The 102,715-nt window shown below is 34.0% G+C and overlaps 17 protein-coding genes and 3 long non-coding RNA genes across 25 annotated transcripts; 9 read left to right on the top strand and 11 right to left on the bottom strand.

Moving 5' to 3' along the window:
* The first annotated feature begins 10,530 nt into the window (after positions 1–10,530).
* LOC135146117 (uncharacterized) lies at positions 10,531–11,740 on the top strand. Its single transcript, XM_064078259.1, has 6 exons — positions 10,531–10,586; positions 10,640–10,756; positions 10,839–10,900; positions 10,996–11,079; positions 11,295–11,377; positions 11,682–11,740. The coding sequence occupies exons 2-6, from the start codon at positions 10,661–10,663 to the stop codon at positions 11,717–11,719; spliced, it is 363 nt and encodes a 120-aa protein (XP_063934329.1). The 5' UTR covers positions 10,531–10,586; positions 10,640–10,660; the 3' UTR covers positions 11,720–11,740.
* Positions 11,741–16,697: 4,957 nt separating this feature from the next.
* On the top strand, positions 16,698–18,381 carry LOC135146103 (uncharacterized). The gene is made up of 8 exons (XM_064078246.1): positions 16,698–16,713; positions 16,770–16,883; positions 16,941–17,018; positions 17,092–17,169; positions 17,223–17,708; positions 17,768–17,902; positions 17,958–18,102; positions 18,155–18,381. Exons 1-8 carry the CDS (start codon positions 16,698–16,700, stop codon positions 18,282–18,284), a joined length of 1,182 nt encoding a protein of 393 aa, XP_063934316.1. The 3' UTR covers positions 18,285–18,381.
* A 9-nt stretch (positions 18,382–18,390) lies between these two features.
* On the bottom strand, positions 18,391–21,025 carry LOC135146121 (pre-mRNA 3' end processing protein WDR33-like). Its single transcript, XM_064078262.1, has 16 exons — positions 21,008–21,025; positions 20,888–20,951; positions 20,710–20,781; positions 20,531–20,635; positions 20,380–20,475; positions 20,172–20,323; positions 20,020–20,117; positions 19,844–19,964; positions 19,723–19,769; positions 19,563–19,667; positions 19,399–19,498; positions 19,303–19,343; positions 19,165–19,249; positions 19,030–19,109; positions 18,670–18,981; positions 18,391–18,620 (listed from the first exon to the last, which is right to left on the bottom strand). The coding sequence occupies exons 3-16, from the start codon at positions 20,767–20,769 to the stop codon at positions 18,451–18,453; spliced, it is 1,572 nt and encodes a 523-aa protein (XP_063934332.1). The 5' UTR covers positions 20,770–20,781; positions 20,888–20,951; positions 21,008–21,025; the 3' UTR covers positions 18,391–18,450.
* A 2,312-nt stretch (positions 21,026–23,337) lies between these two features.
* Positions 23,338–25,324, bottom strand: LOC135146151 (S-adenosylmethionine decarboxylase proenzyme-like). Its single transcript, XM_064078309.1, has 10 exons — positions 25,241–25,324; positions 24,947–25,161; positions 24,802–24,899; positions 24,686–24,744; positions 24,470–24,575; positions 24,286–24,424; positions 24,154–24,233; positions 23,878–23,979; positions 23,633–23,824; positions 23,338–23,576 (listed from the first exon to the last, which is right to left on the bottom strand). The coding sequence occupies exons 2-10, from the start codon at positions 25,032–25,034 to the stop codon at positions 23,394–23,396; spliced, it is 1,047 nt and encodes a 348-aa protein (XP_063934379.1). The 5' UTR covers positions 25,035–25,161; positions 25,241–25,324; the 3' UTR covers positions 23,338–23,393.
* A 4,403-nt stretch (positions 25,325–29,727) lies between these two features.
* On the bottom strand, positions 29,728–30,378 carry LOC135146158 (uncharacterized). Its single transcript, XR_010283721.1, has 3 exons — positions 30,212–30,378; positions 29,851–29,945; positions 29,728–29,792 (listed from the first exon to the last, which is right to left on the bottom strand). It is a non-coding gene; the product is annotated as an uncharacterized LOC135146158 (long non-coding RNA).
* A 174-nt stretch (positions 30,379–30,552) lies between these two features.
* LOC135146102 (uncharacterized) lies at positions 30,553–33,910 on the top strand. The gene is made up of 4 exons (XM_064078245.1): positions 30,553–30,583; positions 30,634–31,116; positions 33,278–33,335; positions 33,772–33,910. The coding sequence occupies exons 1-4, from the start codon at positions 30,553–30,555 to the stop codon at positions 33,908–33,910; spliced, it is 711 nt and encodes a 236-aa protein (XP_063934315.1).
* A 2,289-nt stretch (positions 33,911–36,199) lies between these two features.
* LOC135146100 (uncharacterized) lies at positions 36,200–39,051 on the top strand. The gene is made up of 10 exons (XM_064078244.1): positions 36,200–36,235; positions 37,611–37,675; positions 37,880–37,941; positions 38,003–38,063; positions 38,146–38,233; positions 38,288–38,383; positions 38,488–38,575; positions 38,646–38,731; positions 38,796–38,838; positions 38,911–39,051. The coding sequence occupies exons 1-10, from the start codon at positions 36,200–36,202 to the stop codon at positions 39,042–39,044; spliced, it is 759 nt and encodes a 252-aa protein (XP_063934314.1). The 3' UTR covers positions 39,045–39,051.
* A 154-nt stretch (positions 39,052–39,205) lies between these two features.
* On the bottom strand, positions 39,206–40,261 carry LOC135146161 (putative glutathione-specific gamma-glutamylcyclotransferase 2). Its single transcript, XM_064078319.1, has 7 exons — positions 40,181–40,261; positions 40,015–40,125; positions 39,894–39,962; positions 39,723–39,803; positions 39,614–39,673; positions 39,399–39,489; positions 39,206–39,335 (listed from the first exon to the last, which is right to left on the bottom strand). Exons 2-7 carry the CDS (start codon positions 40,093–40,095, stop codon positions 39,280–39,282), a joined length of 438 nt encoding a protein of 145 aa, XP_063934389.1. The 5' UTR covers positions 40,096–40,125; positions 40,181–40,261; the 3' UTR covers positions 39,206–39,279.
* Positions 40,262–42,181: 1,920 nt separating this feature from the next.
* On the bottom strand, positions 42,182–43,049 carry LOC135146160 (alpha- and beta-fibrinogenase OhS1-like). The gene is made up of 5 exons (XM_064078318.1): positions 42,978–43,049; positions 42,810–42,912; positions 42,647–42,760; positions 42,410–42,505; positions 42,182–42,349 (listed from the first exon to the last, which is right to left on the bottom strand). The coding sequence occupies exons 1-5, from the start codon at positions 43,017–43,019 to the stop codon at positions 42,261–42,263; spliced, it is 444 nt and encodes a 147-aa protein (XP_063934388.1). The 5' UTR covers positions 43,020–43,049; the 3' UTR covers positions 42,182–42,260.
* A 366-nt stretch (positions 43,050–43,415) lies between these two features.
* Positions 43,416–43,741, bottom strand: LOC135146132 (uncharacterized). Its single transcript, XR_010283684.1, has 3 exons — positions 43,700–43,741; positions 43,541–43,635; positions 43,416–43,469 (listed from the first exon to the last, which is right to left on the bottom strand). It is a non-coding gene; the product is annotated as an uncharacterized LOC135146132 (long non-coding RNA).
* A 550-nt stretch (positions 43,742–44,291) lies between these two features.
* LOC135146119 (uncharacterized) lies at positions 44,292–44,831 on the top strand. Its single transcript, XR_010283680.1, has 3 exons — positions 44,292–44,337; positions 44,572–44,657; positions 44,720–44,831. It is a non-coding gene; the product is annotated as an uncharacterized LOC135146119 (long non-coding RNA).
* Positions 44,832–46,683: 1,852 nt separating this feature from the next.
* Positions 46,684–48,942, bottom strand: LOC135146099 (protein ecdysoneless homolog). Its single transcript, XM_064078242.1, has 14 exons — positions 48,894–48,942; positions 48,753–48,840; positions 48,607–48,703; positions 48,474–48,555; positions 48,275–48,416; positions 48,141–48,218; positions 47,967–48,089; positions 47,782–47,907; positions 47,572–47,721; positions 47,412–47,507; positions 47,261–47,357; positions 47,041–47,206; positions 46,840–46,992; positions 46,684–46,777 (listed from the first exon to the last, which is right to left on the bottom strand). The coding sequence occupies exons 5-14, from the start codon at positions 48,401–48,403 to the stop codon at positions 46,684–46,686; spliced, it is 1,212 nt and encodes a 403-aa protein (XP_063934312.1). The 5' UTR covers positions 48,404–48,416; positions 48,474–48,555; positions 48,607–48,703; positions 48,753–48,840; positions 48,894–48,942.
* A 537-nt stretch (positions 48,943–49,479) lies between these two features.
* LOC135146135 (CCAAT/enhancer-binding protein zeta-like) lies at positions 49,480–52,556 on the top strand. The gene is made up of 16 exons (XM_064078284.1): positions 49,480–49,772; positions 49,818–50,000; positions 50,058–50,205; positions 50,268–50,377; positions 50,433–50,563; positions 50,611–50,725; positions 50,782–50,901; positions 50,961–51,044; positions 51,108–51,163; positions 51,220–51,357; positions 51,410–51,554; positions 51,606–51,764; positions 51,823–52,082; positions 52,144–52,250; positions 52,307–52,412; positions 52,468–52,556. The coding sequence occupies exons 1-15, from the start codon at positions 49,563–49,565 to the stop codon at positions 52,402–52,404; spliced, it is 2,064 nt and encodes a 687-aa protein (XP_063934354.1). The 5' UTR covers positions 49,480–49,562; the 3' UTR covers positions 52,405–52,412; positions 52,468–52,556.
* Positions 52,557–55,834: 3,278 nt separating this feature from the next.
* LOC135146136 (66 kDa stress protein-like) lies at positions 55,835–58,960 on the top strand. The gene is made up of 17 exons (XM_064078285.1): positions 55,835–55,933; positions 55,981–56,069; positions 56,171–56,275; positions 56,590–56,723; positions 56,797–56,901; positions 56,955–57,094; positions 57,145–57,222; positions 57,280–57,441; positions 57,500–57,674; positions 57,733–57,830; positions 57,885–57,956; positions 58,011–58,084; positions 58,138–58,261; positions 58,328–58,399; positions 58,453–58,518; positions 58,573–58,791; positions 58,849–58,960. Exons 1-17 carry the CDS (start codon positions 55,882–55,884, stop codon positions 58,890–58,892), a joined length of 1,809 nt encoding a protein of 602 aa, XP_063934355.1. The 5' UTR covers positions 55,835–55,881; the 3' UTR covers positions 58,893–58,960.
* Positions 58,961–59,543: 583 nt separating this feature from the next.
* On the bottom strand, positions 59,544–62,316 carry LOC135146133 (probable CDP-diacylglycerol--glycerol-3-phosphate 3-phosphatidyltransferase). Of its 5 annotated transcripts, none has more exons than XR_010283685.1 (14): positions 62,212–62,316; positions 62,082–62,159; positions 61,853–61,985; positions 61,631–61,757; positions 61,306–61,576; positions 61,195–61,250; positions 61,046–61,136; positions 60,925–60,991; positions 60,789–60,871; positions 60,468–60,735; positions 60,327–60,409; positions 60,209–60,265; positions 60,024–60,155; positions 59,544–59,958 (listed from the first exon to the last, which is right to left on the bottom strand). XR_010283685.1 is itself a non-coding variant. In XM_064078280.1 (14 exons), exons 1-13 carry the CDS (start codon positions 62,296–62,298, stop codon positions 60,096–60,098), a joined length of 1,461 nt encoding a protein of 486 aa, XP_063934350.1. In that variant the 5' UTR covers positions 62,299–62,316; the 3' UTR covers positions 59,544–60,009; positions 60,065–60,095. The 5 variants fall into 5 exon arrangements, 4 of the variants coding, with proteins under 4 accessions (XP_063934350.1, XP_063934351.1, XP_063934352.1 ...); XM_064078280.1 differs by having other exon boundaries at positions 59,544–60,009; positions 60,065–60,155; XM_064078281.1 differs by having other exon boundaries at positions 59,544–60,155; positions 60,468–60,534; positions 60,583–60,735.
* A 1,001-nt stretch (positions 62,317–63,317) lies between these two features.
* On the top strand, positions 63,318–65,478 carry LOC135146125 (glycosyltransferase 8 domain-containing protein 1-like). Its single transcript, XM_064078273.1, has 12 exons — positions 63,318–63,394; positions 63,447–63,587; positions 63,659–63,742; positions 63,815–64,013; positions 64,081–64,120; positions 64,179–64,287; positions 64,338–64,451; positions 64,501–64,578; positions 64,662–64,738; positions 64,788–64,922; positions 64,980–65,111; positions 65,168–65,478. The coding sequence occupies exons 1-12, from the start codon at positions 63,354–63,356 to the stop codon at positions 65,416–65,418; spliced, it is 1,401 nt and encodes a 466-aa protein (XP_063934343.1). The 5' UTR covers positions 63,318–63,353; the 3' UTR covers positions 65,419–65,478.
* On the top strand, positions 65,446–67,342 carry LOC135146098 (tubulin polyglutamylase TTLL6-like). The gene is made up of 11 exons (XM_064078241.1): positions 65,446–65,644; positions 65,704–65,797; positions 65,865–65,935; positions 65,995–66,098; positions 66,157–66,282; positions 66,335–66,397; positions 66,455–66,569; positions 66,632–66,748; positions 66,811–66,913; positions 66,961–67,095; positions 67,156–67,342. Exons 1-11 carry the CDS (start codon positions 65,446–65,448, stop codon positions 67,340–67,342), a joined length of 1,314 nt encoding a protein of 437 aa, XP_063934311.1.
* Positions 67,343–70,509: 3,167 nt separating this feature from the next.
* On the bottom strand, positions 70,510–72,199 carry LOC135146140 (2-aminoethanethiol dioxygenase-like). Of its 2 annotated transcripts, XM_064078289.1 has the most exons (9): positions 72,088–72,199; positions 71,972–71,994; positions 71,837–71,892; positions 71,667–71,733; positions 71,470–71,617; positions 70,998–71,156; positions 70,880–70,942; positions 70,723–70,812; positions 70,510–70,668 (listed from the first exon to the last, which is right to left on the bottom strand). In XM_064078289.1, exons 3-9 carry the CDS (start codon positions 71,890–71,892, stop codon positions 70,646–70,648), a joined length of 606 nt encoding a protein of 201 aa, XP_063934359.1. In that variant the 5' UTR covers positions 71,972–71,994; positions 72,088–72,199; the 3' UTR covers positions 70,510–70,645. The 2 variants fall into 2 exon arrangements, with proteins under 2 accessions (XP_063934359.1, XP_063934358.1); XM_064078288.1 differs by having other exon boundaries at positions 71,972–72,199.
* A 930-nt stretch (positions 72,200–73,129) lies between these two features.
* LOC135146124 (uncharacterized) lies at positions 73,130–73,718 on the bottom strand. Its single transcript, XM_064078272.1, has 3 exons — positions 73,710–73,718; positions 73,455–73,631; positions 73,130–73,297 (listed from the first exon to the last, which is right to left on the bottom strand). The coding sequence occupies exons 1-3, from the start codon at positions 73,710–73,712 to the stop codon at positions 73,160–73,162; spliced, it is 318 nt and encodes a 105-aa protein (XP_063934342.1). The 5' UTR covers positions 73,713–73,718; the 3' UTR covers positions 73,130–73,159.
* Positions 73,719–86,709: 12,991 nt separating this feature from the next.
* Positions 86,710–90,619, bottom strand: LOC135146097 (translation initiation factor eIF2B subunit gamma-like). The gene is made up of 12 exons (XM_064078240.1): positions 90,475–90,619; positions 90,262–90,372; positions 90,009–90,154; positions 88,536–88,689; positions 88,237–88,345; positions 87,651–87,780; positions 87,543–87,594; positions 87,346–87,485; positions 87,138–87,291; positions 87,014–87,080; positions 86,845–86,948; positions 86,710–86,786 (listed from the first exon to the last, which is right to left on the bottom strand). The coding sequence occupies exons 1-12, from the start codon at positions 90,527–90,529 to the stop codon at positions 86,710–86,712; spliced, it is 1,299 nt and encodes a 432-aa protein (XP_063934310.1). The 5' UTR covers positions 90,530–90,619.
* Positions 90,620–102,715: the final 12,096 nt, after the last annotated feature.

The raw sequence follows: 102,715 nt of genomic DNA, 5'->3' as shown, positions 1-102,715 counted from the left end.
CAAGGAATTTTTAAGCAATGAAGACCCACATATGAGACAAGACCATCATCTCTAAGATCTACCAGGGCAAGATTCAGCGTGAAAGGTTGCATACCATGTTGTAAAACTGGCCAGCTGGAAGAAATATGTTTTAAATCAAAGGCAAAGAGTAAACTGAGCACCTTGGAATACAATTCCACACTAGATTAAAATGGCCCTCGAACTTGCAAGTGTGCCACAAGTGAAAGCAAACAGGCCTCGATTATGGAATCCTTCCTTTTACCACTTGTGCGAAAAGTTTTATTAAAAGGTCATAAAGTTTGCAAACGAATGATGTTAACTTTATTATGTAACTGTAAAATTACCTTGCTAGTTTTTGAAACTTTAAAAAAACAATATTGTTGTATGTTTTAATAGTTAGTTAATGTTAACACTTGAGGATATCATTAATATCCTCAACAAAAATATGCAATGACAAAATATTTAAATTAATTATATACCTTAAAATACAAAGAGCTTAGGCGCTCCCTCAGTCACCCTTAACGTAAGCTTAAAACGTTCCCCGAGTACTTAAACAGCCAAAAAAAGTGCATGCTGGATTCAGTAATATAAGTTATTGACCCTCCAAAGGCGGTCAAGTCGCTTGATTAACTGTTGTTATATTACGATGTAAGCAAGATAAGAATCTTTTTACCACGACGAACTAGAGTTTTGTAAAATATAAACACCCAAGAAACTTGTTAAGAAAAAATTTTCATAGTATTATTTTTTCTTTTTCCCTTGCTTGTAGGGCTTTAAACCTGAGCTAAAACGCTGAAACGTTATTCATGAGCTTTAGACTAAGGGTCGTTCAACTGTGGTCGATAAGATACGAACTTGTCAAAGGAAATCCTGCCTTATTAGAACAAGCTTGTCAGTTTAGTTTTACTAAGTATACATCAGCGTAATGATATTGGGTAAGCTACCATGAAGTTAATAACATAGGCATAAAGAAACTTATTTTATAGTAATAATACTAACAAAAATTCTAAAAATACGGAAAGTAAAAAAGTTCATATGGATTCTCCATATAAACTTTTTGTACTTCATTTTTTTTTTATTTTGTTAAATTTAAAAAATAAGGTAAAATTTAGAAAAAACTCGGTATTATTTTTTTATAATTCGGGAAAAAAAATTAATTTATTTTTGGAAACTTTAATAATTAATTATTTTATAAATACTCGAAGAGTAAATTTTCTTCAAAACAATATTTTTTTATAATCTCTTTTTTTTCCTTTTAACATTAATAATATTTTGTTTTTAAATCCATAAATTTTAATTATTGTTTTAAAAAATAGATTCAGTTTATAAATTTTTATTTATTAATTTATTTATTTATATTTATATTTTAGATCTTTTTTTTAAATATTTTTATCGGGAAATTTTTTTAAATTTTGTAATTTTTATTTTTATAATTTTTTTAATAATAGTAATTATATCTTAAAAATTATTTTATTAGTATTTATTGACTATTATTTTTTAAATATTTTGTTTTAGGAAATTTTAAAATATTATTTTCTTAATATATATATTACAACGTAAAATTAGTTAATGTTAATTTTAAATTAATATTATTAGATAAAAAAATTAGTTTTCAAATTATTTGAAAATTTTTTAACTTTAAAAGTAAAAAAAAGTTATTAGTACTTATATTAATACTTATTTTTAACTTTTTTTAATTATAGATTTTTTTTTATTTTTTATCAAAAAATTAAATATTTTATTTTATTTTAAATATTATTTTATATTGATATTATATGGTACTTGTTCAACTATATAAAAAAAAAAAAAATAGAATTTACGAGCTCTGATTTAAGCGTGTGTCAAAGCAATCTCACTTTTATATAACAAAATAAATGTTAACTTCTTAATATAATAGGATTTGATAATTGCGTAATTTTATTAAAATTATTATAAATTATTCTACTTTTAACCACTTTTAAAATTATATAATAATCTACATTTTGTTACTTCATGCTCTCCTTATTATAGATAAAACTAAGATTCTAGGCGCCCATTGGGAGATACCGGCGCCTTCCAATGGTAGGTACATTAACTTTTTTGCGATTAGTTTGCTAAATAAATCGTTTATTAGTGGTGTCATAATTAAATTATTTTACGATTTTTGAGTACTTTGTTGGATAAGTCGTTTATAGGTGGTAATTGTAATCGAGTTCTTTTGCGAGTTTTTGATTGGCGTGCCGAGGAAGTATAGGTCGTTTATTAGTGGTTAGCAATGATGTAAAGCATAAGTCACGCGCAGTGAAAAGGCTAGCGCTGAAGTCATATAAGCGTGGCATAATAGCTGCTCCTGGCGATTAAACGAGAAAAAAGTTCGATCCGTGGTAGCTTTCATGCGGCCTCTGCGCATGGCTATAAAAAGATTAATATGTACAAAAAAGAAAGGAACTACTTATAAACATTAGAGACTAAATTTAATAAATAAATAAAATATGTATACAAATATCAACATGGAAAAATTTATAAAAAGTATAAAAAATTAATTAAATATTAATTTTAAATTTTTAATAATTAGTATAGTAAATAATATTAAATAAAATACTGATAAATTTGTATAAAGTATAATTAAAAAAAGCAAATTATCAACTTTACAATAATATAAAAAATCTAAGAAGTTATTAATATGCACCAGCGTATGAATGAATGATATACTAGCTAGCGAGAAAAAAATATATAAAAGTAGAATAACTTTGCTTATTGTATTTATAGATTTTCTTTATTTTTTTTGCTGCAAATTTTTTTATAGGCATGCGGAAGCCGTCACTTCTTAATCTTAATTTCAAAGCCAAAATTTAAATTAAGTGATTTTTTAAATATATTAATTTATAAGATAAAGTTTACTAAATATATTTTTTTGCAACAAAATATCTAATCGGTTTTTTATAGATTCTAAAAGGGTTTGTATCATCGTACTTTTGAAATCATTGTGATAATAATTTATTTCAATTTAATACAAAATTTATTTTCAAGGTGGTAAATAAAATTTTACTATTTTAAATTTTTTTTTGAATAAAAACTAAACATATCACCTTTTTTATATATAAATGTTTAAGGAAATTTTTTTTATAGTTTAAAGGCTATAAGCAAATTTATATATGAACAACTAAATTATATATAAAGTTAGCAATAATAAAGTCCCTTTTCATTTAATTTGAAATGTGCGTCTACATTTTTTATTTTAGGTTTGTAAAAAATTTATTATATTAAAATTTATACTGATTTCCTCGCAGGACCAACGGGTGGTACAAAATTTTCCACAACTTCTAATACTTTATATTTTCAAAACTTCCATTTTTAAAAAATTTTAAAAAAATTATTTATTTTTTATCTGTTGTATTTATTCCCAGTGGTGTGGCCTTTTTACCTTTTTACTTCACATTTGCGCATCCTCGATCCCTTTTGCCACCACAATAGAATATGCTATTTTATAAAATCAAATTATTTTTGCGTGTTGTTTTGAGCTTGAAATTCATTATCATTATAGTCAGTATTACTTGTGCTTTTCCCTTAAAAAGTTAACTGTTCAGATATTTCACACAGAGTTCAATAAGACAGATAATTTTAGTAGTGAACACGAGACTATAATTGAAATTCACTAAGATGAACACGCAACACCTCTGCAATTTTTTCTATTTCTTTATTTATGCTGTTTACTTTAACTTTTTTTTTCATTTTTAGATATATATTTTTAAAATAAATATATACTATAATTTTTTTATTTTTACTTATTTTTTTTGAAGGATTGCGGTTCATTGATATTTGCATCCTTTATATTCTAAGTAAAAGATGCAGCTAAAGTTTCTAACTGTTGTGTTTAGTCCATTAAATCATTTTAGTAGACAATTTTGGAGGTTGTTACCTTATAAACTTTATTTATAGTGATCTATTGAAGGTAATTTTTCTCTCTCAGAGGAAGTTCGATGATAGCGCCAAATAATTATTTAAACTTGATAGTTTGCGCTCCACTTACAGACCATTCGCAAAAAAGTTACTACCTCTTCTTTACGGGGCAATACTGTAGTCGCTCTTCTTTACCATTTTTTCCTATCTCACAATCATCCTTGACAAATGTTTTTATATAATATTTTATTAAAAAGTTTTACTTTTATAACTTTTTTAAACCATTATTAGTAAAAATATTTGCTATTTTTTTTAAGCGTTATAAATCTCTCTGTTAAGTTTATTATATTGTATTAATAAATATATAAAATATTGAAGGTCTTATTATATTTTTAAAAAATTTATTATTAATATATTTTTTAAAGCAATATATTAATTCCTGAGGGCTTCTTATCTTTAAAATGGGGAAGGAGAGAGGCTATGTAAAGAACAAATTGGTGTAACACTCCCGTTTAATATAAATGTTTAAAAAAACCGAGCAAGGACTAAGCTTGGTGCCAGCATTGCATAAAGACGAGATAGCCTGACTGGAGCTGCTTAAAGGGGCTCACGCTTGTTAGTAGTATTGGTCGAAGTTGATAGGAGGGGGTTTAAAATCTATTTAAAAAAAAGAATATAGAGAGCGCAGACTCCAAGGGTATTCTCTCTATAGCCTATCGTTAAAAGCTCTGTAAGGCTAAATATATTTGCATTGCAAAGATGAGACCTTGTTTAAATTATTATAGCTCGCATCGCTCGGGGGCAGTAATACTGGTTGGATTATCATCTCTGCCGGGCTTGGTAGTTGCTTTGGATTTATAGCATATATTTAATTTTATGGCTAACGCTATAGCAATTTCATTTTTTAAATACCTCTACTTAATCATTTTATAAGTTAAACTTCTACTTCTGCTTAAATCTTGAGGTATAATCTTTACTAGGAAATAACTTTTAAAAATCATAGAGAGCATAAAATTTTCTAACTGCTAGTTTATAATATATACGGTATACATGTTATAAGGCGTTGTATTACAAGTTACATACGTTTTAAAAAAGTTATTCTTGGGATTGTTAAAAACATATACCTTGGTAATGTTAGAATTCTGTAATGGTAAAGCTTAGAATGAGTAACAGAAAAACGGGACTGAAAACTAGAAAAAACTAGGAATAGACTAAGGAAGCTGATAAAAATATTAAGGTTAAACAAGCAGAAGGAAAAAGAGTTTATTATAAAGATATAACAAAAGCTGCCCCAATTCTCAACGAAGTCCGTCTTGAGTCCTGTGAGCTGTAAGATAGCTGAAAATAAAGATAGTGAGGGAGGTGACCTAAAAGCGCTACAAAGAAAGCTGCGTTAGTAAAACTGACGTTTGAGAGGACTTCAATTTTTGCAGAATGAATTCAAGAAACAAAAAAAGAACTAGCCATTCTTAGATATTTTTATTACAGACATACCTCGCCTCGTCCTAATAAAGCCCAGCAGTAACAAATTGCTAAAATTATGTTCACTGCCACTAGACTTTTAAATTAAGTTAACTTTAAAAACACTTCTTTTTCTTAATTTTTTTTTAAGAAAAGGAACCTTAAATTCTTTTATAAAAGAAGTTAGTTAAAAATTACATATTTTCACGATCTTAAGTTAGATTAAATTAACTTACGTGGTAAAAAATTTTCTCTTGAAGGAAAACCGAGAACAAGAAATTATTGAAAAACTTCGATATGTGTCGTTATTACTGTCAGCGCTTAAGTATACTTCTGTATGCTAGGCGAGATTTTTAAAAATTTTTATAACCTTTAAAAGCTTTAGGTATCGTTATGTTGGTCGTAATAACTCTTGTAAACGAACAACTTTACTGCATTCAATTATAAATGATGACCCAAACACAGATAATTAAAAGCGACAGTAACGACAACTTTTTAAATAACCTTACTAAGTGGGAACAAAAATCTTATTTTATTTTCTATGAAATAAGTTGTTTTACTTCTAAGTTCTGAATTATTTTTCTAGGTTAAAAAAAGCTAAATTCCGTTTTGCTTAGCTTTTATTTTTTTTGTATAAAAAGCGTCTCCTCCTCAGCAACTACTAAGCTGAATCCAACCTTCTATAATAATTATCGAAAGGGTTGTAGCAAAAAGCTCTAGCTAGATAGGTTTATAGTGTTAACGAATAGAACAATAAACTTTTTTAAATTTTATATATAACTATTATGCTCTGAGTGTAGCCAATTTCAATAAAGGAAAATACTATCTAGTGGTTGAATAATTAACTAGTCTTCAAGGAAACCAACAAGCACGCTATAATTGGTAAAAACCGCTGTTTCTAATAGCACAGACATATTACCACCAGTTTTAAAAAAACCTTAAACCAGGGCAAAGGCTAGTGATCCGCTAAAAGAGTACACGACAACTTTCTCTCTTATTATATAAAAAGGGTAAATTTCTGTTCAAAGCTTTAAGATTTTCCCTAGGCCCTTTTGGATCACAAATTTCTAAAATTGGTACATCTTTGCTCATTTAACGGGCCTTTATCTCACTTTTGTTATACAAGTGTGGGCGTAAAATAATTCAATAGTTCTTTTTTGCTTTTTCACTCCAGCGCTATTGACGTGGGCGCTATAGTTAATATATGTTAAACTACGCGCCCCTAGAGCAAGAGTTAACAGTGGGCCGTAGCACCCAGAGAGGTTCAGAAGTTTAGAACATAACTTATTTTAACTCCTAAACCCTAGCTCTTCATGGACTCGCTGCCTCCGGGATTCAAACTCGTGCCCCTACAAAGTCGAAATAAACCACAACTGTGGAAGGCTTCCCTTCCCTGTTGGGTGCGGTAATTTATTATGAGAATACTCAGATTTGATCCTACCACTGATTCTTTTCGGGAACATGCCATCATCACATAAAAGAAAAGTAATTTAATCTGACCTTCAAAAACTTATTTGCTAAAACTTTATATGTAATATTGAATCCATACTGCGGCTACCCTTGCATAATAAACCGACAGAAGTTTTGTGGAACTTTTTTATAGTCAAAATCTTCAAGTTTAGTTCTTGGAGTCTTATAGCATTAGTAAACAACGTGTTTTGGTAAATTATGATAATCACCACCAGTAGAGAAGGCGGCTTCAAGATACAGACTTTGCAATGGCATTAGTCATGCCGGTATTAGGAAAGGTGTTTTATTTCTCAGTTCATGTATTATCTATAGTTTTTTAACATACCAAAGTCGTTTGCTTTAATTTAAGCTGCTTGCTCCATATTTTTTCCTCAGTGAGAAGGCTAATAAGGTGACCCCACTGAGCAAAATTTAAGGCCTTAAAAGTTACCTTATAACATGAAGGAGAGCGATTGGCGTTTATAGGGAATTATACAAAATGATAGCGTTTTTAAAGCCGTTACAATATCGCCTTCTAAAAACTTCTTCGAAAGGTATTTTTTGGCTCTGGCATGCAATGGCCGGTCTTCTTTTTTTATTAAGACCTTACCCCTACAGAAGTCGCAGGGGGTCTCACTGCTCTGGAAATTATTTTGTTTTCTAAATTTTCAAATTAGATAGACGTTAAAGTAGAGTGTTATTTAAGATATAAAATATAAAATATATAAATCATTTAAATTGTTTAATATATTAAAATTTAAGATTTTAAAGAATAGAAAATTCTAAGATATTTATAAAATAATCTTTTAGAGGTAGCTCTCTATGTAGAAAGATCAAGAGAAAGCTAAAGGGTTTTTCGCCTCATTGAAGTTAAATAAATGACAGAGTCCAGATCTAAAGGATGAGCATGTGTGACCTGTATTTTTTTAAAATCTTAATAAACAGCAATTGCTCAAAAATTTACGGTATTTTTCATTTAATTTAAAAGTAAAAAATTTATAAGACAAGGGGCCTGAGAGACTACTAATGTCTAATAAGAGGTGCGACTACTATAGGGTTAAACCGCTTAATCTAAATTCTCCTCTTCTGCAAGGGTTGGATTCTTAAGGTATTTTAAAAATTAATAAGCTTTATACACACAAAAACAAATAACAGGTAACGACGAGACAGGATTTAAAACTGTTTAAATCATACAAATCTTTGTACTCAAAAGATGCCCTTTTGGAGGCAGAATACTACCGTAAACTTTTATATAGAGCCTAAAAAGTTTAACGCGTGATATAACTAAAGATTTGTATAACTGCGCTTATAAAAAGCACGCACTATTAAGAAAGGAATGACCAGGTCTAACTTATAACTTGTTTTAAGAGAACTGCCCAAGCACTGATAAGGGCTATTTATTTTTTTTAAAATGATATTTCGTTAGCAGTTATAAGTTTGCAACAGATACCACCCTCAGATTAGCAGTTAGTGTAAGCTAGATGTCTTAGCCATGCTATACCCAAGGCTTTACTTCTTCAATTTTTATCTCCCGAAGGGCTGAAAGGTAGCAAAAAAAAAATAAAAAACCGGAGCTATTATAAACCACATGGCGAGTACGCTTGCATAACCCGAAGCTTCATAAAGGTTAATTTAGTTGCTTTCAGTTTAGAATCTCAGCGTTGTGGAGGGGGGTATTTTTTTTAGGTTTATACATACATGTACGCCAATTTTCTTGCTTTCATGAAACGGTCAGTACTCGCTGGTGGCAAATAATGGTCTTGCTGAGTAGCATATGTGCGCCGGGAATTTCTGTTAAGCTTTAAGCCAAGTGCGGCATTACTATATAAAACCCGACAACTTTACAAAAATGCGGTTATAAATTTAAGTCTCAAAATAAATTTTTTGTGGACTGTTTTGAAAAAGCTGCACCAGGTTCAAGGCATTTCCTTGTCTACTTCTCCCTTCGTTTCAGTGTATAGTTGCGAGGTGATTATCTGGATAAATTTTAAAAAAAATGTTCAATAAATTGTCGAAGTTAGCTTACGAGCGACAATGCCGTATTATACTTAGTCCAAACTTTAAAAATTTCTTCTTCTCGGATAAGTAGTTATTATATCCAACAATAATTAATTACAACTAATTTAAGTTCGGATCAAATATAAGTAGGATAAGTATCACAAGTAAAACCTGTTATAACTAATTATATAATGGAAAGCTATAACTAATATACCACGAGTCAAGTGTATATAGCTCCAACCTAGCAGTATCTAGCGAAGCCAGCTCTGAATTAACTTATACGTGAATCGATTCGCAGTATTTTGGAAATAGATAATAAATACTCCCTTATAGTTTTAATGATCATAGCTAAAATTTTAAACTATCAATTTCTTTTTGTACTAAAGTTGACGAGTTTAACTTAGGCTTAGCTCCACTATTAGCTAGGTTTGCGCCTGACAACAGCCCCTTTGAGAATCCCTGGTGCTCTAGATTATTTAGTAAAACTTTCTTCTGCATCAGAGAAGCTAGTTAGCTACTAGTTAGTAGTTTTTTTTAGTAACTTGTTAACAATCTTTAAAACTCTATATGTACCTTTTCACAGAGACAACCGATCTTTCTATAAAACAGTATGCTAGTTAATTCAGGCAACGTCATATAGCTATGTACGATTTATCTTGGGCCATTTTTATTGTAGGTTGACTTTGTCTCTTTGCTGTACAAATAACGAATGAAAAACTTAAACCTTATTCTTATTTTCGAGATTTCTGGTACAATTATATCTTATAAATTCTTTATACCATTAGCTCACAATACTTTGCTTAGTAGATAACTTAATAAAACAAACCTTCCGTTACTTTAAACTACGAAAAGTTTATCATTTAATTTTTGTCTTGAAAACTTTCATGGGCCCTTTATATTACATATTTTTAGTAAATAATATCTAAGCGACTAAAATACAAAAACATTATTACACGATTGCGCAGAGACCTACAACTTACATCTTTTTATATAAAGATTTAATCCTTAATGTTTACATCTAGCCTATCTCTATTTTTTAAATAAATATTTAACTGCTTTTTTAAATCCTATTTAAGCATGCTATAATAAGAAGTAAAGCAAATAAACTATAATACAATAAAAAAAGGGGAGCTAAAAAACATATATCTTGATGTAAAATATTAGATAATTTATTCACAATGCAATACTTTTAAACTTAATATTCGTCTTATGAGAGCATAAATATATAAACTAACTTAGCACTTGATAGTAAACATAAACGGCAAACTCCCACTGAAAATTGTAGAGGGTAAAGGACAAGTTTTGTTAGATGTGTTCAGGTTCATTTCAAACCTAAAAGGGCAGAACACTTAAATTTATTCTGGTTGTTAGTGAGAATATAATAAAAGCAAAAGTCTTAATTTAAAACTTTCAGTAAAAAAAATATAATTAAAAGGTTATTTTTTATTCTTTATATTGTTAGTGTAGTATTTTTATCTGTCTCTTCTCTCGGATAACAAAAGCTTCAGTACTAAAGAATGGCGTCCGTTGAAGGTTTTATCATAATTTTTGTATAGGAGAATTCTTTATGATTTTATAAAAAATACGTTATTATTCTTGTAGGGGATATTATTCGTCTAGAAAATAAAATAAATGTTAAGTTATCTTCCTACGCAAATCAACTGGAATGTTATACAGTTTCAGAGGAGTACTGTTTATAGAAAAGTTTTATAAACGTATCTATTATTTTTTATATATAGGGAAGAAAAACTTTATGAAGTTTACGAAAAAGAAATACAAGATTTACTACTACAGGCATTGTAAATCTTGCCCCAGTTAATTTAATTTTCTCGGCGAAAACTTTTTTTTTTAGCTAAAGGAACTTCTTGTACTAATGTCCGAAAGTTCGCCGGCTTCTGTGAAAAGCGCACAGTTACGGCGTCACCAAGAACATTTACTTTCTCTTTCGCGTGAATTTCAAACTACACGAGTAATTTTTATTCCTATAGTTTTACAGTAATATGAGTCTTCTTTAAGTGACTAAAAAAAAACTAACTTTACATAATTATAAGACTGCCGTTAGCAATCAAAAAACAAGAAATTTTCTTGTAGGTGATGCCCGTAGAGAAATTAGGTTTTCTTAGAGAATTTTATTTGTCTATTTTTATACACACTTAATTTCAAGAATAACAGCAGCTAGCTTTAATATATAATGTTTTCTCTTTCAAGTGAGTATAAAAACCCTGTCGAGTACTACTCTATTGAAAATGCGCGAGTGATTGATATACAAAAAGAAGCAGAAGAAAACTTAAAGTACTTGCAGATGTCTTATAAAAATATGTTATCTATTTCTGTAGAATTTTTTAAAAGTTAAAGATTTTATTAATAAAAAAATAATTTTTTAACATAATTAATAAATTTTATGCAATTAGTTAATCTCATTTCATTGTTTTTGTAGCAAATAATTTTAAAATTTTTAAAATCTTGAATGTTATATATCCTTTTTTTTATAATTGTTTACTTTCAAGCGCTGCTTCTAGTTTATACGGGCAGTTGCTGGGCGAAAGCGAGCGTCTTCAATCTAATCAGTCTTCATTGAGGAAAATCACAGGTAACAAATCTTTATTATTCTTGAAATTAGAAAATTTAAAAAAAAACTTTTTTTTAAATTTTCAATTAGTGAAATATTTAAACGTAATTAAGGTTAACCAAATAATAATAGAAATTTGTTAGATTATAATTATGTTACAGTTATGAGAAACTAATATTTTTAAATCAATTTCTTCATATAAAAAATAATTTACAAATACATATTATTTACTATAATTATAATTTTTTTTATAACTCACCTTATTTATAATAAAATTGGAAAATAAACTGAATTTTTTTTATTCTAAATTTTAAATTTTTTTAAGAGTTTATATTTCATGTAAAGAAAATGTTCCAGGAATAAACCGCCTCGTCCAACGCATCGGCGTGCGCAAAAAAAGAGATCAGTACATCATCGCTGCAATCATCGCCGGTTATTGTTATTATTAATATAAAAATTTATCAAAAACTCTAATTAATTTAGCTACTAATTTTTTTTAAAATTTCAAGAAAGCTAAGCGAAGTAAAAACTGATAATAACAATTTCAAGTAAAAGTTATAATAAAATTTTATTAATTAATCAATTAAATAGTAATTTTTACTACTAACTTTTTTTACCTTTCAGAGAAAATTAGGCAAAGTAAAAAATAAATTATATGTGAATCAATTTTGAGAGGCTTTATATTTAATTAAAAATTAGAAAAAATTAATAGCATGCTTTACCTTCCAATTATGTTTAATTTTCAAATCAAAGTTAAGCATAGTTAAAAAAATAATAATAAAAATTCAAAGTAAAAGTTTTTGTTGTAGTTTTTAAAGATTTTTCAAATAATTTAGTTTAATAAATATAATAGTAAACTTTATTACTATTAAAAAAAAAGAAAGTAAAAGTATAATAAAAATTATATTAAAAGACTTTGTAGTTATCATTTAATAATTTAGAAAATTATGAGTTAGGAATAATATAAAAAAGTGCGTTACTAGTAATATTTACTACATTTTTATAATTCTTTTTCAAAAAGATAACTAACCTAAAAATAAAGAAAAGCTTAAAGTAAAAGTTGTATTAAAATTTTTATTAAAAAGATTTACATATCGTGGTATTTATTTGTTTTAATTAGTAATTATTAAGCGATTTTTTTAAGTACTTAACTTCAATTTATATAAATTTCATAATAATTTAATCAATTTTTTTCGATTTTTGGATACAAGTACAGTAGAATTGTACTACTATATAATTACTAAAATCTATTACATTCATAATAGGCTGCCTCTTGTTCACGTTGATGTACTTATTTAAATAAATTTCTTAAGAGTATTACTCTGTGAAGCATTAGATTTTATTCCAATTTTAAAATTTATAGAAAGAATACACTCATTGAAGAAGAAAGAACGACTTTAAATTTAATATTTATTAGAAGCTTCAGTTTTAGTTAAATTCATTTTTTTTAAAAGATAGGTTAGTTAAGCGCGTTGGGAGTGTTAAGCTATTCGCTTTGCGAAGCCACTGAGATTAAAATTTATTCATCATACCGCTGTAAAGTATTTTGTAGATAGATACTTTTACTTATCAACAAAATAGTTCAAAAAAAATGTTTAGTGCAATCAATAACTTGATGTAGGTAGTAGTAGTTAGCAATAAGCTTATTTTTTAAAGATTTCCAGAAATGTGCGAATATATAATTGTAATGCAGAGCGTTTTTTTATGTCCCAAAAACAGCAAAGCACGAAACATGGCGGGGTAATCTCCAGTACTTGATATTAAAAATAGCGTTATTAACCCTTTTATGACTAATAATACGTAGATGTAATTAATTAATTTCTTTTTTTTTAACTGCGCTTTACAAATAAAAACTTTGTCTCTTTCTCTAGCTAGTTATTGTATTTATTTAATAAAAATTTCGTTTGGTATTCGTGGAGAAAGATTTAGAAAGGTCCTTCAAAACTTCAGTATCTACGCTAGGCCATTTATGTTTTACGTCAAGCGCCAAATTAAGACTACAATAGGTATATGCTGATCAAGTGTTCCTAGGTAACAGGGATTTACTTTTTCATAGAGATGCTTCATTAACTTCTTTTTTTCTTTATTTTTTTTTGAGAGTGCACTCCACTGCCTGCAAAGTTACTGATTTCCTCACGTAACACTGCGCGGTCCCTCCGCGCTTTATGCTGTTTGTGTATCGTTTAGGTATAAACATCTCAGCCGCTTTGTATGAGAAATTCTTGTAATGTTACGCCTGCCGCATTGCAACAAAAGGTTTTTAAAGACTTAAATACTAAGTAGTATGGGAGGAACAGCCGATAAAGGGCGAGACTGATAGCTAACTTAGATTTAGCTTTAGACTTTGATGTTAATGCTTTAACAAATTTTACAGTGTAGATTTGCACTTACTATTAATAACAGATGTTAATTTTGCCATTTAACTCTGGTTAATATTTAATGACGGACTTAAAAAAAGCACGTTAATCATAGTTTTGTTCCCGAAAAGAAGCTTTATAGTACTATTGCAGCCTTATTAATAAGAAAGCCGATTACATATTGTCATATATATTAAAGAACTAACAGTAAAGGAACCTGTCTTAAAAATTGGCATGCTAAAGCCTTACTCAATTTTAGAACGTTTTTTGTTAATATTAGTATTATTAAAGTAAAGGTAGCCGTGTTTTCTAATAATTTATTTAACAAACGAGAGCGTTAAGAAGCCTAACTAGTTAAATGAACCTCTCCGTTACTTGTAAAAGTGAGAAGCTGCAGTAAATAAAGTTATTAAGAAGGGCTTTAATAGCTATAACTTACTCTATGTAGATCAAATATTTTCATTATCTCTCAGTCGCCCACGATTATTAGTAAAATTTTTGTACAAATTTTTCCGTGTTCTTCATGTGTCCAACATTTTTAAGACAAGCAAATCTTAGTATATATTGGTCCTATTCGAACATGTGCCACGCTTGAACAATCCTATCTCCTTCTAGCTCCACTGCGGTAGTCTGCTTAAACTTCAGTAGTGGCGTTTCCCATGGAGTATAACGAAGTTGGCACTCCAGAGTTAAAACGCACGTCTTGGCTTTACTTTTTGTGCTTTGGCGTGTACCATTCGGAGTTACAGCTTCTTTGCTTATGAGGTCTAAAGGCGTAGTGGTTGGTAGGCTATGAGGTGGATGAAAGCGTTAAACTTTCATTTTGGGTTTAACTTAGTTTTAGAGTAAGATAGCAGCGAAACTTTGGCTGGTGGCTCTGTTTTGTATTTGTCGGTGGTTAGATGTTTTGTTTGGGTTTTTGGGTAAATCGAAGAATTTGAATAAGGTGACCCGGAATTTTTAAGGTTGTTTAGCGCTGAAGTTTTTAACTATTCTCATGAATGTCTCTAGTTTGGCCCAACTCAATGAATACTATTTTCTTAGAAAATTATAACGGGTTTTATATGTTCATTTTGTAAGCCGAAATCACCTCCCAACTGCGTGCTTATACTTGTTTGCCGATGAAGAACCCGCGATCTTCAAAGAAATTTGGTAAATAATATTAATAGGGCTCAGACTTCTTGACTTTGATAGAGAGCCTTTAAAGGTAAATTTGTGTCTTTTTACTATAACAATCTAAAAAAAATTTTCTATCGTATTATATGTAACTTTTTTTCATAAAAAAAAGAGAAACAATAAGCTGTAATTATGTTTCTATTATAGAAACAAATACAGTTGAGGATAAGACTTAACACAAGGGTATACATAGTCTTGTTTTAACAAGGGTAATTATATGAAACTTTCCAACCTCCTAAAAAAGTTCTGGAATCGTTGTTTATATTGTAGATGTTTCCTCCCTTTTTCTTAAATATCATTTTTTACTACTTTGTTAAAAAACTTTATAAATTAAAACAGTCTCTAGATCGTGGACATTACTGCAGCAAAAAAACTGTTTCATTTTTTATAAGATTCAGCGTAAATTGGTACTTAAAGAAATAGTGGAGTAATATTTAAAGTGAAATATATTATCGTTTATAACTTTTTGGAAACAAATAAAAATTTAATTTACTGTTAACCTCCAATTAAGAAGCGCTAAAGTGCTTATATTTAGTTAATTTTTTAAAAAAATTTCCAATGTAAATGCACGGCCGTCCAAATGAAATAGCCCGGTTTAACATATGTTATACCTCCTTTCCAACGGAAGTACAAGAATGAAAGTTTGGTTATATATGAATAATTATAACAAACTAATGTCCTCTAAGAATAAGTAATAATAACTCATCTTTTAGTTTTGCGTTAATAAAGAAAATGTATATAAAGAACAAAAACAGATAAAACGAAGTTAAAGATCTTCCTCAGGTTTTGCAAAAGCATAAGCTTTATTATTATTATATCTATTGTAAAGCTTAAATTGTTAAAAAAAACTATCAACCCCCGAAGTTAGCATCGCTGTGTCATAAATATGTATTAATAATATTACGTTCTTTTAGGGTAGTCGGGAAATAATTTTTATTAAATAAAACTTAACTTACAAAACGCTATAACAATATATGCTTATCAAAAAATCTACGCTGAATACTATCAAACTAAGAAGAAAATATAGTTGCTACAATATAATAAAAACATTATCACACTTTGTTAAAAAGGAAACGATAATACTAATAACTAAAGACTTCAGGTTAAAGTAAACAGTTGGCCACCCCTATTGTAGCAAGCAAAATTTTTCAAGTACAGTATGACAATTGTATGACTCATAAGGGTGCGTCCCTATACGGCTAGGCTTTCACAAGCTGTAGGTATAATATATATCCAAGGGTCTTTCTTATGTTGGCTTTAAAAAACTTGACTATATTTAATTATCATATAAATTATTCAAGATTCATGTAATAAGCTACACTAAATAGACTTTTACCTAGTTCAAAAACGAAAAAAAAGGGCCAAAGGGAAGTGAAGCCTTGCAATTAGAAAACCCCGAAATAAACAATTTAAACGCACGTGATCATCTTGATGATAGAGCGTGGGTAGCACGTGACTTATTCACAACTCACTAAATATTCCAGCTCAATTGTTATATGAACACTTTCATCTTCATTATAGGTTGTTTATTGTAAGTAAATATTGATGAATTGGAAGATATTGGTTTACACAGGCCTGAGAAAATTTTGCGTATTAATAGATTCCGAATTGACCATCGCGGATTTGGTGAATGAAATTGTTTCTGTGCATTCTGAACTTTATCCCGAAGATGGGTTACTTTCCGTACTATTATCTATACTTCTTAAATCAGTGTATGGTATATAGTGCTCTCGACGTTATTGGTGTTCGGCACCCCACCAATGGTGATCTTCTTCCTCGTTATACGATTAGCCGGTGCATTTCCGATAATGATTTGTTATTCACGTTGACACAAAGCAATTCAAATAGAGGGTACATGTATTTGTATTACTAAAATTTAGTTTGTAAGACTTCTGATAGGTTTTATACATATGAAAGATTTTCTCCTATCAACTATTGGAATTCTTATATTATTCCTTTCGAAGAATGTTTCGTTCACAATGCACTTATAAGAGGTTTGTTTTACTTCAAAATTTTTTTATAAAAACCACATCTTAATTTTTTTTATAAAGAATGGAGAAACCTTTTGTGCAGTACGCCTTTCAGTGTTAACGGTAACAAAAACCCATCCACGTGCTCTATACTCCAAAGTACTGGGATTTCAGCTATTAACTTAAGAAATTTGTTTAAAATATTTTTTATTCTTTGCAAACTTTATTATAGAATCTCCTATTCCTGAAAAAAACTCTTTATTATTAGAAAAGGAAATAACTCGAGAGAAAAAAGATAACTTTTCTTCGGGTAATTTTTTTTTATTTCCCCCCTGTTGTAGATAATCTTTTTTCCTGCAATAGAGACCCCAATCGGCACCGAAAATCACACCATTCAGCTTAACGGAAACAGTTGTACTGCTGAACCGAAAAGTGATATCCCGCGCTCTGCGGTTGGGGTTGAAGCTGGCACTATTACTTTGGATCGCCCTTCCCCCTCAGGAATTTCAAAGAGATCCGTAGTGGCGGATGCCACTCCAGAAGAGGTCGATCAAAGTAATAAGAAGCTTAAATCCACCGATGAAGGCCATGAGGAGGAAGGCGTTTCAGTGCTCCTTAGTAACAAACACAAAAAGTTTAAAGAAAAAAAGAAAAAATCCAAAAAATCCAAAAAAGACAAAGAAGCTACGAAAGGACCGCTAACGGATTTCAGCGGCGATGTCCTCAGTCCTTCCCGGTCTTCTCTAGAAATGGGCTCTGCCTCAAAAAAAAAAGGTCACGGCCATCGCAGCTCCTCCTCGCTTGATGCAGTGCAGAAGGAATCGGCTTCGTCACCGTTGCCAGAAAAAAGTTTTTTTATTTTTATTTTTATCGTTTGATTTATTTTGTAGCAACTGAATAATTTTCAGAGTTAAGTGGAGCCCGTAAAGCGTCGTCGGAAGCCAGCAACCAACTGAAGGAGAAGACCACCAAACAGGAGGCGGGCGATTCCGGTCACGACTCTGACAGCGCAATGGTCGGCGCTTTGCTCGATCTCGTCACATGTATTTTTTTTTATTACTTTCAGCTGCTTGACATACTCATTAAAACTCCTTACAGCCAGTAAGAAAACAGCTCTGCCGCCACTGGCCAATGCGAATGTGAATAAGAGCGTTCCAGAGGCCAGAAAGAAGCGCTCCTATAAGAAAAAGCAAGCAACAGTCGACGGACCGTTACTGGCGCAAAACATCGCCAGCGACAATAAGTGCGTGTATTCTCCTCTTTGCGTATTATCCGGCGCTTTTACCTTTATGCAGGGAAAACAGGATTTCGTACACTTTACTAAATAAGCAGCCGACGCAGATGGAGGAGGCCATTCAGTCGCTGGTTTCTCTCTCACAGACGACTACTTCCGCTGCTCTCCACGAGGTCACACCTAAGCAATAATTTCTGGGAGAAAGGCTTTGACACGTGCCAGTCACCGCCTCGCCGGGCCCGCTTACGAGTAGTACTTTCGCAAGCTCAATCGAAGAGGAACTTTATCGTGTTGTTTTTTTATGAATAAAAGTAAATCTTTTTTTTTTTTTTTTTTTTTTTTTTAATGAACTTGAGCTCACTGTGGAGCTCCCGGCCTGCGAGGGCGTGGAGAGGGCCTTGGTCGCATTGGATCTGCGGTGAGTGGCCTGTATACTCCCAGTGCGTGGCCACTCCCCCCATATACGGGTTGGTTATTTAGGGCATTAGCGGCGTAAAAGTGTTGAGGATAGCCATGCGGGCGGGCATCTGGGGGTACACAGTTAAGTAGAAGTTTAAAAGAAAAAAGAACACGTACTAAATTCGAGAGAAGAGGGAAAGACGGGGGCGTAAGGCGGAAGGGACAGCGCATGTTCAATGCCGCCCATGTGGTTGGGAGGGTAAAAAGCATGGGCATGGACTGGCGGCTGCATAAAAGGGTCTCCACGTGGCTCTCCGGATATGAAGAACGCGCGGTTGACTGCTCCATGGGCGGGCTCTGCCATGCGGTCTTTGACGCTGGCAGCGGGCACGGTTCTTTTGTCATGCGCGCCGAATCGGTTGCCGTTCTTCAGCCACGTGTGCTGGACAGCTGCAGCACCCTCTAGTCCCGGCACGCTAAAGCTCGAGTCTTTACGGGGCGTTAGTCACTACAGCAGCGGCCCTCCGCAGCAAATACCATTCTCCACTGTTTCCAGGACGTCTTCCTCGCCAATGTCCAGGTTGTACTTGTCACGCATTGCGTCGCCCGGTCGATTTCTATACGAGAGAGAAACTAAAGATCGACAGCAGTTTGCTAGGCTTACGGTTATACCTTGTCCAAAACTTGGTGGCGTGGTCATTGGAGCCTGAACAGAGAATGTGGCCGAGGGGGTGCCAGTCAATGCAAAACACATGACCTTAGCAAGGATTTATAATGGGGCATCAAAAGGGGTTCGAGATTCACTTCAACCTTCGTGTGCCTTTTGGATTCCACCTGCTTCTGTTTCTTTTCTAAACAAGTCAAAAAAAATAAGAGCAACCAAAAGAAATATTAACATAAAATTACCCGACCAACCAGTACTTGATGGCCCCGAATTCGCCGGGAGTGTCGCCCTTCTCCGCGCCGCTAACAAACAACTTTTCCAGAACGGGATGCCACGCGATGGCTGCGATGAGCTCAAAGGCAAAGTTTAGCTACAGCCAGAAAAGCGAAACGCGAGGACAACTAACTCGTGATTCTTTTTTCGTGGCCGCTGAATACTTGAACTTCCTTGTTCATCCGCACGTCGTACATATGGATCAGCAGATCTCTGCAGGCAGTGATGAACCAGTTTCCTACAAACCGGCATAAGAAAGAAGATTGAAGGGCTTTGTGCATATCAACGTGTACCATTTTGGTTAAACTTGACTTTCATAACATAGTTTTTATGATCTTTTCTTTTTGATGAAGTGTAAGTACACGTGACCATTCGCTTCATTATTTTTTTTTGAAAAAAAAAAAAAAAACCTACATGGTGTGCACTACTTGACCAGAGCGCGGCTCCCACAATTTAACTAACTTGTCTTTTCCGCCAGAAACTACTAGTCCCATTTTTGGATGCCAGTCTACACAACGGATCTCCGACCTGTGTCCTTCGTTGTGCAAACAGCATATTGGAGTGTTGTAAAAATAACCAAGTTCATCTACCTTCCAAGATCCGTTCCTCTTGGCACGTTTTAAAATCAAAAATTTTAACTTTTTTGTCGTCAGCGCCAGTCACAAACTTTACGTCAGTAGGCGAAAATCTGTAAAATAACCTAAAAAGTGGTGCAAGATCGATACCACGTTAGATAGCTTACGCCGCCTCTCGAAGCGGACATTCGTGCGCCTGAAACTCTTTAACGTTATTCATATTTGACTGCCAGTATTTAATACAGCCTGAATCGTCAGCAGTGAGCATCCATTTACTGTCATGGCTCCAAATCATAGTCCTGACAGCTTGATCGTGGGCCTAACCGGAATAGATCTAGAACATCGTTTATTTTTTATGTAAAGTAAGTAATTAACCTGTAAAATTGTTTCGAAATTGAAGGTTAAAGCATTCCACAAAGTAAATTCGCCGCTAGATAATCCTGTAATAAGTCTTTTCCCATCTGGCATGTACTTCAAACAATGTCTTACAGCAAGGCAAACAGAATAAAGGAAAAGACGCAGTAACCTTACAAACATTAATAGGGTGCCTATTTTTATTTAAAGAGGTATGAACGTACTTCGTGCAAATGGCATTAGCAGGAGTCGAAGGATAAGCTGCAGGTGGAAGGAGCTAAAAATAATTTTAAAAAATAACAAATTTATAGTAATTAGTCTCCTTAGAGAGTCTTATTAAAGTTGGCTTGCCTGAAGATAATAATTAAAGTGGGCAGCCAAACGACACGACTCCTTACGTGGATTTTTCATCCATGGGCGAGACTAAAACAGTTTTGTTAAGTAAGTATTATACACATAAAACTAAATAAGTTTTTAAATCTTAATTTTTCATTTACAAATTATTAATAGTAATTCTTCAAAAGTGTACTTCAATATATCGCAGCACACTGCCAAAATAGTCCACAGTCTTTCGTTGAACGCGTTTTCTTAACCTTTTACCGTCAAAGATGCTTGGCTGATAGGGAAAAGGCTGTTGTAATTTATTTACGTCACTGAAGGTGGTTTGGTATGGTTCAAACTCCATAATAAAATTAACAGTCAAAGAGTCTACAAGCACAATGTAACTTCCATTAAGGTTAGTAATAAGTTTTTCTACAGCCTAAACCCTTTGTTACCTTTCGCCTTTCTAAAAGTTTGAGGTAAACAAAAACAGTATCCGTATACCCGAGAACAGAAACCCCCAAATTATGGCTTATCGAGCACAACTCCTAGCAGATGGTGGACTCAGTCGTGATTTCTAAGCTATTTTGACCTGGCAGAAAGTTTACAAAGTAATGCCTTTATTATTGAAGATTAGGAAAACCAGTTTGAGTAGATGTCTAGTTTGTTGGAAAAATAGACCGTAGCTTACTTTTTTTTTTAAAACACAACATAACAGGGTTTTAAGAACACTTAAAAATCGTAAAAACCCTTAATTGCGAACACTATTTAGTTACAGTAAGCTAATATTTACCAAGTTCAACGAGATAGAAATTAAATACTGATTTTAATAAGGTTCAAGGGTAAATGATTAGTTACAACTATTTTAAAACAAAATTTATAGCCCGCAGAAGGGCGCCCTAAGAAATTTGAAGTTTTGTTAGAACCGAAATACGATCACTTCTTTATTACTATAACTATTTCAATAATCTCCAATATGAAGTGTTGTATTTTAAATAGCTTAACTACTTCTGAGCTACGAAAGCTCTCTATGATGTTGTATAAATATAAATTACATATTTAAAAGAGGAGCTATTTAAAACTAAAAACTGGCTCAAAATTCGCGTAGATGGAGTTATTAAAATAACGATAGTAGAATTCTATTTTATAAGTCTATGTTAAAAAAAAAGTCGCGATGTAAAGTATTTAAAAAAATATTTTTTTTTAGCAATACCTAAGAATTTACTCTAGAGCGAATTTATAATTTTCCAAATTGTTAATTCTGAAGGTCGCTTCCTCAGTAATTTTGCGAATTTTACTTTAGCGTTTAAATCATAAACAATAAAGGAAGAGAATACTTGCACTAAACCTGACAGATCAAAATCTCAAGCGATTTTATACGTCGCTTACGCGCGCGGATATTATTAACAAATTTATAATACTTATATATTATGTACACGCAACTTAAAATCCAACTTCCGAACCTATCACTAGAGCTCATCTAACTGACAATGCACAGAGCTAACAATATGAAAACAAGAAAAACTTTTTACTTATGTTACTGCTCCACTCCAGCAACAGTAAACTAATTTTTCTTTCACAAACATTTAACCGAGGTACATTGCGTACTTCTCGGTTAAAGAACAAAAAAATTATTTATTGTTGAAGAAACCAAGTAAACTTGGAAAACACGCTGAGCCACAAAGATAGTAACATAACTACTACTATTAAAAAAACAAACTTAAAGAAAAGGGATCAATTAAAAAAATCCATATTGATTCCCTTAATATTATCCAAAAAACTCTTAAAATAGAATTTGGCAAAAGGATATCAATATATCCCTGTTGTAGAATATTAGAAATATTTTCACCTCCATTAATAAAAACAATATATAAAAATTTAATCTTCACAGTAACTAAATAAGCAAACTTTCTATTCTTACGGACAATATTACGCCTTTCTATCCATTTTATTTTAAGGTCTGTACTTATTTATAAATAAATTTTTATAGACTTCAAAGATAGCTATTTAAGGTTTACTTAAAAAAAAAAAAAGAAGCAACGTTGCCTTTAAACTTATTTAGCTCATTGGTGATCAGAGTGTTGCAAAACATTACAAACAACGCATGAGGACCATTTCGGTTATCAGTTTAGACCAGTGATTTCCTAAATTTCAGGGCGACAGTCATATAATACACACTGAGGGGCGAAATTAGCTCTTTGTACAGCATTTTTAACCTCCAAGTTTAAAACCTGGAGTCGAAAGCTAATAACACTTCTTATAAGATCCTTCGATGCTTCACAGGCAGACAACTATGACTTATGGGTCAATATACGAACTTTAGAACTATAGTGATTATGCTTTCAAAACAACCAGAATTTAAGTTCAGAAATTTTCAGCCTACTGCTCGTTTCGCAATCAATATCTCGCTGACGTAAAAAGAAGCTCTTTCTAACAAATACTCTTTATGGTCTTTTTTATAACTATTTCTCTATCAAAGATCCTGTTAAATAGAGTACAATGCTATTAGCAAAGCTTTTCAAAACCAATAGGAGACAAAAACTATTCTAGTAATGGTGCTAGATTACGAAAGTTATTGTACTAAAGATAAAAAAAAAAAAATAAAAAGCAGTGACTTTATTAAACAAACTATCATTATGAAAACATATAAAGCGGCAGAAGAACGTGATACTAAGATTAAGATGCTTTTCTGTACAAGTCCCCATAAAGCAGTGCTACTCTGAAGGTGCTGTTTTGTGAAACTGAGCAAAACAGAGATTGTAAGTTTCGAAGTAGAGAAGTTGTTTGTGGAGCCTCTCGTAGCCGTGAACGATAAAATCCTCACAAGATGAGCCGCACTCGAAGGAATTCAAAAAAAGAGAAATACTGCAACGCTGCGGCTGAAAAATCTGCAACACCTACAAAAAAACAAAAAAAGTTAGCCCGGTACAAAAATAAATAACCTTTCTTTTACCTGATTAACAATTTCAGTGTAGTTTCCAAAAGGATAATTAGTTTCGAAACTTGCATACGAGGAGCCGCTTTGAGGAGTCGCGTGAATAGTAAAGTAGTGATTTCCAAGTAGCCCGTTGCAGGAGTAGCCGCAGGGATCAAAGGCGAAGGCATCAACCACCGCATCACCAAATAGACGGGAGATGCCGGAAGTCTACGAGAGATTATGTGCCGCGCAGTGGCATAGTACACGTGCAATGCAAGAACCTCCGTCATCAAAGTAGCAGGCGTGTTCGCTTGCCGAAAGAATTTTGAAGCGCACGCGGAGGACAAATCGTTCATCATAATCTCCAGCGTTTGGTCGGTGTGCTATATATGACAATAAGAAAAAAAATAATGGAGTGCCATGATATATGCAAATATACATATAGCAATGGATTTTAAAATTAAATTATTTTAACAAGCTTTCAGATATAATATAAAATGTAACAAAATATAAATATGTGTAAAGTTTTTAAAATTCTTAAAATAAAAAAATAAAACCGGCAAGTGAATCTTAGGTGCCGCAGGAATTCTAAGCTTGTTTACTATATAGAGATACCAAAGATCTCCATCCAAACGCCCTAATAGTACTTAAAAGGTACGAAACGTGTATATATATAAATATATAAAAACCTAAAGCATACGAAGCGCCCCTAAAAAACTTATCCAGAAACTTGACTTCACTAGTAAAACTGTTGTGAGGAAAGGGTTGACTTTCAGGTCTCAGAAATTGTTTATGAGAATAAAATACATCGCCAACGCGGAGAGCGCACTAAACATGTCATAAACGGAATAACAACTAAAGTAAATTTCTTACTTGGTTACAAGCGAGGTCTAAAATAAAAGGAACAGAGGAAAGCAAAGACGTCGTACCGCAAGTTTTCAAAATTAATTTTTCGTCATAAATAAATAAAGAACTTTCACTGAGTCAAAAAATAATAAGAATAAATATCTTTAATGATATGTACTCTGAAAATGTGTAGAACTGTTGAAAAAGAATATAAAGATATAAAAACAAGGTAAGTAAAAAAACCTTAATACATACGCGTCAAAACTATTATTACTGGTTTTACTTAAAATTGTGCAATTCACCTTAATTAAAAAATTAAATTGTCAACACCATTTTAACGGTAAAAATATATAATTCACCAGATCCAGTAATGTTTTTACTTTTTCATAAGAAACAGATCTCAAGGAGACAGAGTATGTACCCTTTTCAAACCAGATTTCTAATAACTTTTCAGTCCCTACAGATAATAAGGAAAATTATGACGTAATAAGAAGAGATTGCTACCTTCGAAAAAGTCAATTTCAGCTGAAAGAAAAATAGGTTCATTGAACTTAATTTCAGAGTCATGGAGTAGGGGATTAGTAACGCCCATCTTTAATGTAGAGATTCCCCCTTTTCTTGGCTGCTTCAAGCGATGTTATTTATATTTTTCCTTTTTAATAACCACAACCAAAGAAGTTCTTCTTCCAACCATAAAGTGCAAAGCCATATAATATAAACTAAAGTACAAAGTTTGGAGGGGAGAAGAGCCCCCTACCAATCAATTAAAAGTGTAAATACTCAAAACTTATTAATTACCCTACAAGTGAAAAGGGTAGTGGTAGTGATGATTTAGGTGAAGAAGTTAAATCCGAGCAAAGCTGGAAAAACAAAAACACCTTAGCAAAAAAAAACCAAGAAGCCTGAGGAACCAGAAAGAGACCAGGTGCAAAAAGAGTAATGCGTACAGTTATAGCAGCCGCCCGTCGCATGGTCATGTTGCACGGCCGTCGACGAAAATTTATCGCCTTCACTCTAATTTGGTAGTAATTTCTATGACGGTTAACAAATTAATTATATGACGTTGTCTTGCTGAGGCCTGCTAAAGTTAAAAGCCATAAATATCTTTTGCAAAGTGCCCAGCTTGCGGTAGTCTTTTTTTGTGGTTCCGTATTTTCTTTTAATTGTTTGAATAAATAAAGAAAAACCCTCTTATCTTTTTAAAGACAGTAAGTATGATTTAATAAGTTACATGTTCCCCAATTCCTATATCGACTTCTGCTTCATGCTGGCTTGGTTAAGGTTTTAAATACCGGTTCCTCTTCTTGTGTAATAATTAAAATGTGTAGTTTGCTGCACATTATTTTTTTAATGAGTTGCCAATACTTATTAAGACATATATAAATTGTGTAATGATGACCCGTTTGGAAGTGCAATTTAAAAGTAATTTTAATTGAGTATTGTGGGTGCGGTATAGAGTGGTTGATGGTTTTTTCAAATTTTTCTTACTGAAAAATAATAGATTTATATCTTAAAACTGTTGTCCTCCTTTTATAACATCTGTACTGGAAGTTTTAAGTTTTTTAAACTTGTATTGAGTAATTTTTTAGTCTGCATCTTTGCGTGTTAAGAAAAATATAGAAAGACTTTACTCCTCTTGCGCCTTAAAAGAGTAGCCTATTTACTGTGTAATATATATGTAAGTATTAAAATTAATTTGTTCATTTGTTATTGCGTAAAAAAAATTATTTTACGCTACTTATAGCCTATGTATAAGATACTACCTTTAAGAAAAAAAACACTGACATTTTTTTTGAGTTAAAAAATGTTTAAATTTGGTTTTTATAGCTGATTATCATTTAGCCTTACGGTAAAGCAATTTTCACTTCGACGCAAACTGCAAGTTGCTCTGGCAGAGTTTTTATCGTACTTTTAGTCGAACTAGCATCGCTCTCATTCGTTTCTGCCTTAGGATAGCGGTTAAAGCGCAAAGAGAAATTAAAATTATTTGTTAACTTCTATTTTCAAAAGCCAGATTATTTAACGGCTTTAGTTAATATAACTTTTCCTGCTACAATTTGAGAAATTAAGCAGCACGATTGTTTGCTCTAAGCTGGCGATATAGAAAAAAAACACTCGAATTTAGACAGCCCCGCTAGTGCAAGTTACTAAGATCGCCTCCGTCTTATTCCAAGAACCAGATCCCGACTGGATTAATTCACAAATACTCTATAAAAGTCCACCTATAAGTCCCCAGCACGCTTAAAAAAGAGGCCGCTGTCTCCTTTTATTATGTCATTAGGCTATGAGATCTCTGATCAACCGAACGTTGGGTTATACTTGAGTAGAAAGCCGTATTTTGAACTAGAAGAATATGTTCTTAACAACTTACTACGAGATTTTAGAGAAAATGTTAATTGACTTTTGAACCATTCCATGGGCCAATTTAATGAAAGCAATATTCGTTAAAAAAAATATTGAAGTTATTTATGAAAATAAATATTATATATATATATTAATAAAACAGTATAATTGTAAAAAATGTAAGTTTGACGTTGGTTTGGCTGTTCCGACATATCCCATTTTTTCTTATAAGAGACTACTATTTTTTCCCCTCAATTTTTGCAAACGATGCTTAAGGAATTTTCATGCAACTTGTTTTACTTAAATTTATATAAATATAGTTTTTTAAATTTTTATAAAAATCTAATTTTTAATATTGCCGTGCCTTTTAGATATGCAGTATATTTGGTAAGTCATATCGATATGATTAATTATTACTTAGGTTTACGTGAAGACTTAAAAGCTTAAAAAAATAAAATGATATATATATACGGGATTGTTTCAATCGCAAGCTCAAATCTACTTTGTGTGCTATCATCTTGACGAAATCTCGAAAGTTCAACGTCTTTTTCACCCAAATCAACACTAGGAGAAACACCATTAATGATAATAGGCCTTTACTAGGTTACTAACAAAGGTGTATTTTTCATAATTGGGTCTTGTAAGTATTAGTTATATTTTATTTACCCTACAGTTAAAAATGGGATTTTTTGTATTCTAATTTGTTGTTCTCAAGTCCCACTTATATGGCCGAATTCAACGTGCGAATTGGCGCTGCACTGTCGTCGTTTCGCTGCCCACAGCTGAGTTTCCGCAAAGCTCTATTCTATCACCGCTGCTATTTACGCTCTGTACAAGTGACGTTATTCTTTTGCCAGTCCACCCTATAACGCGGGTCGCCATTTATGCCGATGATACGATGAATTATTCATCGTCAAAATTTCCCGTTTTACTATGTTAGCGCCTACAATTCATCTCGACGCGCTTGCTAGCTGGTGTCGTCAATGAGGCCTCTCCGTTAACGCCGCAAAGAGCAAGGTGCTTCTTATAACTAAGATACGCCATGCGCTGCCGACACCTTAACTTTAAAGGCATTGAAATTCCGTGATGTTCTCAGGTAAAACACCTGAGGGTCCTTACAGGGCGTCCACACGTAAATTACGTGGCGGCGGTCAAAGTAGCGACCCAGATGCTGTATCCTCAATAGCGCAGCAAACTTTCGTAGCGCAATGAGCAAAGGCTTCGTCCTGGCCATTCGGCCGATTACGAGGTAAGCACCTCCTGCCTGGGTTTACAGTTTATCGGCTCCAAGTGCGACAATATAAACTGCTTTGCCTTTTCACAAAAGAGCCGTGTGTAAAATGGAACACTTCACCGCAAACTACAGAGTGACTTGCTGAACACGACCTTAAAAAATGATGCACCATCGCCCTCTACGACTGGATAGCTGGGCACGCTAGCCGCCTTTTAGCAGACGAACTCACTTACAATTAGTGGGGTGGCGAACTCTTAAAAGCTAAGTTAGAAGTTTTTAAATGACCATGAAGAACACATTTTAAGATAATTTTACATATACCCGTGGACGACTCAAAACCTGTTTGAGAGCTCGTGTATTCGAAGTTGTTAACACGATGGGCCACCAGGACACGCCATTCAATAACAAAAAGTCAAAACTTCCGTTTCTGTAGACTACGAAGATTTTGAATCGGGTTTAATATAGAAAAAGAATGTATAAAGGCATTCAAACTTATAAATTAATTTAAAAAGCTTCATTATTGTCCAAATTTAATACTTTTCAATTTTCGCGGTGAGTCATAAATTATTACTAACTTTTGAAGGCAGTTATAAACTTTGCACCATGGGAGAACGGTATATCATGGTACAAAACAACAACGCAAAAAGTAGTGACTGATCGTATTTTAGATAACGTTAAAAGCAATTTTAAATTATTTTTTTTGTGCCTTGGCGAGGTTATGCCAGCCTCGTAATGTTAAGAAATGCGTTAGACAAATACAGAAGAAGTAAAAAAACCTTATAACATCGGATACTTATTTTTATTTACTTAAATGCGACGCAAAGAAGTTCTATGTCTTTTCGGGATAAAAAAAGAATTTTTTTAAGTTTTTAATTATTTTAAAATTTAAGGTATAACTGTCCGCAGTAGCTATCAACAAAAAATAATTAACGTCTTTAGCTGGAATGTAGATATTTAACATAGAGTAGCGAGCTAAGCAAACAATTTTGCTTTATCAGCACTATGAAATTTAAACCTTTAATATTCTAGAAATTTCAATATAAAAAGTTAACAACCCAAACCAGTCAAAACAAGCAATGACTAACACCTAGAGGTTTCGATAAGGTTATACATTATCTAAATTATCTAAGTTGGGCAAACTAATGTCCCAAATAATTATATCCTAAATAGAGCATTACCTCAGAAATATATATTTTTTTGAGTAAAGAAAACGCCCAAATAAATTCCTTTTTAAAGGAGTAAAGTAATTATAAGATATAATAAGGGCCGTATTTGGAAGAAAAGAACTGATCGTAAGTGAAGTCCATTCCCACCAATAAAAAGGGGTTGCAGGTAATAATTCAGTAGAATCGAGCCTGTCACTACAAAACGTTGCGGTGATTCCTATACTTCTTTTATCAAAAAAAAAAACTATATTAATATGTTCCTATTACCACAAATATACGGATAAAACGCGACCTACAACTATTACCATATAGTATAATATATTTTGCAGTTCAAACATATTCTTGTAATATTTTTTACAACCTAGGAAAACGGCTAAAGTTTAACTTGCCCCACACAAGAAGGCAAGATTATTTATTTCAAACAGATTTGTTACCTTTTCTTGGTGTAACTTTTTCCTCAGTCTTCAGCAAAAAAATGCTAAATATCTCTAGCACAAATAACTCCCTAATTAGGTACAATAATCTCTCAGCAAATGGATTAGTATACCACTCAAAACCTTTATTAATTAAGTTATTTGTTTTTGGTACACAACTGATATTCCAAAATCTGTATGAAATATACAGTAATTTTTTTTTTTTAAGTACGTAAATAGAAAATAAAAAACCTTTTTCACAAGTTTATAATCCAAGCGAGGGTTTTCCGCTAAACCGGTTTTTTTTTGTCGGTTTTTTTTTAAGCACTTAGACTTGGGATCTTCTCCTATTATAAAGTAAAAAATAAGTAAATAAAAAAAAAAGAGTAAAAGTCGATTATATAAATGCAAATAAACAATTCTTTATAACGTAAAAACATAATAATCTGCAGTGTTAGCCAACTGAAAAACATACTCAACTAATATATATAAAAAGGTTGTAACAAAGAACAGTATGTATGAATCTGATATATCTCAACAAAGTATTTTAATAAAATATATGTCTAAGCTAAAAATGTTAAAAGTTTTAAAATAATTTTCAACTAAAACTCACTATTCATAATGTTTTTTCGTTTCATTGTCTGCTTTCTATGGTTAATTCCATCTTGAAACCTTTGTGCTTCGGCTTCCCTGCTATGGCTAAGATAGTTCTTTAATATTTTAACCACTAACTTAGAGCCCATGACTTTTATCTATAAAATGATACAGGCCCAGGTTTTACTATTAGTCTAAAAGGTACGCAAGGTGTGCCACGTGAAAGCGACGCTGAGCCAAATTAAAGTCTCCAATTTTGGTTTCAGGGACTATTTTTAACAACCTTAGCCCTGATTGGCAGGACTGCCTTCAAAGTTCTTTCTGGTTCGCACCGCGCCTTCACTTTTATAAAAATATAAAATGGAAAGTAATTTCATGGAAGTGGCTATAGGTTTTAGATATAATTAAATTGAATAAGTTTTTTAATTTTTTATGTCATAGAACAAGCGAGAAAAGCATTATTGGAAAAGGAGATTCCTGTAGGATGTGTTCTTGTTCGTAATGGTGTAATCATATCAGTTGGTAGAAACCAAACTAATTTAACTAAAAATGCCACCAGACATGCTGAGCTTGTTGCTCTTGAACAAGTTTTGCTTGGATTCGGGTCTAATAGTAGAGGTTATAATAATCTAAAAGTATCTAAAGAAGTTACCGAATTTTTCATGGAGTGTGTGTTGTATGTCACCATTGAACCTTGTATAATGTGCACGGCGGCCTTACGATATTTAGGTGTTCAACTTATATACTACTGTGCGAAGAATGAACGATTTGGCGGTTGTGGCTCAGTATTGAAGTTGCATCTTCATCCTTTATATGCCTTTACTAGAGTTGGTTATAGCGACTATAGTGAGTATGACAATGACAACAATAACGATATTAGAAAGGCTGAAGGTGACGGATCTGATATATCGAACCATCCCAAAGGTAATTCGATTAGTAGATTTTTCTCTGGAAGGGACCTTGCCAAGTGTAGAGTTCCTCTACCTCCTCTTGTTTGCAAGCTTTTACCAAATTATAAGGAATTGGCCGTTTCTTTACTTCAACAGTTTTATACTTTCGAAAATCCTAGCGCTCCCATCCCCAGGGTCAAAAAGGCAAAGCTATAAATTGTTCTTTGCTTTTAGGCTGAACTTTTAACAAGATATTGAATTATATACTCCATATGTCAAGCGTAAACTATAAACCTTGCAACTTACCTTTTTCGGTTTAAATTTTTTGTTTGGTAGCTATATAATTTGAATAAAGAGTTTTTTTTTCGTACTAACTTGAGTTTAAGTAGAACAACAATTTCACCTTTTTTTTAAAAACTTGAGCTTATTATTACCACAAGCAGCTGTTAAGTCAGTCCCTGCTAAATACTAAAGTTCGTGTTTAAGACATCAGATTTAAATATTGTGCCGATACCTTCTTGTTAAACAGTGGCTGTACCATGAGTAGTATCTTTATATTGCTTGCTTTGCACTCCTATTCTTCATAGCGTCACCATTAATATACAAGCAACTTAAAAAAAATGTTGCAGTACTGCGCTTGCATTAATTTGGATTGTTAAAAACCGACATTAGGGCCCGCTTTCTATTTAAGAGAGCCATTAAAAGTATTTACTTTACGGTCATATATGAACGTATAAATACTTCTTATTGCCCTGTTTTGGTTTCCTTAAAATTTCATTTAAGTACATAGCTTTAGAAAGTTTGGAAGTCAAAATAGTGTATAAAGATCAATGTGTTTTATAAAGAATATCATTCAAGGACTCATCTACAGCTTTAGTAGAAAGTGAATATGAAAAATCTATAAGTTTTTAATTACCTAAAATCTGTTTATTTCTCTCGTACTGCTTTATTGTATAATAAAATTTGATTCTTTATTTATTAGAATTAAGTCTAAATAAGCAGGAACTTAAGGGAAATGTAAACCTTGGGCTTCAAACTTTTCATCTCCACCTCTAGTCTTCTTACTACCAATTTTTCGAAAAACGGCGATTCATGAATGGTCATAGGCACTCTTATTTGCAAAATAGTTTGTTTTATACCATTACATTTTTTATTAAATGAAGCTTACATTTTTTGCTTCATGTAGTATGCGGCAAGTATTACTTAAATAATAAATATAAATAAGGTTTGTTTTTTATGAGCTCAAAGAACTTTCCTTTGGCCAAAGCTAAACTTCGTGCTTAAAACGTAAAGACAAGGTGAATATAAATCTTACTGAGGTAAATGTTTTTTTTACCTATCTAAGACATACTACAGTGTGTACTGCGCAATACAATATTATTTGTTTGTAGTGTGATCCTTGGCTTGAGGCAAAATTTCATTACTATTTTATTTTGGCGCTGACATATTACGGTCGATCCAAGAGTCAGCGGAGAAACTTTATACTCGCTAGCCTAGAGTAGTGGAGAACGCTAAACTTTCAGCGTCGGGGTAAGTATTCCTGGGCGCTTTCTTTGAGATTTCCACAGGGGAGACTGGCAAAGCCTCCCAAGAGTATTTCTTCTTTTATCTTTTTTTTTTTTTACTGACAAACTACAGTCGATATGTATAGCACATCTTTGCTGCTTAATTCTTATTCCCCTCTTACACTATAAGAGGGGTAAAGAAGGATCCAGTCTTCTTCGAGGAGTCTTCATTTTCATTGTTTGCTTCCAAGCCCTTGGGCAAGTTATAAAAAGAAAGAAGTACATTGCCACAACCAAACAAATAATAACAGATTTTATTATCAAGAATTATTAGAATAAAACGATAAGTAAATAAGGTCAGTAAATAATCATAATAAGATAATTTAAGTGATAATATATAAATAAACTATAATACGCTATTTTCCTTATTTGTATTAACTAAAATATAATAATACTTATGTCGATTAAGCATATTGAATTAATAGTATATATGTACTCTGTCACTAATAATAATAAAGAAGTATAATTTTAATTATATTATAAATGGGTAAATGACAAATAATTAGGGTAGTAAGTCGAAGCTCCAAAGAAAGTGATCTTAAAATGTGTTTAGGTCTTTTATACCTGTTATCCTGGTAACTAACAGCAGTGGCTAATAAACTATTGTTATATTCATTATATTTTTTATAGCGTGCAGTCGCAATTCGGATGAACAAAGTTTTAATTGTCTTCATTTGGTAGCTACGAGGTAACTGAGCATTACGTATGATCCATGAAGCATCAGTGGGATCATTCTGAGGAGTTTGTTTTAAGAAATCTGCAGCCTATTTATTTGACGCTCAGGGCAGGATCAACAAACGGACTTATACACTTGTTGGGCGGATAATGGAATTATATAAAAACAGCTTGTTTTTAAGATGGAGTTTACTGCTCCTACATATTAATGGTATAAGACATTCTTGGCAGCGTTCATTTTTCTCAGGACATACACAACCTGAGCGTTCCAAGTTGATTTATGATCTATAATAACTGCTAAGTACTTAACACAGAAACTTTACGGAATAGCAGTTTTAAATATATGTAGAGTTTAGCGCTTTTAAATATTAACTCTTCTTATTGAAATTACCATTGCTGCACTCTTAAAGGGGAGGTGTCACCTTCCAATTAGTAAACCAAGTTTTCAGAGTGTACAAAAAAGGTTGTAAGTGTTTAGTAGCCAGTGGTGTCGTTTTAGAGTTGCAAAATATAGCTGTGTCGTCAGCATATTGGGCTAGAGATACAGCAGTTGATCAGAGGACGTCAGTCATGCAAATCGAGAATTGAAATGCGGCGATAAAGGCGACCCTTGAAGGACTCCAACGTTTAAATCCCTACATTTGAGCTATCCGTTCCCTATCTGGGACTGTGAATTTTCTTAGTAATAAATAATTTATTTGTTATCTCGGCTAAAGACCTAGGAAAGTTAAACTTGACCATCTTATAGACAAGTCCTCTCTGTCCAAGCTTTACTAAGGGTATCCTCAAAGTCTAATAATACTATTGCGGTATATTTTCGATCGTTAAAAGCTTTAGTAACACATTCTAAAGTCTAAGAATCTGTTAAAGTGGGGTTTTTTTCACGGAAACAAATTAACGCTACCAAAGTTTTTTATTCTTTGCAAATGCCGAATAGTAAACTTATGGGCCGATAGTATCTAATAAAGTTTCCTGGAACAACTTCTGCTAACTACCAACGATTTGTATGTAACATATAGTAAAATTAACATTGAATTAAAAAGCTCGTTTACGTAGGAAAAAGCCTTAGTAGTAAATGTTTAGCATTAGGTCATATATACTATCTGGCCTCATAGCCTTTTTGGTCTTTAACAAGTTGGTTATATTAATCATTTCTTCGCTACTACTAAAACAAAGACTAGCTAAATAATAACTGGAGGTCGAGCCTCATGCGAAGGCCTCCTCTTCATGATCATGATGAAATTCTCGGAAAAAGGTGTAGACAAGTGTTGAGCAAAAACGTTAAATTTATTCCTGGCAGTATGTGCTACGCAATTTTTATTATATATGGATGGTTAATAAGAAAAAAACTACAAAATTAAATTAAAACTAGTTCAATTAATAAAAAAGTGGATTTTCATTAATCGTGATACCGATATAAATTGGTTCTTCGAATCCATTTTATTAGTATGAACACCATAAGGATTTTACATTAAAAGCAGCAGAAAAGCTTTATTATATTATTTGTTATCATATCATTTTTTTGTATATTTTTATATTTTTTTTGTTTTATTTTAATATAAATTCTAATAAAGGTAGGCTCAATAAATTGCGGTAAAGGTTGAGGGGCATTGAGTGGGTTTTTTTGTACATACTTGGGCTTAAAATATGCTCCTATTTATGTCTTAGTAGATCTGTTAACCACTATGCGCACTTCTCTGGCCCAAGTACTGCTTTGAAAAAAATGCACCTCTTAGGATAATAGTGTATTATTTGATCATTATATGTTAATATCTCTCATCGTATTTATATAAATTTATTTTCTTCTAGGTACAAGTGCACTGTGCACACACCTAGAACATTGCTTTTATAAAACTAGGAACCATATCCACTTATTTGGATAATTAGTAAAATGGCTAGGCCAGATTTAGTACACATCGGTTGACTTGTTCGTGTACCTAGTCAGTTAATCTAGTGATATTTTTTTGGTTTGGTTTTTAAATTTAAATTAGTTCCTTTTTTAACCAAACAAGATTGTTAAACAGAAGTTACCATTCTATCAAGGTCTGCTTTACTGAGAACGTTAACCCCTTTTAAAAGTTAATGTTTGAGAAAAATATAACGCTAGCTTTTTAATTAGCAAATTATTTATGACAATAAAACAACATTACTTACTAATTGGTAGGATTGTTATGGTCTCGACCTGTTGGTTTCTAAGCTGGTAGGTTGGTTTTACCTCCAATGATTTGAACCGCACTATTTATAGTATATTCTAGGTAAGAACACTATTAAAATAGTATGTTTGGTCAATATAATGCTGGAGTTATTGCACTAATGAGGAAAAAACACTAACACTTTGAGCAAGAACTATTATTCCCAAATTAAAATCAGAAAAACCCTAAACTCGAGACACGCAGTGTTATGTTATAACCATAGTAAAGATTATAACCTTCTATGGAGATAAATAGGGCGAAATTAAACAGCGATTAGAGTAAAAGAAATTCAGAAACTTGTTAAAAATAAGAAAAACTAAAACCAAATATAATAATAAACAGAAAATTTAGAAAGAGAAATAATATTAAAATAAAACTATAAGAAAAAATAGGGGTCAGCTGAGAGTTAGGCAGAACAGTTAAGAAGAAAGTAACAAGGCGCTTTATTGTAAAGAATATAACCAAACCTAAAACCCTACCACCAGAGGGAGGTTTGCTATAAACCCATCTGAACAACAAAGTACTCATGACTGCCAAAAAAAAATTAGGTAACAAGGTGCAGACCGTTTAGGATTAAAACAGTTACAACGCACCACTCATTATGCAAGCCTCTTAGTTGTGGTGAGATAGATTATAGTATACAGTACATACAAAGGTTTCGTTCACATCTATTTACAGCTGGCTAATGGAGTTGACTAGGATCTGTGCTTGGGCATACACGGTCAGTCCCCATGCTGCTGTTAATGTGATTAGACTAACTGCCACGACAAAATGTAACCAGAACCAACATGAATTTCTCTTTCGTCTATCAATTACGTAAAGTACTAGGAAGAAAAGTTTGAAAAGAGACCTTAACACGCACATTAATTATTAGTAATTTTCATGGAAATATCAATTTTCTCACTGCACTCGGGAGCGCGAGATATATATAATACTAGCTACTAGGATTATATATACCGCGCCGCTCCTTTAAAAATGTATTAATTTTATTTTTTCGTTTACTTACTTTCATTTTGTTCGCTAAATGGAATTTGTTAGAATTTGATTACGTTAGCATAAACTGTTCTTCTCCCTCAAAGCCTGCGACTATACGAATTCATGAGGGCGAAGTTAGATACGCAACCATCAAAGACCGAGAATTGAGCGTTCTGTCAGTGTGAATCGGATCCAGGACCTTGAGTACATACGCTAAAATGCTCTTAACCGTTGAGCTACGATAAGCACTCACAATCATGGTATGATGGCTTTACCTATATAACCTGTTATCCATGCTTAGGCGGTAAAGAAATAGTCAAAAGGTCTTTTTATTATGTGTGTAAACTGTACCGAACTTTAAAAATGTTTTATTAACAGCAACTTCTTCACCACAAACTATAAGTCTCCACTACCTCCCTACAATAGTGGTCACAGATTACTATAAAGCCCTCGAATCCTAAAGCCTTTAATACCATGAGAAGCACTAACTCATTAAGTATATTTATAAGTCAATGTTTTCAGCAAATCAAACTTTTGATTAGCTTAATTTAGTTAGTTAGTTCCATTAATTTTAAGCCGTATGAAGCTTATAATTTTTGATAGTAACGCAAAATTTCTGATTTTTAGCAATACTTTACCTCTTTCTTTTGATAGCCGTGAGTCAATTTGTGATCTTTTTTCATTCAAAAGTGTTCTTCTGTTATTTTTAATAGAGAAATTGAGCCTATAAAGTCGCTATTTAATGTCTTTAAGACGCGGAATTTATTGTAAAATAAGAAGTCCTTCAAATCTAAAAAATTCACCAAATAACTTGATACCCTCAAAGCTTAATAATTGTAACTTTAATAAAAATGGTTCGCATAGATATATACTCCATTACATTATAGCGTTATCCATTTTTTTTGGTTATAAAGTCTCTTTAATTTTGGTTCGCAAATATAGTAACTTAAAAGCACTGTTTCTGTAAGTTTGTTGATTACGTGGAGCCTTAAATTTTAAACCATTTTTATAAAAAATTAGAAAAAGAAATTGAAATTAATAGAATAAATACAGAAAAGGTTATTACATTTCTATCTTATGCGCTGGACTAACGGTAAGTGAATTATTCTTTAATTTTATAGGACTCTGCAGGCTCTGTGAGCAGCAATAACCGAGAAAATTTTCCAGATAAACTAGATATTATTAGGTAAAGAAACCTTCAGGTTTCTATATTACATACATAATAAGAAGACCCTTTTTAACGTTTTTAGTGTTTTAACTCTTATAATTTGTTAGAAATATAAGTAATTGTATATTTGATAACTTTTCTTAAGCATCTTTACTGTCTACTTTTTTATTTTACATTGCTCAAGTTCTAACTTTTAAAAACATAAATGTTGTTTATGTAAAGTATTATAACAACCCGCAGCGACGAGACTGAAAACTATTGTGTACATAACTTAAACCGAAAAGGTAAGCTACCCAACATTCGTCTTTTGTTTGGAACTCTATACGCACTAAAGTTAATAAATAGATAGAAAGAATTCGACTATTCGAGAAGTAATAATTCCAAAGATCGACTACATGTATAGAAGGTATAATTCATGTCCCCAAGTAGTATATGGCTTAGTATAGTGTTCTTAAAATATACAATTTAAGCAATATTACTATTGGCAGACCCGCATTGTTTTCTTTAAGCAAGAAAGTAAAAAGTCTACCCTTTTTTGAAGTCAAACAAAACCGAAAACACTTTTTTGGACTGAAGGTTAACATGTGAAAGAAGTTTATTTCTTCATAACCCGTATAAAAATCTTTATAGCTTGAGTGGATTAGCAGTAGGCTAATCGTGGTATCTATTGAGAAAGGGACTCGCGCAGAGCGATGTGGCATCAATATCGGTGATGAACTGCTAGAGGTAAGTGGTCAGTTATTAAGGCAGTCGGCCGTAAGATTATTTTGAGCTACTGAATTTATTTTAATCAACTAGCGCTCGAAACTTTTTTAACACTCCTCTAATAGCTTAACGGCTATGTTATCACGACGCAACTCTCGAAAAGAGCTATTAATAACATTTTTAACCTTTCCCAAGAAGTAAAGTTAAAAATAAGTAAGTTTTTAGAATCGCTTGTGCAAAGTGAAGGGGTTAAATAAATTATTATATACAAATTACCTGCAAGAAGACGGACAGGGAAAATACTTGACTATCCACAAAGATCAATATAGCAAAAAGGTTTCTTTAGGTTTGAGGCTAAGCAAAAGAAAGGTTAACACAATTATTAAATAAGTAGTTAATAAGTGGTAGATAACTTTGCTAACGGCTTAATAAGGTTGTAGTGGTACAAGCGGGTTCCGTAGCAGAACAAGTAAAAGGTATTATAGATCACTGTTAACTTATTTTGAACTTTCAAAACTTAAATTTCTTGTTAATTATGGCACTACAAGTCTCGGTGGGAGAAACCCTTTCCTGCATCAACGGCAGACCCACCGTGGGCAAGAGTGACAAGAATTTACAGAAGAAGATCCAAAGAAGTCTAGGCAGAAGATCTGTCACACTAACTCTGCTCACTGATAATTAGTTTATGTCGATTAAAATAATCTTCTATTTCATGCGCGAATTAATTTATGAATAAAAATATGTATTTATTAAGTTTTCATTATATTTATCACTGTATAAGTTCATACTTCAATGTGAATGCGCTAGAGGTTGTTAAATAGTAAACTACGCTATTTTTTTTTCTCGTTTAAAAGCTTCCTGACTTCTCTCTCTAATTCAAAAACGTGAGCTTCCTTCACTTCGATGTCGCTGGAGATCTACCTCAAAGCGTTAGCGAGGTTATAGAGATACTCGTAGTTTGCACCGCTTGGTCCTAAAGTGAGGAGAAATTAAACAAACTCTCTTCTCGAGTGAGGTTAAAGTTAAAGGAAGCTACCTTGCGCCGTAGCGATTTGCTTGGCCATCTCTGAAAGAGTTGCTGGTCCGAGATAGCTGGAGTTGACAGGCCGCCCAACGTAGAGGAGCGCCTTGTTATGGGTGTATAAGAACTTTTTCAGGTTAATAGTTAATGTAAAAACATCAGAATAATAGATCGTTTTTGAAGGTGTAAAGTCTCAATTTTTAATTTTTTTTAATAATGTTAATAAATACTTTAAAAGAATCTCGGTTATCAATTGGATAGAAATTAACCATCGCACAATCATACCCCCCCTAACGAATTAAACTTAGTTGAAAAAATAAATTAAACTTAGATTAATACTTTTTCTCTATAATCTAGAAGATCTAATATTTCATATGTGCTTTCCTTAGGAAAAGAGTACGCGACCCCCCAAACTTCCGACTGTTTAATATGAACAAAAAAAAATAGAAATTAAACAGAATTAGTAACCTAATGAATGGAAAGGGCCCATATGGGTTTGTTCTACTCTACCTCTTTATCTTCCACTATAGTAACAACTCGACCTGGTTTACCCGGTGTACCACGGTGATCAGTACTCCCCTATTTATTCATATATAAGCCTTTAGTACCCCAATGTTAGATTTACAAAGACCTGCCAAAAACGACGCTTATAACCACAAATTTTTCCAAAAATTTTCTCAACAAAGGGACATGGAAACTCGGTTTTCCACATTAAGGAGCCATAGCCGAAAACCCAAAGTTCCTTTGCATTTATAAATATCTATTAGCTTTAAAGCAGTTTTAGCAAAGATTTAGACCTGTTTTTCGAAAAGATCTCTAAGGTGAATACTCTGTCCAGAATAGTACGTTGGTGAGGTGTGAACAGGTAATTTTTTATTATTTGTATTAGAAGACATTAACTTATTAAGAGGGCTTACTAAAACAAAGTATAATAAATTTTTCTAACAGCGAAAGTTAAAATGTCATATAGAGCGCAGTGATTGGCTCGATAAAAATTTGCTTTAAAAAAAGTTGGTTTTACTGTAAGTTAACACTATCGTTTAAAGGAACAATGTTAATTAAAAATGATAAATATGATACTGAGCAATTCACGCCCTATCTTTTTTTCGTTGTTTTGTTAAGTGATATTTGGCGACTCAAGCGTAATAAACTAAATTATTTCCGTGGTTTTTAAACTTTACCAACTCTTCTTTCTTTGTAGTTCGCTTCACTTTACCTTACTGTTAGTAATATCTTGACTCTTGAACATTAACCCAGGAAGTTTTTGTTATAACTCACTTACACACCTAACGAGGGTAGAATGCTTGGGCGATAAAAATTCCAAGGACCTTATTTAGTTAAAATTGAAAAATTATTTGAAACGCAAGTCGTTCATAACTAAAGATATTTATGAAATATTATATTGTTAGATTGGCCCGAAGAGAAAATTTTAGTTATATGATCTCAACTTCTATGCTAAAAAGCATAAATTGTAAATGTTATTGAGGCATAACTTAAGTAATAACCTCAAGGTAAGCATATCATGCAGATGCTTTCTTTATCTCCCAGTGCGTCAAATTATTATTATTATTTTTTAATTTTAAGCAGACTCTCAGTATTCTCGAGCGTTACACTGCTTATTAGCTTTATATTATGGGTAATAGTGCTTTCATATTTGTAAAATCTTAATGTTGTTCTGTTACATTGTTTGTATGATAATAATAAGGCGATACCTGTAACAAAGACATTTTTTATATTTGCCCGGTTCACTAACTTTTGCCTCTATGACTAACCAAAGAGAGGCTAGGAAGGGTAGCCCAAAAAGTGTAAATTACTGTTACCTCAAACTAAACATTCATTGCTCGTAACTATTGGCTCCACTAAAGGATAAATCAAAGAATTTTCCTCCACTCATCATTACTGTACATCTATTACCATGTCAAATGAATTTTTTTTTTGGTTAGTTTAGAGAAAAAATTGATACTAACGTAAAAATATTTTAAGTAAGGACTTGAATTATCCTATTTTACTAAGCAACCATCACATTATTCTGGTAAATCAAATATTAAGCTAGTAATTACAAACAAAATTATACTTAAATAAGCTTACTGGAGCAGGGTTTTAGACCAATGTGCAAAACCTGAGCACGCACATCATATCTGCGCAGATAACAATGATACCGATTATTACTGCTATACCCACATTTTTAGGGATGTTATCGAGGTTAGTCAACCTACCAACCTTTGCTGTATTGCACAATTAGGAAATGTGTTATGTATTGAAAAATGACTAAAAATGCACCACAAACATTAAATAAAGAACTGGTCAATTGCTATCTTAAACGTCTAACTTCTTTTATGCTCATATGAGAGTTGGAAGTTTGCAATCAATTTAATTATCTCATATAAAGTAAAAATTCATTAAGCCTATTTTCAAAGAAAATAAATTTTTTTAAGAAGATATAACGAGAGCTTATTCCCTTGGTACGTGCTTTAAATTGTTTTCTTTCAATAATGAAGCTGACAGTACCGATTGTCACACAACTGTAAAGAGTATTTTAGGTTTGCAACAGCAATAATAGTTGTAAGTAGTCTCTAAGTTACTAAAATTCCTTTTAAATTAATAACTTACGTAGTATTTTTTTAATGTAACTATACAATAAAAGATAAATGTTATAAAAATGAGGTAATTAACAAATGTTTCAAGGAATGTATTTTTTTATATACCGAAATTTTTTACGTGTATTTATAATTTTTTAAATGGAGTGGGGCATTTAAATAAAAGTTTTGTTTTCAAAATTTATTAGCCTCCAATTAGACCTGAGCCTTTTATATATACAAAATAATAGAGTGCATTACATTCTTGTCTGCGAAGTCGCTCATCAAATCAAGTTGGTTCTTAGTTACTTAGCTCCACCTCGCAGAAAGGACCTGAATACCCCTCTGCACACTGACAGATGTAAGTACTCTTTTGCAGTAAGCAGCGACCTAAAATTATAAATAAGCGGTATATGGAATTACGTATATAAAATATAAGTAATTAAGTGCCCGAGTTCAAACAAGGCTTTAGTTCGCACGTCACTTTCGTATGGTTAGAATATGGAAAAGTTTTCACCAATGTACCCGTGATAGAGGTTATCCAATCTTTATAAGTTAAGAGAAAGATATAGTAAATAAATTATTTTTTAGCAAACAAGTTTTTAAAAAATTGCACTCCTTCATATTAAGGTGTAAGTTTTAAATTTCATGCATAACATTTAAACCTTTTTATAGTATACTGCTCACCTATATAGTATGAAATCCGGACAAAAACCATAGGAGTTGATTGTCCACAGACATTTCCTCCAAAACTCGTAAAACCAAGCTGAAGTTTTAATTCTTCATTATATATTGGCCCTCCTATACAATTTTACTGCCAAAGTTACTATTTTTAAAGCGGTAATTTTACCTGAATCTCCTCTGCAGGCACCTTTTGTCAGGTGACCTTCACTACATAAATATATTTCTTTGGGTAAAGGATTAGGGGCCGGAGGAGCAAACACGTTGCAATGCTGGTTATTTGTTGCCAATTAGTCAATTAGTAAATCAAGAGGCCATATATGGTTAAATAAATTACCAAATCAGGATCAGTTAAAATTAGTTGAATTTTCTGAAGCATGTCTACTGTAACATTTTTGTCGTTCTTATACCCCCAACCCAACAAAGAAACCATTGTGGGAGGCGCGTCCAAGGTTTCGTCCTAGTATAATACACACTTATTACCTAAGAAAAGTGGTTCAAAAGTATATACCATATTAAGTTCAACCGGTGGAGTCTGCGCGTTCCTCTTAAGTTCAACAAGAGATATATCGTGAATGAAGCGCTTTAAAGAATAATTTGGATGCCGAAAAACCCGACTGACGTTAACGCACTCAAAATCATCAAGATTTTTCAAATTTGTCCCCCCTTATTAATTAAATAAATAGTTTTTTATTTGCTAATACACAGACTATAAGTTACCAATACAAACCCTATGAATTTTTACTCCGCAGTGGGCCGCCGTAAGGACCCACGACGGTGCAATCAGTGTACCACCACATAAGTGCATAAACTTCTGGGAGCTGATAACCTTTAGTTAGTATTTTATTAACTGTTAAAGAAGAAATGCCAAGAAAATAAAGATATAATTAATGTAAACACCCTTTGTAAAGACGCCATCCATTTGTAATAGTCTTCAGCTGGTTGTCCTCCAAATATAAATAACTTGGCCTCTTCACTAACCTTTCCACTTTGAACTAAGTTTTAATGCGAGGATCACTTAGTCATTAAGGTGCAAGTGCAGAGTATAAGGATTTGTACTATTTTTAACAGTTTTTTTTACTACTGTTTTTGATGAGAGCCTTTTCTTTAACAAATGTACAGTCTTCGGATCCTTCTAGTTGGTAGTATTTTCATGTTGTATCATATAAAAATGAAATCAATGTACATAGATATACATAGCTAATACGTAAAAAAACTATCTAAAATTTTAAAAAAAATACTTTACAAAGTTGAGAGTCTTACATTTGCTAGTGTAATTGAGACTGATAGAATATAAATGAGTAATAAAACACGGTACATTTGCATTTTTTAAAAATTGTCCTCAAATTGTGTAGAAATATAATTTAAACTATGTAAAAATCAATTTCTTTAGCTTCCATTTTTCTTTTTGTCATAAAGTCGGCTGGAAAACTAGAGTTTACTAAGACTGAAAGATAATCCTTTTTTTTACGCTTAAGGAAAAAAAATAGAATTTTTTTTATAAATAAAAATATAAAATTACAATTTGTTCGCCTGGGACAACATAAATGGAAACCAATATTATTAAGGTAAGTCTTACTCCCAGTTAGAGTAAGTCGTAATACTAATATTTGTAACATAACGCAAAAAGGTTTAAATTTTAACTGAACCCTGTTAAACTGTTGTTTACATAAGTGATGCTCTTATTGTTTGTTAAAGTACGAAAAGTAGAGTAAAATTTATATAATTAAAGATAAAATGCTTAAGGGACTAATTTTATACTTCTACAGGATGTTATTAACTAAATACAAATTAAAACATTGCATTTGAACAATATATTTATTATGGTTGTGCTATTTGATTTACCTTCTTTTTAACTAAGTCTTGTAGTATTTTCTCCTTTGAAGAAACTAATAACTTAGAAATAAAAAATATCTGAATTTATAAATTAGTTTGTCGAAGCCGCTAATGATTCGCCTAAAAGGAGTTTCTTGAAAGAGCAAATATATTTGACGAATCGCTACATAAAAAGAGATATGTTGTATTTCTTGCTCTATTTATAATTAGTAGTTAATTTACGATATTAAATTAAAAAAAAAGGGGCGCCTATTTAAGAAAAAACCTATTACTAGCCTTTAAAGGTATTCCTCGGCTAATTTCAGGGAGGAAGTAATCGACAAGTCCAAAAATTAAGGCTTGAAACATTAAGACAAGAAAAATAAAAGAAGCGAGAAAAAGCTATTTAATTTTTTTCTTTAAATTTGGTTTTGTATCATATGTTAATTATAAATGCACCGGTAGAACAACTTATAATTTTTCTTTTAAAAAGCAGTTGAACTTTATCAATATTGTGAAGAATTTAATTTTAAAATTACATTTTTATAAGTGTAACCTACAAAATTTACATAAAAAAGTTTACACTTATTATTAAAAGCGCTAACAATTATAAAACCATTTAATACAAGTCACTCGCTTTATAATACAGGTCTAGAGAGCTGTATAAAAAGCTTTTTAAAATCACTTTTACTTTAATAATAATTTATAAGGCTCTAAAGCCTGCTAACTAAATACACGGGCCAACCTGCTGTAAGTTTTGTCCTTCAGTACTAAAATTATTGAGTTATCCCTATAAACTTAATTTTTAGTTTATTTATAGATTTAAACTTCGTTTAACTTTTTATGTGTTGATCTATGCTTTACGTAGACTCTAGATAACTTGTCATGGCCTAAAAAGTTCAACACAATGCATAACGTGAAAAAGCAGGCGAAGCAGCTAGAACATATATACACAAATTGTTCAATGTGTTAAAGAAAATTGCTAATAAAAAAAAAGATTTATTATATTTAAACAGAAACTGTCTTGTACAATTTAATTTGATAAGAGTCCTTGTGGTTGGCAACAACGTGCATATAATCTCGCAAGTCGTTAGCCTTTAAGTACTTTTTTGAAAGGTACTTTAAATAACGCTTCGAAAATGGAGGCTCAGCGTCCACCACTATTTTATTTCCATCGCCAACTGAAATAGACACTTTTTCACCCAAGTTTCCTGTTTTACCTCCAACTTTTATTCGGTCATGAAGAAATTTTTCAAAAGGCTTTAGGTCTAAATTAAATTTAGCCACAGGGGAAAAGTCTATATAAAAACGTCGTCTCTCAAAGGTTGACAAACTTCTTTTCTGAGGTGACTTTTTCTATATAAAAAATACTATCAAAAAGGTTGTTAAACAGGACACTATAAAATATTAAAAGGTGAATTAACATAACCTATAATTGAGTTAATAAAAAATATTTTTAACTAGAAAATATAACGAAACTTAAATGAAGAATAAATATTGCCCAAATAATTACTTATAAGTATTAAACACTGAAACGTACCGCCATCCTTTAGCAGAAGACTTAAAAAGTTGGGGAGGAAGATGAGTAGGCCATTATTAGGATTTATGAATGGGCCATGTGTAAGGTTTGGCAGGCGTCAGGAGGCTCCTCAGGTCTCGTATTTGTAATTGGCTGAGGCCCGTTCGCCGGCGTTAAAGTGGAGAAACTTTTTAGTTTAGTTTTTTAATTTAATAGAGCTTATATCTACAAATTTTTTTTTAATTTTTTCGAAAGTTTGGGCTTGAACATTGTTCAGTTTAATTTTTGACTCAACCAATAATTATTATATAACCGCTATAAACCTTATCAACATTAACTTTTGATAATTTACAACTTGAAAGGATAAATTAAAATATTTAGTTGTAGGTTAATAAGAGCCCTTGCTAAATACTTATAAAGTAATTGTTGCATCTTTTCCTAATTTGTCAAGTAGGCAAGTACTATCAAGAGTTTTCCTGACAATAATAATTAAATAGTAATTTCGCCTTTTAAAAGGCGCAAATTAATGTTCTATAGTGCATTGTTGGAAGGTTTTTTCATATTTACAAAAAACACAAAAGATCCTTAATTTTTTATAAGAAAGAGCCCCTGTGCCGCTACAGCGACGCACTAGTAAAGCACTCATGGTTGAAGATTCATATGAAAACAAATTATTTTTATTTAAAAAGCAACGAAAAGAAAAATATGTCTAGTCAAGGTTGCTGGAAGGGTCGTCGGGTGGCGGGAGAAAGCCCAGTGAGCTTAAAAGGTTTCCCACTGGCCCGGAGTCACCCTGCTGAGAGCTGTGTTGGAGATTTGTAATAAAAAAAATTGTTATGGTTCGAATAACAACAGCCAAGCCCACCTGTACGATTCAAAAAAGTTTTTAACTAAATTAAAATTCAAGTCTGTTTCTTCGTCTTCGTAGCTATGACCTGCCAAAATGTCTCCAGTTTTCAAAAAGCTTTTAGAGAGATTAGTTGTTTCCAACTCCGCGTCCATAGCTTCGTAATACTGCCTGTGGATCTTTGCTTATCCATAGGAACATATAAATAAAGTTTAATACCGAATTTCGCTGGAAGAAAAGTCATCGCTGCAATTTTCGTCAAGTATGTCCTCGTCGGTAAGCAGCTCGTCATTACTATTAGTGTAACTATTATCAAACTCCAAAAGCGAACGAAGGCAATCCACTATTTTTTGTTTATTCGGCTCGTCTATATTTTCTGTTGGTTCTACGTAATTTGCAGTAAAGGTAGAAAGCTACGGAAAAGAAAAGACGACTGCACCAGCGCCCTCGTGAGAAGAGGTCCCGCCTACAAACGAGTGCACGGAATTGGCCACAACACAAGGCGCCTTCTCGGTGCCATCGAGGATTTTGACACCCTGTGAAGCCAAATTAGTCGACTAAACGCAGTGAAGCTTTGGAAAAATGCTTGCCAAACGCTTTTCCCAGAGAGCATTCAGCTGCTGGGGAGAAATTTCAAGCCAAGAGTTAGAACTGCCAGGGCTCAGCTCTTCTATCCTCAAATGCCCCTTCAAAAAAACAAAAAGTCTAAATGCTGCTGTAAGGCGCTTGCTTCAAAAGAAGCGGCCATACTTTCTCGCAAGGCTGAGAAACATCCACTTGGGACAAAGAAGGCTCAAGATCTCGAGGTTTGCGCGGAAGATTCGCACGCAAAAACTCCCTAAAATAAGAATTGGCAGAATTGAGCAACTTGGTGTGAAGCTTGGAGCCTTTTAATTCTCCCTGAAAAAGTTTTTATCCGGTAATAAAGTTAAAAAGCAATCGAGAGCACGATATATGTACCTTGAAGTAGCCACGATCTTCCAAGTACTTCAAAAATGCATCAAAGGCTGCACTCTCAAATGTAGCATTATTTTTTGATGGGCCCATCCTAGGACCCCGTGAATACAATATTTCGAAGCCGTACGTCTGCAATACAAGAGCTTTCTAATGTCCACAACATGTAATAAAAACCACAACGGCCTTACTATTTTCATTCCCATACTGTGCGCAAGACGGATCTCTTGGCTATTCATCGAAATTAAAGCAGAAACCGAAGCCGGCAGAGGGCACTTTTGAGAGTCCAACTGTGCATACATGCACTTCGTCATCTTTACCTTCAAAAAGAGATCACCCTCCAGCTAATAAGCATTATAATATACATGTGCCTTGTAATAGCGGCCGCGTAGTGGTGAGCGATCCTCGAAGCAAACCGGGAACTGCAAATTCCTTCTCATTGTCTAATGAGAATAATAATTATTAACCATATATTAAAGAGCATAATGCTTTACTCGACCTTAACATCAGTGGGATCTTTGTGACAGAAGGCTTCCACTGCTTTGCTTATCAGTTGCTCTTCTTTATCAAGTAGATTAATGATTGCTTTGGGCAAAAAGCAATTTACAAAGTGCAGACTATCTTTCATCTGCAATTCAGACCTACAAATATATATAATATAAACGTAAACGTCGACGCAAAGTTTTAGTAAAGCCTACTCAGCTAGATGGGAAAGAATGGCTTCTTGTATAGCCTCAGAAGCGAGGGTACGCACAGCAGGATTTCTAATTAAGTTTATAGCTGAAAGTATATAAAAATAAAAATAATTCTTAACTATCATAATATAATAACCTTCATTTATAGAGGGGAAAATTGCAGGTAAGTGTGTCAACTCCTCTATTGTCGTGGGAAAGGGAATTATATGCAAACGACCATCACTAATAAAAACCTGTTAACTATATAAGTCCGCTATCAAGCACAAAAAAGTTTTTTTTAACTCTATTCTTAGAGGTATCTGGCTGAAGCCAGGATGGAAGGTGGTGTGCAGCTTCAATTAAAATGAATTCACCATCGGAATCAAACACTCTATAGGTAAAAGGTTTTTATTAACGCTACCAGTAAAAATACTAGACACTAACGAGATAACTAATTCTTGATGTAACTTTGTAAGTTCAAAAAGAAGAAAAACAATGAACCACTCATCGTTGATATTATCACCAAAATATGTGCTTCCCTCCAAATAAAAGCAGTTAGTTTTAACAGATGCGAGATCTAATATTATCAAAAGTAGCATATAAACCTAAACTACTATAATGGGTCAAATTAACCTTGAAAACTTTTAATGGATAAATTAAAAGGGTCGTGGTGCCACAACACTCGAGATAAATTTGGTTGAAGTTCCTGATAGTACTGAGCCATCATGTCTTGAGCATATTTAAATTTATCATCAGTACAAGACAAAGCTTGAGGGAACTCTAAAAATATTCTGTAAAGTACAGAATTCTCAGAAACAGAAAAAGCATCACATTTGTGTTCAGATAAATTCTGTAAAAAATAAATAAAATCATTCGCAGTACAAACTGATAGCAATGAAAACGACAAACCATTCCAAGCTATGAGAAAGTATCTGTCCCCCCACAATCGTAGCAAGCAAGGGCTTCCTGTCAGTGCCTGAAATATGGCAGTCACGTGCTTAAAAAAACTTTCAAGGCTTAGCAAGTAATTTAGTCGTGAACCTCTCCCTTCGCTAGTTTTATTAAAATCAAGCACTTTTCGATATAGAATGCATGATTTATTTTTAAAATAAAATGCAAGTAAGTAGTTTAGGAAAACATTGGATACAGAGAAAAACTGTTAACAAAGAAAAAAGGGAAATGAAAACATCGAAAACAAAATCCTTAGAGTTAACATCTAAAGAAGTTTCTGCAGATAACAAAAACTTATATAGCTTGACCACGGGCACTGCTTCATCCGGACTGTTTTTTGAAAATCAAGAAAGTGATCTTTCCCCATCTTTGGTCTTATATATTTAATTACTTTCGTTCATTCTAACATTTTATTAGGCACAAAGTTTAATTGTTCAAGCAGAAGACAGCTCTACTTTATTAAAGAAAAAGGAAAAATCTTCTAAACAAAATATAAAATTATCACTTGGCCAGGTGGAGGGTGTTGATGGAAATAGTGAACTTCCTTCCCTTTTAGTTGAAAAATTTAAGAGAGATCCTAAGAAAAGAACCAAGTTACTGGTTTGCACTGTCGTTTTTTGGTCTTTTCTTTCTTATTATTTTGATTTCTTATCGTAGTTTCCTTCAAACACTTTATGGTATAACCACAAGTTATCTCCGTTAAAGCAACATTCAAGTTCACGTTCTCTTTGTCGAGAGCATTCTGATCTTATGAAATTGTACGCAAAAAAATTACTTGAAATGGAAACGAAGCTTTATAATAATAGTCGTTGCTCAGCTATTTTATATATAAACATTATTTTTTTACTACAAAGTTTACCATGGCAGATCTCGGTGAAAAGAATTCCAGCGACTTGAACTGGATGAGTACGGTTGCGGCTTCGGGCACCTTCCATGACAAGCTAGCAGCAAAGATTGTGTTGATGCAGGAGTCTATGGTTTTTTCCTCTTCTGTCTAGTCCTTTTTATGAGTTATTTTTGTTTCTTCAGTAGATTCATAACTTGGATTCACTTCTCTCGGTGATTTTATTGACCCAGAAAAAGAAAAGAGAGTCACTAAAGGCTCTCGACTGTTTAAAAAGTCTCTGGATTACAGATCTTCTTCCTGAAAACCGCAAATTAAAGTAAAAGTTATATTATAAAATTTCAAAACACACGTTTGATATTTTAGGTTTTTCTATGAGCAAAATCTTTATGATGCTGCCTCCTCTGATGCGCACTTGTTACTTATATACTTTGAAGATCAAGTTAAAGTAGCGTATTCTACGTACCTACAAGCGTTGGAGGTTTTCATGTTATACGGATTAAAAAGTTGTTATATATTTTGTTCATAAACTTGTAGAAACACTTGAGCGATTCTCAGTACTCCATCAAGAACAACTTGATTCAAATTCTTCTCGAGTTACTTATAGAACGTCCTGAGCAGGAAAAAGTTCTTCTCTCGCTGCTTGTTAATAAGATGGTCATAAATATTAGATTTTCTGCTTCTCCACTTTATAATCTGTAGTTGGACACACACAGGGTGATCCCGATAGGCAGCTTGCCTCCAAGATTTCGCACTACTTGAACCGCCTCCTCCAGAGACACCCTCGCATGAAGCTGGTGGTGAGTGTTTTCTTCTCGCTTGGCTTGTGTGTTCTTGTGTTTACTATCTGCGCCTCGCATTAGATTGTCAACGAGGTGGAGCAGTTTTTGCGCAGGCCGAACATGACGCTGCAGGCTCAGTTAGGCGTACCTGTATTATTTTTATATGCTTTATATTCAGTAGCTGTCGTTGCAGGTACTACTCGGTGTGTTTTTTAAATCAAATATTACTCCACCGCAATGATACTGTTCTTCCCAATAAATTGCTGGACATTTATTTCTTCATGTTTACCCTTCTGTCCAAGGAAGCGGCTGTGGATCACAAGATACTCAAGTATTAATTTTTTTTTTATTTTTAGTGTTTCCGCTCAAGCTTAATTATAAAGCGCATTGCTGGTTGGCGTCAATCGAGCTCTTCCTTTTTCCAGCGCTGAAGGAGAGCCCCTTAAGGACAATATTGACACGCTTTTTCGCCTTGCCCATACTACTACGTTTGTGACTTCCATTCAAGCCCTCGCGATCCTTTTCCAGGTTTCTCTCGTTGCCGTACTGTAGGCTAGCCGCTTTCTAATGGCTGTGTAGGTCATGCTCGCCCAAAGTGCTTTGTCAGATCGGTTTTATCGCTGCCTTTATCAGAAGCTTCTTGACTGTTTTATGCTATCTGACCTACGCAACAGTGCCTCCTTTTATAATCTTCTCTATAAGTCACTTTACCTTGACAGCAGAGCTGAAAGAGTTCATGTTCGTTGTTGCGGCTCTTTTAAAAGTGTTTTTTAATATATATTGATCCTCTGTTTAGGCGTTTGTTAAGCGGTTGTTGCAGCTTTGTCTCGTCCAGCGACCTCACCAAGCATGCGCCATTCTTTTCCTGATTTCTACACTGGCCCAAGTAAAGCCTGCTGTGCTGCGAGTTCTTCAGCGCGATCCTCAAGTTAGCCAATTATCGACTGAGGGACTTGGCTGCCCGGATTGGATTAAAGCCTATGGCCAGTACGATCCTTCAAGAGACAACCGCTTCATTCCTCCGCTGAGAAGACTTCCGCGTGGGAGCTTCTCTTGGCACGCTTCTCATTTGCCTTTATTATATTTGTATTTTTATTTATATTAAGTTATACTTTAGCTGGCGGATCACTATCATCCTTCTGTGCGCTCCTTTGCAGAGCAACTTCTTAAGGGAAAGCCCATCCAGTATCGCGGCGACCCGTTGGCGGACTTCACGCTGCTTCGGTATACTAATTTCCATTTTTTTTTTTATCGTAACAACGGCTTCTGTTGCACTTCAGATTTCTCGATAAGTTTGTGCATAAAAATCCCAAACAAAATGTTAAGGCTCCCAGCACGGTTTTCCAAAAGAGGACTCCCGCAGCCGGTGTTTTACTAGACCCAAAGGTCTTTTGCTTGTCCTTTCGCGCCATTTCCCCACTCTCACTCTGTTTATTAAAAGGAATTGTTAAATATGAGAGAAACCGACGTGGCTGCGGACGATATGTTTATGTACAACTTTTTCAAGGATAAGGGAAAGACGAAGAAAATTAGCAAGAAAAAAAAGGTTAGAAATAACACACTCTCGTAGTTTGTTTTTCAATTCGGCCTTTAGAAAGAAAAGGTTTTGGACGTTGAGGAAAATCTGTACAGCGAACTTTGCGGAGAGCCCTTTGAGTCTGACGAAGACATTACTGACGGGTTCCCCCATTCAGATCATTCCGACTTTAACTAACTATGCCCGTTTAGAGCCTGCTCCGACGCTTCCCTTGAAGAGTTTGGGCGGAGAAATTCCAAAGACAGCTTCAAGGCGAAGCCCGAGAGGTACTATTGCTCCAGTTCTTGCGCTTACCAGCACCAACCGCCGCTCTTTAGCACTACTGTGGCTGATAGCACACGTGCCGTAGAAATGAAAAAGGAGTCGAGATCCTCTATTGGTGAGTTTCTGAGTCTCATTTGGCTTCGTATAAATACATTATTTACTTTCAACGACTGAAATAGTAAACAGGATCAACAAAAGGTTGAAAAATTCAGATTCCGCTTTTGCTGCCCTTGACGACTACGAGCATTTGATCGGCGCTTCTAGTAGCAGGAAAAAGAAAGAGCTCGATAAGTTTGCAAAAACTAATAAAGTTGAAACGAGATAGATTTTATATGTTATTAAGTCTGAAAAATAGAAAGATTTCATTACTTGAGAAGTATAGGCAAAGGGGCAATTGAAAGATAGGCAGCTAGTAGCCTCTATTGTGTCCATTTGCGCACCCCTCTTTATAGCTTTACTTTCCGAGTATTATTGAATTTTACTATTATTTATATTTGGGCAGATTCTATATTAATATAACTCGTGAGAGAGGGGGGGTTAGTTAGTTTGTAAACAAGTATCGTTTACTTACGTAAAGGCTCAAAGTTATTGCTTTTTACACACAGCTTGCGTAGTAGGAAATCTTTAGCTAAATATGCTCTTTTTCTTAGGAACTACTCGAGTGATAACTTGAGTTGAATGAATTTAACTGATGTAGCAAGTCATAACTCCTAATCGTTATTTTTTTCAATAACAATAACTATAGCCTTAAGGCTTACCTGTTTACATTAAACCCAACAAGTAAATATATTGGCTAAAGTTTTTTGGAACAAGTAAGATAAGATGCGACCTTATACTTTTCAACTGCTATTTATTTAACTTTGTACGAACATCTGTTGTAACTAGCAGCCTTATTGAAAACTTGAACAAATTATTGCCTGTAACTTAAAGGATGTTGTGGTTAAGGCCTTGCTATTTACAACGTTCGGCTTAGTTTTGTGCTCACCTCGCTTCTAAATTATCAAGTTAAAGTATTAAAGTAGATAAGTAGCATTAAACAGCTTCTCAATTAATAAATTCGCCACCACTATATTACACCCTGCGTATACGTATAAAATAACGGAGACAACCGCTTTTTACAGTCATAACTATTGCAACGCCACAGAATACTACCATCGTTAAAATATTTACTGCAAGTCTTATAGATCATTTTTGTTAGCTTTGTAAGTTGCATTTGGGTCTTACTAATCAGTAATAAGGATTTTATTATTATTATTATTGCACGGTAAGTCAAGCGCAGACCGCGTTGTTTGGCTAATAATGTTTTATTTTTCAAGGTGATTCAATTTTTCCACTAGTTACTAAATCATTTTATATACACAAATATGTGTGGAGAGATCTACAAACTAAAAGTGCGCTTTCAAAGTGCATATTGCGCCTTCTCAGGGTTCGAATATAAGTTCATAAGCCCACCGGTAGTTTGGATGCAAAACTAAAGCGTTTTAAAGAAAGTAATGGCGTTACGCAGAAGGCTTCAAGTCGTCCAAACCCAAGCCGTCTTGCCACGGGGCTTTGCGTACGAAATAAGCTGTGCCGGTCATAATCGTGGGAGCTTGTTTTATTGTGACTGCAGGAAGCAAACTCCTCGGGGCTTTTTCCTATGACTAAGCAACAAATGCGCAGGTCATATAGGACGTAAGCATACTTTTTAAAGGCAGAGTTTATTGCGCACAAAAGTGGTAAACCGCTTGGGGTTGCAGTTCCAATCTTAACCGCAACAAATTCTACTTGATGCCTCCAAGTTAGTGGTTTCTCATACTTCACCTAAGAGCCTTATAGGATATTAACATTATCCTAGGTTAGAAGCGGAGGTGGTATAGTGTAATAGACTAAAAGCTACCAAAAAAGTTAATAAATAAAGACAACCCCAAGTTTTTATTTCTCTGTTTCATTTATAATAACATAAACAAAACAGTTGAGAGTTTAAACAGAACAGTGATGAATAAAAATAGGAGAGGACTTCTAAAGAATATAGCATAACTTAACATCACCGTGCCCGCCAATTTAGGTATGAAGTATAAACTCTTTAAGACTATAACACCACATTCTGAAATAATTTTGATAGTGACTGTAGTAAATGTTTAATACCCACTAATAAATTACTTATTTATACAGTCTAACAACTTTTCTGCGGAGGTGCTAATTTTGGTTGTTTGATTATTAAAGCTTGCCCAAATCTTAATCGTTTCCTTCTTTCTACGAAATCAGTGAGGTTTACTTCTTGTAGGAAAAAATTAAGAATTTTGTACTGTTTAGTGCGAAAGCTTCGCTGTTTGGTAACAAGAGTTTAAACCAATGAAACTAAATGGTATTAAATTTTTCTCGACCAAAGAAAATCCATGTTAATAGGACCAAATCATTTATGCCCTCGGAAAAAGGCGAATTATAAATTAGAGGATGAGGACTTTATAGTTAGCATTCGTGCTTATAAAGTATTAAAATTATAGAGAATGCAAGTTTATGTATATATTAATATAAAAACAAGTAATAAAGAAACAAAATTAAAAACAAAATAAGGAGACCGAGAGATATAATTAGATTAACCGGTGCGGTCTGTGTTCATTTAAATGAGTTTGATATACCATTGTATAAACTAATATATTCTGATAGTTCTTAAATAATTGTTGATTTTATATTTAATAAAGTGCATTGAATTTTTATTTGTTTAGAATCTTGTTATTAGGTGCTATCCGGGACGGGCGGGGTGGGGCGCAGGGATTATGAGTTTTGCCGACTTAGAGAAGCTAGCAGCTCCACTGCGAAGGAGCTGACGGTGTTAAAAAAAAGAAGGGGTGATGGTGGTGGGGGCTCGCCTTCTTAATTCGGTTAAAAGCGTGATCAAAACTGTATTTAACCTCGAGACTAAACGCTAACGAACAAAAATAATAATTCTTATTTTAGTAAGCCAGTTTGAATTTGACTTTCCTAAAATAGGAACGTCTAGATAATTTCAGTTAGTGGTTTAGCTCTCATATAAAGTGAGTCTTTCTAAAGGTCTATTATTCTCTTTCAGCGATGTCTTTAGAGCTCAGGACTGTTTTTGGGCCTTTGCCTTCTGTAGTTAGGGGTAATATTAAAATTTGTAATTTAAAAAGAAGCTCAATTTTTTTTTAGGGGAGAATGTATTGCTCGGTGGAGACTATAAAAACAAGAAAAATTTTTTATATACCTGTGGAAAGAATGTTGTTATCCGAGATTTAGAGGTTGTAAATTAAATATTATATTTAATAGATCCCTAATTAATATTTTCTGTGTATTTTCACATTATTATAAGCAATACTCAATAATATATTCATATTAAAAGAATCCTAAAAATTGTACACTTTACTATGGTCATAAAGTCAACGCTTCCGTGGCAAGATACTCTCCGAGTGGTTTTTATATTTGCTCCGCCGACGTTGCTGGGAATGTAAGCCTATAACTTTATTATCAATAACTCCTATTCTAGCTTTCATTTAGTTATAACTAAAAACATTAAAGTTTATCTCCCCTTGAAATTATTTTTAACAGCTTTGTGTTTCACATGAATTCGATTTTGTGCTTTTATTAGTAGACTATAACACTTGTTGATATTAGAGCTACACACACTTACATATATTAAAATATTTTAAAGCAACCAAGGGCATAAGGTTGAATATAAACACTTTTACTCGCCTTTTCAATATTTTAGTAGACCATTTTACAATTCATTTTAAAATCCTTTAAAAAAAATTTGCCTCATAGATTCGCATTTGGGATGCTCAAAGCAGCGAACACAGTTTAAAGGCTGAGTATTGTAAACTAAACGGTAGGATCAAAGATCTACAATGGTCCAACGATAGTCAGAGAATCGTCGTTTGCGGTAGCGGAAGAACAGTGTGCGTCTTTTTACTTTTTTAGAAGCCGTGTGATTTCTATTCAACAACTCACGTAAACGAATCTGATTTATAGATTTGGGGCTGCCATCATGTGGGATTCTGGAAACAGCGTTGGGGAGATTTCTGGCCACGAAAAACCTTTAAACACGATTGACTGCAGAGCGAGTAGACCCTTTAGGTAAGCGATTCACCGTCGCTTGTGAGTTATTCTTAAGCAAGCGAAAACGCAAGAGTTATTACTGGAGGCGACGACAACCTTATCGGTTTTCACGCTGCATTTCCTGTTAAAATCTCTAAGTTATTAAAGAATCATTCTCGCTACGTTCTCTGCCTCCGGTTTTCACCTTCGGGAGAGTTTTTTGCTTCGGCAGGTCACTTATTTTATGCACTTAAGTATATATAATTAAATTTTTATAAAAAGGAGCCGATGGCAGAGTTTTTCTCTTCCGCGGTGACTGCGCAGAACTAGTGAGGGAGATGGGATCGCCAGCTCATCAAAGTATGATATTAAAGGTTATGCCCTCACCATCCTCCCCGCCACTACTACTGCGTTAAGGCAGTGTCATGTGCTTATCCTGGTCGCCAGAAGGCGATATGCTTCTCACTGCCTCGACGGACAAAACTTGTAAAATATGGAACGTTGTTAGCGGCGCTGAAGTTTGCCAGTTTCTCATGGGATCCTCTATTGAAGACCAGCAGCTTGGCTGTCTTTGGCAGGGTTTAGCGAATGGAACTGCCTCTTTTGCTGGACGCATTATATATACTATTCAACTTAGGTGAAACGCTGATTTCCGTTGCTTTGGGCGGATGGATCAATTATTTGGACAGGAACAATCCGTCTACACCAAAACGGATGCTGTATGGCCATATGAAAAACATTTCGGGTCTTTGTTTAGGCAAAAACGGGTCGACTTTTTATTCAGCCTGTCAGGGAGGCCTGATATGCGTCTGGTATCCGTTCAAGTGACTATCCTATAAAATTGGTTAAACAACACTGCACCTCTACCAGGAATATCGACACAGCCGTAGCCACTATCTTCAAAGGGCCGAAACACAAGACTGCCGTTTGCGATGTACTTATCTGCGAAAATAAGATCGTATCTGCAGGTTTTATAACCTGAATATACGAATGTGGTTTTCTTTATTAACAAAAAGTTATAGACCAGAACAGGATTATCTGCTTTAGCCCAGCTGACGGGGACGGTAGCGCCTGTGTCTCGCTGGAATGCTCTTGTACGTGAGCGTCCCTTTCCTCTTCATACTCGCTTAGCTTTCTGCTTGCTTAAGCTACCCCAGTCTCGATGGATTGTAAAGGCGGGACCATAGGGTTGGCCTGCGTTTCCCACATCGACATATATCGGGTAACAATGCAATTACATGGCAACTTCCAGCACTATAATGAAAAGAATACCAGGAAGGAAAAAAGCAGCACTCCGTGTCCGTTTCGTACAGCCCGGCTAGCGCTGCAGTTCATCCAAACGGTGAAACCATAGCGATTGGTGGGAAAGATCAGAAAATACATGTTTACCACTTGAAGGGTGCGTTAAACACCTTTATAAGCACCCTGCAAATAACAACTCTTTTCTTCTTTCTCTACTTTGAAGATGGTCAGCTGGCAGAAACGCGTACTATCTCGCTGTACGGAGAAGTGACTACCCTTAAGTACTCCAGCGATGGTACTTAAAGCTATTGAGACGTATTTCTGAGTCTGTATCACAACTTTGTCAAGGCCGATATTTGGCGTCTGGAGACTCTTCCAGTTACGTGTGCCTGCTTCCTACTGACACCTACGAAGGTCCTTCTACTATCGGCAATATACCTCCCTTTTCAGCATATCTGGCCCTTCTAGTTAAAGACAATCGTTGGACTAATCACACGACCAAGATAACCTGTTTGGACTGGTCGCCGGACAGCAGGTGTCTAGTCACTGGTGGAGTCGACTGTCAAGTGATTGTTTGGAGCTTGGAGAACCCGAAGAGGCCAGTTATGGTGCCGCGGGCCCACACCGATAACGTTACCAAAGTAGTCTTTGTGGACGAGAGGACGGTGCTGACTGCTGGCTACGACTGTGAGTGTCCGTAGTAATTCATCATCTATACTGCTCTTCCATTGGACACTTTTTCAGGCGCCATTAAGCTTTGGGACATAAAAAATACCTCCACTTTATAGTTCAGGCGACATTTGCATTTTCTTTCTTTTTTTCTTGTGGACTCTACAATAAAGAATCTGTCAATGCGCACTGCTAAAGTATCTTTCTATTGTGTCAAAAAATTGCGGTATATTAAGTGCAGAGCAGTAGGTATGGGTGGCGTGCTGTCGGACTTTTTTCCTCCAGTTATTGCTTATAACTTGTTGCCTTTTACTGCCTATTTTTTTAAGGCTAAGGGTTTTCTTGCTAGTACATATTGGTAACATTCCCCTTCGAGTTTTGAAGCACACACATGGTTTTGGTAACCTCGAGCAGGTCTTTCTCTCTGTACTTGCTATTCCTTTTTTTTACTTTTTGTATAGATTTTTCATTATACAATCCTCTTTCAGTTAAAAGTAAAAATATTCGAGATTCTGCCGAGCCATGCCGTGTACACCGTGACCTTTTAACTTTCGAGTAACACAGGCGAGTATATACGGCCAGTAAAGCACGTTTGCACATTTATTAACAAAAGGCTGGCGTAATGAACATATACAATCATCAAGGGATGTTAGCTCCATCCTCTTGTAAACGCTCCCCGGCTTATAGTAACAAAAGTTTCTTACGCTTAATTTTACTCACAATATTCGAACGCTGCCTCATTAATAAAAAGTTTATTATGGGTACCAACACGAGCATCATTATAAAGGTTGAATCGGCTGACTTTCGACTCCACTCATCTCTTATAGTGTAAGGTAAAAAATAGAAAGTCGGTAAAAGGATAATGAGGATGGAGTGTGAATGGTAATAAGCAGCCGTAAAACAAGAGAGTAGATATTAAAAGAAAAGTAAAACTGCTACAAGGAGCTGTGCGTTAACAAGGCACAATAGGAGATACATAGCAAAGGACATAAGGCAGAGTCTGTAAAGTAAGTAACTTAAAATTGAGTTATAATGGAGCAACAAAGAAAGGCCAAGCGAAGAAGACTAGCACAGCAGTAAGAAAAGTAGAAACTAAGCGTAAGAATAGGCAGGAATAACAGCGGCCAACTCAGCAGTCTTAAGTATTTGGGCATAACGCATTAGAGTTCGCACAAACATGAGACGCTATGAACATAAGGGAAAAGAGGAGCGCAGTCTCCATTGGGTTTAAGTATGCTAAAAGAAAATACGTAGAAGACATCTGTTTAGAGGTAGACGAAGTCCATTAAACTATAGAGAAAAAGTCCGTCGCAGCAAGCAAGTCATAAAAAAGTGTATATGAGAGGGGCCGCCAAGTCCGCCCAAAAAGTCCTTCTGTCGGCCTAAAAGTAGTAACAGGGTAATACACAGTTGATAAGTGCTAAAGAGATAGAACCTTGGAAAAAGTTTTTTCATCGACTGGCGTGGTACTTTGGAAAAGGAGTTTTTTCTCCTGCACAATAAAAGCAGTTGACAGACACAAAACCCCGCACTCTCACAGGAAAAAAGGGAACTTTTTTCAAACTACGCTGGAGTTTAGGATTTTTGGTAATCATAAGAAGTTGCGCTTCTAAATCGCGATGAATAGACCTGTGACCTACAGAAATTAGCAATGGAAACGCTGCAAGGGAAGCAACAAGTTGTGAATTGCAGACCATAATTAGAAGATCCTATAAAGCTTATAGCGATGGGATTTCCTGAGCCTAGTTCCGCCCAGAAACCCTTCGCTGGGATATTAACAAGCAATAAAAACGCAGAATTTTGCAAAACCTTGCAATGAAAAGTAGTTTTCTCAGCAAAATACTCATAAAGTTTTACTCGACCGCAGGAAGTCAACGTTTTCTGATAAAACCCTTTCAGCAAAGACGAGTATATTAGAGGAATCCAAGACGAAAGCCCTCCTGATTCATGGAAACTGTTTGCCTGGGTACAGCGTGAGAGTGGTGACCACGAAAAAGTATAGCAGCGGGCTGAACCTGAGGCGCTGCGGTCACTACGGCAGTGCAGGCTGGTGAACGGATTAATAAAGTTTGCAATTCTTCGGGCAAATTGAAGTAAGCTGTGTCACAATAACAGTGGGGGGCTGAAGATTACACGGAGAGAAAAGGGTACCAGTAGAAAGGACCACAGAGGAGTAGGGGCTAAGCAAAGAAAACATGGTAGTAAGCGCCTCGTAGTCCTAACGAAAGTTAAGGCTATTGAAGCCTGCCAAACTCGCTCGTTAACAACCTACCTGGCTTATGCCCAATGCTTTTGTTTGAAGTAAAGGAAGCGCCACCGAGTCAGAGTCCTTGCACGATTCAAGACTGTGTTCAAGACTTTTTCTATGAAAGATTAATATAACAAATATTGCAAGGAATGAGAGTAGCAAATCATAGATACCTATCGAGATAAGTCAAAAGAACAGTCTTTACATAAGATTTATAATCGCCTGGCTGCTATAAGGGTGGGTGACTGGTGTATCACAAAGTAGTGTATATGAAGCGAAAGAACCGAGGAGCCACCGAGGCTCCCCTGCGGCGGCAAAAGCTCCCACTTCACCAAACCTGCCGTATAATTTCCATGCCGATAATAAGTGGCAGCCCTTAAGAAGTATTTACCTGGAACTGTACTTAAAAAACCGCACCGAGCTATGCTAAGGCGGAATGAAATACTCATCACCAACTCCACTAATTCCGTGTAGAAATTATTTAACTGTGGGTGCTTTACAAACAAAATGTATCTGTCCTTCCGAGCAGTAAAGTATGATTGACTTAAGTTTGCGCTATAAACAATAATATTGTTAGAAAAACCAAAAATTAGGCCAAGCAGATAAAACCCCGTTAAAAGAAGATCATCATCGAAAGAATATATTTTCATATGCTGTAGTCCAATTACTTCGTTGACTCTAAAGGGAAGCAGCTTCATAAGAGTTGTCGACATTTCCGGTGTGCGAAAAAATCTAACTAAAGGTAATTTAAAGTAAGAGCATACATAGTAGTAGCTTCAAAGTTAGTTTACAGAGTATCAAATGGGTATAGGTACAAATATAAGAAAATACCATTTACTTTTTGAAAAGCAGTAAGTGGTGCCAATAAAGAAGCCGAATTTACAAGGCCGCGAGTACCCCTGAAAAAATCCAGTAAAACATTTATCTTAATTCCTCGTCGTGCTGCGTTACATAAGTCCGTGACCTTGAAAGGGTAAAGCATTGAATATACTTGGATAAAGTAGTAAATAAAGCTAGGTAAAAATAATATTTACAAGCAAATATTTATAATTAGTAAAACCAGTATAGTTTCCATCGGGCCGTCTCCTAAATACAGAGACGCCAAAGTAATCCGACGTTTGGAGTTTTGAATACCTTTCTAAACATTCAAAAATAGATTAAGTCCTTAAAATATTGTGAAAACTAGAAACCCGTAAGGTTTCAAAGAATTGACATGGTTGGTATAAAAATCTAATTTTTTTTGAAGACAAAGGAATACATGGACCGGGGCTCTTCATTGAGCCCAGCACCTTTGTTACAACTTCGCGCAAGTTCATCACACTCGTCACGAGCTCACACAAAAAACAAGTACTTAAATAAGAAGAGGGCACCAATTCCTTTCAGTCTAAGTTGAACTTGCGCAGTTCTAAAGGGGAAAATACTCGAAACTTCAACCTTATTTAGTGCTAAGAATGCAGTTGAGACTAGATGCTTTTACTTATTTTTGAAAGAGTAATGCCTTTCTAAATGCAACTTTTATACTTTCATTTAATAGCATTGACGTCTTTCTATCCTGGCTAGCTTCAGCAAATAGCAATATTCGTTTTGCTGGAGGTCAGAGAAAGACAAAAATTAAAGATTGGTAACCTCTGCTGGCAGCCTCGAGGGAGTGCTCCCATGGTATCCGTATATAGTGGGACTCAAAGCTAGTTGTAATTTGCCGGCGTATACGCAGAGGAAACAAAGCACAAGTTTGTAAAATTCTACGCTTTTAAAGTGAATACAGTAATTTTTAAAATTAAATATAGTAGGATGAGACCGGAGAAGAAGCAATGCGGTAGAGAAATAGTGGAAAATTTTATTTTGCCGGTCACTAGGTGAAACTTAAAGTAGATTATCACGCCAAAGTTAAAATTCAGGACGTAAAATCAATTATGAAACAATCTTGCGTCGGATATTTTAGGCATACGACTTTTTAATTACGGGCACAACCAATACATTTAGTTAAACTCCGCTTTGCAAGCAGCAGATACGAACAAAGACCTTTAGGTCTTAAACAAAGTTATTTACAGTATATATTCTGTTTAAATGATAAAAATGTTTTAATGCCTCTGGAGAACTTATTAACAGTAATTGAAGCACTTTAAAAATAATTTAAGCCTTGAAGGAGAGGGGAAAAAAAGGATATTCCCGCCAGCGTTTGTTACCCCTAAGCCCTCATGCATGTTGAACAAGATCTTATCCAGATAAGAAATATACGATTTACAGTTCTGTTGTTATCGCGTTATCTTTCCAAAACTCCTACTCTTTTGTATTTTAGATTAATATTATCTTGACTAGTAATTATTAGGACATGTTACCTTTTAAAACTAAACTAAATGCTGACGTTTCTGGGTATGAGAGCTTGGTATCTCCTAGCTAAACAGTAACTAATTTTAATGTGAAGTCGCTATCCAGGATTAAAGATTTATAAGCAAGTGGGGAAGAAAAGCTCCATAAGTTTAAAAATAAGATGTATAAATTGTTTAATAATGAAGAAGATATTAATCTTTGTTTTTTACGTTTTCGCCTTTTTTGCGCTTAAAAGGTTGTTCTATAATTACTAACCCCCTCAGTATGCTGTTTTGAAAATAATGTATTAAAATGTATATTATTTAGTTTATATATGACGTTATCACCCTTAATTTTTGTAAAAAACTTAAAAAAAGGCCCACCACTTGACTCCGAAAAAAATAAAGGAAGGTCGCGTACTTAGTTTTATTGAAGCTTCAGCATTCATAAATCTAAAGATATTTTAATATACTTGTTAAATAGAATTGGAGTTGCCGTTGTAATAGCTTTCGGAAAATCATATATAAAACCTGCTTTTGCTTGCATTAATTCTTTGCTACAGAATACAGCGCTACCGCATTCACGTTTACATCTTTATTTAATTATTGAGGAGGTTATGCTGTTCCGAGTAGAAAAACTCTTGAGAAATGAATATGATAACAGCATCGTATATATAAGACGAGTATATAACACTTATTATGATATTGTATTATCTGATTGTTTCTCTCTGATGTTTATTATTTTTTTAGTCGTTTGAAAATTTTATGGCTTACAACAACACTTTAAGGGGTATGATTCTTACTCTTCCCAATATTTCAAGCAGGATAGCTTTTTTTTCCTCTTACAGTTAATAAAGGGCCGAACTTTTATTTAATTCCTTATAATTTGGTCTCGGTCCCTAAACATAAAGTTTGGGTTGGTCCTCAAAATTTGGATAGCTCTATGAATTTTATAAGGTACGTATTTAACTCTGTTGCTGTCTATATATCCTCTATTAGATATTTAGATTTCAACTCGTGTCTCTTCTTCCAGAAGTCCACAAAGTTATATATCTCGATCCGGATACTATTGTTCAAGGAGATATTGCATTTCTATATGATGAGTATCTTAGGAAGAATGGGTTTTCTCTTTTTTTTTAATAAGAGGAAGTCAAACACTCTATTTGCTAGTAACCATGTGATAGCTGCTGTTTCTGGTTTTAAAGATGAGACGTACAAAAAATTTATACTGGATACCACCATTCCCGGGTTTATTTTTTTAACATTCCATAACTTCAATAATAATCAATATCAAAGCGAGCTTAACTAACTATTTATTGCTCTGAGGTCAGAATTGACTGGAATACTCCTTATTTTAACGCTGGTGTACTGGTCATCAACTTGAAGCAGTGGGCTGCCCAAAACATAAGTGAGAGACTACTCAGCTTTTGAGATATAATAGTCAGCATTTGCTTTAGGTGAAAAGATCTACAGCTGGCTGGAACTGAATTTGGAAAAGCCCATCTATAAGTTTGGTTCACAACCGCCCCTACTTTTAGTTTTCTATAAAAACTACGAAGAAATCAATAAGTCTTGGAATGTTCGTCACTTGGGTTCTGCCTACCCCTTGTGCCTGTCCAGAATGGTATTATCAGTTCCTCTTGCAATAGGCCACAAGGAAGGCATTAACCAGGAAACAATACTTAAAGCAAATTTATTACATTATAACGGCCCTCGCAAACCTTGGCGCCGTAATCGCATCCAAGAGTACTACAGCTATTGGGCGAGATACTCTTCGTATGGTATATTGTTTCAGTAGATGCGGTTCTTTTCCCCCTCGTTCTACAAAAACCACTAGCCAGCAAAGAGTCTGCTACCCTACTTACTTGGGGCTTTGAAGATGTCCAGGACGAGTTTACCCCTCATCTGCATAGAAAATGGTTGTCTTCCTTGTTGATCGACGACCAACTGTCGTTTATGCTCGAGGCCTGCAGCTCAACCAGGACTAGTTGTAGGAGTGAGGCTCGCCGCTTAAAAATAAGAGGCAGCAACTACTTTATTAGCCAGGGGATAAACACATCGAACTCTACACTCGGATTGCCTGTGTGACCCAATTTACTTCTCGAGTTTCAGCTTATGAATTTATCTAAAGTTTCCCTTATTATAGAAATTTTTGAAACCTGGAACATTAGCTTTATTCCTGTTGACTCTTTTAGTGGCAGTTATAACCACTCTCTCTGGCAACTTTTTTGGGTTGGAAAACAAAATAAGCTTTCTGAGATATTAAAAGCGCTCAGCTTTCAATATGATGGCGTGGATGCGGCTAAACAGCGAGGTTTACCTTCCCGGTTGATAGCGCTACATCAACTGTATATAGCTAACAATTTTTTGCAGTGAACCTTACAAGGGGCGAATGGGAGGAAAACTTTCGAAGGGATAGACACTGCAGAAATGTCCAGCGTTTTATACGAGCTTACCCAAACTACAGGTGTCCTACGGTGTGTCCCTTTGCTTTGTCGCAACTCTTCGTGAGAAATTGTTTCGGTTTTACAAAGTCAAGGCCTTTTGACTTGCTATGTCTTGCCGGAGCAGTACAACCAATTTCGCAAGGAACAGTTTGATTCGAGTAGGAAACTAATATAATTTCCTCAGTATTGCACTGACACTTCGTCTCTTCATTTTAAGAAAAAAGATGGATTGGAAGGCCATGTGTGAAATCCGCCGTTTTACAAACTCGCCTTTTCCAAAACTTCTCTGAAGTAAAAAATTTTTTTTCAGGGTATCGCGAGGCGAGTTGCATTTAATCTTCGTAGCCAGGCTGTTTAAATATATATATTTCGCTTTAAGAAAAGTGTTGTTCAAGAAGACATAAGCGCCCCTTTTCTATTCAATAAAAGAAAAATTCTTCTACGTATCTTCGTTCTGATCACCTCAGTGAACCCGTTAAGAATATATGTTCACACATCTGGCCAGGTTTGCCTTGCTTACTTCACTCGTCTTTAAGAAATTAACGAACTATTCCAAGATTAAAATTGCTCGTTACACTGGCACGAGGAAGCGTAGATTCCGCGGAGAGGAATTTACAATGGTTGACTGGTTTTATGGTCACCTTTCAATATTATTTGTCTCACTGCACGGGATCCAGTGGAAGACTTTTGACGATCTCCCCGGTGTTGTTGGCTGTCATCAATGGGCCAGTATATGGAAAAACACCGAGAATCTCGTTGTCCGCGGTGTGCTGACCTTTACTGATAAACTCGGTCTTCCTTATGGGGAAAGTTTCACAAAGCATTTTATAAAAATATTTTCGCTCCGAGTGTAGGTTGTACTTCGAAAGAGCTTCCTATTGTTTGTGGTATCGCCAATCAACTTTTGGTTTTTAACGTCGCCTATGATTCAAAGCTGAACCCTCACCTTTTTGATATAGACTTTGATTTGGGTTTTTCTTTCCTAAGAATAACAGTATTCAATTTGTCTCTGTAAACATTTATATAACTGTAGACTTGGATCGCAAAGAACTTCAAGACAGCTTTGATGAACGTTTATTACACGAAATTTACGGTGACTACTTGTTTTTAACCGGCGTTCTCGGATATAATGAAGCGTAAAGTGGTTATACTCTAATTAGCTAGCCTATTTCATCATTTGCAGGTACCAGAAAGCTATCGAACGGCGGTATAACTTTTTGTGTGCTTCAGCGGAAATGACCTCGTTATGCTTAGTCCCGGCCGTAAAACGTTTAGTATTGAGACTGGCCAATGAACTAGCGCATTCGGGTGCATTTAGGTTTACTGTGCTCTCTATAGATTGGGGTCCAAATTTAATTTTCATATATATATCGAGCAGACTTGTTTATCCTTCTTTAGACCGGAGAATACTTTTAGAAAAATCTTATAAGTTGAGCTTTGTAGAAGGCCATGCTTCAACCGCTTATGACATTTTCACTGATTACTTCTCCTTTGAAATGCAAAATGAAGTTCTTTACTTTAAAAGTAAAAAGGATACAAAAAAGGATACAAAAAGCCATGAATAGACGCTTTTTTTTTGAATAAATGCTACCTACTAAGTCAAGTGAAAGTTTTCTTTTGCAGGGAGCCCACCATACCTTGATGGTGCTTATTTTTTTAGTAAGCAAAAAATTTTAAAACACTTGAGAACTTTAATTAATAAAAGCAAAAGTGTTGCACTCAACCATCAGTCCCGTGTTTCATTTTAATTTCTATTGTTGTTAGACTTTTGCGGGAAACTCTGTAAGTCGAGCGCAAACTGCATAATCTTAAGTTGAGCGCAAGTGGTTACCTGTATATATTTCTAAAGGGGTATTACTACTCACGAGGGCTGAGCGTGATAGCTTATCGGGTTTATTTAGCTACAGCCTAATTTTTCTTTATATAAGGCAAGAGATACTGCTTGATCAGATTTTATTGCGATTAAAGCGGATGGTAGAGGATTATATTAGCGCTTACCGAATAGAGTCGATTGCGAAGTCCGTTACATTTTTTGTAACTTTTATTAAATAACGTCTTAAATATTAAAACCAATTTGGAAGAGCTAAGATCATTCATAGCACCTCTTGGCTGTGGATTATTTACTGATAGGGTTCGCAAACGGCATATAAGTCGAAACCTTGCCTTTGAAACTACTTGTGTTACTTTTTATTTTACAATAGTATGTACAATCGTACCGTGGAACTGAGCACATTGCAACGAAACGAATTAACCCTTTTTTTTTTTTACAATATAACTAGACAAAGTTCTTTTAAAGATGCTTCCAACTAGTAGATACGTAATTTAAGTACTAATTTAGGATTTCATGCTTTATAGATCAGGATAAAATTTGGCAAAGATAAGTCTTAAACTTCCCTGAGGCACTTTATAATTTCTTGAGTATAAATAACTTCCCCTTAAAAACGAACACAAAACTATCCACTACACTTTAAGCCTCATAAACTTGGCACGAATTTAAATCGCTTGAGGTCTTGCAAAGAGTTGTTTATATTCCTTTACTCGCAAACTTATTTAAGCCTCCGGCGCATACTGTTGTACACAACTATTATTTACATATTCGAAGAAAAGCCACTCTAAGTATATGGCGTAGGTAACGTGTTTTATAAAATAGTTAAAATAAAAATGTGGATTTACTCACTTTTTAATGTTATACTAGTTTCAATTATTGAGTTAATTTTTTAACGCCCAGTATAATAAGCTAGGTCCTTTAAAAAAAAACTGAAATTCCTCCTTTAACTACTTTAGTTTATCGCTAACGGGTTGTACTCTTTTAAAGCGGTAACGTAATCACGGCGTGGGGACTAAGTAGAGCACAAATCCTTTTCAAATGGTTTTATTAAAAAAAAAACTAATAATTAGCATCAGAAGAGTTAACTTTAATTATTGCAAGTAGGGATCCCAGAACATCGTAGCTAATGTTAAAAGTATACTTCTTTAAATTTCTGATTGACTTGTTGAATACAGTTTATATACTTTTACACTTTCTAAGAAATAATTTTTATTCATATTATATCGATAGCTTTGCACACTAAAATTTATCAAACACTTACTTTGTTTTAATGAACAGGAGAGGCCAGAGCAGTCTAATATTACGAAGACTGATGCCATGATAGGCTTACAAAGACTCCGAAGTATTAACTTATTAACTTACGTTATTAGTTTTATGTTTATTGGTTAATTAAATCCTTTTACAGAAGACAAAAACTGCGGTGGAGATGAGCGCTCATCTGACCGCTTAGCAGATTTGGAGTTCTTACCGAGAGAGTGCTTAGTCGCATGTAAAGTTTTAAGTCAACATATTTGCGGAAAGGCGCGTAACTGTTAAAGACAATAAGCTAATATATGAACGTCCCTAAAAACGTATATTTTGTTAGACACGCTGAAGGTTACCATAACGAAGCCTCCAGAAAGGGAGAAGATTAACTCATCTTTTTTTTAAGAGGAAATTATCTTTTTCTTTTACTATAGTTAGGTCGCGTTGCCTATCTATCCTATAATTATATGGATGCCGAATTAAATGAGCATGGTTATGCACAAGTCTCTATTTTAAAAACTAGACTAAAATCGAAGGTAGCCTATAAAGTTGAGTGGATACAGGCCCCCTCGTAAACCTTAACTAAACTAAAGTTTAAACCTAAATCTTATTTATAATTTCATTTAAGTTTATATATGCTTATTGTAATACTAAATTTCCATTCTAACTTAAGTAATAAATAAACTACTATTTCTTCGGATTTCTACGCGTTAGAATAAATTTTCTCAAATCTTACTATGCGCTAGCTAAGGAGCCTACTTTGTTATATTCGGCTGTATTAACAGGTCATTGAATGTGAGTTAGTAGTTACTTCTCCGCTGAAGCGCGCCATTCAGACAGCTGTTGGACTTTTTGGCGATCTGTATGGCTTATATTTTTTTTATTCGCAGTCTGATTTAACTTTAATCTAGCTAATAAGCTTGATTTTTAAGTAACGTCCAAATAGTGGCCCTTGAGCTTGTCAGAGAGAGACACGGCGTCCATCCTTGCGATCGAAGATCACCGTTAGCGCAGCTAGAGCAGCTCTATCCTTCCGTTGCGTTCGATCTTCTCGAGAGCGTAATAATTTAACTTAAACAATTGCAAATAGATGGGCACCCTCCATACTTACAGGAGAACGACGAAACGTGGAAACCGAAAGTAAGAGAGGGGATCGAATCACTGCGTCGTCGAGCGCTACTCTTTCTTGAGTGGCTCCGGGTTAGACGGGCTCTGTGATGTTATGTACCTCCAAGTCGACCGTTGCCTACTCTAAACACACAGATGCGCCCTGAAAGAAATATTGCCGTCGTCACCCACCACGATTTTCTTAAGGCCTTTTTTAAACTCCACTGCAAAGAAAACGTATCTTTCAAGAATTGTGAACTAAGAAAGTTTATAGTACCCTTCAACTGTGCTTTTTTAAAGCAATCATCTATTGATAAGTTTATAAAACCCTAAAATACTGGTAAAGTGTTTAAAGTACTACCTGTTGCTGCAAATCTCTTTATTTATAAGAAAAGGTACTCAGAATTTAGCCTCGTTCCACTATTTTATACATACCTGACTAAACTAATTCAAATTAGCTTCAAAGCGATCAAATCTCGTAAAAGACTTCTGTTGTAGCAAGTTTTAGTACAACGATTGTTATATTTTTTGAAAATTTATTATGAAGTACGCCTTAAAGAGGGATATACAGAGGAAGATAGGCAGATAGGCTTTATCATTGAGTGCCGCTAATTTTTTTATTTTATCATACGTGGTAACAAGGCTACCTCCAACTAAAGTAATCAAGGTACCCTGACTCCATGCTCTTCTAAGAAAACAAGCGGATGTCATCTAAAAGATGCAATATCGCAAACGTATACACTGCTTCGGCTTATTAACAGTAACCCGTTATCCCAATTTTTGGGCCGGAATAAGGAACACAGGCGCAATAATAACCATTTTCTTCCAATTCGGCTAAATAAACAGACGTCTTATCTGGTAAAAACACGAGAGCCGTGCTTACTGCGGGCGGGCACAATGAAATCAGTTCTACAAATGCTACCGTCCGGCTGGCCACCAGAGACTAATTCAATCTCCTCGTAGTAATGACAATCGCGCTCTCCAACTATGAGGAGCCAAGCACAATTTGCAGTACAAATACAACCACATAAAACTGGCACCTTTGTAAGGCGGGCCCAGTATATCGAGAAAGCAACAATCTGAAATAGCGGTGATAGCGTGCAAATTCGCAGAGAAGGGGCTTATCTTTAACAAACAATTTTCGTCCGAAGAATTAATTACATAATCACCAATAACAACGGCCTCGCGGAGAAGCATACCTAATAAAATTCGTAGAAGCGTACTAGCTACTGAACACAAAAGTTAAAACAATACTTTTCCTCTAACAATATTGAATATAGTTAAACGAGTTATAACCACTAAAGGAAGAGCGCTGAGTATTATAGCCACCGGAAAGGCTAACTCAGACCCCTCCTATAATATCGTAATATAGCGTACATGGAAAAGATTAACTGCAACTAGCAAGCATTTATTTAAGCTCCCGTGAAAATAAATATTAAATAACCTATAAAATTCTAACGAAGTATAGAAAATGAAACCGCCAAAATTGATATAAATAAGGTAATTAAGAACCGTCTTTTTCGGTTGTTATAAAGGTAGAGGGCTTATTTGAAACATCTTTTTCTTTCCAGGTAAAAGATCGAACGTGAACTCTACCGTGCATAACTTTACTAAAAACAGTCATTCCTGGGTGGTCATGGAGGGGGATCTGGTAACCCTCCTATAAACAAAGAAAGAAAATTATACAACAGTGACAAAATAAAAAAAACCTTCAAATAAAAAATTCCCATAGAAAAATTTTGCGTTTCAACTATCGAAGAGTAGGAAATAGGTGGCCTTTATAAAACCAATAGATGTTTAATAGCTGTAAATTAGATATATTTAAAATATATTTTAAAGAAAATGCGTGGAATGATCGTGTATACAAAAAATATACTACCTCTTTTGAACCCGGTTTAAAGTTATAAATAGATCCTTGCAAGTTGCTTTTCTCATCTTATAATGCGGTATAAGATTAGTGATAAATAAAAACTAACATAAAGAATAATATATCATTCGCTATATAAGAAGCTACAAGATTTTCAAGTTCGTTACAAGCTTCAGTTGTGGGTGTGAAAGTGGAAAAAAAAGCATTAGCTTGGAATATTAGCCTATACAAAATAGAATCTTTCTCAAGGGCAAGCATCTTACATAAATAGCACGTCGCCTTCCCACAGTTTTAAGGTTTATAATAACCGCTATAAGCAAGAATCGGTTAAAAAGGAAAATACACCCCGTGCCTGAAGGAGAGCAAACGCCATGGGTAAACGTATTGAAAGAGTGGTATTCTCATAATTCGCACGGGGTTTAATAGCCAACACTCTCTAATTATAGTCTAGTCCGCTGTCTCTCCTGATTGGAGAGACTGACCTCTACCGTTAAGCAGCCAATGGTCTAGGACATAGACCACAGTTTTACTAAAAAAACGGTACTTTATATGTGAAAGCAATATAGCTTTCTTTTAATAGGCGACTTTAAATGCAAAAAAAAAAAATTAAATCTTGTGGTGACTCTCTTGGTTCTACATTTATATTTTTTACATATAAGTTTCTGTCGTTGTATATTATGTAGGGTAATAGGGTATTTTTCCAAGTGAGTTTATCTATGCCGGAAAATATCTACTATAAAAAAGTGTACGTATAATATAGAATTGTCGTTATAAAGTAGGTAAAAGTGTGATAGAATAACTTTACAAAGAGGTCTTATGGTCACCAAAGTTATTTGCTGCAATTACTTTTCCATATTTAAGCAAAGGGTTTACAACATGTGGTAGTCCCCTTCGTGTGACTACCGCCTTCTCTTACAAAGTTTTAATATTCGGTGACAGAAAGTGTAACCGCTAAGATTAAGCAAAAAGTTAAAAACGAGCGGATGCGCTTGCACGTGGGAATAACATTATAATGCGTTTTCCCATTAAATGCTTAACGTTAGTTGAGGTATAAGGGTCAAAAAAACTAGTTTAGGCAGATCTACCATATACTACGAGAAAGTTATAAACAACAAAACACTAAAAAGAATTATAAAGGCCAACTCACTACCACCGCTTCACTTAAAAATGCGAATTAGAGGCCATAATATAAGTTGCTACAACTGCACGGTAAAAATTATTAATATTATCATCTAAAGTTAAGTGCTACCTAAACATACAATATATACACAAAAATACAGTAAGAAATTTTTTATTTAACCTAGAACAATAAAATGAAAGGAGTTCTAATTAGGTTTAAAATTGAATAGCTTGCCCTTTCCTCTTCTTTTCACCGCCAAGTTCGAAATTTTTACAGCGTTTAAGCTTTATCTGCTTCTTGCGCTTACACTTCTGACATTCTAAACGAAGTGAAACCTTTTTATGAACCTTTATCTGCAAAAAAGTTAATAAATGTAAAATATTTTAGCAAAAAAGAATGCTTTATTATTATTAAATATAAGTCTTAAAAAAGGTATTATTATTAAAGTGTAAGATCTAAATATTATCAAACACACATACGACAAAGCCAGTATTATGGGATACGACTTACCTTTTTACGAAATACAGGCTTAGTTTGACCGCCATAACCAGATTGCTTTCTATCGTAACGTCTTTTTCCTTGTGCGTAGAGAGAGGCGGCGCCAGCTTTGTACTGCGTTACCTTATGAATTTGATGAGATTTGCATTTTCCAGTGCAAATGGTCCTTCGCGTTTTGGGAATATTAACCTAACATGTATTTTTATGAATAAAAAACTAAGCAAAAAAAACTACGAGGATAAATAATTTTAGTAAAAAAAAGTAAACCATTGCCGGAGAAAGAGACGAAGACGAATGAGTGTCAACCCTCCAAAGTTTTTATTTTGGGGACACAATGTTGCCATGTGCTTTTAACTATAAAATGACCACGATCTGTGAACTGCTTGTAAACGCGGCTAATCTAAAGGAATACAAAATTTAAAAAAAGGCTGCTGGAAGGTCATGCCGAGATGTTTTGACTCAAACACATTTTAAGGGCCTGCGGAAAGCTTACTTAAGTAATATATATATGTACGGGAGTATCACAATTATTACATGTAAAGATCTTAAGTTTAGAAGACTACATTCTGCCAATAAGCCTAAAAAAGTAGTGAAGAGAACTAGTGGGCTGGGGTACGTTCGAATGTTTTATTTTTAAGACCGCGCGATATTTCCCTCATATATCATCTTAAAAGACGAGCATAGCACTAATTCGAATATGAGTGGCTTGGAATACAAAATAAATTATAAGTACTAGGGGACTGGAAATTCCCTATTAAGCTGACAGTAATTATTTAGAGTGCACAATCTGCTTACTGAGAAGGCCATCTACTTTACTGCATTAATGCGTCATAGCCTCAAAGATACATAGTAGTATTTTTGTCACTTGGCCACCTCTACTTATATATACATGCATATATTTTGTATTAACCACGCAATAAAGGCCTTTAAAAATAACACAAGGATGTAGATGAAGAGCACTAGAACATGCCCCCGAAGACAAAACGAGAGGGACAAAAGAATAATGAATTGAGTTAATTTTATTTCTTGGTTCTCGATCGGGTCAAAAATACCTACACTTCGTGTGTATTTATAATACTTTTTCATGTCCTATTTCCCTCGTGGTTTGATGCATAAAAAAATAGGTTGATAAGATTTACTAATTTGGTAGCAAAAAATGTTATATAATATAATCTAGCAAGCTTTAAACTTGAACAGTAAAAATGACTAAGCCTGTAGCCGATCGATAACTGAGTAAAGTCGAATTAACTGGGAAAAGGGTACTGTTCTACAAATTACTTTGTTGATAAGACTCTCCTTTTACAATTTAGATATCCTTAAATCTTTAATCACCGCGCAAACACCGTATGTCGGAAGTCAAATCCAGCAGAGCTTAAATTGCCACTTACAAACAAGGCTTTTCGTCAACTTTGAGGTGTTAACCCTCCCCCTAGCATAGCCCCTCACGTCAACTGTGGCGCCTATATAAATAACTTGATACAAGAAGAGTTAGAAAATTGTATTAAACTATTCTATGATTAAATATAGATGACAATGATGAAATGGGTTAGGGGGGGTTATACTACCTTACTATTAGTTAGTAAATTTATACAAAAATTACAATAAGAAATGAACACAAAACGTGAGCTACAAAACAATCCATTTGAAAAATATAGTCTTTGTTTTTTGATGCCGTGAAAGAGTGTTCCTTATCACTAATTAAATATAGGTAAAGAATATAACAAGGATTATAATATAGATTACCCCAGTTAGAGGGGGTTTTTAAAAAGAGTTATTAAGAGAGTATGCGATTAACAAAGAACTATTAGAAAGAGCACGCGAATATTTTATAATCGGATCACCAAGTTAATCTGTGTATATATAACTACAAGGCTATGCCAATTTGAGGCTACAGTCCTTTGGTGTTGGCACAAGCTAATTCAATAATACTTTGTCTTGCTTCCCCTTTCAGTGTTAGCGTTAGAGACGCTATAGTTACACCTGGAAGCACTACGCGCATAAGAACTAGAAAGAAATCGTAAAGATTATAAGTTCAGTCAAGGTAGCCGGATAATTAAAAATCTCTTGCCCCTGTGTCTCATTACGGTCTTTCCATTTTTTAGAATTTTGTTTTCAATTAAAAATAGTTCAACCAAATATGGTAATAATGTACAACAAGTTTTTGCTCATGCGCACGCCTTCAGGACAGAGGAAAAAACTTAGCATTTAGAAAAGGTATCCACTTAAAAAAAGCATACTTACTACGAACACTTGGACATTATTTAACTACTATAATTATACCGTCCCAAAGTTAAAGGAAGAAACCATACCATGTTGTCGATTTTAAACTTTACCCGGTTAAAGTGAGTTTTTTGGTCTTACCTATTCGTCAAATGACATTTATTAATCCTTATTCTGCACTTATATTATGTCAACTATATGATTTTCTTACAGCATACAATTTAGTTGACACAGAATTTTAATCAATACATTTTATTTAACTTAATTTTCATGGGATGCAATGTTTTAATATTAAATTTTTTGAGCGAGGTGCTCATAATCAGGAAGGCCTGACTGGCAGTAGTGCTGGCATGTGTCTCCAGGTGGTCTTGGGTCTTCTGTTTAAGGTCGTCTCTCCGGTGGTGGTTTTTAGCGGTTTTCCACCGCATTAGGTCGAAGGGCGGGAGTCCGGCCCGATATTTTCCGTTTTTTCAGTCCTTCGAAACAGTCTTCATAGCTCTATAAAGAGCGTACACTGGTAAACACTCGTGCTCCAATCCCTGCTGAAGAGGAGGATTCAGATTGCGGCTAAGAAGCCGGCCGTACTATTCCAGTGCTAAAAAAAAATAAAGCGGAGGGTTTTTTCTCTTTTAGCTGTTTTTTTTTTGCTGTTGATGTTTGCTGGGTGTTTTACTCTTGCTCGTTTATTAACTACGGCCTGGCACTTCAGAGAAGGATCGCATAGGTTCGGTTTAAAGAAAAACCTCGTAAATACTGGTTTGAAGAAAAACTTTGTAGACAGACTTTAGTTGAAATCCCATAACTATTTCAACATATTATGTTCTATTTACACGAACTTAAATGTTATTAGATAAAGCTGTGTTATTTTAAACGAATTTATGTGAGTCTCCATTGAGCGCAGATGTCAGACTCACATTTTACGTGTTGAAACAAGGTATAACTGGTGCTGTAATCTAACAGTTTAAATACGTTAATCCGTCATACCGAGGTTGAGAGTTGTCGTCGTAGCTCAGCGATAAGGAGTCCTGACGCGCATACTGAAGATTGTGAGTTCGACTCTAACGAAAAAAATATATTTTTTTAAAGTTACTTGGTTTCTGTACCAATCTTTTTTTTTTAATTAAATTCAGCTAATATAATTGCTACGAATTCAGTGTTATATTTCGGTATAGTGAATCACTAAATTTTTTTAATTTACTTACAGTTGGCAAAAACTTAGGTAGGTAAGTATTTATTTACAACAATTGGTTTAAGATATAGCCTATTCCAAATATTAAATGTTTTTTGTCGTTCTTTGTTAAAGAAGATTGGAGTTAATTTTAACCTTAATAATGACGGGTCCCCTTCATTTTTGAAAAAGATAATTTCAAACGAATTTTATTTTTATTTAGGTACATTGATAACGGCTAGAACTACATGGTCTCGCAATCCACCTTCACAAACAACCACGCCCCCCCCGCCCAAATCGCGTAATATTTTGTGTTTAAAAAAAAGTTGTTCTCTCACAACACAAAATTTTTATTTTTTCTAACTTTTAATATTTTTGAATTAAGTGTTAGGTTCACTAGCCGAGAAGCTTTCGTTTTCTATCACAATTTCGCATGGTAATAAAAACTTGTGGCATCGTACCAATCTAAGCATTTTTTTTAACTTTTCACTATGCAAGGGCATCTAAAACTTGAAAGCATAAGTAACGAAATTTTGTGGAACCCTCACAAATTTTTGGAGCTGCATTGGGGTTTGACGTTTTACTAGTCTTCTGATATCACTCAGATTTAGTGAACAAAGTAAAAGAACAGAACTCTCTGTAGGTAAGTTACTCCAACATGTAGTTAATAGGATCAGATTGTAGGAAATAATTAAAAACATTACATCCCTGGTAGTAAACTGTTGACGAGCAGTTAGTACCTCTTCGTGGTAGGTGTTCGTTCAGACAATAAAAGCTTGCTAAACCAGGCAAGTTTAGCACATAATATGGTGGTTATGCGATTTTAAAAGTTTTTATTTACAAAATGGTTTTCCATTCTTAGGAAAGGGAAATGAACGAAGAAAACAAGGATTACCTACTAGCGTGGCTTTAAAGACTAACAAAACCATATCACCATATAAATTGCATAAACTTGTGATAATTATTTTACTGATTGAGTTAGCTTTGCCGTTATTATGGAATGGGTTAAACTATAAATTCATCCCTGCTAGATTCCTAATAAAGATAGGGAGAAAATATTTTTTCGGTTTTGGAAAAATAAATCATTAGTTTTCTATATATTCGACCATGCAATCGACACCGGCAAAAATAGAACACTCAAAATTAAGAAATAGAAATTATTCTTTATTATAATGCAACTAAGGTGCAGTGGGCACCCTTGACCAATTAATGCATGCGAAAAGAAAAAAACAAATCTCTGGCCGGTTGTCTTTTTCTAAATATTCTAGACAGTAGTGATGTCGCTTTTTATGTAATTTGTAATAAGTTACATTTTAACTGGAATAGTAATAAACATGGAAAAGAACTTACATAAAATCTGATTTCCCCACAATGAAGGATGCAAAAAAATTGCCAGTACACACAAAACAGCACAGACGCATTGAAGAAATATGTAAACTCCCCGTTTGATTAAAGAAGAGCAACCAAGCGACGAATGACCATCAAATAAAATAAGGAGTTATATAGCCCTTGAATAAATCAAGAATATAGAAACCACTTTGCGATCTATGCAAAAATAATGTATCTAATTAAAATACTCTAAGAACTCTGGTATTTTAAAAATTTCATATAGAACTGATAATTTTCTAGAATATTTATTATAATAAAAAGGTTTATAAAGATCTAATGAAGAGTCTGCTTTACACAACTTATACGTTTGTGTGATATAATAGCTTATTCAGAGAAGGATTAAAAGTACGACTGTGTCATGTAAAGATAGTCACGCTCATACACGTTCAAAAATCTATTGAAACCAACTGCTAAACACATGGAAGTCAAAAAAATCACATTTTAACCTTAAACTTATCTAAGTAATGGGCAATTTGTTTTAAAAGCAATAAATCAGTCCTGCATGAGCACAAATCTTAAATTTGGCAGATATCCGAGCAAAGTGTTTAAAGGATTAAAAAACTTAAATTTGGTTCTAGATCTCAGTATAGGAAGATTGCTATTACGATTAATATTTAAAAAATTACTGGTTTAATAATTATGCCTGTAGGCCTTTTTTGTCCAGATACCGCTTGTTAGACGCAGTATAGACCAATACGTTCGGGGCTATAGGTTTCCTTAAAAATCATGGCAAGTCCCATTATTATATTCGAACTAATCTAAGATGCTGGCAAATTAAGAAATGGAAGCCTAAAAAATTATTTTACACTACACCGCAAAGAAAAAGCCTCTCAGCGTAGGTACAACAGATTATTTCTATGTCCAATAATCTCTAAACCACTTTGCGTTCTTTGTTACTAATGGTCTTATACTCTTGTACGTAAATAAAGCTTATTCGTGTTTTAATAAACAGCAACTAAAGAACTCCTCACTTCTGGGTGAGGCGCTCATATTTGGAAAGGCCTGCTGGCAGTGGTGCTGGCCTGTTTCTCCCCCGGTGGGCTTCGGTTCTCGTGCCTAAAGCTGTTTCTCCTATGTTGGTTTTTAGCGGTTTCTACCAAGCTAGACCAAATGTGGGGGTCTAAGTCGGATGTTTTCTGCTTTTTAGTTCTTCAAGAGAGTCATTATAGCTCTAAAAAGAGCCTACTTGGTGGGCTCTCTCGCCCTAACCCCTGCGGAAGAGGGGAATTCAGATTAAGCAGTTAAAAGTCTTCTACGAAGCTCGAGAACTTAAGAATGAGCTAGAAGTTTTGAAAACAGAAGTATGGCAGTTTGAAAATAAAAGGAAAGGTTAAAAAAATTTATTAAAAGAGGGAAGAATCTGTTGAGGTATATAGTAACATAGTTACCACCGATGTAGCCAATAAACCGCTCTTCAAAGTTTGGAAAGCTCAGACGCGTATAGAATAGATATATTAGAGGATAACAAGATGTTTGATGTATTCATGAACGATACTAATAATAATGCTATTTCTAATAAGAAAAATGACCCCAATTATAATAATAACTTTGTACAAATAGTAGTATTAGTAAGGAAACACTAGATAAAACCTGATAACCGTTGTAATTCTAAGAAAAGCAATATTAGTGCTTGAGGTCCTTTGTTAATAAAAGTTCTTTGAAGCATTTTTAACTGTCATATTCATCGCCTCTGATTGCGCTTTACACTAAGTCTTTTTTTGGTTAGGCAGTTCTGTTAATCAACCACAATAGGGGCCTTTCGAATCCGCTAATAATATTATAGTAGTCACCCGAAAAAACGCTAATTTAGTCATTCTCCGTTGTTTCTAAAAAAGTATATATTTTATTAACAATTAAAAGATTAAAAAGGTATATGTAGAGGAGAACTCCAATCTTTAATTTGCATTAGATCAATCCGGAATACAGTTCCGTATATGGTAATCGTTCCGCTGTACATGTAATTTATCCATAATTGGGTTGTCATTTCGCACTCTACGGCGACCCCATCATGGAGCTCTGTCAATGCTACTTCTTACAATTTTAATAAGTGGTTTACCCATCGACATTTAGTGAGGGTATCGGCTAACATTTCGGTTGTTGAACGATATTATAGTTTGATAACCGTTTTTTCTCAATTTCATCTTTAATAAAATGATACCTAATATCTATATGAAGTGAAGTTTTAGTGCCTTTGTGATGAGCAATGTGAATTAAAAGGTTGATTATCTACCTTAGCCGTCAATAAGTAATCAATTATAAACCCAAGTTCACCTAAAACAGTTTTGGTTCATTTAACCTATTCAACAGTAGCGGTTAACGCAATATATTCAGCTTCCGCTGAAGACGTCGCAATAATTTCTTTTTTTTTATTTCCAGAGAACGGGGAGATTATCAATTGGTATTTAAATTCCTGATCTTTTGATCGTCGATCGAGTTCTGACCTTCGGATAAATACCGATCATGAGTTTATTTCCTTTTATAGAGTTAAAGCGGTTTTGCTCGAATTTAGAAATTTTAATCTTGATATTACCGTGTTCCATTGCTTCTCACCAATTATATTAAGGGCTTGCTGACAGTTGTTTGGATATTGGGCCTCGTACGGCACGCTAGAAACTGTAGGGACACTGCCAGTTCCCTATAAAGGCAGTCACAACTTGTAGGCCAAGATGCTCATCGTTTAATGAATATTTATTGGGTTTGCAATTTTCCATCTCATAAATTAAAATTCTTCAGGTATAATCTATTTGTTCTATTTAAAAACCACTGGGGAGTATTTTAAATTCATCCCAATAGACAATCTTGGAACTTCCTTTACTTCAATATTCATTTTTTCTATGAGACCTCGAGCCTCTGTATAACACTAGTATAAGCCTTAAAAACGTCAGCATAAATAAGCATAATCACTTTAAAACTTTTCCGCTTACGTTTACAAATATAGAGTGCTCTGGCTTTAATTGCAAAAATCCAATTTCTTTGACTTTGGACACAAAATATTTAAGCCAAAGCGCTCCTACTTGTTTTTAGCCATACGATGCCCTTTGCAACTGTAAGCAGTATCTCTCACCATTAACATTGGGTTCTATCAAGTTGAATCTCGTAGGGAATGAAATATACATTTTATAGTCCATAATTTTATGAACTTATGCGTTCCTAACATCAATCTGAAGAAGTCTCAGGCAGCTATTAAGAGGGTTGACTTCAACTAACCTTACGGTTCCTTTGATACCACGGGGGGCCTCGACTCGCTGAAGTTCTTCCCTTTTATCTGAGTAAAACCTCTTACACACCGTTTAGAATAAGACCTTCAACCAATTTTTATTGGGTACCTCCAGGTAGTCGACTTTAACTTTCCTCCTATAAGGGTTTTTACGATTTTTCCATGTATTTAAGTTTTTGAGAGCTGGCAGCTCCGCTTTCATAAAATTTCTCCATTTTTCGTCTTTCATTGCATAGCTGGCGGGAAGGGAAAGGTATTTTAGAGCACATTGTATAATTAATAGTTCTTATTTCATCAGTTTCGTAAATTTCGTCTCAATCTCCATCAACCGAGTCAACTACATAGTATGGGGTCCCCTTGTTAATTTTAACTTCCCTAATTGTTCCGGGAAATCACTCTAGTTTTTTTCGTGGGTTAGGAAAAATATGAAGCACTTCAACCCTGCTTTCACATTTAAATTAACCCATATTTTAAGTAACAGTATTGCTGACCTCTGGTGGGGCCGCGGACGGAGTAAATTGGTCGTTATTATCCTAAATTCGGGATTCCCTCCGTGCATTGAAATACATCAGAGCTGATAGGTAGTTTAAAATTAATTAGTTTGACACCGAGTGGCTAGGAGTCGAGGGCTTCAATAAAATTAATACTAACCTGACTCTCAATTTTATAATTTCTGGATTTAACGACCCTATAAGAAGCTAGATCATAGAGCCTCGTGTATCCGCCACAGAAGTCTAAAGTCGGCCCAAGCAATATTCCTTCCTTTAAATTCGGGGTCAGCTTACCAGCTTGATTAAATCTTTAGTAAACAAGTGAAGAGAAGACCTCAAGCTCAATTTTCGGCTTCATTTTATAAACTTTCTCCCAACTTCCTGTAAAAACGTTAACAATGAACGCTGCGTGTGACAAGGACTCCGGCCAGAATTCAGGAGACAATTCTTCTTTCCTTATCATGGCTTTGGTCATCTCTTCAAGTTTGCCATTATAGCGTTTACCAAGTAGATTGTGAGACGGTGTGTCAGGAGCGGTCATATTTCTTTCTGAGTAAGTCTAGAAATTTTAGATAATCCATTTTGTCGAGCGCTTTGATTAACTGCATAACTTTTAGCCGCTTCTCTAGCACTGTATTCTTTTATTAAGCTTTTTTAATGCTTACTTCATCATTTGTTACTTTACTCCCCTATCTGTCCTCCCAACGTATTTTCGAGACATCTAACTAAACTTGAAAGAAAAATATTTGATAAGAAATACAGGATGTGTAGTTTCAACTGTTGCGTCTACCTCCCCATGGTTGATTTTAAGTACTCCGCAAGCGCAAAACAAAGAAAAGGTTACTGTGGTTAAGGTAAGGTGACTCATTGTTTTGTTAAATATAACTGCCTATCCGCCAACAGAATATAGTATTACTTATCTGCTATACTTACAAATATACATTTCTAAATAAATAAAATCCCATAATGTTTAATGAAAAAACCTTAACTTTTACTGCTTGAAAACAAGAATCACACAATACTAACTAATGTGCTTTCATGGCGTCTCTACGTCTTAGCACAATCAAATGTAAGAGCAACATACATTCTTGCACTAAAAGTCGGGCGGGCTTTTTAAACAGTATTCAAAAAAATATTACTGGTTTAATCTATTCCATGGTGGAGTCCCCGCCTTTCCTCTACATAAGGCGTGGGTGGGCATTAGAAGCCCAGGTCTTTTTTTCTTACACATTATTTTCTAAACAGGAATATAAATTTCTTTTGTTGCTTTAAACTAGAGTCCGAAGGCTTATATTTGCGTTTTAATTATAATAGGTTTAATTACATTTACCTTTGCGCACTTTTTCGCTGAATTTTTTTCCACCCATCTCCTTGCTAACCTTTATTTATAACTCGCAACTTCTCATTTTTCCTTGTTCCCTTAAAATCTTTTTAAAACCCTTTGCAACCCAGCTGTCACCCTTGCTAAAAAATTAAGTAATGTTTATTAAATAATTTACTCGCGTTTAATTTTATCATGTTTTATATACTATAAGTTGTGAATAGATGTTATGTATTTTAACTCATTTTAAAGTTTCTTGAATTGCTAAATTCTATATGCGTCTTTCTTATATTGATTATAGGAGGATTCAGTACTGTAAACTAATTTAACTATTAGTTTAATAATTTTATTACCTTAGATCAATTTTTAAGCTTTACTCACTAAACAAATCTGTGATCTTGCTTCTATAACATTAAAATTCAAGCAACCTATTTTAGTATTTCTTGTTTTGTTTCGCTCTGTATAATAACATAAAACATTATAGAATTATATATAAATAGTCAAACTTAATTATTGCTTAATTCTTTAGAGTTATATGTATATTACTTATATACGCCAATATATAGCATATTTTAATAATTTGGAGGTTTAAATATCCTAATAAGAGATATGAGCTTTTATGTTTTTGCGTACGTATAGTTTGAATTCTAAAATTAATGGCTATCACGCCGAAGACTTTTTAAGTTTCTTATATCAAGTCCTTAGAAGTAAAATTACGCTTACTCTCTAAGCTCGAATATCATAAAGATCGAAAAGTCAATGCAGAGTTATATATCTGAAACCATTTGCCAGCATTCAAAAGTGGGGCGTCTAATTTGAGGTTTTAGTTAATCTTGACACCACACACTAGTTGTATTATCAAAAGTCTTATTATTAATTTAATTTTAGTGCCGTTGCATGATTGATGTATTGCAACATAAACACAATTTTTTTTTTGTTACATTGTAGTCTAATCAACAATTTTAAAACTTTAAAAACTCTTATATTTTATTATAACAGTGTATGTTCTATTTTCTGCTCTCAGCCAAAATTTTACTTTATAAACCCTATTTGGGTTAAAACCACTTTTTGCCAAAAAAAGATAAATAAGTTAGCTTTCGAGTACTTCTTTGCTTTAATGATAGTTCGAGGTTATATGGTGGGGTCGATCGTATTCTCCATAAAGGCAAGCTTATAACTACTCTAAGACAGGACAGGCCATACTAACGCTTATATGATAATACATCAATAGAACAGTACTTCACATTATAACAATTAATTATTAACTCAATACTGAAACGTCACATAATCACTGTAAATCAGCATTAAGATAGAGGAGTTGCAGAGAGGGCTATTTTGAGTATAAAATGGCTTTCATAAAAAGGTGTTAAAAACAGCAGGTTGAATGAGATGAAGCCCTGGGCGCTATATAAATTGTTATAACAGACTGCCCTACGTATTAGAAGACCTTCTACTTTACTACTTTTTAAAACCAGTGAACTAATTTGGATTATTAAGGATAAAAATTATTTAGCTCTTAAAAATTAATACCGCCGCTTAATAAAAACCTTACATTGCCTACAATAATTTGACTAATAATACTAAAAATGTATGAAAAAAAGCAAAGAATTTAAACGAGTGAATCTAAAGAAAATGTAAGATAAAGATGTTTACAGCAGGAGACAATAGCTAATCTCGAAAATAAACCTTTAGTTGTATAAAAGCAAAGACCAGCTATATTTGAAGAAACTTTATTGAGTTCGGGAGCATGACATAGGTTTTGAGTAAGGAGTTAATTAAACATCAGAGGGATCAAAAAAACATTTTTTGGTAATAGTAGTAGTGTGGGGGCCATTCTAGAATTTGGAACGATTGTTATTATAGCTATGATCGCACCGATTAACGCAGGGTGACTTGTAAATTTGTGCGACAAAAAAACCATTTTATCAAATCCAAGGCCATGCCAATAGCATGTTTAAATAGTTCATTCTTTACAATATCTCAGTTTGTGTTTTCGATGATGCTTCCGGTCACTTTTTCCTACTTTTAATCCCTTAGATGTTACACAAGAACCTAATCATAATCGATACTTTTCCACGTTCATACGTTTGCACCGCCTGGTGGTCAAGTATTCGATTATCGCAGGATCGCTTCTAACACCACCTAATACCGTTTGCATGACATTGATAAACCTTGCCTCGTCCGAGAAATTTAATTTTTTCAGTTAAAAAAGGCCACTTTTTGTACTTTTACGCAAACTTAAATCTTAGTCGCCTGTCACTTTTTATCAAACAGGGTTTATTTAACTATTTTTTCGCAGAAAGACCAGTAGGATAGGGTGCTCTTTATACGGTCAATCTTGAAACTGTTCTACCAAATGTTGTTCCTAGGAATTTTGAACTTTTCTGTGCAAATTCGATTGGCACCCGATGACACTCGTCGTATACAAGTCTATCCACATCCCGGTTTTTAAGTTCTTTGGACGTAAGGTTCATTGCAAGGATGATTTGGATCATATTGAGCTTTGATCCGGTATACTGAGGCTTTACTGCCACCACATTCTTGAACTTTCAGCCTAAGATTTGCTTTTAATAAGCACTTTACTTCACTTTTTTTATCGATTGAATCCTTACGAATTTTTGATTTAAGTTCTCCATATTAGCTATCTTCTATAGTTACTCAATTGTTAAAATAAACCTCCACTGGAGTGATCAAAATAATTTTGTATAAAGATTGAAACACTATAGCCTGAACGGGGACACCTGCGTTAAAGTTTCACTCAATCTCCAACCTTTGAAAAGCGATAAAGACTTAAGTAAGAAAGCAATAATACAAACTACTTTAAATAGATCTTAATTTAACTCCTCTATATATAAAGGTTCCATAAATTCAATCAGCACGGCGGTATAGAAATTTTGCAAAAAATTATGAACCTAAAACAGTTGTAAACGGTAGTGTCTATAAGTACTATCGCTACAACTCTAAAACATAATGGACTTTGTTGATTAACAAAAGAATTGTACTTTATAATTTTTACACCTTTTTAATTATCCGTGTTTATAAAACTTAGTAGAATAAGCGCCTATACTTTTAAAGCTTAAGGAGTCTCAAAAGGTTTTTCCTTTATATGTATTGAGACTATTTGAATTTGACTGTACTCGTGATCACGTAAAAGGTCATCGCTAGTTTAATTACTCGTAAGTGCTATCTCAACTAAAAATTTCATAGCCGGCTCACTTTTTGTAAAGAAAAAAAAAAGATATGGCAATGTAAGTAGCGCATACATACGCCTGCTACTTTTTTAGGATACATAAGTAGGCAACAAGAGTTTTGCTAACACTCTTTCTCCAAGTTTTAACTTTCAGAGGAAGTCGCAGAAATTTGGCATATAGAGAACGTATTTAATACCCGATGGGTAACGCAGAGTAAAATTAGAGGGCCGATCGTCAAATGCCTTTATTAGTAAAAAGGAGTTTACCGCACTATACAAAAGAGGGCCATTCATCCTCAGCTTCACAAGCAAAAGTCTTCTTTACTATAGACTCATCTTTAATTAGTGCTGGAGGAGACAAAGAGTGAGTTGGGGAATTAATTTTAAACGTAGGTATAAAAAATACTGTTTTTTTCAACAGTACAGGAAGCCTCCACAAGGCAGTTTAAAAGTTTACAATTCGAGTTTACATAAGAGTCGTGGCAAATAATGGAGTTTTGAATTACACAGCTAAATATAAATTAACTTTTAGTATAGAACAATAAAAAAAACCTTAATAGGATGTATAAACTCACTGGGCTTCAACGGTCACGTGGTCCATGAGAACCGAGTTCATGATCTTAACGTTATTGGCTACTGTGCCTGCTCAAAGGCACAGAGAAAATGAATGGTGTGCATTGAGGGGTAGTTCTGTAATACAGTGATTTCCTATAACAGTGTTCCGTATAGAACAGCGGTCCCCAACTTTACAGCCTTCGCCAATGATGACATCGCTTTTAACTTGTGTTCGCTTGCTTATATCACTGGAGCTACCGAATCGTTCAATTTCACAAGAAAATTTGGTTTCCTTAATCTTATAAAAAAGTCTCTAGTCCTCGTATGACAAACAAATAGTTATGCGACGAACATGGAAGTTGGCATCAAAATAACGACAAATAGTGTTCACGCGGCGAGAATAAACTCTCGAAAAGTATAGGAAACAGCGAAGAGGATCGCCTTCGGTCAGCTCCGTGCTGCTTCGGGTAGCTTTAATATAGTCAAATACATCTAAACCCAAAGAGAGAAGTAAATAAAGAAATTGCTATGCACGCTGAAATGAAAGACTGCCTGGTGTGCTGTCGGCTGTGTAGCGGGAGCGCTTGAACTGTTTCCGAACCTGAAGCAAACATGAGTTCACTACATCGGACTTCTGTAGGTCAAAAATGCGGTGACCAGCAGGGGAAGGAGTTCCCACTTCACACTTTCCATAGCGTTCCAGTCCTTTAAAAAAGAGAGTATCCAGTGCTTGCAGACGTAGAGGTAGCAGTCTTGCCAGCATGTGGTATAGCGAAGTCTCGGATATCTGTGGGGAATAAATTAAGGAAAATTTTACATTAAAGTACTATAGCAGCTGTGCTTCTTCTAAGGTTTATTATAAAAGAAAAATATTATTTAACCCTAAAAAATAGTAAAAAGACGCAAAAAAATTAAATAATATATTATCCAGGCTTCCATAAAAAACTGGGGGTCGTAACAAGATTATTAATGTTTACTTATTTTGTGTAAGAATAATAAACTAGAGAGAAACCATAGTTAGTATATATATACAGAAGTAAACATTGTACTTTACTCTAAATGTAGTAACTAAACAAAATTTTTTATAGGAAAAAAATTACTTATGATAATTCTACATATAAATAATACACCAACAACATAGAGTATAATTATATCATAATAAACAATTAACATGAATATATTTTCCACTCCTGAAAAACTAATTTAAAGAACATCAGTATAGAATATTTTAAAAAAAGTAAACTTTCGCAATATAGTTCTCGACAAACGAAATTTATTGTTCATGTCAGCAGCGTTTATAAGAGCCAAAAGTCGATTGGTGTCTTCGTCATAAACCACAATCTCACTTGCAGCTGAGTAAAATTATTAAATAATTATCTCAAAGCAAACAAACAAACTTAATTCAAGATAATTGAAGTAAAAATTCGCCACTTATAATACTTTCCTATAAAAAATTTATTAAAGCACAAAAAAAAAGTTAACTTAATCCAAGAATTTAATAGAGACATGTAAACTTTAGTAAAGTCTATTCACTAAAAATACCTTTATCCCTTCTCTCGTAAGGCAGTTCTTGTTCTTCTCGAGAAAGATCCGATAATAGTATAGTAAGACTGGAATTGCTAATCATATGCAAATCAATAATCTTTGAAAAATTGCAATCGCTTATTAGATCAGAGCTCATTATAATAAAATCGCCCTAAAAACAAAACAGAGTGACATACAAAAACGCTAACACTAAAAAGCGTAAAATAGTAAAGTTGAATCCTCTTGAACATGTAAGGTAACAAAACTATAATATTGTAAAGAGTATATTTTTTTATAAAGCAACAGGAGTTAAGGCAATGGGCTTCACAAGCTTAAGTTTAAAAGAAGAAAACTTAAAAAATAAAAACCGCCTACCAACATATATGTCTATGAAACTATTTAATTAGTTTTAACAAAGGAGCATAACTTAACAAATTATTTCGGTGTAACAAGATATTTCATCACTCATACTTATCGAAGAAACTAAAAAATAAGGGATACCAGGTAGACAAGTCTTTAACACTCTTTTAATATAGTTTGCCGGAGTGGTATTGAAAACAGTAAAACACTTAACCCCTCTAAAGCTATAAAAATTCTTTACAGGATGTGGAAACTACAAAACTTTTGCCACCTTAAAAGCTTTTAAATTTTGCAGTTGCACTTTGTTTCTAAAAAAAAAGGTTGAACAAGCAATAAGAGTAAAGGAGAAGTGGAGCATATAAAAGATTAGTTTTATATTATAAAATTCAATGATCAGTTTTATAATATAAAATTCAATTGTAAGTTGTTTATATGGTTCACAATTTCACAACTTCCCACAACTGCCAGAAGAAGATGAAATAAAAAAAGTAAGAAAAACTATAAGCGAGCGCACTGAAGAAACCAAGGGTGCACCAATGGCAAGACAATAAAAATACTTGGCGCGAAAAAAGAACAAAATTCAGAGATGTTTACATTTTCTTACTAAAGAGTGCAAAAAACATATAGTGCCGATTTCGGTATAGACAAAGCTTCAATAGAGACAAAAAAGGCAAGATGTAATAAAAAAGCTGTTACAGTCGAATGATAACCTAGAAGGATCTGTAGATGCACAAGTAGCAAATCTTTCTTGATAAAACTAAAAAACTAAAACCCGTGTTAACATATCTCTAAAATTGCAATATTTATTTATTGATAAATAGCAACAGTTAATAATCATCTAGTATAAAAATTAAAAAGCGATGATAGCTTCATAAACTTAGCTGCTTATTAATGACCTGAAAAGGCTTAAAGTAGAAGAATTTAAGATTTAAATACACTACATTCAAAAGCATCAATAACCATATTAAAAGTAGGCAAGATACATAAAACTTGTAAATAATTAAAAACGTCCCCCCTCCCTCCTTAGAAAAAATTATAGTGTTTAAAAAAAAGGTTAAACTACGCCAAGTGCCTGAATTAAATACTTAGAATACATACACGTAATTATATATATAAAAAACACAATAACACCGTTATAAGGTTTGAAACTCTAAGCAAAGCTCCTATTGTTGAGATTTCTCTTTCAATGGTAACAACAGTTAGATTTACTCTGGTTTCATAAGCTTGGAGGTAGGAAGCTAGCTGAATATCTTCCTCTTGAATTATAACGATAAGGTCTACGTAAATTGAAAAAAGGAATTAAATACTACATAGCTACATAAGTTAGCGGGAAATTTGAAAGAAAGGAGGTTATTTAAGTTTTAAATCGAAAAATCTATTTAACCTTGAAATCCCGCTTGTACTAGAGATAACAAAGAATACGAAAGCAAAGGCCTTCCAGCTACAGGGAGCATGGCTTTTGGTAAAAATTTTGTTAAATTCCTCATTCTATGTCCTAAGGAGAAAAATATAGGAGTATAAGGGCATTAATAGAAAATGTAAAGGTTGTTGTAATAAAACACCAATTTCTTAATAAGAAAATATGAACATGAAAAACCTTCGCCTGCAGCAAAGAGAACAACTGTTAGGTTACTTGAGCTAACTAGCGTCATAGTTTGAATACGTATTCAAGCCAGAGTTAATGCGAATAAATTGTAAACGATAAGCACCCTCAGTCTCAGAATTCCTCCTTGCATGGAACGACATGTAACAACTCGGCCCAAAACCATATTAGACCTCCAATGAAATAACCCTGCACTAAATAACTCGGAACCTTAACAAATTTAGCTTTGTAGTCACGAGGTTTTACAGGTTAAATATGTTAAATTTCAGCAAACTGGGATTGAGGGTTCTTGTCAAAGCTTAGCGTTTAGGAGCTGTGACGCGAAACTCAAGGTCATGGACTTAATTCCTACCGACGCCACTTCTTTTTCGGTCTTTGGTGGTTGCATAATGCAACTTGCCCTCAAAAATTGTAGTAACGTGTCAAAGCGTTTTCGAGGTGTTTATATTATTTTCCTCCTTTACCTGCTCAGACAGAGAGCAGTAATATATTACCAATGCAAAAAAAATATATATTTTCTCTTTCAGTCTTTTAAGATTGCTACAGAATATTAAAATTGCTCTAAACACCTTACAAAGAAAAGTTAAGAGAATACAAAACCTTTATAATACTCATAAAGCTACGTTAGTATAAGTATATCAGATATTTTTAAAAAAATTTCTGGTCTTTCGTTCTTTGTAATTATTACCATTTATAATGCGTATGTGTGAAACCATAGCGCAAAAAATAGTAGTGTACAAATAGTTACTTTTACTGTTTTAACTTTATAAGTATAAATTTTAAAAAATTAAAAAACTTTCTCTGTTTTAAGATATTATGCAGTATTATCATCGTAACCTACATATTAATTCGACTAGCAATTTAAGAAGATTTAATAAACTTTGTTATAAGCCAATGTATTATCCGGTTTAATATAGGGTGCCTGTAAAAGGTGCCCTTAAAAATTATATTACTTAATTAGGCAAATAAAAACCTCAGCGGTTTCCCTGGCATAGAAGGGAAGGATAAAAGGGGTTGAAGTTGTTGACTCTAAACAGAGATTTGCGCAACTTGGGTCATAAAGTTTACTGATGCGTTTACCAGGAATTAGATTTAAAAAAAAATTGGAGAAGGTTGCGGACCCGTTATAGGGAGTAAAGATTTGACTCGATTTGTGGATCACATAAAGTGGTTGCTCCTTCAAGCTTAGGTACCGTGTAGTACTCAGAAAATCGACAAAACATTGTATTCCTTTAGTATCACTAAGCTTAAAAGGGTGGTATTGTATAACTAGATGGATAAATGACTTAAATTTGGTATTTATTATGGTAATCTTTATATAAAAAGCAACAAACCTCCAGATGTTGTGCGAAAACCTCTGCTTTTTCTTGGTTTCTACAAGCGAGGTCATCGCAAGTCAATTAAGGTAATCTCGTCTATTGGTATCTGTTTCTAATTGACTTCAAAAAAATTTGCCATTACGGTTTTGGGTCCTGTGATATCCGTTAACTGATCAAGCTAAAGAATTGACTTTTTAACTCTTAGTTATGTTAATTTAACAACTTCTTAATATAGGGTATCTGCATATAGGTAATTTTTTTTTTGTTTCTTCTTTGTGATAAAAGGTAGTAAAGTACAGCTTAAAATACTGGTCTTCTTCACTAATGGTTCTTCCGTATATTAACGTATATTAGCACACTCTACCAAGATGTGTCTGAGTGTTAAGTCTAAATTCCATATATACAGTGTCACAATTTGTATATTTGTTCAATAGTTCACTCAAGTTCTGTACATTTTTAAATATCTGGGGGAACTAAACTTAGGAAGGCGAACCTAAGGTTAACAGAAAATTGATCAAAAGAAAGTTCATTTAGTATAACTTTGGTCTCAAACCCGAAGTCTTTTGAAAATGTATGTTTACCATCTCAGCTAAACTGACAGTCGAGACAGTTGGGGCCCAAGACATGGAATCCTACGGATCCGAATAATCTCTGTTAGGATGTGATATCTTAAAAAAATGGCTTCTTGCTCTTTTTACCAGTAAAATTTTCTTTCATTTTGCTAATTTAGTGAGGGCTCCTGCAGTTTAAATATTAGCACATACTAACCGCTTCATATGGCATTATTCTCCTTCCAAAAAATTTTTTCCAATAATTTATAGAATAAAACAAAGCAACTCCCATTGACCATATTGGTTGTCAATGACCGCAATAGTGTCCTTAATTACCAAAATGGATGAGTGAATTGCTTTTTAATTATTGCGGATTCCATACCAGCTATCTTTAATCCTATGCCATTTATAGATTGTATAATATGAAATTTCAGTGGTTTAAGTGCGTCTCTTTTATTAAGACAAAGTCGTAATTTTTTTGTGAAAAAGAAAAATTAAGTTCTGATTTTCTATTATATTGTTTAACTGCTGCCTGGATGAGATCAATACGATTTAATAAGATCTTAAACAGCTTGGCTACAGTTGAAAAGAGTGGCAACCGTTATGAATCCTTTAAGTTCTCTTTAGTTTTATTGTTTTTATAACAATAAAGTACTTTTTTTTTTAATTAGTTATGGGCGCAATATCTTAGAAACTAAATGAATCGTATAATTTTCACTTAAAGATTAAAAAACCGTAAAAGTCAAATAATATGTCGCCATTGTTTCGCGCATCAATAAAAGACCAGTGGTTTGTGTGACTCTCGTTATTGTAATGCTGCCTATGTTAGAGTCAAAAATAAAATTTTCCAAAATCCTTAAAACTTTAGACTTTCCATGAAGGAAGAACTGAACAGGATATGGCTGCAAGATATATGATCACACTGATTAACTACACACTTCAAATCTTGGTGTCTATATACAAATAAAAAAAATTAAAACTCAGAGAACAAGCAAAATTTACAAGGCTGTGTATACTTCCCAAAATGTTTTTATAAAGATATGAATATCTAATAATTCAAATTTATACTCCTATTATAATAGAACATTCCTGTGAGAGGAATCTTAGGTAATATCCATACTAGCATAATGTCCTCATTAACTTATCTTCCGGTGAGATTAACTACCCCAAGGATTCTTTAGTAGATTCACCTTACAAACCTGGTCTCTACGAAAAGACACAAAATATGCGAAATAGCTATGCGGTTGGACATAAGATTAAATTTTGTAAGAGATTAAGCTTTTTAGAACAGCTTGCGTAAAGATTCGTAGCCCTTTTGAAGTAAAGGAACATAAGAAACCCTGACAAGAAGAAAAAACTGGTTGGTACTCCGTTTACAGCTTAATAACATACATATTACTTTTTGTCTAAAAATCTTATAGCGGATAGCATTGAGAGATGGTTGAATTAGATGGGTGTTGCTCCCGAAAAGATTACCAAAAAATCTAAAAAAGCACGCTCATTTTTGGCACAAGTTTAGCGTCCGTAACTACTGTTATGTTTTGCTGAAAACGTGATCCCTTTTTTGAAACTTTCGACTTTTAATCAAAAGTTAAGCTATAAAGCCTCTAAAATTGACAGTTCAATATACCTTGACGCTAGACACAATTTTAATGTTTTAATATGACAAGCATAGGTAAAAAAAAATTCTTACTACATTTCCGAGTGCTAAGTATAAGTTATGTAATTTAACATACAAACTTTTTTATTTTTGGTTTTTGGCCTAAGGCTTGAAAAAATAAAAGTAATATGGTTGAAATGAACTCATCGTGTATTATAAGTTAGATCTTCCGTTTGTACCATTTTTAAACTAAAGAATTTGAACTTTAAGGCCAACCACATTTTCGCCGATAATTCTTTTTTTATTATACAAGTGTCTTCACTAGCACAATTTAAAAAATTAACTGGTCGATAATATGTCTTTTTGCCTACAGCTACGGGCAACTACTATATACAATTAAGTATTTCACCAAAGAGCCAAACTAAGTATGAAAGCAGACGAAAAACCTGCTTTATACAAAGTTTATAGGCTAAAAAACCTTATATACATTTACTTTAACAATTTCCATTTCGACGTGTTAGTGCTGGTATTTAGAGCTGTAAAATTATTTCGTATTAGCTCATATAGAAAGTAATTTTTTTAGACCTTAAAGTAAAAATTATTTAGCCTAGCTGCCTCAATAAATTTAAGCAACAAGTGCGTTACACTTAAACAAGATTAAACTCGTACAACTTACTTTCAAACTCTTCTAAAAGGTTATGGTTGCCTTTAGATATTTTATATTCGGCAAAATTATGGTAAACATGGGTATAATAAATTTCAGCGTTAAAATTAAGGCATGCAGAGATTCCGTTTTAACTTTTCTGTATTCATATGCATGAAAAAATTTCCGCATTATTTTGCGGTGACTTGTATAGGAAGTTGATGTAAAGATTTTTTTTTTAAAGACTTAGCGCTAAGTAAGGAAATAAATTCAACTACCATTAAATCTTGTGTCAGTTTTGTATTTACAGTGGACATATAAATGACGCGTTTTACAATATTGGCGGATACGTAATTCTTCCGCAAAGGCATGGTGTTAGACAGCCTTGAAGTCCTTGATCTTTACAAGAAAGGTTCATAAAACCTTTTTCTCGCTGACTTATCCTTATCTCGTAGGATGGTATAGATAGAATATAAAAATGAAACACAGAAGACTAGCTTTATCTTATTCCAAAGGGGTACTCCTGAACTTCAGCGCCCTGCTCTTTAATATAAATATATAATATAAAACTTAACAACTGTCCCCTTCACTCACATCTCCACTAATAATAATTACGGTTTCGGTGTTACCTGATAGTAACTTGTTGGAGGAGAAGTTCTTTGATATTTTTATTAATAAAACTTTTATCATCTAAAATAACGGCAAACATAGTTTTATTGTATACTTTGTATACTTTAATAACAAAGGTTATGTAACAGTCATTAATTTATATGGGTGTATATTTAACAGCTAGTAACTTTTCAAAACTAAAGAATATAAATAACGACACCAAGAACTTTGAAAAGAGTAACCTTATGTTTTGGTAATAATTTGAATAAAGTTTATCTTATACAAAAACTCCTCATAACTTGTACATTATAGCTCAATTTAAAATTAAAAAAAGGCTATTTAGCATCTCAATTATGTTATTAAGTTACTTCTTTCCAGAAAAAATTGAGTTACTCTTTACCAAAACTTGGCTGTATATTTAATTCCATGAAACTTTATCGAAAGTAAAACCCTCTATTGAATAGGCATTAATTGCGTTCTATTTCCCTTACAAAGATATCTAATTCGTTATAAAACTATTTTTGCAGGAAAGATCTTTTTCACTTGACTAATGCGGATCCATTTTCACTAAAACAGAAAATTGTATATCTATCTAGATAAACAAATATTATCGTCGTTCAAGGAATTTTTCTAATTTGTAGCTATCATTATTAATTTTTTCTTCCTCTTTTCTTTTCTATATTGCAAACATGATAAGATCAACATTTATCTTTTAATATACACCCTGGTTAAGTCCTTTTATTTTAACAGTTTGTGAGACCTTTCGGTACGTCCACTTATTCACAATTATTTAACTTTCTTAAAGGTCAAATTTTATTACAGATCTTTACTTTTTCTTATTTAAGTACGATAGCTAATTTTATTTCAAGCTTATCGAAATAATATTTTGAAAGAGTAAACATTATGTTAAGTAACTTTTCTCAAATTTTATGAGGGTAAAAATGAAAGCTTCTAGAGTTGGTCGAATGAACTTTTATCTCATTGCTATGTTTAAAAGTTACTTGAAGACAGGTCAAAGAGTTCCTATACTCACCTACAACGTTTAGTTACAGGCCTAGCTAATAGGGGGAATGAACGCGTAATATATTAAACCCTTTTATCGGCCGTAGAAAATAAAGGTTAAATCTTACAAGCCCATGCAATACATGATCCAAGAATAAGAAAGTTGATAAATATGAAGTTTCGATTTTATCACACACCCCTATATTGTAAAGTAATTGGGTGTTCTGGCATCTCCGTAGATTAAAAATAATCGGAAGCATCGCTTTGAGTCTTTTACCTCATATCCTATTATACGCTAAAGATGAATAAATCAAGTATGAGCTTAAGTAGTTAGTTAAGGTCTTTCCATTCAGAATATCATAGCTGCAGTAATTAGTAATTTATATGTTGCTGCCGTGGAAATAAAGTTTTAAAAAGATCACGTTTCCCTAAGCTTATAATTTTTACATATTAAAAACTCTGTGTTTGTCTGCCATTTGATTTGTTGCTTTGCAAGAATTATTACAGGTTAAATACGTAAAGCCATTATACCTGAATCGAAAATTTTCTTCTTAGTCCAGCGGTTAAGAGCATTTTTAAGCACATACTATGGCCGTGGGTTTGTTTTTCATCGAAGGTACTTTCTTTATTAGGTCTTGTTGAGCAGCCTAGTTAACCTTGCCCTTAAAATACATAATACCTTTTAAAGATTGGTCTTGTAATGTTTTTTTAAAGTTTGAATTCCTGTTAATGGTTTATAATTTACTAGTTTTAATGCTTCAGTGCATTACACTTTGCGTCATATACCATGAGGGGTTTTCATTGACCTTTCTTCCCTTATTGGAAGGGTGGTTCAAATTTCAAAGGGAGGTTTGAATGGCTTTGATAATATTGAGTCGTATTAGAGAATGATAGTACGATTCTTTAGCTCATCATAAACTAATTAACTCTCTCAAATGGCAGTCAGAGATAGTGCAAGATTCTTTGTCGGTGCAAAATTTATTGACAATTTGTTTATTGTCAATAATTATATTTTTTATGCGCTTATCCCATTTACTGATATCTCTTTTATAATATTACTCTTTAATTTAGAATTAATATCGTTTAAGCTTTAACTTAATATCTACGTCTGACAAGCACGTAGCCTCAAATACTATATATGTGATGTTGCATTATAACATTCTGACTCACATATCTTTTTAGCCCCTATTTTCGACTTAACTTTCCTTACTTTTGGTCATTATTATTTTAAATCATGAAACTAACTAATCTTCATTAGCTTTTTATGCTATAGACTTAGTTGGCCAACAGACATCGTTTTTACATGGGCACAATAAACATGTTAATAAAAACAACTTCAAACAAATACATTTTAACAAAAATAATATTACTTTTTTTGTGGAGGTAAACAGAAGATTTGTCTGCCTTAGTAAAGAAATACAGACCTCCTTATTTCTCCTTGCCTTCCTATAGCACTGTTAGTATCTTTTGGGAGTATCACAACAGTAGCCGCCTTCCATCCTTAACGGAAGTAGATAACGGCTATCGCGGTCAGTAGCACCTATTTCACTGTGTCACTGGTAGTACCGGCGAGATCTGGCACCTTCAGCTTCGGTAGTGCTATAATATTTTTCACTGTGGTAATTGGATCTGCGTTTACCCACTAACGTTATCTGCTAACCCAAGAACAAAAAGGGGCTAACAAATCGAGAAGCAAAAGTTTACGACTCTATTTATTTATATATCACTTTTCCAGATGCTTGATTGGGTTAACTAGTCCGTGTACACGAGCTCATAAGAGTAATCGAATATATTTTCCGTTGTGCCGGCTTCTCTAAGGGAAGAGCGTAGTCCGTGGTAGTCTCCGTAATTACCCACTGCAGTACTAACCAGGTTTCTGGGCTTCTCACACAAAATTAATTCCTCGAAATTGTTTGAATCAATGAAAATGCATTAAAAGTAAAAAAGTGTTATTTATAAATATTAAATTAACAAGTATTGATTGCATGGGCACATCTGTTTCTCAAATTTGGCGACAGTAATGTCTTAGATAAAGGTCTTCCGAGTGACTCAAATAGTTTAGTTTAAGCTGTAAAAGAATCCGTAAATAACCTTGGCGCCGTCGTCCAGCACATGCAGAGGGTCCAACAAAATTTAGTAAAGAATACCAACTGCCTATGAAGATTTTTGGAACGTCTAATGTTTCTCCGTGTGTGTTGAGTACTGATGATGACTCTAAGACATGTGGTCTGCGCTCATCGACGTAAGTTTTAAGAATTTAACCGTTGGGATTTCCGGCAAGGCTGTTCAAGCGGGAATGAAGACTCTCACGGAGGTGTTGAATGCTCGAACGAAAAACGAGATGGAAAAGTATGAATAACGAGGATAATAAGCTAAAATTTAGAAAATTCTGAGAGCAGGTTTTTATAATTTTTATTGACCATTATTGAACAACTAAGCAGCTAGTTATTACGCAACTAATTGTAAAGTAGTGCAATCATTGTAAATGCCATGAGCCTGATTCTCGGAGCTTAGGTACGCAGTCAAGAGATACAGAGAGCCAATAGAGTATTTTGCCTAAATGACGGTAAGATGAAAATTTATTTGGCACTTTTCTTAACACAAATGACTACCAGCAGAGAGAAAAAGACGTGTACTCGAGAAATTTGTTAGCGTTAACTATAAATGCTGATCATGATAACTGGGTGCAGAACTCACAAATTTACTTTAATGACTGCTTGATAGCTACAGATCCTAAGGAAGATCCTTTCGCGCACTTTGTAAGCTCGTGGACACTATAAAAAAATAATGTTATAATACGCTTAGATAAGTGCAAGCTTGTCCAAAGTGATTACGAGGACTAGGAATAAAATTTATCATCGACAATCAAAAGAGGGAAGACCACGCTAAATCGTTTAAAATGAACTGTTTAGGTGTTTGTTACTTCCATTATTTTTAATAAGCCGCTAACTGTTAATAAATATTAAAAAATTCATGTGATTTGACGCACATGAACATTGCATTGTAAGATTAATGAGGTAGGATTAAAAAGTATGCGTAAAAATGTTAATAATTGATATTACTTATTAATGAAGACATCTACCAGCGATATAAAAATTAGAAGTGTCATATTTCTGAAATTCATTTAAATCGAAAATTAATGCCAGTGGGAAGAAAATAATTAAAAATATCTCGCAGGATGGTGTAAGTAATGTCATTAATTATTTTGGGTACACCTACGTCTCTCCGAGCTTTTCTACTCCTGAGGGTTACAGAAGAAGGGGTAACTAAACATCTTAAAGAAATATCAGGAGATGGGCCCTTATAATATTGTTATAGGGCGACGGTGGCCAATCTTTCTTGTTCTAAAGTGCTACTAAATTCGATTAAGAATATTTAATGTGCCACTTTTTCGTTTCTTTTTTTTTTTTTTTTTTCATTTTTCTAAAACATAATACAATTGTATCACCACCCTACTATTCCATTTAAATCGAATAACAGGAAAAATACTTTACTTTTAAATTTTTTAGGTTAATTTTTTAATGACTTTTTAATATATGAAACGAACACTATCTTAGTTTTTCTACCTATATTAACTTAAACTATGTTACTACTACAACCTACTAGAAAACCACATTTTAAACACAGCTCACTCTGTTATTGGGTGTTGTGAATTAATGTGGATTCACTAATGTTTTAAGTTAAAGAAAACAGCAATTTTTTACAATTATAAGAAACTGGTACTTAAACGTTGATGAGACCTGTGAATTTGCTTCATTCCGTGTCAGTTTAAATTTCAACGTTAGGGACTATATGCATGTATCCAAGGAAATAGAGTTTTTTCAAATGTTTGTCGGTTAATACTGGAGAATATTTTAATAAAACTCATAATTGAAAATGTTTGCTCTCGTATATAAGTCGAGTCAAATCTATAAGGTTAGCAGAGCGCAAACTCAATTGACTTTGAAAAATCTGTTTGGGGAAGCAATTTCCGAAACGAGGCAAACCCTTGACTAATAAGTTTTCAGTATTTCCTTAAAATTTCTGAGCAACGCTACGTAATTTTGTAACTCCAAAACTTCCACTTTGGAGCAACTTTGGTAGATAAAGTATTTGTGAAAAGCTGTACTTACTTCACATCCTCTTGAAAATCGGCAAATCTCTCTTTAAAGGATTAATTCAAAAGTAAAATTCGTTTTCTAAACTTCGTGAAGTCTTGAATTTTTGTTTTTACCATCAGTTCTTGCATTCGAAGGAAAATGGTGTAGTCCACCTTTACCAGATGCTCAGAAGTAACAGTTTAGATTTGAAAAATTGAATTAAATTGAACAGGGTTGGAAAGATTATTTTTGCCTTGTAAACGCTCAATTAAATAATAAATGACCCTTAATATCTGTCACAAAAAAAACAAAGTCCACCACCGATCTTTATTCCGAGAAGTGAGCAGTTATCTGGGAGTTGATTACTCTCTTCAAAATATTCAAAACTAAATTTCTAAACTTTCAAAATATGTCTAGAGATTGACCTCGAGGTAGTCAACGAACGGTGCAACCTAGTAGCTATTCAAGCTATTCTTCTCCTTTATTTGAATTTGTGAAAAAAATTGACTCAGGCTCGAGTGTGGTTAAATACATCGTACCACAGCTTAAGAACAGAACAAAAGTCCATATCCTTGGCACAGAGAGCCTCTTGGTGAAGAATACAATGATATTTAAAACTTTGCGTTTTAAAAATCCTTCCAACAACTTACTAAACCTTTTACCTTTCCGGTCATTGCGGGGCTCCATCTGTACCAACACTATCCAGACTGTCCCACTTATATCGGCGATTATTAATTACGGCTTTTATTTCACGGAAAACATCTTTTTCTTACTAGAAATTAGGTGCCACATATCCAGAAGTTCTATAATATCGAAGTGTTCGCTGATCAAAACGAATATAAATGCGCAATTGCGCAGTTCAGTTACATCGCAACTCTCGTCCAAAGCAAGAGAAAAAAAGTAGGAGCACACGGTCATATTTGTTTAATAACATCGTCAGCAATTACATTGATTTCTCCCATGACAGTATTTCTTAAAAGGACAATAACATCTACCATGCTTGAAATTTTTGGGTCTGATACGATTTTAGCAAAATTTTTAAACATGGTTTCACTATTTCTTCAATTGTAGAATGAACTATTTTTTAATAGCAAGAAAAAGTGAACTTGCATTAAGACACTTTGTCCGTAGTTTATTGCTTGAGTACTAGCCTTTTTTAAAGATCTCCGCATAGAATGACAGGAATGCCATGCACAAGAAGAGCGTCGATAGCGGACAACGTGAGTAATGACTGGGCGGTATATAAATTGATAGCACAGTCACGGACCTCTGTTTAACTAAATTAAGGGTGATACCAACTGCCCCGATCTCTCACAAAGCTGGTAATGCCATTAAATGGTGTTGGATGCTTCATTTAGTCAGGAGTTGCCGGAGTTAATTTTACGCGCTAGAATCTGTGTCGCCAGCAAAACACAGCTCTCCTCCAATGTACCATTTAACATCTACAACTTTGCGCGTATCGCCAGGATCCGTGGTAGAAGAGTAGCTAAGTTTATTCTTCTGGATGCGCTCCTCGTTCCAAAATCAGTAATCGGATGTGATTAAGCGTTTGAAATTTAAAAACAATTGCAAACAAGCTTTTCACGATCTTAAGCATGGTTGAGGGGTTCATCGCCAAAATAACTAACAGCTGCCCTGGAGTCGGTTGCGATCGCTGTTCTTCTTGTTGAGTGACTGAGTCAGCGTGATTGATGTTAGTAAAAATCATTCGCAGGGGGCGATTGGTGCGGTCTCGCTTAGACGGGAGGCTTGAATATAGTTTGGGTAATGGTAGCATCAAGGTGGTAATTGGGTGTTGTGGTCGTGTAGATTAATAGACTGTTAAAGGTCTCGCGGGTCTCCTTTGCAGCCCCTGTATTTGGCGGTATGTACCCCGCCGCTATTCGCACATACAGCAGGCGAGCCACATGTTTGGGTACTCTCCGTGGTCAAAATGACCCTCGCCGTAGTTGACGCATTGAGGTACCACAGCGTGACCAAAGGTCTGGCAGCGGTGGAACTGGCCAAAGAGATTGCTTTTTCTAAGTTCTTCTATTCTGATTTGAAGATAAGAAATAGCCTCCATTTCTAATAGCTTTAGTGGTTTGGATCTGGGTACCAGCGCTAATTGTAATGGAACACTTCTTCCGCTCGCCATTGGCGATATCCTCCGTATGCATCCGTGCCTCTCGGAAGGATGTGATGCCTTTGTGCGCGCAGGTCCGCCTCGACGATGGAAATATCGAGTTTACAATAAATTTCACGGATAACAAGTTTTAATGGCTTGTCTTCAGGTAATTGATAGGTAAAATATTGTAATTTTTGACTGCGCGTGCCGTTAGATAGCAAAAGTTGTACAAGGAGGGACCGCTTTTTGTTAATGCTAAGGGTAATAGAAGGGAATTTTTCTTTAACGGGTTCGAAGGGTGGTTGCTGCAGTAGATGGTCATTCA

This window comes from Zophobas morio, unplaced genomic scaffold (assembly GCF_036711695.1).
Source record: "Zophobas morio isolate AGI-343-1 ecotype UQ-CSIRO unplaced genomic scaffold, CSIRO_AGI_Zmor_V1 ptg000213l, whole genome shotgun sequence".
Classification (NCBI taxonomy): domain Eukaryota; kingdom Metazoa; phylum Arthropoda; class Insecta; order Coleoptera; family Tenebrionidae; genus Zophobas; species Zophobas morio.
The sequence above is the reverse complement of the archived record's forward strand: the minus strand, read 5'-3'. Positions and strand labels throughout refer to the sequence as shown.

What these genes read in the sequence shown, in the direction of transcription:
- LOC135146125 (XM_064078273.1), top strand. Translation starts at nt 63,354, where the DNA reads ATGTTACCTTTTAAAACTAAACTAAATGCTGACGTTTCTGG. An exon ending in GTGGGCTGCCCAAAACATAA is followed by an intron (nt 64,739 to 64,787) that starts GTGAGAGACTAC and finishes CATTTGCTTTAG; the next exon opens with GTGAAAAGATCTACAGCTGG. An exon ending in GGCGAGATACTCTTCGTATG is followed by an intron (nt 65,112 to 65,167) that starts GTATATTGTTTC and finishes AAAAACCACTAG; the next exon opens with CCAGCAAAGAGTCTGCTACC.
- LOC135146135 (XM_064078284.1), top strand. Translation starts at nt 49,563, where the DNA reads ATGCAAGTAAGTAGTTTAGGAAAACATTGGATACAGAGAAAAACTGTT. An exon ending in AGAAAAGAACCAAGTTACTG is followed by an intron (nt 50,001 to 50,057) that starts GTTTGCACTGTC and finishes TTCTTATCGTAG; the next exon opens with TTTCCTTCAAACACTTTATG. An exon ending in GCAGAGCTGAAAGAGTTCAT is followed by an intron (nt 51,765 to 51,822) that starts GTTCGTTGTTGC and finishes TCCTCTGTTTAG; the next exon opens with GCGTTTGTTAAGCGGTTGTT.
- LOC135146102 (XM_064078245.1), top strand. Translation starts at nt 30,553, where the DNA reads ATGGAAAGTAATTTCATGGAAGTGGCTATAG. An exon ending in TATATCGAACCATCCCAAAG is followed by an intron (nt 31,117 to 33,277) that starts GTAATTCGATTA and finishes TATTTTTTATAG; the next exon opens with CGTGCAGTCGCAATTCGGAT. An exon ending in CTTCATTTGGTAGCTACGAG is followed by an intron (nt 33,336 to 33,771) that starts GTAACTGAGCAT and finishes CCAAGTTTTCAG; the next exon opens with AGTGTACAAAAAAGGTTGTA.
- LOC135146117 (XM_064078259.1), top strand. Translation starts at nt 10,661, where the DNA reads ATGTCCGAAAGTTCGCCGGCTTCTGTGAAAAGCGCACAGTTACGGCGT. An exon ending in GATGCCCGTAGAGAAATTAG is followed by an intron (nt 10,901 to 10,995) that starts GTTTTCTTAGAG and finishes TTCTCTTTCAAG; the next exon opens with TGAGTATAAAAACCCTGTCG. An exon ending in TTCATTGAGGAAAATCACAG is followed by an intron (nt 11,378 to 11,681) that starts GTAACAAATCTT and finishes AATTTTTTTAAG; the next exon opens with AGTTTATATTTCATGTAAAG.
- LOC135146097 (XM_064078240.1), bottom strand. Translation starts at nt 90,529, where the DNA reads ATGACGCTAGTTAGCTCAAGTAACCTAACAGTTGTTCTCTTTGCTGCA. An exon ending in TCGAGAACTATATTGCGAAA is followed by an intron (nt 87,781 to 88,236) that starts GTTTACTTTTTT and finishes TATTCCCCACAG; the next exon opens with ATATCCGAGACTTCGCTATA. An exon ending in GGGAACTCCTTCCCCTGCTG is followed by an intron (nt 87,595 to 87,650) that starts GTCACCGCATTT and finishes TGTTTGCTTCAG; the next exon opens with GTTCGGAAACAGTTCAAGCG.
- LOC135146133 (XM_064078278.1), bottom strand. Translation starts at nt 62,298, where the DNA reads ATGAAGAGCCCCGGTCCATGTATTCCTTTGTCTTCAAAAAAAATTAGA. An exon ending in TGCTTTTCAAAAAGTAAATG is followed by an intron (nt 61,758 to 61,852) that starts GTATTTTCTTAT and finishes AATTACCTTTAG; the next exon opens with TTAGATTTTTTCGCACACCG. An exon ending in AAGCATTGGGCATAAGCCAG is followed by an intron (nt 60,992 to 61,045) that starts GTAGGTTGTTAA and finishes AACTTTCGTTAG; the next exon opens with GACTACGAGGCGCTTACTAC.
- LOC135146099 (XM_064078242.1), bottom strand. Translation starts at nt 48,403, where the DNA reads ATGAAAGATAGTCTGCACTTTGTAAATTGCTTTTTGCCCAAAGCAATC. An exon ending in GCCGCTATTACAAGGCACAT is followed by an intron (nt 48,090 to 48,140) that starts GTATATTATAAT and finishes TTGAAGGTAAAG; the next exon opens with ATGACGAAGTGCATGTATGC. An exon ending in CTCTTCTCACGAGGGCGCTG is followed by an intron (nt 47,207 to 47,260) that starts GTGCAGTCGTCT and finishes CAAATTACGTAG; the next exon opens with AACCAACAGAAAATATAGAC.
- LOC135146103 (XM_064078246.1), top strand. An exon ending in TCACAATGCACTTATAAGAG is followed by an intron (nt 16,884 to 16,940) that starts GTTTGTTTTACT and finishes TTTTTTATAAAG; the next exon opens with AATGGAGAAACCTTTTGTGC. An exon ending in GTCACCGTTGCCAGAAAAAA is followed by an intron (nt 17,709 to 17,767) that starts GTTTTTTTATTT and finishes AATAATTTTCAG; the next exon opens with AGTTAAGTGGAGCCCGTAAA.
- LOC135146161 (XM_064078319.1), bottom strand. Translation starts at nt 40,095, where the DNA reads ATGTGGAAAACCGAGTTTCCATGTCCCTTTGTTGAGAAAATTTTTGGA. An exon ending in ATAAGCGTCGTTTTTGGCAG is followed by an intron (nt 39,963 to 40,014) that starts GTCTTTGTAAAT and finishes ATGAATAAATAG; the next exon opens with GGGAGTACTGATCACCGTGG. An exon ending in GCAAATCGCTACGGCGCAAG is followed by an intron (nt 39,336 to 39,398) that starts GTAGCTTCCTTT and finishes TCCTCACTTTAG; the next exon opens with GACCAAGCGGTGCAAACTAC.
- LOC135146140 (XM_064078288.1), bottom strand. Translation starts at nt 72,082, where the DNA reads ATGCTTGCCCTTGAGAAAGATTCTATTTTGTATAGGCTAATATTCCAA. An exon ending in ACTGGGCCCGCCTTACAAAG is followed by an intron (nt 70,943 to 70,997) that starts GTGCCAGTTTTA and finishes GGCTCCTCATAG; the next exon opens with TTGGAGAGCGCGATTGTCAT. An exon ending in CTCTGGTGGCCAGCCGGACG is followed by an intron (nt 70,813 to 70,879) that starts GTAGCATTTGTA and finishes TGTTTTTACCAG; the next exon opens with ATAAGACGTCTGTTTATTTA.
- LOC135146124 (XM_064078272.1), bottom strand. An exon ending in AGCCTGTATTTCGTAAAAAG is followed by an intron (nt 73,298 to 73,454) that starts GTAAGTCGTATC and finishes ACTTTTTTGCAG; the next exon opens with ATAAAGGTTCATAAAAAGGT.
- LOC135146098 (XM_064078241.1), top strand. Translation starts at nt 65,446, where the DNA reads ATGAATTTATCTAAAGTTTCCCTTATTATAGAAATTTTTGAAACCTGG. An exon ending in TTTTTTCAGGGTATCGCGAG is followed by an intron (nt 66,099 to 66,156) that starts GCGAGTTGCATT and finishes TTTCGCTTTAAG; the next exon opens with AAAAGTGTTGTTCAAGAAGA. An exon ending in GACCTTTACTGATAAACTCG is followed by an intron (nt 66,570 to 66,631) that starts GTCTTCCTTATG and finishes CTCCGAGTGTAG; the next exon opens with GTTGTACTTCGAAAGAGCTT.
- LOC135146121 (XM_064078262.1), bottom strand. Translation starts at nt 20,769, where the DNA reads ATGAAAAATCCACGTAAGGAGTCGTGTCGTTTGGCTGCCCACTTTAAT. An exon ending in ACCCTATTAATGTTTGTAAG is followed by an intron (nt 20,476 to 20,530) that starts GTTACTGCGTCT and finishes CATTGTTTGAAG; the next exon opens with TACATGCCAGATGGGAAAAG. An exon ending in TCCCTCTTCTCTCGAATTTA is followed by an intron (nt 18,621 to 18,669) that starts GTACGTGTTCTT and finishes GTGTACCCCCAG; the next exon opens with ATGCCCGCCCGCATGGCTAT.
- LOC135146136 (XM_064078285.1), top strand. Translation starts at nt 55,882, where the DNA reads ATGTCTTTAGAGCTCAGGACTGTTTTTGGGCCTTTGCCTTCTGTAGTT. An exon ending in AAATAAGATCGTATCTGCAG is followed by an intron (nt 57,831 to 57,884) that starts GTTTTATAACCT and finishes AAAAAGTTATAG; the next exon opens with ACCAGAACAGGATTATCTGC. An exon ending in TCCTACTGACACCTACGAAG is followed by an intron (nt 58,519 to 58,572) that starts GTCCTTCTACTA and finishes TGGCCCTTCTAG; the next exon opens with TTAAAGACAATCGTTGGACT.
- LOC135146160 (XM_064078318.1), bottom strand. Translation starts at nt 43,019, where the DNA reads ATGCTTCAGAAAATTCAACTAATTTTAACTGATCCTGATTTG. An exon ending in CCGGATTTCATACTATATAG is followed by an intron (nt 42,506 to 42,646) that starts GTGAGCAGTATA and finishes TAACTTATAAAG; the next exon opens with ATTGGATAACCTCTATCACG. An exon ending in AAAGCCTTGTTTGAACTCGG is followed by an intron (nt 42,350 to 42,409) that starts GCACTTAATTAC and finishes TTATAATTTTAG; the next exon opens with GTCGCTGCTTACTGCAAAAG.
- LOC135146100 (XM_064078244.1), top strand. Translation starts at nt 36,200, where the DNA reads ATGGAGTTGACTAGGATCTGTGCTTGGGCATACACG. An exon ending in GATAAACTAGATATTATTAG is followed by an intron (nt 37,676 to 37,879) that starts GTAAAGAAACCT and finishes GTTTATGTAAAG; the next exon opens with TATTATAACAACCCGCAGCG. An exon ending in CGTAGCAGAACAAGTAAAAG is followed by an intron (nt 38,839 to 38,910) that starts GTATTATAGATC and finishes TGGCACTACAAG; the next exon opens with TCTCGGTGGGAGAAACCCTT.
- LOC135146151 (XM_064078309.1), bottom strand. Translation starts at nt 25,034, where the DNA reads ATGGGCGTTACTAATCCCCTACTCCATGACTCTGAAATTAAGTTCAAT. An exon ending in TTTGACGCGTATGTATTAAG is followed by an intron (nt 24,576 to 24,685) that starts GTTTTTTTACTT and finishes TTTTTGACTCAG; the next exon opens with TGAAAGTTCTTTATTTATTT. An exon ending in CTGCTACTTTGATGACGGAG is followed by an intron (nt 23,825 to 23,877) that starts GTTCTTGCATTG and finishes AATCTCTCGTAG; the next exon opens with ACTTCCGGCATCTCCCGTCT.